We start from the raw sequence: 114,543 nt of genomic DNA on the forward strand, positions 1-114,543 counted from the left end.
CCAGACCTGCTACTAGAAGTCATTGGACCAGCCCATGGAGTGATAGAAGCTTGGCGGGGGTTAAAGCCAAAAAAAAAAAAAAAAAAACACCACCACCACCAAAAAAACCACAAAACACACCATCAAACACAGGAAACAAAGCATGAATATTACAGGCTCAACCTTGATCGAAAACAGCATGACCTAGTTTAGCACACATAGCCCTGTTCAAGAGCACTTCATTGTTGGATGATCTAGTCTGCATCCAGTAAAATAAGCAAGAGAATATCATGTGCTTTAGAGGACAATTAAATTTCATTGTTTAGCTATTTAAATGCAGACAGAGTGAAAACATTAGGACACAAGATGGGGAAATAATAATATTGGAATCCATCCATGCCCAAAGATAAAACTGCTAACAAGCCCAGTTGCAGGCATTATTAACAAAGTACGAAAAAAAAAATCATTATTAGCTTTTAAGGGAAACAAACAAACAATCCACATCTGTATAGAATGTAACAGCAGCAGACTCAATCTATGCATTGAACCTCTGCAATCTAACAAATAACTAGCTTAGCTTCTGCACTGTATCCTCAGAGTACTTCTTTAGGATGGGTATTACTCTGTACAGGAAAAGAGTGCGCTCTAGGAAAGATAGAGCACAACATCAGTGAAGAGCAAACAATTTATTAGATAAAATATTTAAGAGAGGAGGCATTAAATCAAATGATTGGAGACCAAACTATTTTTCTCCAGCATTTCTCTTGTGACTTAGTATGCCAAGACTAAGGCAAAGAAGTAGTTTGCCACGTAAGCCAACATTACACAGGAGGAGACCAACTCAAAACTGCAACTGTTATTTTGGCCAGAGAATACTTCAATTCCATTTTTCCTCATGTTCTTTATATATGTATACAGTCAAGCACCCTCCTTACAGCTGCAGGCTATTGGGGAAACTTCTGTAGCAAATTAATATTATGGACTCTCTTAGGTATGCCACCATATTAAAGATATGGCTGTTTTGTCTTAGACTTGGCCAAGGAATGATGATATTGTAATCATATACAGACATATTTTTGTTTACTTCATGCCACACTCCAGCAGATTGAAAGGGCATTTGCAAAATCAGAGCAATGCTATATGTGGTACACAGTAGAATGTAGGTTATACCAAATACTCAGATGGATAAACTAATCACAATTTCTTGACCAGCCTTATGAGCACACTTTTTCTAATGCGTGATATTACCAGAACAGGAAGTTAAACAAAACACTGAAGCCTACCACAAGAATGCTTCATGTTGCCATTTCTAAGAATAATATTGCAGCATGCTTTGAACTGTTAGCAGTACTTTAGTCTCTCTTGTCTTCTCATTCAAGGGAATGAAGTTCTACGCTTTCCTTCCAGACATCTTTTGTGGGATACCCCAAATTACCATTTTTAAATTAGTTATCAAGAGAATTCCTAAGTTTTACAAGAACATAACTTAGATAATTAGGACAAGAGGTGAAACAGAGAGTTAAAAAGACTATTTTGCCTAAATTGGGTGAAATTTATTATGTCCAGAAACAAGTTTATGATTGGTACTTCCCTGTAATTTTTCATTACAGTAATCACAGTGTAATACCAAGCTGTAAGTAGCCCATCAAACAATCAGCAGAAAATAAGAAAATCACTGATTTACTCACTTTACAATTATGAGCTTTAGCACATCTCTCTCCATGCTGGATACAGCATTTGTTTTCAGACGAAGATTGACAAACCAGCCTTTAGTGGCTCACTACCAACTTCTATTTACTTCTTCCTATTGATTCCTTGTCTCAGGATCTATAGTTAGACAGCAGCATTTCAACCCCGATTTTTGGACCCTGCTGACACATACTACTTACTGTGGATTGGATACAGTATCTAAAGCAGCAACTTTGGCTCCAAAAAGACAGACAAGACAAAAGTCAGCTTTTCATATAATTGATCAGCCTAGGAGAGAAGCACACTCACCTTTTGATTTCCTGAAGAAGCAATAGTTAAAATATATACTTGCTACTTGGGCATTAAGAGTCTTTGTATAATTTTAAGTCTTGACTTTTTTTCTGCCATCTCCCTGTAATTGCAACCTGGTTAAAGGGTCCATCTGAATTCAGAACATTGTCATAAATGGTGATAAATGTGTTTTATTCTCTCATTACCTCATATGAGAATTAAGAAGTAGGCTTATTTCTGAGGGTGATAGAAAGCAGGAAGTCATTCTACAATAATTGTTAGCCTATTTTCACTGTGAGATAGCTAATTTTCCTATAAAACCTGTCAGGAGGTTGTTCTAGATTTGCTTTTAATTACAGTAGAGTGTTTTCTGACAACTGCAGGACTCTATTGAACACGTTGCCATCGCATTAGCATCTGATGGCAGCTTATCTGCTATTTGCACAGTTTTTAAACAAACTTCTAAACAAGAGCCAGATCCTTTCACAAGACCACACTCCCTTTCTAGCAGGGAAGTCACACCATATTCAGCCTTGCACACTAAGAGATTGCTATGAAACTTAGTCTTGTATATTACCCTACTCCCAACTGGAATACAGCCTTTAGAGACAGTGAGAACAATAAGCCTATTCCCTAGTGTTTCAGTACAGACCAGGCACAGATTTACCAGCAGAAAGGTTACCTGGCAGGAGACCTCCTCTCCCTGCTGTGCTAGCAGGTTCACTGCTCACAGCACACAATGCAGCCCCAGCTGTGTACCAAGATACAGCCTGCACCCACCTTTGTCACCACCATGGCACCACACGTACTCCCAGATCCACCTGCCCTTTCGGGATACACCCAACCCAGCAGCTCGTGGGGCAGGCCAAACCATTCCCTCTCTCTCAGCGTGGGAGAACATAGTTCTTGCCCTCACAAATCAAGAAAGGGGAAGAAAGGTTGGGGTTTTTTTGTTCATTTTTTTCAACTATCCCTGTGACTAAAATAGCTCTCCGTAGTACTTCACAGTGCTACTTAGGCAGAGATCAATTCACTGGGTGGAGGATGCTAATTACTGATCTGCAAACAGCTGAACCATGGAGCTCACAGCCCCATTAATCCTGCCTTTGCAGTTTGTCTCAGCTGCGTGCTGCACGTTTTGAGTATGTAAGCTCTTTTCATATGCTCTCTGAGCCCTGTGGTTTTCTCAAGACAAAATAAGCAGACCAAAGCAAGATTGTCCCTGAAGAAGAGCTCTTACATAAGTTTCTTATTATCAGGGAGTGCTGAAAGGGGAAAACTGTTTAAAATAGATCCATGCAGACAAAGAAGTCCCATGACAGCTAAGAAAAAAAAATTCTTACTAACTTGTTGATAGCAACCTTCTGTAAGTTGCCACTAGAACAACAGCATCTTCAACTCCACTCCTTTTCGTTGTTGTCTAGAAATTGTCTCTATAGAAATTGTCTCTATACAGCTTTCTGCTCTACATTTTTAGCAGCTATATGGCCCCCAGCCTCACTATCCTAACCTCTTGCAGCTGCTTCAGCATGGCTGAAAAATCAAGTGGAATGGCTTAATGCTCCCATTGCTAGAGACAGAGTGCAGTTTTAAGATGAACTTTCATCCTAAAGATGATTTTGGTAGTGTTTCTTGCAAGAAAATTGCGATGGCATCATCCACTTTCACAGTACAGGACCTAATTGTGTGAACATGTCCATACAGAAATCACACAGAGAAGCGTCATCAGTGTCCCAGTGACCACAAGGCCTCTCTGAAAAAGAGGAATTTGTTACCATTGCTGGTACAAGAGTTGCCTAAAAACACCATGGAGATGAAACATAATAAACAAGGCTAAAATTAGAATATCCCAACACCGAGCTGACAGTATTTTAGAAGCATTTATACCACATTCGTTAAAGTACAGCACAGTGGTGCCTCACTGTGAGAAATTTCTACCAAACAATGATTCATGATGCCACTGGGATACATTCCTATTTAAGATCTTTGTTCACAGTGAAAACTGTCTGTCTGAAGTACAAAGCTCCTATAGCATGCGAATGAGTCCCCAAGACAATCTTCTCCATTTTAAAGGATTTCCTCTTCTTATGGCTCTTTTTAGCCATTTTTCTAAGAAAGTAAAGCCTTTTAAGGAGGTCAGTCCCTGTCTAGGGTTTCAGTTTCAAGTACATTGCCAGAGGCAGAATTTAAAAAACATTAAATGCCTCCCAATTTCAGGGTAATGAAAAGAGGCCTACATTAGGAGCCCCAAAGGGGAAATGTCATCAGAATCTGGAGAATAGTCTTAACCCAGCTGGCTTATCAACAGGCATGTAATTTCATATTATCTACAGTATGGACCATGTCTTGCACAGTTAGCAGGCCAAAAATGTATAGACAGGGAACATGGGTCAAGAAGATTATTGCAGGGGACTATGGAGGAAGCTATGACATTGTGGTGAGGGCCTGGGAAGAAGCTGCGAGTAATGTGCATATGCAGGGACTGTGGAAATCTGTGGAATAACTAGTGGCATGTTGCAGGGGATATAAGTTATAATTTCATGTGATTGGATTTGATATGAGTACAAGGGTCCACTTGGGCAGATTAGTTGAGAGGCCCTGCAGGGCTTGGCATTTTCCCTAGATCCTTCCTGGATTTCAGCTTCATTCTGAATAAACAGAAGACTAACTTTATATTTCTGTCTGATTTCAACTCCTTTGCTAACTGCGTATGTAAGATTCCTCGCTGAATACAGCCTTGTCTGAAGTGGAATATGGCAGTGACTGTGTGCTTTAGTAGGAGGTGTGAAGAATAACTTTGACATTCAAGACTATTGGAAACAGTATGTAATTCATTGCCTTGAGATGGAATGTGGCCATGGTTAACAACCTGAATTTGAGAAAAGAACTGCAGAATCTCAGATTTAAATGCCTTTTGGAAGGTAGCATCTCTAGTCATGGGCTGCTTCAGCACCAATATAGGTCGGTCGCAGCAGAAGCAGTGCTATATTTTAAACAACCAAGGTTTAAATTCCCAGAGATGTTGTATGATTTACAATGGCAAGAAACCTCAGCTGCCTCAGATCTGTCCCTTCTTCTTTCTGATCTCTGGAGGTCTCACAGATAAATATTGAGCAGGTCAGACCCGCTTAGTGCAGAAGATCTGATGAAATCTTGCCCCGAGGTGTTGTGACTACTATTTTTGTATTTGCTTGAATTGGCAGTGCCTGAAGGTACAGTTGACAGATTTCAGAATGTGAAAATGATTAATCTGGGGGGAGTGCCCTGAAACACTGCCACTTTATGGCAGATCTAAAGTAACTTGGATTCCAGCAAGCCTTTAAAGAGTTATTTAAAAAGAAAACCCGTATGAGCTACCCAGTGAGTAACATTCCAGGAATCACAGAGGCACAGACCCAAGCTGTCCCAGACAATCTTTCCTTTTTCTCTATGCCATGTTTTCCCTAAGCACTAGCTTAAGGAAGCTATCACCCTACAGCCGTACCACTGCATGAACCAAATGAAATCAGGCATAAGTACAGCAGAATGAGGGAAGCCTGAAGGAGGTGTGATGAGAGCTTTATTAGAGAGGACATATGGCTTTTAAAGAAAGGGTCTTTGGCAGCCAGCTGGAGGTGGCATAATTATTCATCAGGAAAACAACAGCAGCTACAAAGATCTTCTTCCTCCCCTGCTGGCTGAATAGATTTGTTGCAGCCATTCAATGGGCAACTGGTTTTAACCTACCCTCCATAAACAGTGTTTCATGTTAAGCTGATCTAGGAGGAAGCTCTTACTGTAAAAGATATCGATTGCTATCCAGAAAGACACACACACATTCAACTCAGCCTCTCCTTGCAGCCCCTACTTTCAGCCAGCTCTTTGCTGGAATCCAGTAAGACAGTCCCTGCGAACACAGAGCATGCATATGCATGTATATAGACCCATGTGTTCATGTACATATATAGATACAGCACAGGGTCTGAAATAGCGTAAGTTTTCATGCAAATATTCTTTCAACTGCATTAGCTGATAGTCTTCAGTCTGTTTTTACACCACATTGCGTTTCACTTTTTACATTTATCCTCGTATCCATGAAGTCTGTCGTCAGAATTCTTTGCCCTCATCCGTACAGGTAAGGCCTGATGATCCTCATCAACAGCAGCAGCACAGTGGCACCATATTGAGTAGGGAACTATGCACAGCCAAGAAAAGTGGACTTAAAAATAGATTCACTTTTTGCAACTCCATGTTATCTGTTAAGTGGCACTTATACTTATGCATGTGTTGGATATAGTTATTTTATCTGTGGATGAAAGCAAGTTGCAAAGAAGGTATCCTTAATTCCTTTGTACAGGTGTTAAAACTGTTGCAAATTGAGTGATTTACTCTGGTTCACGACGTAAACCATTGACAAAGCCAGCACCCAGATCTCCCAGGTCCTGATGCGTTAAACAGAGTGATGTTTAACATAAAGAGCATCTGTAAAAACTGTCACAGCTACTGCAGAGTCAGTACTAGACAAGCGAGCTTTTTCTTGGTTCAGAGACAAGGCAGTGGGATGAAACTAAGGCTATTCATTCCTCTGTATTTATTTATCACATGAGGTTGTTCCCCACTTCACATCAAGAGCAGATACTGAACAGCACAGTAGCAGTGGAGTTCACAGATCAGAGAACTGCAGGCAGATTCATTCCAACTTTCAGCCAGCCTAAAGGTTTTTCTATAAACACTGCTTGTTGGTCCATCCCTTCTGTGGAAAAACCCACAGGAGACACTCTGAGAGGGTGGATCCATGAGCAACTCTTTGCAGAGTTTCCTCCTGATCTTTTGCTCAGGAATGAGGGATTTTGCCCATCATGGAGCAGCCTGTAAATCCCTCATGGTAGATTCTTAGGGATCTTCAGGTGTCCAGAGGCATCTGCGTTTCCCAAGGCCACTTGCATGGTTGCCTTGTGCAGCTGCTAGGTTCTTGGCTCCAGGTTCGGCTCCAGAGCACTGTCCATATTAATAGCATTAGTCTATTTATTTTATTGGTGCATTCTTTATCAGCCCGCAGCATGGAAAGATATATTCAGCCGCCTGGGAAATCTTTGATGGATTAAGCAATGAAAATGAACAGGGCAAAAACTATTAGAGAGCAAATGTATTAGATATAGGTGTATGATGCTGATTACAGTCATATATTTCTGACCACATCTGCCAGAGAAACGTATAACCTTCACCTTTTCATAGGCCTTCCCAGAACAGTGATGACTGCAAAATGGCCTGGAAACACTTTTCTGGAGATAAACAATGGAAATGATCTAACATTAAAAATAACCCTGAAGGCAAAAAATCAGAAATGACTTCGAAACAAAGGAAGGGTGGAGTAAGCAACCCTTTTGGAGAGATTCATACTCTGCTTCATGCTGCTTATAGAACCCAGAAATGCCAGTGAAGTTTGCATCAGAAATCTGTAAACTATATGCCTATAGCTGTTACATACAGTGTTCTAAACATTGTAGAAATTAGTAAACCTATTACAAGATTTGCAGCAGTTAAATCTAGATTTGGAGTGATTTATCTTTTTGCCATTGTTTCAGCATGTGACATGACATGAAAAGAGGAGGTTTTGTTGCAAACAGTATTTTAACCACAAAAAGCTATTTTGCAGTAGAAAATGTACTTCCAAGATTTAATTCAATACTGAGTGTTACACAAATCATATGAAAAACAGCCTTGCTGTGGTAACAGCAGAATTAAGCACAGGTGGCCAAAGTATTTTGACTCTTGGACTGAAATTTGAATTTCTGGTACACACTGCTGCTTCGCAGTTATGTTGGTAGCAATGCAACTAAATGCTTTCTTGTAAATCTTTAAATGGCATATGGTGGAAAACAAGCAAAACATTTTAAATTAAAAAAAAGAAGAGATATAAGTCAAAGCTTCAAGGCATAATTTTGCAAGCTCTGTATTGAAAAGCATCTTTATTCACAACTATTACTTCTACTGACATCAGGAAAACTGCACACAACTTTGTTCTTTTTTTAATGCAGAAAGTCTCTAGGATCTGGGTCTTACAAGTAACTGGTTCAGAGCTTTTACTAATCCAACTTTTCATTAGCCTCCGTTCTTCCTTACTCCCTACAACAGATCTAAACAACACATACTTTCTCAAAAAGACTTCTATGTGTTTGGCAGGCCTGGTAGGAGCTTCTGTCGGATGCTATTCTCTCTAGCTAATTGCATCTCCTGGTTCTATGAACCTCCTCATCTCATAAACTTTAAGAAAAGTGCTTGAATTGTCAGATTTGCTCATAAATACACCAGAGAAATTACAAGGGACTGAGTTTAATGGAGTGATGGAAGAACATCAGCTCCAGGCTTAAAGCGTTTAGTAGGAGTGGGGCTGATGTCTCCAGAAAATCCATCAAATTCAGTTAGCTAGAGTGACCTTCAAGCAAATTCAGTAGGAGGTGGCTGCACAGGCAGTGTGTGTGGCCTTGTGTAGTCTACAGGAAAAAGAGAGATTGCATTACTGAAAGCTGTATAACACCTCATCTTCTTCCTACCAATAAGATAGCAACAGCCATTGTCTTTGTGATCTGTCTGTCTTTCTAACACTCCCTATCCAAAATAAGGGTAGAAGCATGCTGAGAGTTAGTCAGTCTCTGTGGATACAAACCTGGAAACTGTCACGTTCTCTGAATCGGTCAGTAGCAGAGCTGAGGAAAAAGCCAGGAGTTCTAGGTGTGCATGCAGAGTTATATTTTAATTAAGACTAATTTAAGTGAAAATTAATTAACCTGCCTCCCCCTACCGCACAGTTTTTAAGAAAAAGAAACAAGATTACATCCCAGAAGCATGTGTTTCTTTTTTCTTACTCTTACAGCACCCTCGGGATTTGTAGTGGCACACTTAAGTCCCATAGAAGATTAAAAAAGAGTAAACTGGAGGGCAAACAGGAAAGAACTGAAATCAACCCCAGTTTCAGAGGATAAAATGAGTTGTTCTGAGGGGGAAGCTGGAGGAGAAGTATGGTAAGCGTAGTATGAGGCATGGACCATGAGAAGGGGTCTTCCAAGGAGGAACTGGGTGTTTAGGGGAGCATGTGGACCTAAGTCTTCCAAACCTCCTTGCAGACCTAGATGAGGCTGGGCTCAGTGGTATCATTCATAATAAAATGCAAGTAAAGAGAGTTTATGCTTCTGCTGAGGGCAACCGTGAGATCGTTTCTCATATAGGCTAGGAGATGACTACATACAGTTCTATTTTCGGTGCTATACCCCTGGCTGTGCTTACTGGCTGTGGGGTGTAAACAGGGCCTGGCAAACTCCCTCCTGGATGGGTGAGAACTCGACCAGATGAAGTGCTCGAGATGACTCACACTACCTCATTCCTTCACTATTATGCAGCTTGCTTTTTTTCCAGAGTAAGGTTTTCTTCCACATTCTTTCTGTGATTTTTTTTCCCCGTCAGTAGGAGCGCCTGCCTTTGTCATGATTTCACGCTGAAATGGGCAGGGAATTCAATAATGCAACCTGGCAGGGTATCAAAGGTCCATTTTCTCAAGGGGAACAGGAAAAGGTAATAATGGTTTGAGGAACTGGAAAACAAATATGTGCTGTGTAGACTACAATTGTTCCATCTAAATGAATAAAAACAATGAGCTTTGAGCCCTGAGGAAACAGCGTGCGGCTCCAGCAGGACCAAAAATAGCCTGGGCGAGAATTTCTTCATTGTTAACTGCAGAATGGAAAAATAAGCTGTCTTTTCAAGGCGGCGCTGGCGGCGAGGGGCTGGATGAGTGTCTGCAGCGCTGCAGATGGGCAGCATGCATGTGGAGGCCTGGCAGTGCCGCCGGGCGGGCGGGCGCACACGCTGCCAGCGGGCTCCCAGCGCCCAGCAGCGCGGCCCATGGCGGCAGCGCGGGACGTGGCGGGGCCCCGGGTTCTTACCCTCCTTAAGTCAAAGGCTTCATCCTTCTGCGTTGTTAATTGAGACCGATGGGAGTATCAGTGCCAATTAGTTAGGGCTCCTGCTGGTGAGGTGATCTCGATTCTCCTTCACTGGTAAGAATGACCAAAAATAAGTGCTGGAAGGTTACCGTGCATGTCATGTTATGTCTTGTATCTCCGGAGCGGATCTGAGGAGAAGAGAGACTGCCCAGGGGCTGACACTGCAGCTCCTCAGCATGGGTGACGTTCCCCTGGCACACCCATGATGAGACCTGCCTCGTCAGAGATCCTCCTCCCCAGACAGCACTGGGAGTTTGTTAACCTTTCCTTTTTATTATCCTCGTAAAGAAATTCTGGCACAGTATTGACAATTTAAGGATGGATACCTTCTACTAGGGTTAAGCAGGCAAAACAATTCGTACACTAAAATTGGATAGAGAGGGAGCGTATTTCTTTGCTGGTAGTGAAGCAGCTATGCTATACCAGAAAGGATGAGGTAGCTGTGTGAAAATGGGGAAATGAACTTTTTGTAGCCATCAAAATAGTCTCACTGTAACATATTTTGCATATGCATTCAAAATAATATAGGCAAACAGCATGCTAGGTTTTCCTGAAGCTTATTAGAAAATGGTGGGTTCCATTCAGTGTTTCAGTCCCACCAGGTACCTGTCTACAGTCCCAGGGACGTGCTTGCTTGTATTATAGGCTTCAGTCCTTTTAGACTCCCATAGGAGCACCATGGGCTCTAACAAGAGTAGATACTGTTGTGGAGTAATGGAAAGGCTCTACTGGCATGAATTTGAGGTGAACACTTAATGAGCATTAGAGCTGTGAGTGGTTTATGTAGCTCATTCTATTGAGTGCTGGTTCATTAGTACCCCGATCCCCATTAGCTTGACACAACTTACAGAAAAATAGATATTAAAACAAATCTGAGAACTGCAAAACCTTTTATTGTGACTCCTTTTCAAATCTCCTCTTCCTGTAAAGCCAAGTGTCTTACTTGTTTTGAATACAAGGGTCAAAGCTGACTTCAAGAAAGGTCTGACTGTTATTTGTCTGTCCATAAACATTGTAGGTACAGTCCTACCTGAGACCTTTTGGGATCAAAGCTGAGACTCAGCACTTCCCAGTGGTACAAAAATTTCATATTCTACCAGTGGTGGAGCAGGAAGACTTATGCTTAAGCAATTTATATGTGCAGAAAGCCTGTCATTCATACACTAACAAATCTTACTCTTACATGCCCTTTCAGCGGCATAATTTGGAGGGAAAATACAACACCATGAGAAAGAAGGAGGCACGTATCCTGCAGAAGTTAATTATGTTTAATGTTATCTTTTGAAAACTACTCAGGTACCAATTACAGTCAAAGACACTCAACAGTCTGCAGTCTGGGACTGATCTGTGTAGGCTAACTCCATGAATCATGCTTCTCATTCTACAAAAGCTTCAGCTGTACAGTGAACTGTACAGAGCCTTCATGGTGTGCAGAACCAGAGGCCACCAATTAAGACTGCCAATTAGGGAAAGAAAAAAAAAGTAAATAGATAATGCAAATTAATTCTACAGTGTAAAGGTTGATTCCTTGAGATGGTTGCAACAGTGTAACATGAAATCCCTGCTTAATGGGTTGATGTCTCTGGCTGTCTATGGATCTGGTGCTGCCAGTACTGAGAAATGGCATTACAATAAAAACATGCTGTGTCTCTCTTCCCACACTTAACTAAAAGATCAAAACAGAATTAGGTCCATTTCCATGCAAGTACAAGGAAATCCCCTTCCAGTTGCCTTATAAAATATCGAATGAATACAGCATCGTATTTGAGCTTAGTCACCAGGCAAAGAGTAGACATTATATAGGAAAATCGAGACACAAAATTTTCCAGTAAAGAGTCATACATTTTTTGAAAGAGGCTTTCTCTAACTAATTCTGCTAAGGATATAAACTGTGATTGCAAATAAAAGGAGACAGCAGGCAAATGTTGCCTATTCCCTCAAGACAACATGGAAAAAAACAATTACTACTGCACTGACCTGGTTGGTCTTATTTTAGATAGAGGTTTATTATTCTGAATACTAAGTTAACTTACTGAATACAAATTAGAGAAAAGGCATCAGCCTCAATCAACAAAAGGATTATTTTACTCCAAATGAAAAGGCTATCTATTTTGTGGCATAACTTTGTAATGACAGGTTTAGTAGAGTTATGATTTGGGTATAAAGCTATGATTTGGATATGAATGCTGGTATCTAATGGGTGTTGTATGTCTCTGTATGTTATAATTCTAATGCACCATTAAAATTAGCGATAAAGTTTGCATCCATCTCCTATGGTTTGATTTCAGATGCAGGATTCTTCATTTTTGTGTTGTGTTTCTGAAGGCATTCAAGGGTGGCTTCAGCAACCTGAAAACTGGCCCAAACGCTTTTTTTGATAATCTTAAAGCAACTGTCTTTTGACAATCTTAAACAAAACCACAAAGTAGCTAATATCTTGTTTTCCATCTTGTTTTTGTTATTTCCAGACAAAACCCCACTGCCCTCACAAACAAGGGAGACTTAGTCATTCCTTGAATGGAAGGCCTTGTATGGGAGCTGAGGCGCCACAGGCAGTGCAGAACACTCTGACCGAGTGCTGCACCATATGCTGGCTGTGGCACTTGAAGGGTACTGTGGCTACTGCTGCTTCATTTTTCACACAAAACATAAAACGGAAGATTGAGGCCACCAGCACCTACAAAGATTTCAGAAACCCAAAAGGTTTGATGTGGTGTCTTTGCTAAACTCTGGCGGGAGCATTTGCATTGCACTAACCTCGGTTCTTCTATTCAAATAAGTTAAATTTTGTTCTACACACTTGCAAAACTGTGGCACAATGTTGCCAGTCTGGCAGTGCAGTTCTGGTTTTCCTCTACAGGAGCAGCAACTCAACCAATGACAAATTAAACAAGAGCTATAAAAGTGGCTTGGATTGAGATAATACAGAGTACACAAATGGTAGTCATTACTAAGCCAAAGTTAAACATTATTTCTGTTAGCTGTATATCTTTTAGTGTAGGCAGAAATGTCAGCTGAAAGTCTTCCTTTATTTTTCTCACAGAGATGCTGATAAATGTATGAATGCTTCTGGTTACATGTGAAATTACACCGTGACCTGTAATGATAGTCATGTCATCATTGCTACATTTTAATATCAAAACAGATTAAAACTAAATTTAAAAGCAAAGTCTGTAAAATCAACTGGAAGCTCCCAGATTTTGGCCCAGAATTTCCACTCTCCAGTGGTTTTAGTCATCTTTTATTTTCCAGGTCATCTGTTCTATGGAGGAAAGAGATATAGCCATCTGGGAGATTAGCATATATATTTTATGAAGCAGAGTAGAGCACTCTCTTTTACTGACTCAGATGCTAAAGACCCAGATTCACAGCCTTCCTCCTAGCTAGCACAGCACAGTTCATAAAGCTTCTGTTGCCAGTAGCTTACCTCTCTCCCCTGCATGAAGAACAAACCTACACTAAAGTGTTTTTGGCAAAGCAGTACTGTTCTAAAGTGGGGAAAAATCACAATCCGGCTTTACAGAGATGCAGAGGCAATTTATAATGACAGAATAATCCATTTGTCAGTAAAGCTTACATTGTTCGAGGAGAGATTATCAGCAATTGATCAAACAAATCTGTCTACTGGCATGAGATACATCTCCAGAGTAGTGTATATGGTTATACCTGTGGATATAACCATGGAACACAGCTGAGATATGTCCTCTGAAATGCATAAAAGCCAAATGAGAGCATTAGTGCTGGGTTAATTTAAGATGCAATAGAAATTACCAGGGGATGTAAAAGGAGTGAGCTGCACCAAGCAGACATGCCAAGTAGCATCTCCTTAATCTTTTATACTTTCTTACTGTGCTGGTAGAGATGTGCTTTCATAGTAGCTATAGTTGGAAGTACAGTGGTTTTCTAGTACTGCAGTGTAGTTGGACTGTGCTGGTACTTTTTCTTCTTTCTGGACATTTCCTTTTTTTTTTTTTTTTTTAAATAGCATTCTGGTTTGGTTTTTTTTTTTTTAGTAGCATTCTGTTTTTTTCCCCCTCACAGAGCACAGAGACTAGGAGCCTAGAGTGCCAACATTTTGATATCAGGTGTAGATTTGTAACTATGGACTCGCACAGGGGTAACATGTTGTTATGGAGCTGCTAAGTCCAGTGAAGTGAAAGGAAAGGCATCCATTGAAAGAGAGAGTACTAGTTTAGTAGTCTGCACAAGCCTCTAGAAAAGACAGGGCAAAAGCTGAGATGATCATCCTAAATTTATATGAATAATGTAATCGAATAAGCAGAGTACTTTCCATAGCTACTTAAAACAAGGGACAGGGATAGACTGGCCTTTTTGTTTATCCTCTAATAATTTGTTGGTTTTTTAAAATATAGGTGCAAAAATGAGCCTGAATTAAAATCCTTGGTCCAAAGTTCCAAGTTTGGAGGAAGTTTGAACTATGTTCAGAGTATCATCTGCATTTTGCAGATTAGACTCTCCTTGTTAAACATATTATAACAAAATCTATAGCCAAACTTTGGGAAGCACTGAGCATGTATTCAGATACAGACATTGAGAACTGGGTCTGATATATCTAAAATCTAATTCCCAGTATTCAGATCTGCTGAATAATAATGGGAACATATACAGTCTTATTAGAAAATGCATAAGAAAAAAACCTCCAGTGTAACATTTAGGCTATATGTTCACCAGAAAGGCATACACCGTTTCCAAAATCTTTCTATATCTTGCAAACACTAAAATGTCATCTTTCACAGACTGCATGCAGACAGTCTTTAATGTTCTTTTCTTCTGCCTTTTGCCAGTTACTGAAATATGAACTTAACATTTACCGACTCTTCTATTTACCTTGATCCTAAGAACAGCCTTCCCAATCTGGCCAAATCTTTTCATTCAGAAACCAGTCTCTGACATGGCTGGTATAGATGCCAAGAGAAGTCTGTGAGAATGGGAAAATCCTATCGTGGCTCTTCAGAGCATTTCCCTGGACACTCTCCCAGCTCCAGGCACTGGCTGCTCTGGGCTTCCTGAGCCAGTCACACCGTCTCTGTAGAAACAAACACATCATCGGTGAAAAAAAAAGGGGAGGGGAAAAAAAAAAACCCAACCAAGATGTCATTGAGAAGCAAAGCCGACTGTGTGCTTCAATATCAAGGCGTTCCACGAGATGGCAGGGTTCTGTCCCGGCAGGTCACTGCAGCAGGCAACCTCAGCCTCTACATAAGTAATTTTTCTCCCATCATAGTTTTCACTATTGGTAATACAACTCTGTACTTTAAATCTCTTCATGTTCTACGGCAGCAATCAAAATAAGTGTCAAACAGCTGAAAGACAGGAGACCTTTTTTCTTATGTCTCGCTAAAATTTTTATATTACAACTTTTAAAACACAATATTCACATAAAGCATAATAATTCCCCACTGTGTGAATTAAAGAAATCATTTTTTCCCTAAATAAAATTGGACAGAAAAGCATTGCATGCAACAGAGGCTTTTTTTAACTAGGGACATTAACATCAGTCCTTCAGATTCCATCTCAATCACCTATTACTTGAACTCCAAAAATTATGAATGCAGCTATTTGTTACCTCTTGGCTTCACGATCAAGACAAGGTAACCTAACTCCAGGCTGTTATTGAAAGGGCCAGGTCTGCTGTTCTTTTCACCTGTCCTGCTTCCTTACACTGTGCTGGCTTTAAGGACTCTGCGTACAGTCCTAACGCAAGTCAGATCAACCTAAACAGCTGATTGAAAACTAGCTGCTTGCTGGCTTAGCTTTCAATTAGATAAATCAGCTGAAATGACTCTACAGCTCTGTAGTCACTACCGCTGCAATCAGGAAAGCGGGTCAAGCATGTGACAAGTCCCTTTCAGCAAGAGAGTAATACTGGATAAGCTTATGCTAATTGTGAAAACACACCCTTAAGTAACAAAAGAGTAGTGGAGAGGATGCATCCTCAACTCCACCCTCACTGGCAGGAGGAGATGGAGATGCAGGAGAAAATCTAAAGCTCATTTCTTAGACAAGTTCAACTTGAAAACTAGTGCAGCAGCATGCCCAAATGTTGTGTATGATGCATTGAAATGTTTGTTCCGACCTCAGCTATATATATTTTGCTCTTTATTTGTAAAATAAGGATATTAATATGACAGCTCTTTCTAGGCAAGGTGGTTTTGGTTTCTGTCAGAAATAAAGGCTGTGAAGTTCATGAAAAAAGAAAGGAACTAGAAAAATTTCAGTTCCCTGCAGGGTTCTCTGCAATACTTGTTACCAATGGTGGAGGTGTTTTCCCAGAAAACAGACACGCAAATTCAAGTATTTTACAAACAATAAGGATTTTGAATGACCTCTTTAACTCAGAGCACACTGTTCTTAAGATCTTCATCATTCTTTTTAAAGCCAAAACCCTGGTGCTTCCTAAGTGTAGCAGCATAGCGTCAACAGAGGGATAGATAAATAGACAAAGCCCCACTGCACAAGGTATAAGAACTATTAGCAGTTACTCTGTAAATGAAACAAAACAAATGCCTCCCTAGTGAGTGGAGACTTTTTTCAAATTTCATCTTCCAGAGAAGAATTGTGTAACTCCACTTACAAAACACTAAGAAAAACTAAGCCCAAGATCTTATGTAAGTGGGAAGAAGACATCATGTGCGGTCAGGGTGTCTGGGATTCTCATTCAGCATCAGCGGGCTTTATTACAATGAAGTATGAACAGAGACTTTTCCAGTTCTACTGCTGAAAAATGGAACGAGGATCTTAAAGAAAGCTGGAATGAAATGGAAAGAAAATCTCCCCTGTATATCAGTAAGTACAAACAGATTCTGTTCACAAAGTCCGGTATCTTTGAATGAGGACTTGAAAGAGAGCTGGAGTGAAACGGAAAGAAAATCTCCCTTTTATATCAGTAAGCACAAACAGATTCTGTTCACAAGGTCTGTTATCTTCCCAAGCTGTAAAAACGCTGGTTGCATGCAGAAGGAATTTGTATTTCTAGAACCAAGAAGGTATACACTGATTACAAGAGTGAGAAGTAAATTCTGTCATTTAATTTTTAGTACAGGCATTCAGCAGGGATGCATCCATGTTAACCTTGTACAAAAGTCAGGTAACACCTGCGTTGAACTACAGGCTGACTAGATGGAGTAACTCGAAACAAAGACTTTCCTGGCGCCGGCCTAGGCCCCTGTTCTAGGCGACCAGCCCAGAGCTACGAGGGTCCCTCAGGGTGCAGGAGGGACGGCGGGGCGGCGGGCAGCTGCGCGGGCCGCAGGCCGCTCCGGTGGCCCGGGAAGAGCGGAACACATGCCAGGACAGGCAGCTCTGGCGACACACGGCCATCACGCTAAATCCCAACCGCCTGCGCCCACCGGAGACCCGGCCCGGCACCCCTCGGGAGGCCACCCCGGCGCCCGGGAGCGGGGGGAGGGCACCAACGGGCTGCGGAGCGGCCCTCGACGACTGGCAGCGGCCGCCCCAAGGGACGCCAACTGTTAAAGAAAGAGCAGCGGTGGGACCCTGGGACCGCTGAGCCGCTCGGCGCTGCCGGTGGCAGCGGCGGCAGGCCAGGCCAGGCCAGGCCCGGCCCGGCCTCAGGTGCGGCGCCCGCCCCGCCGCAGGCCGGCAGCGCCCCGCACAGCCCAGCCCCGCCCCGCCCCCCGGCCGCCGGCAGGCGAAGGTTGCCTGCCCGCCCAGTCGCCCCGCCCCCTCTCCTCTCCCGTGTCATGCCCCTTTCCCCAGCCAATGAGAAGCGGCGGGGAAGGCGGAGCTTGGAGCGCTTAACTGACAAGCGCCGCGAGGGCCAATGGGAAGCGAAAGCTGACGAGGCGGGGGCCAATTGGGGGGGACACCGGTGAGTGCGAGGCTCCGGGGCGAGAGGCTGGGCGGGAGAGGGCGTGGCCAAGAGGGCGAGGGCCCTCAATCAGGTGAGGGCGGTGTTGATGGGCGGTAGCGGCGGCCAATGGCGGCGGGGAGGCGGAGCCTCCCCTCCCCTCCCGCCGCCGAAGCTGCCAGAGAGTCAGGTGGCTCCGGGATGCGCGGCGGCGGCGGCGGCAGGCGGAGGCGGGCGAGGAGGAGGCGGGGGGGGATGCGGCGGCGGCTCGGCGGCACGCGCTGCCTGCCCTCGCCTCTTCCCGCGCTGGGCTGAGGCGGCCCCGCGCCGGGCCCCCCCCCCCCCCCCCCGGCGGCGGCACCTGCTGCCGGCGGGCGCCGGGCCGCATGAACAATAGGCGGCGGTACCGGCCCCGCCGCCCCCCGCAGCGCCCGGCTGCCGCGGGCGCCTCCCCCTATGGAGCAGCCTCGCCATGGAGCCCCTCACAGAGCTCAGCCAGGAGGGCGCGGGCGGCGGGGAGCCGCCGGGCGGCGGGCCGCTCTGGACCGCCGTCTTCGAGTACGAGGCGTGCGGCGAGGACGAGCTGAGCCTGCGGCCGGGGGACGTGGTGCAGGTGCTGTCCCGGGACTCGCACGTGTCCGGCGACGAGGGCTGGTGGACGGGCAAGATCGACCAGCGCGTCGGCATCTTCCCCAGCAACTACGTGAGCAGCGGCGTGCAGGGGGGCGGCCCGGAGCTGCGGGCCCGCTACCCGCCGCCCCCCGCCATACAGCGTAAGGCGGCCCGGGCCCGGGGCGGGGGGCTCGGCGCGGCCCCTCGCCGCCACCCGGCGGGAGGGAGTCGGGGAGCGGGGGAGAGGCCCGGGCCCGGCCCTGCTCTGGGCCTGGGGGGGGTGCTGGGGCCGCCGGCGGTGGGGGGGGAGCCGGGACTGCCGGGGTGGTGTGGGGGGAGCCCCGGCCCGGCCCTCCCGAGGGCCCCGAGAGAAGGCGGGACCGCCGCCGGCGCGGAGGGAGGCCCGGTCCGGCCCGGCCCTTCCGCTGGCCCTGAGGGGAGCCGGGACCGCCGCGACGGGGGGAGGCCCAGCCCGGTGGGGAGCGGCTGTGGGAGGCTGCGGGGCCCGGCCGGCGGCGGAGGGGCCAGGGGCGAGCGGGCCCCGCGGTGGCCCTCGGCGCGGGAGCGGAGGGGGCTGCGGCGGCCCGGCCCCTCAACGCCCGGAGCTGCCCCAAGCCCGCGGCCCCGCTCGGCTGGGCCAGGGCCGCCCCAGCCCTGTTCTCTGGGCCGGTTCGCTTTCCCACCCGCAGCCGCATTCCTGCTGCTCCAGTGCCCTTCTGTCTTCCGGGCCAGCGCTCCTCTCCGGGGAGGCCCAGCCTAGCTCAGGGTTGGCGTTTCATCGGCGCCAGGAGCTGTTGCCCATTGTCAAGCCCTGTGTTTCCAGGGGCTGATAAATTTTCACCCAACGGCTGAGGTTTGGTGGCTAGGCCAGTGGTGGAGTCACGCGTGGCCCTGGTGACTCTTCCTTTAAGAATATACTTAAGGAGAGGTTGCTGGATAGGAAGCAGTTGCTTTCTGCGGTGTTGATTCACTGCTAATACGTGTTCAATATATTCTCCTAACCAAAAAGCTTATTACTTCTGCCTTAAAAATTCCTCAGCTGACTTGTGTTACCACGTTCCTCCTTAGCCCTTTGCCTTCTTACAAGTTCTGTTCTAAAATACGTGTGAATGAGTTTTCTCCAAGTTTGGGTATCTGGGGCGTACCCGAGGATTGCTTGACTAAGTTGTGATGCTGAAGGCATGAAGGGATTGGTTTGTTTCTGTGAACTTCGGTGCAGTTTTGAAGCCTTTGTTGGAGCCAGAGAATAGGGCCATTTCATTTCTGCATTTTTTTAGCCACTGTGTACAGTTGTGGAAAGAGAAACGGTGTGGAATGACAGTTTCTAGATCCTGTTTGTCTATCGCTATTGACAATTCAGGCAAGAATAAAGCTTTTTTTTTTGGAGGGGCAGAGAAAAATTTTTGGACTAAGTAGGCTTTTCTAGAAAGGAAAAGGAGTAAAAAGATGCTTTAAAGGTCCTATCTAGGACATATCTCCAAGGAATACAACTAATAGCTTTTTTTCTTATTCTGTGTTCTGCTTGAAAGCATTTAGGTGAAAACTCAGTAATCCGTGGTATTGCCCTTGGGATTGTGAAGGGACTAGATTGAGCAGTGGTGGTGCTTTCTTTCATACTGGAACAGTACAGATAATTTTTTTTTTTCCTTGCATGCAGAAAAGGCTGTGAATGCTTATTAGTTTTTGTCTTTGAGATAGTTAGGAGAACCATTTCTACAGAACTTCTTGAAGCCTCTGCTCCCCTCCTGTTTTGACTGTTCAAGTGTAGGCTTTGTAACTATGGATTCTCCTGCATTATTGTACTTCTGTGGTGTGATAGTTCAGGAACAGTTGTGGGGTTGCACCTTCCCCCTTTATCCTTGTCTTACCCTTCTAGTGCCACAGCAAGGCTATACTACTTCCCTCAAGTTATCAACCATATGTTCATGACAGGGTAGAATTTATTGCCCTCCAAGAAGTTTTTAGTATGCTAAAGGAGTGTGTTTCTTTTTTTAAAGAAACAATGCAATTTGGACAGGGGGTGAAGTTGGCTGTTGTTGAATTGGATTTTCAAGTTTAATGTTAGAAATCCCTTTGCAAGGAATGATACCTACTTTTAGAGCTGGTGATGTTTGATGGCTCTTTGGAATAACAGTCTACTGTTAACTTGCTTTTTGGGCTATGAAGTATTAAAGTTTTGCAGGAGTAATGCAAGGTGTCATTCCAGATGTGCACCTCAGTGCAGAAGCTATTTTTAGTTGCTTTCCTAGAGTTTATCTTCATATTTGATGAAGGTGTTAAAGTTCTAGAGATTCTGCTTTCACTGAGAGCAGTAGTAGTATGGCTAGGAGTTGCATGCTGCCTTTCAGCCATCCATGTAGTGTGCTCAAATCTTACCTTAGTGGGGGTACCATGAATGATAAAAGTAGCCTGTTGAGGCTGTCAGCAGTCGGCCAGCTTGAAAGACCCTCATCTGCACTACGGGCTCTTAGACACTACAGACTGAATTAAATAGCTCAATCATATAGTATAATAAATGTGATTAAACAGCAGCTACTTTGCAGTTGTCAACATGGCCACTGGTTCATGGTGTACAGGCTCTGTAATTCCTGATCGGTCCCCAGGGGAGTGATAGCACTTCAGTTCTTAAATTCTAAGGCAAAAAAAATGCATGTTAAACATTCCCATCGCCCTTACAGTCCAGTACAGCATTAGAAAAGGGGTTACTATGTTTAGAGAGGTGAAGAAAAGCAACTATTTTGTACACTAATGTAGCTGTATAACTGAGTCTGTGAAAAGGAAGAAACTAATGCAACACAAAATACCTTTTAAAAAAAAAAAAACAAACAAAACTTTAGAATGAAGACGAGTTTTGGTTTGGTTTTTTTTGTTTGTTTGTTTGTTTTTTTCTTTTCTGATTAAGCTACCCATGAGGGTGAGCTGGCCGGTCTGCCTTAGAGAAGCGTACATTTTCAAAGTAAAGCTAAGGTCGTACTTGCAAATAAGAGAGGACTTTTTTGCAAAATAACTTGCAGCGTAACACATTACGTTTCATCTGGGAGGATAAATCTCACCGTTTTACATCCCAGAGTTGTTCATTTGTGCATCCAGCACGGGTACTTTTTTTTTTTTTTTTTTTTTACCTAAGTACAGTGGGTGACAGCATACAGAGAGAGTTTGGCTTCCCTTGGCTTTCCGTGCCTTCCGTTTTCCTTTGCCCATCTCCTCCGCCTGCCTGCCGCCTGCCTGCTGCGCTGCTTTTCTGCACCGGGAGCTGGGCGAGGGGCGGGCGGGCGCGGGGCGCTGCCCGCCGCTCCGGGCCGCCTCTGCCGCCGCCTCTGCCGCCGGCGGAGCTGTCCCTTCAGCACCCCCGGAGCTGCCCCCGCCGCCGAGCTGCGGGCAGCGCTGGCTCGGCGTTGCTTTAACGCCTTCCGAGTCCCTGAAATGCCCGAGGAGAGGAAAAGGCTGGTTGTGAATGCCGCCAGCGTGTTGCGCGTCGGGAGTTCGGGGGGTGGTCTGTCGGTCTTGCTTTGTGGCTTACGCGTTTGTTCGTTTTCTGGCTTTTAATTGACCCTGTCCCTAGGAGCAGGTTAAGTGAGCGTTCTACCAGTGCTGAAAGTCTACTGAGTGAAGGTGGTAGGACTTGCCGTCTGCTTTCTTTAGCTGCTTTATCAGTAAGAAATGCCAGAGCAGCTCCTTTTGTGTATTCTCAATGACAGGCCAGTCTCCTATCTGGAGTTACTGTCATTACAGTCTTGTTCTAAAACTTCAGTGTTTCTGGTCAGAACCTACTCTTTCACCTTTTCTAGTAATCTGTAGCTCATGAGCATTTGAAGACCAAGGGTGCTACTGTAGGAGCGAAACCTTCTTTGTTGTGTAAATCCTTGAAGTTCAGAGTGTTACCCAGAAGATGTACTCACAGCCAAATTCTTTTTGTGTTCTGGACAGGAAAGGGCCTTTCCTCCTTTTGGAAGACTTTCCTTGTCACTTTTCTATCTTGATTCCCATTAATCTTTTCTCCATGGAACACTAGGAAAAAGAACACGGGCATCCTTATTACACTAGCTAAGGAGCTGGATGTATTGGCTGTACTGCATAGGAAGGTTGATGATATAATCCTTACACATAATCAACTCCTAGCTCATAGGTTTGACTGACTTACAAAAGTAAGCCAGACTTTTTAAAATCATGTTCATGGAAGGTAGAGCTCAGTCAAAAAAAAAAAAAAAAGTCTGCAGTTGTGGACAGCAGAGCTCATATTAACTCCATACAGTTTTGTGACATCTTGTACTATAGTATTATAGTATATAGGCTTATACTTAGGAAAGACATTTGGTTGGAACAACTAAAATATTTTACTTAAGCAGAATCTAACCTGCCCCCTTCCCTTATATGACAATATAATTTCTTTTAAAAACAGTGGAGAGGTTTATATATACAATCACTAACTACAAACTCCAGTAATATAGTACAGTACTCTGAATTAATACCTATATCAAGTAAGTCCATTACAGACTTAACTTCCTTTCTACTAGACAAAGCAGGGGAACCATGTCAGATTTAGCATTTCAAATGCAGGAAACATTAAAAGTCTTGGTGGCTTTCTGCTTAAATCCTTGTATTGTGGGGTTTTTTTCCTCTAAAACTTTTAGAAATTTCTTTGACTGTAATTGGTAACCACCAAAATGTCAGACAGACTAGCATCAATGCTATCTCACCAGTGGCCTACCACTACTCTAAATTCAGCTGTGTCAGCATGTTTTCATTGGTCAGTATGTGGGTTTTCCATTCTACATTAGTCAGTATTGGATGGGTTCTTTTAGCCATCTGTGAGCATTAACTATGTTTAGTGTACAGGTGTACAGGATACATTTTCTCACATCTTCTGCTCCAGATGCAATTTATTTATATGCTGAATTAAGACATCTGGATCCGTAGATTTTTATTATACAATGCCAAGTAGCCACCAGTTACTGTGGCAGCCTGTAAAGTATAGCTGTGAGTGCATGGGAGTGGAAAATGATGATTCTGCTCTTTCATATAATTTCTGTAATAAAAATGCAGTATGCATTAATCAAAAAATATTTTCCTTATTGCTAACTCTGCATACTCAGTATGTGGTCTGATCCATCTGTTTGTCACACTGTTGTCAGTAGTGTCAGAATTGGTTAGCAGATCTTGTGGGGAACGAATCTGCAAAGCTTGTAGAGATGTGGAAGAATAAGCATGATTTGGGAAGGACTAAAAAATTGTTAGTGGCGGTTAAATAAGAGACGTTCAAATAAGTGACAAATGCAGGAGCAGATGCGTTTTGTGTTGAATTTTAGCTATGTCACATTAAGCACTGTAGTGGAGTCAGTGACATTAGCCTGTGGGCGTGTTTTTCTTTTTTGGAATCTTGTACTGTCATTGAGGGCAGGAAATAAGGGTTATCCTTAAGGGGGTTTCAGTGTTATAAGAGTTTAATTGTGTTAAGAGGAGGCTATTTTATTAAGTGTGTCATTCACCACCATTAGGTCAAATTCATCACCACTCACACTGAGTACTTTGTACAGGTTTTATGATACTGCAAGATCTGTTTTACCACACCATTTGGCAATGAAGGATTGTCAGAAGGGACTACTGTTTTCAGTTGTATTGTTTTGGAGTGAAAATTGCCCCTTCCTCCATGGGTGAGGGATAGGTTGGGCTGCATGGACCTTCACCTGATGTACACGTTGCATGGTTGCTAAATGTTTACATCTTTTTTTTTTTTTTCTTTTTTTTTTTTTTTTTCTTTTTTCCCCTCTTTCCCTAGTCCTGGAGATCGACTTCTCAGAGCTTGTTCTGGAGGAAATCATTGGCATAGGGGGCTTCGGAAAAGTGTATCGAGCTGTATGGATAGGAGATGAGGTTGCTGTCAAGGCAGCTCGCTATGATCCTGATGAGGACATCAGCCAGACCATTGAGAATGTCCGCCAAGAGGCCAAGCTCTTTGCAATGTTAAAGCATCCCAACATCATTGCCCTCAGGGGCGTGTGTTTGAAGGAACCCAATCTTTGCTTGATCATGGAGTTTGCCCGTGGAGGATCGCTAAATAGGGTGTTGTCTGGTAAAAGGATACCTCCGGACATATTAGTGAACTGGGCAGTACAGATTGCGAGGGGAATGAACTACCTGCACGAGGAAGCAATCGTTCCCATAATTCACCGTGACCTGAAGTCCAGCAACAGTAAGTGCTACACAGTGAACAGCCAGGCTGCTGGGAGGGGGTGTTGGAAAGAAATCGTACAAAGAAAAGAGGGGTGTAGTGCTAACTTAGCGATCTTTCTTGTGAACCACTGTATCCTCTAATTCAATCTCAGAGGGGTTTATTTTTCTACAGTATGGTGCTACAGACCACAGGAAACATGTAAACGCTTTCACTTTGTAGAAGCAACTTAAATGATTGGATGCAAAAACAACTGTAAATGGAGCATGCTTCTCTAGTAGTTCATATATACAGTGTCTCAGTTTTACTGGCATTTCAGCAGGCTTCTGTATGTTGGAAAGCCTTGCTAAACTTAGAATGTGTATTCTCCTTCCACTTTTTGGAAAGGTAAATGCTCCCAAACTTTCATTTTACTTGCTAGATTTTGCTGTATGGATGAGATGCAAGCCTGTTTTCCTTATGGGAGATTTAACCCATCCCTGCTGAACTGGATCTTCTCTCTATCCCCCATAGATGCTGGTGTTGACAGAAATATTAACTCGGGTAAATGAAATGTCCCAGTGGTTTCCCTTGTACTCCCAGGACTTCAGCTGATGTTTGTGGTGCTTTACATGGGATGCAGCTGACCCATTAGAGCATGGGGACTGAACTTTGGTAGTTATGATTCTGGAAGTCATGGTGAACAGCTACTCTGTAATACTAATAGCATTACTGTCTGCCACTTGGGTGTTGTTTTTGTGGTGTGTCTGTTTTCCCCAACTTAAAATGGTCTTGAAGTCAAATGCATGCATGGAACATTATTTATGAGTGTGGGAGTAAACTGCTGCAGTGGTTTAAAGATCATCATCTCCTTTCCTGATGCCTGCATGCAGCTGTTTAGCCTTTCTCTCTGCTTGTCTATGTCTAGATGGCAAGAGCAAACACACACCTGCATGTTGGCTGCAGTGGTTTGGATAGGTGTGTTAGTATGAACTCATTTTCATTTACGGCTTGAGTTAATAAGAGCTATGAACTGGGTGGCTGGGATGCAGGCACATGTTCTCTTTTGTTTTGAGGGCAGTAACATCTAGCAAAGAGGTCCGACAGATGGGAATTTTAATATCTTAAATAGATTCACTAGAGCTAGCATTAACCATTACAATGCTGTAAATTTTCAGGCCTTGCAGAATCTTCCTATGGTTTTTTGGCCTCCAATCTTGTGGCAGTGAATTTACACAATTTGTTGTGAAGGAAAAGAAACGTGTTATTAACTCTTGTTAACGAGTTTGAAAATAGGAACTATGAGAGCTTTCAAATTAGTTTCTATAATATTATTCTTATACTATTGAAGTTTCCCTTTTTGTTAGAGTAAGGCAATCTTAATGGCTATAAAGATTTTCTAATATATAAACCCTTCCCTTACAGGTGGCAGTATATATGGGCATATATATGCCTGTATGCTGTAAAATGAGGATTGATTGGCTTGATTAATAGATGACTGGCTGCATCTGTGAATAAGAAATAGTTGCCTTTAAGTGTTGGGCCTTTCCTCCTTACCTAAGAAAGTATTTACTTGCTTATTTTGCTAATAAGCCATTAAGACTTTATTGCTTAATGCTATCTGAATATTTTTGAGGTTTAGAATGAAAGTTATTTCTAGGATAAAAAGCTGTTACCTCCTGGTATTTCACTTTTATTCAGACTAGAGACTGCTAGCTGTAAAAGGGAAACATATCAGCCAGAGAACTGGCCCAACTAGAGGGACACCAGTCACAATGTCACCAACTTAACACAGATATGGATGCTAGAAAACATCTGTACTGTCAGCAGCAAGAGTAAGTGTCTCTTGTCACCGTGAATCAGCAGTATGTAACTGTGCTGCACCGTAGATTGTCAGTGAGAAGTTGAGGGTTTTGCTGCATGTATTACTAGAATTTTCCTTGTCTAGGAGGAAGCAATAGTAAAGGAAGAAGAAGAATGAGTGGGAATGCCTGTGGAAGGATTGAAGGACATGCTATGTTTGGAGGGGAGAGGTAGAGAATTTACATGGTGGTCTTGACCAAAGATACCATCAGATCTAGTACAGAAATGAGGGGTATAGGAAAATTCTAGCCCAGCTAAGTCTGCAGAAAGCAGTATTACATTTGGGAAGCTAAATAAATATAGGAGCTGGTCCTGGAGGGAAGGCTTCAGCTATTTTAAGGAAAATTCATTGTTTTGTAACTCGGTTTTCAAATAAGATTAATTAATAACCTCAGGTGTGGGCTTAACATATTACAACAGCTATTTACTTTGGCGATATAAATTTCTTCATTCTGTGCTGTGTGGTGGAAGAGAAATTTAAAAAAAATGTATACAATTTCAAACATTTGAAAATATATATTCTTTTCTTTTCTGGGTGTATCTATACAGCAAGTATCATAAATATTAGATTATGACAACAACGGAGCTTTGGGGGAGTGGGTGGGACTGTTGGTCTTTTCTGTTTGGTGGTTGTGGTTTGTTCCTCCTCCTCCCCCTGCTCCCCCCCCCCCCCAAAAAAAAAAAAAAGTGTATATTACCTATACATGCAGGTAGACTTAACTCATGGTTACCTGTAGGATAAACAACTTTGGACTGTCCAAGTCATGTCTTTCCTGAATACTCTGTCACTGCATTGCTGAAATCCCTTTTCCATTATATGTAATAAGCTTCTTGGAAATTTCTTGCTCTGTTTTCTATGGAAAGCTTTTTACAAGTTTTTTAAAGATTAGTGGACTAAGTATGTTATTGCATCCTGATTTATATATGCTTTGCATTTTCTATGTTTTTCTGATGTACTTGGTTTTCTCAATTACTAGATAATACATAATCGATAACAGGTTATGTTGTTAGCTCTGTGCCTGTAGAATTACAAGCTTGTAGCATTTTCTTTGCATAAGTTACCACCCACCAGCTGATAGGCAGTAATGTGCCTCTGGAGAAGGAACAGCTTCTGCTTGCAAGGACTTGGAAAAGATTCTTGCAGACACATTTCTTTCATGTACTAAACATCTACAAATGCTGTAGAGCTGTCATGGGAGCATCAGCTGTATTGATCTACTGATTGGTACTGCCTACGTTTAGTAATAGTGATTCTCATACGTCTCATCTTGCCTTCAGGCACCAGCTGGGACCTGCACTATCCATCTGAAGCTGCAGGATGAGTTTGGGAGTTAGGGAACAAGACAGGGGAGTGGGAAATAACAGTTGCCTTATTTAAAATCAAATTTTCTACTAGAATAGAAGAAAATCAGAGAACGCCTTGCTTTCAGATGTCTGCCTATATTTAGGCAGATACAGAATGCATAAGGACAGTACTTCATAATGAACCTTTTAAGAAGGTCTTGCTACATTTTGAACAGTAAAGTAAGTCAAATGGGCACCTTAATACAAGTCTGAGAAATTACCCCATTATCAGGGAATTGTAGAATGCTTTGGGTTGGAAGGGACCTTTAGAGGTCATGCAGCCCAACCCCCCTGCAGTGAGTAGGGACAGCTTTAACTCGATCAGGTTGCTTAGAGCCCCATCCAACCTGACCTTCAATGTTTCCAGGGATGGGGCCTCCACTGCCTCTCTGGGCAACCTGTTCCAGTGCTTCACCACCCTCATTGTAAAAAATTTCTTCCTTATATCGAGTCTAAATCTATTCTTCTTTAGTTTAAATTCATTATTGCTTGTCCTGTCACAACAGGCCTTGCTAAAAAGATTGCCCCCATCCTTCCTATAGGCCCCCTTGAAGTACTGAAAGGCTGCAATAAGGTCTCCCTGCAGCCCCCTCTTCTCCAGGCTGAACAACCCCAACTCTCTCAGCCTGTCCTTGTAGGAGAGATGCTCTAGCCCTCGGATCATTTTTGTGGCCCTCCTCTGGACCCGCTCCAACGGGTCCATGTCCTTCTTGTGCTGAGGACTCCAGAGCTGGACACAGGACTCCAGGTGAGGTCTCACCAGAGCAGAGCAGAGGGGCAGAATCACCTCCCTCGACCTGCTGGCCACACTTCTTTGGATGCAGCCCAGGAGTCGGTTGGCTTTCTGGGCTGCAAGCACACCTTGCCGGCTCACATCTGGCTTTTCATCTACCAGTGCTCCCAAGTCCTTTTCCACCGGGCTGCTCTCAATCCCTTCATCCCCCAGCCTTTATTGATATCAGGGGTTGCCCTGTCCCAGGGGCTGGACCTTGCACTTGGCCTTGTTGAACCTCATGAGATTCACACAGGCCCACCTCTCCAGCTTGTCCAGGTCCCTTTGGATGACATCTCATCATTCTGGTGTGTCAACCGCACCACTCAGCTTGTTGTCATCTGCATACTTGCTGAGGGTGCACTCGATCCTACTGTCTGTGTCATTGATGAAGATAGGAAACAGCACTGCTCCCAGTACGGACCCCTGAGGGACACCACTTGTCACTGGTCTACATGTGGACATTAAGCTGTTGACCACGACCCTCTGGATGCGACCATCCAGCCAATTCCTTATCCACGGAACAGTCCACCCATCAAATCCATATCTCCCCAATTTAGAGAGAAGGATGTTGCGGGGGACTGTGTCAAAGGCTTTACAGAAGTCCAAATAGATGACATTGTTATATATGTATAAGGATTTGGAAAAAAATCCTTTTTAATCTAAACTATTGCAGCTTTGTGGACTCAAGTAGTAGGTACCAAAACAATGCTCAGAGTAGTTCTCAACATTTCTGACAGCATAGTAAAGAACATAAGGTTTTGATTGCTTTGGGAGGTAACCATCTTATGTAAGGACTGAACTTCAGGGGATTATTTGAAGATTCCAGGAGGTGTCTGTTTCTTGAGATTCTCCTTGTCAAAAAGCACTCTCCAAAACAATTGTCTGTCTTCCTTCTTTTCAGCAAAAAGGTGGACATTTTTTCTGTTCCATCATTTTACTTCATTTTTTTCTCTTTTCATCATCATAACTTTACGTTTAATGCTAATACATTTAGAGTGTAGGAAAAGTGTCCTGTATGTTTTAAGTACAGTGTTTGTGTGAGGCAGACTTTTATTGTAAATCTTGGAGGTTCTGAGGGCTGTGTGTTTCATTGCTTTGGGGATGCTATCAGGAAATGCGTACATAAAGATCTTTACAGAACAAATTGTACACCTGTGATTTATTTTTAGAGACCCTGAAATTCTTTTGCTGCGTGTCAGTTCAGTTGGAAGTGAGTCTGGTAGGCAAGTGTTCCAGTGGCATTACCAACTCGCATGTCAGTCATATAACTACACAAGAGAAAGAAGATAACCCAGGAAAGCTATTTTGTTCTGCTGTGTGAGGAGATAAGTATTTATCTTTTTTGATATTTGATTCAGGAGATTTAATTTATTCCATATGAAAATTAATCTTATTAGTCTGACAGAATCCTCTCTGGCTTCTTTTTCTTCTCTTCATCTTGTGGTACCGCTAACCTTTCCCTCTTCAGCTGCATGTTGGTGCTCCACTGAGCATGTGTTAGAGAATTGGTAGTAGGCCTCTCCCAGTGTGAAGGCTCCTAAATAATCTAAATGCTGAGCTATAGGAAAAAAAGCAACTAGGAATGCCCACTGAACTCAACATCACTGTGTTTAGTGCAGTTCGTAGAGTTTCCCTTTCTCTTATCTCTTATCTGTGATTTGAGTGTCATTTCTGGCCAGAGGAAGGTGCTTGGCATGTAATGCTTAGGATCAAAAAGGGCAGTCCTGTTGGTTTTAGTGAAGTATTGTAAATAATGAAGCTGGTCCTGTTTGTCTGTCAATGTTAGATATGCCAGCATTGCTATAGCAATAATACCAGTTAACTAATGCTGTAGAGAACTAGCAAAAGCGTATTTGCTCTTTTTTTTGACTGGCTCAGCAAAATATGTTTGTTATTTGCACTACGCTGAAAGATTTTGCTGAGGGTGTTCATGCCAATTAGCAAAGTGCTTTATAAAAATCACTATGTCTGTGTTCCACAAAGTGGCACAGAAGATTAGCAGCACAGTGACATGGCCAAGGTCAAAGAAAGAGGTAAGGACAGAGCTCAAAATAAACCCCAACAATTCTGATTCAGTGAAGTCAGTAGTTCTTCCTTTCTAGTTCTTTGAAGGGGTTCACCTCTTCTACTTTTTGGACTACCAAGGTAAGCTTGTGATGTCCTGAGATTCAAAGCTCTAGCTTTCTAAAGAATTCCAAACTCTGCTATAGCTTTGCTTATTTATTTTATGCAGTTGTTAAGCCTTTTCCTGTTCATAAAGATGCTAATAGAGCTGACTTCTGGTGTCTGGACAGTTGTTCCTAGGACTTGCAATATTCCTTGTCCTTTATTTTATTTAAAGTATGGGCAGAATTTAGAAGCAGAGATTCCTTGTGACTAGTTCAAATCCAAACCAAGGACAACAGGACTTGAATGTTACATACCAGTCTTGATAACATGTGATTAGTTATTTCATTCCTTTTTGCAGTATTCGTGTCCCAAACCATTCATAATTGACACTCTTCTGTTGGTCTTTTTGGAGAAGCAAAAGTACTTAATGTAAACCTCTTCCTCTGTCTGGCAGTGTCGTAGAAGAGAGCTCTTCCAGGGTCTGCTTAAAGTACATTGGCAGAGCAGTTTGGAAGTCTGCGCTATTATTGTTGCTTCTGGTATTTCAGTGTAATTTGCTGACTAACTCTCCAGTGTTGTACCTTCTATCAGAATGGATTTCCTTTGTCAGTGCAATTAAGTGAGTGTGAGTAATGCTTCATATAAAGTATAGTGAAACTATTTCAATGGCATCTGAATGCTTTACACTGAGTGAATAATTGAGCTGGCCTTAGTTGGGTGGTCCCTTGCTCTGTAAGAGGAAAATTATAAAAATGTGAGATTTTGCGGGGGTGGGGGGGGGAGGGAAACACAACAGCTTGGAGATTAATTTTATGCAGATGTTCTCTGGTTCAGTTCAGGGAGCAAAAATCAGTAAACTTTTTTTTTAAGATTTAAAAAGTGTGTACAGTAGAAATCAAGCCTTTCAAACAGCCTGAATATACTCCTAAAGGTGATTAAAGATGACTTTTCAGGTTCTGCCCTTAAGCAATTATCTCATTCTATAGGCATGTTATACGATATTGCTTATGGTGCATAACCTCTAGTTCTGGTTACTCTGCTTATTTCTCTGTCTCCCCAGAGTATCAGCCTTTGTGCTGATCTGGTCACTTGTATTGTGGTTAAAAAAAATTCCAAATAACTATAAATTTTGCATGTGGTAGTATGATGATGAAATTCATGCCAGTAATACTATAACTTTTTGTTGAACAGAATGAAAAAAAAATAATTTCATGTGTTAGTAGTTCAGAAGATGAAAATTATACCTGAAACTGATGCTAATTTTTAAGCTGTTGAGACACCAGGGATTCACAGAAGTAGGGTGACAGTTTATTTCGGTTTTGTTTTGTTTTTTTTTTTTTCCTTAGCGTGTCTAAACTAGTGCAACTACTTTCCTCTGAGAGGTTTGACAGATGCTTTCACGTTGCAGACTTATTTTCAGTATGTTTTAGTAGATTTCTGAGATTTCTAAAATTAAAATACATCTCCTGCAAATGGTTTGGTTTAGTTGAATGTGAATTGATGTCTTCACTGTTAATTGCAAGTCAAAAATAGAAAGACTTTATGGAATAAGTTTGATGTCCACAAGAACACTTTGGTATTCTCCTGCCCACACCAAGTAGCAAAAAGACAATTTCAGAAATGAAATCCCTTATCTTTGTAGACAAGAACGGAAAGAGTTCCTCTTGTTTTTAACAAGTAAAATTGCGTCTATTACTTTTAAAAAGCTAGCTAATACCCTTTTCATGTCTTTGTGCCACTGCATATATTTTTCTTGCAGGGCTCTTTCTGCTCCCAAGAAAAAAAATTACCAAGAGTTATGACACTAAGCACTTTCTCCAAATTGTGCATATGGAACCATGGAACAGATACAAACAGACCCGAGCACCATCATGCAGGAGGTGTACCTAGGCATCTCTGTGCTGCTCCCATGAATTCACTGTCTGACCATCTGTGACAGAGCTAGGATAAATCAGTGTTTTTCTGAAATTTCTAAGTAGCAAGTCAAGAGTGAGAACAGCCTTGTTGTGGCATTTCCAGGAAGCTAGAATAACTTTTTCTCTGCTTTTTTTTTTTTTTTGGTGTTGCTCCCATGTCAATAAACTTAATTTCAATTTTGAGAGATTTCTGTCAGCAGCTTCACTTTTGCTTTTCTCATCAAACAATTCCTTTCAGAGTTTCAACATAGCTGAAGCAAACAAACTGACTCTTGAAGCATCAGAAGTTAAGCACAGCCTTGCTCTTTGAAGCAATGATTCATCACCCAAGATGATTTTGTAATTTTAAGTAATATCCCATTTTGAAGATGGTGCGTATTCCCTTATGACAAGACAAGGAAAGCCTTAAGCTGTTGGCACGTATAGGATATAGCATGTGATTTTAAGAAGCTGCTTTTTGGTATGTTTACTTTCTGACTCTAGGATCGTTTCAGTTAGATTGGTGTGACTTTGATTTCCAAAAGGTTGCCATAGTTGACCGGCATATTTGATAATTGCTTCTTAGTTGTCCGACTACTAATGGAAAGGTAGATTCAGCCTTCCTCAGACCTAAACTTTTTCCAGATATGAAAAAGAAATAGTAACAGAACCTCATGCGCCAAGAAGAGAAACTATCGCAACGTATAAGGATTTATAATTATGTTGTTTGGTTTCATTAGTGTTTCTTAAGATCAGGGAGAAGAGGACTTACTCGCATAAAAGTAAATCTTTGGGTCCCAGCCTGTAGAAGAGTTGTTATGGTGGTAATGGCAGCATGGTGCAGCATCATTTAGGGTTCTCTTCAGAAGGAAGTAGCCAGAGGATAGACAGCCCCGCTATGAGCTGTTTGTGTTACTACCACACACAGCCCTTCCACTCTGCTTTCTAAAAGCATTGTCATATTACTCAAGCATTGTTATATTACTCAAGCATTTATTATAACACCATTTTTTATTAAAGAAAAAAATATCCTCCCAAAACACCAACTTTAGCTAATACACATATAGATTCCAGATTACCTCTGAAATCCTGTATGTGCTTTGAATGCTGTACTGCCGAAGTCCTGGATGATTTTTAGAGCTACAAGCCAAGCTCCTAGTTAGCTGTGCAACATCTTCCTCTGATGCTTCATCAGACAGGCTTCTGGAATTTGCTTTGGCAAATTCTCAACAGAGAAATGTTAAGATTTTTTGTATTGCAACTGGAAGCCTTCATTTAAAATGTGAGCATGACTTCAACCTTGCCGATTTATAGACATTGTTTAGATGTGTAGCAAATGATAGTGTGCTAGTAGCTCCATTTAGTAGTAACAGGCAAATATGTCTGCCACTAAGATTTTGCTTATTGCAACAACTACTGTGCTTAAATTGGAAATTCCTAAGGGGGGTTCTCGGTGTACTATAAAGAAGTGCCAGTATGGATAATTGCTGTAAAGATGGTATGTGTAAGGGCAGTGGGATGTATGTGAATCGGGTCATGTGGTCCACCTGCCACAAAAGTATTACAGGATTTCCTACTGTTTCTCTTTTTTGAGTATGGACCTAGGAAAAGATGTTAGAAAGAACAGTCGTTAGTTTGTTTTGACTTTGCATTGTTCAAGGGCCCTGAAAATAAGAAAAATCCCATAACTTTGATTAATAGAACTCAGTATACCTAATTCTGCTTGTTGAAGTGTTATCAATCTTCCCCTTGGATTTATTGATTGGCTTTTTTGCGTTTGATGTAACCAGTCACATAGTATGTGGCTTTGATATGATTATGGTCATCTAGTAACTGGGGGATATTCCTAATGCTTCATCAGGGTACCGTCTAGTCACTTGTACTCTTTGATCACAGAGTAAGCTGGATCAGGAAACTAACAGAAGTCTAACACATCAAAAAGTGAACAGCTTTCTTATAGCTTTACTGCATGAGCTGTTATCTTGCATGGACTTTCATGTGCAACAGTGCAGGACTACCCTCTTTCTCAGCAGCTGGCAACTTGTTCTGCTCAGCTTAAGGTAAAACTCAGCAGTATTCAAGAAAGTCTGAATTTCACTGTTGTCGGCTGTAGCTTGGTGTTGATTGTCCATCTCAGAGCCTCTTAACATTTGTTTTGATGAATGGAAATACACCTGTTCCTTTTCTTAAGTTTCTTTAATTAAATCTGATTTAAAAAAAAACCAAAACCAAAACACAAACAAACCACCAAAAAAACCCCAGCTTCTGGTGTGGTTTGTGCTGCTGCCTGTGAAGTTTTTATGTCTAGATTGTGGAGTACCAGCCTATTCCAGGAATGAATAGTACTTGGTGTTATTGACTGTTTCATAGAGATGTCTTAATTGCAGCCAAAGCAAAACAGTTCTGTGCTACTTTTTTCATCACAAATTTCAAATGTTTCTATTTGCCTGGAAATGGCTCCCACTGAACCAGCATTATTATTAAATCTCTTTTCAGACAGTCTCGTGAGTGACAGTTAATGAATGTCATTCATGTGATTCTACTCTTCCCTTTCCTTTTTTTGTTGTTGCCTAATACAGTTCTTGATTTGTTGCAAGCTTTCAAACAGATGTGATTTGGCAAAGCACTGTGTTGGGTACAGATGTAATTATATTTTTTCCTTGGAGCATTGAACTGATTATGAAGAGTACAATAATCCATGCCTGAGCTAGAAGGTTGTTCCAGTGTAAGCAGTATGGTAGGATTTAGTCTGAAACCGGAGCTGAATAGCTCCATTTTTCCAGGAATCTCACCTGAGTGTTCTCCAGGAGCATTCAAAGTGTTTTGTAGCGTATCACTGAAGAGATAAGACTGTTTTCAGCTTGGCTAGGTGAAAGGATCGATTCTAAATATATTGTGGCTCTGGAGGCCTTTCCTATCCCTTCCCCCACTATGCATTAGCTCTTTAGAGTTACTGTACTGCATGGCTTAAAATCCGAGAACTGCTGTGCTGTCACATCCATCACCTCCTCTAGGTTGATAGAAGAGGACAGTCGGCCAGCTTTATGGATTTGCTGAACCCTCACGCGTACCCAATAATTAAAAAACTTTTGCTTCCAAGGTATATATATTTTTAAATGTGTTGTTGCTGGGTGGTTAGTAATAAAAGAGAGAAAATATTTGCTTATTACTAGACACAATATTTGTATTCTTTGTTTTTCCTTCTAAGATGTGAAATTTTGAATGAGTCTTAAATTCTGTGCTCTACAGGATCTTATGCAGCACTTAGTCTTCTGCAGCACAAACAAATATTAGAATAAAGATGCAGTCCTACTGAAATGAATGGCAGAGTACCCAACAGAAGGTAGGTAAAGGCTGCATGCGGAAAGACCGGACTCAGTCCATGTGCAGATCTCTTAATCACTTTAAGTACTTTGAATGCAGGATCAAGAGCAGATTGCTTATTATCTGGATACTTGTGAAGCAAAGCTGTGCAGGCTGACTATGGAAGGTAGAACTAAAATTGCAAATTAGATTTTGGCAAACCGCTACAATATGAGGTCTCATTTTGGAGCAAGTTTTTGACATCCTTTCCTAAAAGCTTAGTTCTGTCCTCAAGGCAGTATGCCAGTGTACTGCCAATAGGACTTAATAATTAAAAAAAGGAACACCTGGCAAGCTCAGTCCCTTGACCCCTTTGCAATAATGCTGCTTTTTTGTCTTGTTAGGCAAACTGCAGCTAGCTTCTGGCTCTTTCAGACCATGACTCAGACAACACAGCAGCATGAAGCAATATATTAAGGCTATATTTTTATCTAACATCAGTGGTTCCCACCACCATCATATGAGCTGAAATGTATATAGGGAAGTTTTGCTTATTCATGGGAGGGGAAAATGGGATTGGAACAATCATAGCAAGTTCAGTGAAGCCATCTTCTATGCAAGAGCATTTTTGTTTGATTTATGGATACTTTTCTCCTTGTCCTGGTTTCAGCTGGAATAGAGTTGATTTTCTTCCTAGTAGCAGGCATAGTGCTGTGTTTTGGATTTAGTATAAGAATGCTGATAACACGCTGGTGTTTTAGTTGTTGCTAAGTACTGCTTATGCTAGTCAAGGATTTTTCAGCTTCCTGTGCTCTGCCAGGTGCACAAGAAACTGGGAGGGGGCACAGCCAGAATAGTTGATCCAAGCTGACCAAAGGGCTATTCCATACCATATGATGTCATGCTCAGTATATAAACTGGGCGGGGGTTGGCTGGGGGGGAGCTATCGCTGCTCGGGAACTGTCTGGGTATCGGTCAGTGGGTGGTGAGCCATTGCATTGTGCATCACTTGCTTTGTATATTATTATTATATTGTTACTATTATCATTACTATTTTACTTTATTTCATTTATTAAACTGTTCTTATCTCAACCCAGGAGCTTTGTTACTCACTCCTCCGATTCTCTCCCCCATCCCACCGGGGTAGGGGGAGTGAGTGAGTGGCTGTGTGGTGCTTAGCTGCTGGCTGTTTGGTCGTTCGCAGTCAGGGCCTCACCTGAGACCTCCACCATCCCTTCTGTCTCTAGGTCCGAGAGCTCCCTTTAAGCTTAAGCTAACTTGAAGTACCTTCATAATCAGATTTTCTTACATTTCTGGCAAACAAGCTTCTCATTCTTTTTTCAGATTGTTATCCCAACCTGTTTCAAAGCACCACTATCCACCCCAGCATGCTAGAAACACTGTTAATGCCAGGCGTCTCTAGGAAGAATTGATAAAGCTTCAAAATATAACAATAGAACACATGAGTTAATGTCGCTTTATCACTAGCTAGTAGCCCTGTTGTTTCATGGTCTGCCTAGAACTGTAGTATTTAAATAAGAGAATGGCAGCTATTCTGGCACTGACATACTGACTATTGTCTCAGTTGGGGAAAAGTTTTGTGGAAATTAAATGTGAAGCCAGCAGTTGTCTCAAGTCAGAGATATATCCTAGTGTACCACAGACAACAAATCCAGCTATTTTTTCCCCTATGGTAGGGATCCTTGTCTTCTAGCCTGCTCCCTTCCATATTTCTTCCTGTATGCTTTCAGTTCTCATTGCATTCAGTCCCTCTCTTATTTCTTTTTTATTTCTCCCTTCACTTAATGATTGTAACCGTTTCTGTCAGGCTTGCTGTTCGTTAGCTAATAGATTTCTGTTCTTGTGTGTGGGGCTTACTGAGTAGCATCATGCACAGGTAAATGACTTGGTGTGAACTGTAAGCTGGACCATACAAGAGAATGTCTTGGATTTTTTTTTGCAATTTCCTTTGTGTTTCTTAATACACACACACACACACTCTGGACTGGGAAAGGGAGCATGAAGTTGCCGATACAGCTGTTGTCATGAAATATGGGGCCGATGGGCAGTTTGGTGGTTAACTATTGTGGTGGTATTGCAAGGTAATCTTGCTTTCCTTGGTATTGTGTTGTTATCAATTTTTGCCTCTTAAGTCAGAAAGTTCTTTATTTTTTTGGTGTGCTGTGTGGTAAATAAATTGGAAATACAACAGCAGAGTAGTTGAAGAAGCTGAAGCCTGTACAGCCAGAAAATTTTGGTATGCCTGGCTGTTCATACTATTTTGTGCAGTAGACAGCAGCCCCTTTCCTCTGCCTTCATATATAAAAATGGGCTATTTTTGCTGTGGGTGATCACGCTGTAGTAGTTCCTCCCTGAACGTTGTTCTGCTTCTGAAGTGATGAGTCAGCTTTTAGCACAAGCAAAGCAAAGGAGTATTCCATTCAGCACTACACTACGCAGATAAACCTAATGCTTTCTCTAGGCTGAGAAACCAGAAAAAGGCAATTATATGACTGTATTTTGCTGCCTTGTCACTTAATTTTGACAGTGAGATGAAATGAGGAGTCACTTCCTATCAGTTCTTTGATGTTACTAGCAGCTGGATCAGCATGGGTTAAAGTGATTATTTTTCCTTGCTTGTTCTTTCCCACTACTTTGGTCCACTGGAGACTAAGAATGCTGTCCTAACTGTCCAGAAGTGTAGCTGAAAACTAAAATAACCCTCCCAAAAGAAACAAGCGAAAAATCTGATGGTGTTACTGCCTTCCGGGGAAGTCTCGGTTTGTGAGACGTGGTTATAACATGTTTTCTGGCTCTGCTGGTGTAAAATACAAGCAGAGCAGAGGCTTAAACAGCAGCTGTTAATTTTGTTGCAAAAAAAAAAAAATTCTTAATTTCCCTTGTGAAAACTTTCCTTCTGTGAAAGTAGTCTACCTCTTTGAACTATCTTTTCATGCACGCTGGAGGTAGTATGGTGCTGGATGAAAAATAGGAGGTGTATTACTGGGGTTTTATAAAGTGACCAACTTAGAACCTAAGTAAAGCTTTATCATGTTTGTTTTAGTGATTGGATTGAAAGATTCAGTGCAGATAGTTTATCTGTTTATGTAGGGTAGAGGAGTATGTTTGGAAGAAGAGTAGATGGGTTTGGGAAGAAGAAAATTAAAGGAAAGGGGTAGAAATGTGTATATTCTGGCAGAAGGAAAGAGATCCAGACTAATTAGTCCTTTTGGCATAATTGGAAAGAGGAAAAAACATGTAAAAGAAATAAGTTGGGTTAAGCAGAATGGAAAATACATCAACAATGCAGTTATTTGTGTTGGAACACTATAATGAAGTTGAAAATATTCTCAAAACAAAGTTTGCTCAGCAGTTTTAAACTTCTTACTGCAATGGCTAAGAAGCAGGAGCGATACTGACATATTAGATGTGGTTTACCCAGCCATCTTAGGGTTTATTAAAATGTAGGTACAAGTAGATCAAAGGATATACAGCCTTATACCCCTATCTTTACCTTGTCAGTGTGTATTTGTATATCTGATCTCATGTCTTTCTGGTAGATGCATGAGTAATGAAAATACAGCTGTTTAATATCTGGAAACAAGGTCCTCCTTGCAGTAAGGCTTTGTGTGTTCGACAAAGATGTTCACCATTGACTTTTCAATTGATTCAGTGATCATTAAGGTGAGTGGTGCAAGATGCAATGAATTATGATTTCCAGCTGCCTTTGTGGGCCAAGGGACAGTTTTATTTAAGACTGATTTAACAGTAGTACCAGTTACATCAGCTGTCCTACTAATAGAACAAGATACTTCTGAAAACTTAATTTAAAAAAAGTTCAGAACACTGAGATAATCTTGCAACTATGATTAAATTGGTTTTCACCAGATGGCTCTCTAACATCTGGTGTGTTGGGGAACTTCTCCAATTGAAATTGCTTACTTATACCAGACCACAGAGATTCATGTGGTTTGAGTTTGGGCACTTAGCACAGATGTGCTTCTGGTCAAGAGAGGTTCCTGTAGAGAGTAAATCAGAGCATGTATATTAGACTTATGCTTGGAATCCCGTTCTGGAGAGGCTTTGTCTTTTCTGACTATGTTTGGAGCCCAGGAAGAATGCCTTCTGAGATGCTGTGAGTTTGTTTCATCCAAGCCAGCTTTCACTGTAATGATCCATGAGGATGGAGGAGGGGGGAAGGGGAAGAAGCTCACCTTTTGAACATGTGAGGCTGTGGTAGGTGTGCATCTGTTTCATGCATGCAGGGCAGAATTTCTTCTCTATAGAAATGTTTATCACTTTCCTCCAGGGCAGCTCTTCTGTAGTTTTATCTTATAGTTTACGGCAGAGTTGAAACTTGGCTAGCATTTAATCTGTTAATCTGTTTTTAACATCAGTCTGTATTCCTTCAGAATTCATTTGATCCTCTGTTTTGCCCACTTAAAACTGACCAGTGGTTTTGGGTACTACTACAGGATGTCCGCAGTAACGCAATTTTGAAGTTGCAGGTTTCAGTGTTTTCACTGCAGTGGCTTCTCCTTCTGAAAGGACATGGCATAGTCCTAAATACATATAGTCTCAATCCTAAACATACTAGTGCAAGTTCATGAATTGCTAGTGAAAGGTCAGTGTTCTAACATGAAGCTCCACCTTTGGAACTGTCCTTAAAGGTCTCATTAGACCAACAGCAGCCTTAACTCTGTCCTTCTGTTAAATAATCGTGCACTGTCTAGTGCCCCACAGAGCAGGCATCTCCATAATGACTTATGACAAGACAGAACTGAAGATCCAGTAGCAGCAACTACATGAAGGCTGAAGGATATAACGGTATCTTAGAAATCTTAATCAGGTTGCTTTTTGTATTGCTTTGAATACTAAGGCAGATGTTTTTGTCTTTCTAGCAAAGCATAATAATGTGGAATGGGGTGGAGCAGGAGGAAGAGCTGACTCAGTGTCAGATACCATCATGTCAGTCATACTTCAGTGGGTCTGTCTCTGTGAGGTCTATTTTTAGTACAAATCTTTGTTTAAACAACAAAAGCATCTGAGTTGGCCCCAGCTCTACAAAAAACCACTCATTCTTCTTGATGTCACTGATATACAACTGTGACTCATGAAGCTGAGATTCATCCCATTTAGGATCTGTTATCACCGGGATCTGTGTACTTCTAAAGACTTGATTACATTCAGTAAGACTGACATTGGATTCTGTCTAAGGCCTGCTAGCTATTAATACACATACAGAATGATACTTAAACTGGAGAAGGTAAACTGGCTTTACCTGAGCTCAAGAAGGTAATTTCTGTCTCTTCCAACTCTGCTAGAAAAGCTGCTAACTCAAATCACAAATCAGTTTAAGAGGACCTTGGGTGCATCATCAGTTTTTTCCCCCCCACCTTACTAAGAAACCATCTTTAAATGGTACCAGCATTGGCTGAGTTAACTCCCTATCACTCTGTGCAGATTGAGACTGGAATGAGGAACTCTAGTTGTATCAGGAGTCTCTAACGACAATTCTGTTTCAGCATCTGGTGTTGCCTACTAACTGAAGAGTATTAGATGTGGTGAAAGGTCTGGTTAATGGCCAGCATTCAATGATCTGCAGAATGTACTGAAGGTGCTCTTTGTAAACTTCATCAGCCTGCTTTGGCTCTGTCCTCTTAACTATTGCTTCAATAGTCAAAACAAATAAATCAAACCATATCTTAAGCAACTGGACTTGGTTTTGGAAATTACACTCTTCCACATTACTGTGATTCTGAAGGGGTAAATGCCAGGACTTGTTGACTAAGGGTGGTTCTCTAATAATATGGATCTTGATTGCTGAGTTCACTTAGGGCAACAAAGACAAATTGAAGGACACAATTAAGAAAGGCTCTTTAGTAGCTGGTCTGGTTTTACAGGCCTGGGTGCTGCAGTTGGTACTGTGTGAGCATGATGGTAATTGTCCATGAAGTATCAAAGTCCCAAGCATAGGGTTATCCTAAATATTCAGAGAGTAGGCTACCAACTGCCACCTATAGCTCTGAACTACTCAGAGACAACTGAAAATGCAGTCAAGTTAGTGATGAAAGCAAGCCATGCAGTGCTGCCTTTCCTCTTTGTTACTGCAACTTGTTTTGTCCTGAGCAGGGGCCAAAGCATTGCACAGATGGAAACCTGTGTTTAAAAAGTACTGAAAATGTAGCGATGACAAGTTTTCTCATCTCTAGCAACACACAGTTGTTTGTTTACTTGCTGTAATGTTGGATGGTATGACTGACGACTGCACCAGACCAAGTCTTGTCAAATGACCTTTGAATTCTGCCCTGTACTATTCTGCTAGTTGGTTGGTCTCATCATCAAACCAGTAAGTGTTGGCTTGCTGCCTTTGGTTACCTGACCCAGCCCTTTGTTTATATGGTGCCTACTTCTTTCTCTGTACTTCAGGAAACTTTCTCACCAGAGTCTGATATGAAAATATCCTTGATGCTTCTTGGAAGGCACCAAAGGTGTTCTCAAAGAATATGGAGGAACCCGAATAGACATTTTCATTTCAAAGAAAAATGACTGGTCTTTATCATAACCTAGATAAGAGGAGGCCCAGTGTTTAAGTTCTACCTTTTTACCTTTCTTAAGCTCAGACCTAGCATGTCTCAATTCGACTGTTGTCTTTCAGCACTTGCAGTCTGCCTGGCTCTTAAGGAATTAAACAGTGGGGTCGAATCATTACCAGTAATGATTCTTGAGAGTCCTTGTGGTAATAAAGTTCTTAATGAAGACTTAGTAGTTGAAATTACCCATCTAAATCATATGTATCTGTATGTGGATGACTGCCTGATCCAGGGGAGGTCCTGCTAGGACATACCAAGGCCTGTTTGGATCATATTCCTTTCTTGTCATCTCAGCTGGGACACCCTGAGATATGGAAGAGCTGTCTTGCTGGACAGAATTCATCTGAGCTGTAATTAATTTCTTGCTGTCAAATGCTTTTTTTCCGGAGGACAATTTCCAGGTCTTTCAGGAATATGTGAAAGTGTATGCGGGCACTTCTGGATTATTACTCCTGTGAGCACACATGTTCATGATACCCTTTACCTAAAGCTGCTAACAATTTTTAATGCTAGTTTAAGCCACCATGCTTTGCTTCACACTTGCAGTACGCAAAGAACGTGGTATTGGTGGTTTGCTATATTAAGTTGTTTTGCTGTAGCAGTTGGATCCTTAAAGCTGTCTGAATGTGATTGTAATACCCAGTTTGCTTCACTAGTCCCTTCTGCAGACTGCCAGATGGCTCCTACCCATGCTACTTAAGATCAGCTTTTAGCCTATGCTACAGAGGAAAAAAGATGGGTTTGAGTTGTTAGGAGTAGTAGTAGATAGCACAGCTTCATCTACAACTTGGCTGGCTCTGTGCATGCACACAGGAAGAGATTTCTTGCATGGGCCCTGGTGGAATGGGGAAACAGTGATCCACCACTTACAAGCTGACACACATTCTGCATGTTCCTGCTGATTTGGCTCTTGTTCTTCCCTAGTTGCCTGAAAACTAGGCCCAGTATCTTTGCTGCCAAACAATTTCTTTTCTTAAGGCTGGGAATGTCAAAGATTTGCAATTCAATTTTCTAGCTCTTTTTAAACCTTTTATCTCATGCAGATCTTTTAAGTCAACAGACCACAATGAGAAGATTTACTACCGTAGTAGATTAGCTGTGGTTTTGGTGTAGGTGCTCTATATTTGTGTCTGAATTTTTTTTGTTAGGCTGATCATCTGGCACTGTTAGCTCTGTCCTGAGTGATCAAATCTATTCAAAGATGGAAAGGTATGTTAACCCTGTAAGTGTAGGAATTATGTTGCTTATTCGTGTTTTGTATTGTTGTAGATTAATATGAGTGCAGAAGAAATAGCACTTGCAGAAGAGAACTTGCACTCAAAGTATTAAACAAGAGGCAATAACTGGTTGTAGATAAAGCTCACAAGAAAATGAGACCATGTTGATTAGCATGAGTAAAATGCATTTGCAGTGTCCTAGCAACCTGGCTTGTGTTCTCCATAAAAGAGATTCTTAAGGAGGAAACTGAAAGGAATTAATATTTCACCTATTTACAAGATTCTTCACTGAAATCCGAGCAAATGCAAGAGGGAGAGTCAAGGTTTTCGGTTTGAAAATCTGAAAAATGGGCTAGGGAGACTCCTAGCAGTTATAAGTGAGTTTGATACTGACCAAGATAAGGAGAACTGAAACAGATGCTGGAGAGAGATATGATTCTTAAAATTCATTTTTACAGTTTTGGGTTGCAGGCTTATTATCCCAAGCAGTTATTACAAGGAAATAGGAGGGGGAGCCAAGGATGTAACTAAGGAATCAAGGACTTGCAATAAATCCAGCTCTTTCATTGTCCTTCTCTGTGCTCTTTTGTCATGGTAATTTACCTTACTTAGCCTATATCTGATGAAAGAACAAGTTCATGGATACAAAAGATCTGTGTAAGTACTAATTAGTTACAAAACAAGGTAATTAGATTTAAATAACCTCTTGCCAGGAAGGTATGTAAAACCCAGCTGTGATATCTGGCTCTCTGTCCTGCTACTGAACTCATTCAGACAGAATATGATCTACCTTGTGAACAACAAATTTGCTTGTTGCTTGTTGTGCTTATGGAGGGAAGCAAAAAAACCCCTAAACCCCAAACCCATGTTTTCTTGTTTCAAAGTTCTGCTTTACCTTTACAACTTCACTCTATATCTATATATTACTGCATTTAAATTTAAAATTAGACTTTATTATTGTGCTAGCTCTTTAGGCAGACTGGGTACATGCTAGAAGAAGAAACTTAGTACGTATATTCTAGGAAGTTTATCACACTTGCAATCAATCGTGGACTTGTTAGCAATTTCTCTTAGAGAATTTCTCTGCTAGAAAGAAGGAAAAAAATTAGGCTTACTAGAAGAAGAGGCACAAAGGAAGCCTTCTTCTGTACCTTTGTTTCTTGTGGTGGTTCTGTTCTACACTGAAGTGTAACTCTAAAAATACAGACACTTTTGCCCAAATGAAGAGAGTAGTAACTCTAGGCCTCAAACAACTCCTTCCTCTGCAATTAAGAAAATGGAGCATTTAGTAATGTTAGAAAGGAATTTTGCAAAAGAAGCGAGAACCAAGAGCTTAACTGTAAGTCTAGTTCATTCACAACTTGAGTTGGCCCACAAAAATCTTTAATGAAGTAGTATTTTGTGAATTCTGAAGCCTTGTAGGAAGGGTAGCTGATTTTTTTTTTAATTTTCAGAGAACAGACAATTTGTTTAACTTTATTAAAGTAAATGCTGTATTTTAACATTTAGATGTGTATTACTTATTGTGCAGAAGGGTTCAAATAACACTTTTGGCTTTTAGTTAATGAGAAATCCCATTTTGATTATTAGAGGGAAGTATGAGAATGAATGTAAGATTCCCCCCTGCCACACACCCGCAAAAGCTCTGTTAGCTTGAGACTGATACTTGAGTCTTTTCATGGACTGCTAAAAATGGTCCTGAAGATGCTTTTTACATGTACTGTAATTTTTGCAATGCTTTTGCTTTTTATAGGTTTCGTTATAATCCATGATTGGTTGTGGATTTTGTTTTTGCAATTCACACACACATACATAAAAAGGGAAAAAAACCCTCGTTTCCTAAGAACCTGTGTCTGTAATGACGTTAAAAACAGAGTAGCTGCATAATGATAGTGTATTAGCGGCTTGATGTCTTTTGCTGTGAAGTCATTGGACTAATGGTAATACAAATATTTTTTTCTTTGTGGCCCTTTACAAAGTGGCTGCAAATGATTTCACAGTCTTATGGCTATGTTAGTTATGGATGTTTAGTGGTCTATTATATTCTGTTGCTTGATGTTACATTGCTGGCACAACTTGTGTGGTCACTTTACATTAAGATAAAGAAAGAGGATAATGAGGTGTTGCTAAAGCAGAGTGGATACTTCTGGCCTCTGATTTACACTCTTTTCACAGTGGTGTGACAGTACAGCTTTCTGGTTAAAGATGAGTATGTGCCTTATGTCTTATACCAAAGCATTCTTGAGTTCTGCCTCAAGGTTTTTCTAAAGTTCTTGGGTATAGACTCCTTTGCCACTGAAACATGGTAGAAACTTTGGCAGCTGCACTAAAAAAATAGTTTCACAATGATGGGGGAGGGAATCTGTAATCTGGTGGTGTATTTGAAGTCTTGAACTGGGCATGTTAGTATTGATCATGAATCTTTTTTAATTATGACTTTTAAACACATTTACATGAAGGGTATATCCAGCCTGTGTGTGTATCTGGATTTAAAAAAGAAGTCCTCTAAGCAGTTCTAGAAAAAGATGCTATTACTGGCTTGCTGAGAGAGGATTAATTAGGAAAAGTCTTCCCTTATCTGGATTTCTAGAAGTTACAGTGGTTCACTTCCTCTTAGCCAAGAATTATTATACAGAATGACACTAGGCACTATATTAAATAATTATGTTGTTATCTATTTGTTCTCTGGGGCTTGATATTTTGGTTAACTTTGAAGTTATTTGCTCGACAGCTGTTCACTTGTCAGATGAAGGGATCCACTTGAAATAACTTGTAACGGAGTGTGGTATGTTTGAATAACTAAAAGTCAGGGGGAATCTTAAAATTTGGGAGATGTCCAGGAGGATCTCTTTTGCATAAATACTAGCTTTACTCTGCATACCTTTTATTCCCCCTCTCCCTTTTCTCCAGTACTGATACTCGAAAAGGTGGAAAATGGAGATCTGAGCAACAAGATATTGAAGATCACGGATTTCGGCTTGGCCAGGGAATGGCATAAAACTACCAAAATGAGCGCAGCTGGGACATATGCCTGGATGGCTCCTGAGGTCATCCGCTCCTCCATGTTCTCCAAAGGCAGCGATGTGTGGAGGTATTCATTTGGCGTTAAGTGATTGGATACTAAAGAGTAACTAGACCTGCCAGGAAACCTCTTTTATGTTTAAGAATGAGTAATGGTGAACCAAATATTAAAATACAGGTCTTAAGAAAACTGTATCCGACAGCTTTCCATCTATCAGACTCTTGGACTACTTTGTATTAATTGTAAACAATTTTTCACTGTAGAAAGTGGTGGACCAGCTCCTGCATGCCTCTCAGTTTTTGTTGTTCTATAAATTTACATTCAGATTAGCCTAGGATTGATAATCCCAATTCCCTCTGCTTTATCTAAAACAAACTTCTTGTGTTTATTTGGCTATTAGCTGACATAATCAAAGGCCATTAAAAAAAAAAAAATTCTGTGAAGTACCTAAAATTACTACTTTTTTACTGGTTTACCAACAGTAAGATCATTTTATGTTTTGGTAGTAATGTGTTACTGATGTATATGTACACAAACACACTGTACCTAATCGAATTCCCCATACAGTTTCAGCCTGAATACAATGTTTTTCACTTTCATAATAATCTTATTAATTATTTCCATCCTTCTAGTATTTCACATAAAAAAATAAATCTCTTCTCTAGGTCCATGTGAGTATGTAATTTATAAGTAGTAATTTCCATGTATATATTGTCTTTGCCATTCATGCACTGGAATTTTTGAGAACAGAAGCTACTTTGATGGGGAGGAGTGTAAGGGTGAGCCCACAGACTTCCAGAAACTGAATTTGAATATGACCATTAAGTGAGTTGGTAAATCCAGAATTTAGGAAATAGCTCTAGGACAGGGACTTTTCTGGATGCTGTGTGACATAGAATTAGTACTGAACATCTGAAACAGATGAAGTAGGTGGAATTTTGTGTTTCCTGTGGGGAGAGAGATACTGAAATGTCAGGGTGACTTCAGAGCAGTGAGATTCTGTTGCTGGCCAGTAATGCTCCCACACAAGTGTGTGCATGCTGTGAAATCTGTCAGGATAAAGAAATATCCCAGCTGGCAGAATTGTCAGTTGTTATGGCAGAGATTTGGTGTGGGGATTTTCATTTTCCTTATCCAGTTTTGTTGAATAGATAATGTATTGCCTTGCGATAAATGTGTGAACTTGTATTTTGCACACTAATGGTGTGGATAAAATTCTGACTCTTATTAAATGTGGTAGCCTCTGTAGTTAATCTGAGATGAATTGAGCAAGAACCAGGCTTTTATTCTGAGTGAAGTCTGGCAGAAATGAAAACCTAAAGGCTGTACACCTTTTCTGTGCACATGATGACAGTACTGGTTTGTACACAGCTTATCAAGCTCAAACTTCAATTTGCTTTTCTCTGAAACAGTGCCAGGAATGGCCTTTAATGGTAACCTGGGGGAGAGGGAGAAGGGAAGGGGGAAACAGCTTCCCTGTGATTGTAACTTTACTAATCCAGGCAAGTGAGCACATCACTAGATGTTCTGTACCAGTATGACCTCATTTTTAAAAAACATAAGACTTAATAGGTCAGTTGGTGATTTTCATGAAGGTAGCTCGAGTGCCTCTATACCTGTGCAAAAATACCAGTTCAGTCCTTGACTTAAGGACTGTGAATGACTTCAGGATTTAAGGATTGTAAATAACTTAAATTATTTGTTAGTTTTTCAGAATACGGTATTTCTATTTTTAAGATTCCTTCATCGCTTTCTCTTTTTATAGTTAGAAGTCTTCCCTTGAAAACATGTTGAGTTCCTCTCAGTGCTCTTCCTTAAACAGAGGGTCATCACCATTAAGAGAGCTGTTACACTGTCTCTGAATAAGCCTTCTCTGTCTGGTGGCCAATATGTTGAATCATAGTTAAATAAGGTGAAAAGAACATGGTGTTTGAGGCATGTATGTATGTATGAGGACAAATACTTGCCAGTGTGGTCACTACTAGTGTGTCAATGATTGTAAGCACTGGATTTTACAAAAGCGGTCATGGACATGTGTAATAAATCCTGTCCCCACCCAAGGATGCAACTTGAAATTCTTAACAGGATGAACTTTTAAATCCTATTAGACTTGCCCCTCCTCTTGCCCACTTCAACCTCTTGGTTAATCACTGGAGTCGAGGGAGTTTTTTGCCTGATAGCCTTCCAGTTAGCCTGTGCAGCATCAACAAAATTGGCTGTCTGTCTCTAACATCCACAAACCCTTTTATTTAAACACCTTTTCTTTAAAGCTTATTAGAATAATACTGCTGGCTGAATTGTTGCCCAACCTTTAAATGAGAATCTTGTTCTGCTTGTGTTCTTGCTGCACAAACAGGTGAAGAAGATGCTTGCCAGGACTGAAATTTCCTGAGTCAGTCTTATCTCATCATAAATAACTGCTTCATGAAATTTCTTTCAAAACATATATCAAGCTCCATTTAAAAAAAATTCAATCTGGTTTTTTGGTGGTTTTGTTTGTGGGTTTTGGTTTGTTTTTTTTTTTTTTGGTCCCACTCTAAAGGAGGGTTGGCAAAGAACTTCAGAGGCTGAGGAATGCTCTCAGACGCTGGTGTCTATCACCAGGGTCTGGGCCACTGTGAAGCTTCTTGATAATAAGAGTACTTAGTACATCTTGCTAGTGAAAATTTGTTGCTATGAATTTTGCTGTGCTGTATCTGCAAGCAAGATACACAGCAGAAATGTTGTGCCTATATTGCACAGAGGACAAGAAGCTACATTTTATTTAAAAATGTTGGTTCCTGTAAATCTGTTTGTGTTTGAGAGGCAAGTTATATATTTGCTTTGGATTTTCAGGGGTGAAGTTGAAGCACAGATATTGCAGCTTATCCAATACTGTACGGCAAGCTAATGTTAGTAGGCACATAATTCAAATTTCCCTTCATTTTAACTGCTTAAATTTATTTCTTGTTTGCACACTTCGTTTTTGATTTGTGCTGCTTAAAAGACAATCATGTTGTCAATGTGGTTGGTATGCGGAATATAAAGCCACCATACAGCCTTCATCTGAGTTCCCTGTGTTCCTCAGTTTAGAGGCTTTTAAGATGTATCTACTTTGAGACCAGTGAAATAATTAGGAATTTGATTTTCATTTAGGGATGGAATACCCAGAACTACCTAAAACCATCTGATCAGCAGATCAGGATGTTTCAGGCATTCAGTGGTGGGTGTAGGAACTTCAGTCATTAGAATATTTCGTTTGAATCAAGTGTTGGCAAGCAATTCCATCCACAACTGAGTGCTTGCAGGTTTCTGTAGTCTTCTGCGTGTAATGAAGCACTGGCAAGACTTCAGTACCTGGCAGATTAAGTGTTGACTAGCAATATTGGTAGAAGCTCACGTGGGAGAAGTGTATGCTACTGACTGTGAAATAAGCAGGAAGTGTCCTCTCTGGAACTGCCAGTCCGATAACATGCAAAATGCTAACTGTTAGTAGCCATTAAAATGTAATGAAGTTGTTTTCTTAACAAAAATAATATTCTAGTTTCTGTTGTTGCTGGGATCTCCTTGTTGGGCTGATAGTTCCTTTTTCATGGAAAGTGCTTAACCTAGGTAGATGGGTAAGAGGAAGGTGTGGTACAAATGCCATTGAACAATATAGGTGAGAAGAAATTACTGGGTTTTTTTCTAAGATCACAGACTTACCACAGAGGTGGCAAAATCACATGTGAAATCCTGCAGACCTCCAGCCTCCCTCTCCCTGGAAATCTAGTGTGTAGGATTGAACCTGATGTTAAATGGCTTAAGGGATTACTGGATCACTGGGAGATGGTTAATTATTCATACAAGTGTCAGTTGACTTGGACGCATGGTTTGTATCACATGGTTCATTTCATAATTAAGGTCCAAAAATCACTACTGGGTGGTGGAAAATAAATGAGCTTGATCAGTTTTTCTTCCTCCCTGCTGAGAATGAGGAGAGGCCCTTGATTCTTTCTTCCTATGCCTTTTTTGTGTAAATCTCTTCTGTCTCTGGCTTTTTCCTTTGTAATTCCCAATCCCCTGCTTGAGAGTTAATGGAAAACACTCTGTTCAGCACCTCTCTTGATGCTTAATCAGCTGGGATGATTGTTGTTCGGATGCCACAAAAGCAGTTTCCCTAGCTCTGTGGAAGCAGTATTCTCAGCAATGAACTGTAAGTATGTGAGGAAGAGGTGGCATTCAGTTTTGTCAGAAATGGTGACCTTTCCTGCAATATATACTTCTAGTGTCACATTAGAAGACACCAATCTGTCCGTTCCTTGGTCTTTTAAAAATTAGCCTGCAGAAGAAATGCTTTGAGCACAGAAATAGTGCTTTCCTAACCATTCCATTAGTGCTTTATCCAGCACTAGTGGTAAAGTAATAATGTAACTCTTTGGTAGGTTTTCCTACCCTTTAATATCAACACTCACACCCAAACTGAAGAGTAACGTGAACAATCAATCAGATTTAGACAGGCCAAATATATATTCAGTCCGGTATTCATTTTCTTTGAGTGTCTTACAAATCCTAGAAGGCTAAAAAGAAAATGGGAAATCCTTAAAGTCCCGTTTATTTTTTTCAAATGAGGCTCTTGAGACACTAAGAAATTGTGAACCTTGATGGAAAGCAATAATCAATTCTAATTATAATATCAAGAGTATGCATCACATAGGAAAAATGCAAAAGATTTTATACGTGAAAAAATACAATATTTTGCTTAATAAAATAAACTACCTGCTGCTTGCTAGCAGCAAAGGTGGAATCTCTAGTGACTGAAATTCCATATCTAAATAGGAAAAGTAGTAAGACTGTCCAGCTAAGGTGGGAGCGGTTACAATGAATGTTAGAGACTTGGTGGGGTGGAGATTGTGAGAGTACATGTTGTGATAATGAAAATTTTTATTACTCCCACATGGGTAGGGCAATTGTTGCTTTGAAACAAGAAGAGATTAAACTTTTAGCTTCAGAAATGATTGTTTCATGGAGCAGCTATTCAGGGAGCTTTTAGGAGGAGAAGCAGTTTTTCATTTGGTCTTCAGGTGTGCTTAGGAGGCCTTCAGAATTATACAATATGACCGTGATCAACATATATGTATACTTAGATTCAATATCTTTGCAAGAGCAATTAAAAATTAGTCCATTACAGTAGCGTTTAATCTCAAGGAGACTAATGACAACATTGAGGTGTAAAAAGGGAAATGTGCAAAATGGGTATCTTTTAAGGACACTATGTTAAAGCTCAGAGCAAATGAATAGGAAAGACTTTAAGTGAATGAAGAAAACAATGTAGAAGAGACTACTGGAAGACATCCTTCAAAAAGTTGAACCTGTATTCAAATGAGGAAGATTAGGCATGGACTTAAATGCGGGCAAGTTGAATGTAAAACACTCAAGAAGATTGAAAGGGTTTTGAGGAGAGTCTTGTGAAAAGCATAGAAACAAATAAATTACTTTCAAATGCAGCACAGGTGAGAACCCTGCAGGAGAACATATGGTCCAGAGGTGACCAAGATATAAGAGTGCAAAGAACATAAGGCTGTAGCAGAAAACACTTAGTGACTTGTGTCTGCTAGAATGGAGCAGAGAGGCTTTTTAAGCTGAAAATTTCTCTTTAAGGGAGCTGAGCTGGAGGACATCTCATACTGAAGTACTGTCCACAGAGGTGTTAAAACTGACTGATAAAATGAACAATAACAAATTGCTGGGATTTACAGTAACACCCAAATTTTCTACAGGAACATGAGAGCACCAGCTGAGTTAATAGCTGTGCTGTGTAATCTGTTGCTTAAAGCTGCCTTAATACCAGAGAAATGGAAGGCAGCAAACATGATGACAGGTCTTAAAAGAGCTTCCTGAGGATCAGCAAGTCTGATTTTCAGTTCTACTAAATGGTTGAAACAGCACTAAAGAGCAGGAAGCTGGCAGACATATGAGCATATCTGGGGTAGAGTCAGCTTTTGTAGAAGGAAATCGTATCTTGTGGAAAAAATGAAAATTCTTGAAGGAGTTACTGAGTATGTGGACAAGTGGTAAGATTGCTTATACCATATTTGGATTTATAAAAACTTTCAACAAAATCTTTTGTCAAAAGCTTTTAAAGAAAGTAAATTGATGTGGGAAAAGAGGGCAAGTCTGTTCCCCATCACTTAGTCAATTCTTAATTACTAAAGGAATAAAACAGTTTTCTTCATGGGAAATTCTGTGTTCAACATAATCATAAGTGATTTGAAAAAGCAATAAATGGTTAGGTAACATTTGTTGATGATACCAAGTTATTCAGGATAAGGAAAATTAATCTACTGGAGAGAGCTGAGGAAAAGTTTTACTATACTGAATGATAAAATAGATGAAATGGTAATAACTACAAAGTAGTACCCATGGGAGAATTTCACATGTACAATGATGGGCTCTAAATTTTACTACTATGATTCGGTAAAAAGATACTGGAGTTACTGCGGGTAACCTAGCTCATTTTGTAAGGAGTCAGAAAGGGAAGTGGCAAATTAAAATTTAATAGGAAAGAAATAAGAAAACAGGAAATACTGTGCCTCTCCCTATATCTTTAAAGCTTTATGTGATTTTGGTCATTCCACCATAAAATGTTTACATGGAATGAGATGGTACAGAAGATGTCAAGGTCAATGAAAGATATGAAACGGCTTCTGTTCAGGAGAGTAACTAGGTTAGGATTTAGCTGGATTAGGATTTTGGGGGCTGAAAAGAAGATGATTTAGGCAGGATGTAGTGGGAGCCTGTGAAATCATGGAACGCATGGAAGGAGCTAATAGGGAGCATATGTTCGCTCTTCCTTGTATTGAAAGAACTACAGGGAAGCAAATGAAATTACCAAGTGACAAGCTCAAACCAAACAGACACAAGTATTTTTTAGCAATGCATTGTTAAATTTGTGGAACTCACTACCACAGAACATAGTAGATGGTAAATGGGTTCAAAAGAGAATAAGACAGATCAATGAAAGAAAAAACTGTCAGGGCACCATATGAAGAAGCTGTCTCTGGCTCAGATTTCCTAGAAGCAGAGAGAATGTTCTGAGGATATCTTGTTTGTCATATACCGGGAGGGGAGAACAGTCCTGGAACTATTTCCATAACTTCATAGTTAATATTTCATAGACCATCTGAAGAACAACTTAATTCTGAAGAAGTATTTTTCACTTATTTTTAAAAATCACAATCCTCCTTCACATTTTTGAGAGTTTCACTGGGTTCCATTTTGAAATTTGCTAAATTAGTTAGAAGATTTATGTTAATGCTTTTCAGATTGTTCCCAGTTTCCAGAGAGAAAATGATTTTTGCCTAAAAGGCTAAAATGACATCTTATTTTGGTCTTATTAAAAAAAGCAGATAAAACAAGGCGTTTCACCAGCTTGGCAGCTGTGATGAGCTTGTCCAGAGAACTGCAATTCTTCAGTGTACCAGACTTACCCTGATTCTTGTTGCTTAAAAAAGAATGTGTTAAAGTCAAACACCTATTCTCTTTTCTGTTTTCTTCCTGGTAGTTACGGTGTGCTGCTTTGGGAACTCCTAACAGGAGAAGTACCATTCCGAGGAATTGATGGTCTTGCAGTAGCATATGGTGTTGCCATGAATAAACTTGCACTTCCAATCCCTTCCACATGTCCAGAGCCTTTTGCTAAACTCATGGAAGGTAAGCCAGCTGTGGTGTGAGTATGGTTTATGCTGTTTCTAGAGTTCATTTGAGCATTGACTCCTTGTGTTGGTTTTGATACCGAAGAGCACAGATTTCTCAAATGGCTTTATTCAATGGTGCAAGTTATTATGGGAGCTAGGCTTGGCTGTTAGTGTGCTGTGACAGTTACTCTCTTACAAGAGTAGCATGTGAAAGAAATTTCCCTGCCATTTTTTATCAACTGGCTTTATAGGGAAATGGGGGCTACTGCTGTCATCTAGCTTGTTTTTTTGTTTGTTTGGTTGGTTTTTTTCTAGTAGTGAAGACTCACCAACACCAAAACTTCACATATTTTGGTCTAGTTTGAAGTCTTCAACTTGTTTTGAAATTCATAGCTTGAACATCTTGCTAGGCAGTGTCAGATTGGTTTGGAATGAAACTTCATCCTACTGACATTTCAGGGAGAGGGTTTAAATGTGGCTTTGACATTTGAAAACAACCCAAATTTTCAGTCAGAATGATGGAATTTTCTGCTTTGTGTGTGCCCAAGGTGGGCTGCACATGGATGAAAGAAATATAGGAGTTTATCATCAGAGCTGCTGTAGTTACTAAAAAGGATTCCATGAGGTAGTTTTTGGGGTGTACCTATGTGACCTGCTCTGCTGGCTATTGCACCTACTTACATACCTCCCAAGCTTCAGTTGTTCCTCCCTCCTTCCTTCCCTCCCTCTCTCACAGTAGTACCTTTAGTGTTGTTTTCAGTGCCCCTATTCCCAAGGATTTCCAGGTGTTTATATGTAATAAACATTTTTATACCTGTCTGGCAGAAAGAAAAAAAACTGAGGTAAAGAGAAATCAAACATGTTTTATAGTCTTAGTGAGCAAAGAATGAGTCTGAACATAGAACTGATATTCTGTGGCCTCTGGTGGTGTTTTTAGCCCCCAGGAAGGAATTTGATTTATGCAGAAAGATGTTTCTGATGGATTTCTATGCTTTTAGAATACTTCCACATTCCTCTGGTCTTTTCTGTAGGTTACAGGCTTCAGTTAAGTTAAAGTAGAAAATTAATGTACTGTTGTGCTAAAAAAGAAATATCCTACTGGATAGTAAACAGCAGCAGAGTTGCAGGTATAGTAGCTTGGAAGCAATGTAAAGCAAGAAACTGCATCTGAAAGAGTTAATGGAACTACCAGCTCAGTGTTGTGCCAGGGCAGTTTATTTTGACATGGTTCCCTAACACAAGGACCCTGGGTTTCTTAAATATAAGTGAAGTATCTGCTGCTGGGGTTAAAAATAATGCCCTCTATTGGGAAAGTCAGGTAGAGGCATATGGCCTGTGCTTGAACCCAGCAGCGCAGGGGTGAGCACCCACGTGGCTTTGGAACGCTTGGCTTCTCCATGTGCAAGGGGAAGAAGAGAACAAGAAAACAATTACTTTCTGCCCCTTCACCAAAACTGTTTTTCAAATGGGCTGTTTCCCGTCTCGGGTGAACTCTTGTTCCCCTAATGCTGCTTTTACTTTTGAATTACTGCCCTGGTGGTCTTTGCTGAGACAACAAAGCTGAACTTTCCCTCTTCGCAGAAAAGACTTGTATGTTACAACTGTCCTCATTAGTGCAAATAATGGCAGATCTAGGCCTGGGAAAATAAAAGCCACGGGCCACCTGCATAGTTATCCTGTTCACTCATTCATGCATTTGGCTGGCTGCAGCATTTTGTTTTACTTTGGGTCATGTTTGCTTTGCCATGCTTAAAACCTGGGGTAAAGAGGCAGGGATTATGGCACTGACAGTCCAGCTGTATCACCCATTACTATTAATTGGTCAGCAGCAGGGGACCTTCAGAGCACTCTTTAACATCCTCAGTTCTCTATTTTGCTAAGAGAAGCAATTTGAAATCCGTAAGCACAAATGTGTTCCAGCGTATGCCTCCTGGAACCTGATCAGATGCTTAAATACCAGCATCTTAATACCAGCAGTTTTGAAACCAAAGCTCCCAAATGCAGAATCTCAGTAACACTAAAATCAAAGACAAGACCTGCAAAACCAAGCCTCAGCAGTTGCACAGATTTTGTGAAGTGGTACTTATTTTTAATTACAGCTGCTCCTTCGTGTATTTCAATCCACGAAACTGATGAATTGGATGTCTTTGAGGACATCACCAAAATTTTTTTAAGAATGTTTCCTTTTTTCCAACTGTAAGGTCTGGGAAACTTTAGAACATTTTTACAACTCTTGCCTCATGCTGCAGTAATGTGTGTCTTTAAATCCAGTGACCATTTAGAGCAATGATAGTATGAGCATATTGAGAGACACCTGTGCGTTAGTTTCTTCCATTCATGCACAAAAGCTGTATTCCCTAGAAATACACTTGAATGCTAAGTTTTTCTGTTTGGTTCTTCTCAAATTTTGGCATGCAGGAGTCTAGCAGTACTAAAGAAAATAAGGATACTTGTTGAACAAGAACTTGCGTAAGTGCCAGTATGGGACAATATAGAATGAGAAAGTGATGTTTTCTGCAGGCGTAGAAAAAAGGGTAAACTAAGAGGGAAGACTGAATGAGTAAGAATTTCTTATTCAAAAGTGTTGTTGTCAAACATTTTGACTTAATGGCTTTTTAAAAACATGTTGTTAATTATTTCATAGCTTGAGATGTTACTTCATACCATTTTCTATTTCCGTTTCTGTTTTCAATGTTCAGTTCCCATCACTGTAAAAGGAGTACCTTTTTGTACTATTGCTAGTTGAGTTGCCTCATGTGGTAAGATGGGTACCTTAAATTCTGCATTTTTAGAGCTCTGTAATTGGGTAAGTCATTGCATTAGATTGTAAATGAAAAAGCTTGTTTATCTGTGGTTTCTCTTAAAAGCAAATGAAAAAAGCCTGATGAAACAATTTTCTCAAAAGAACCCTTTATAATAGGAAAACTCCCAATGCACTATTTGATGTCGTTATTTACTTGAATCTCCTGTTTGCACTCAAGCTATGCCCAGTCTGCTTTGCAGGAGAGATTTTCAGTTCTGCGGAAGAGATTCATAATGACTCAGCTTAGTATTAGAGTTTGGCATTAGGAAGAACTCTGATAGATATCCTTCTGCAGTATGGCTGTTAACTCTGCAGTGTAAGTGTGATAAAAGAACTGTTTGCAAGAGTCTTGCATAGTTTCTCCACTCTGTGAGCACGTACAACTTAAAATATTTTAAGGAAATTATTTATGATTTTTTAATATACACTTGAAAATGTAAATTTCTGTAAAATTAGTAAACCTCTATTTTACCTGGCATATTATTGCAATGGAGCCTAGAGACCAGGTAGTTCAAGAGCTTAAGTGATGTTGGATATCGTATAAGCATGAAAGCATGAATTCCATATTTGACTTATGATCGGACAATAGTCAATGCAAGTGGGAAATGGGAAAGACAGGGTAACACAGATCGTGTGCATGCCACTCTTAGCCACTGGGGATCAGCAAAGTACTACTCATCCTCTCAAACCTCCATACTAAGAGATGCTTAACAGTTGCTTGTCTCCCTCCTATTCTAGATTGTTGGAACCCTGACCCACACTCAAGACCTTCCTTTGCCAGTATCCTAGACCATCTCACCGCCATAGAAGAGTCTGGTTTCTTTGAAATGCCCAAAGATTCCTTCCACTCCCTGCAGGAAGACTGGAAACAAGAGATCCAAGAGATGTTTGATCAGCTCAGAGCCAAAGAAAAGGTAAGTAGAGAAAAACACTCCATGCTTGTGCTTGCTGGATTATAGTTTTCCCATGTCATAATTCAAACAGGGATCATCGTTTAGTGCATCCCAGAGTTAATTTTGTATGTGCTTTACTGGAGCTTGTAATAAGTCCCCAAATCAATGGCAAGTTATAATGCACACAAGGGCGGAAACATGAGTAAAACAAATATCTGCATCCTGAGCTGCTACTCCTTCTAATATTGTAGTGAGCTTCCATTATACACTGTGTAAACTGCTATGATGAGTTGTCTTCATTGTTTAATGCATCTGATAACTACTTAACTCTTAGCATCTTCATTGAGAAGCCCAATGATAACTGTTAACAGTAAAAGTAGTGGGGGGATAGTTTCAGCATATATACTCCAGCAAACATTGCAGCTTTGGTTCTGTCATGTTTCTGTTTTACAGGTTTTGAGCACAGCCAAATGGATACACTGTAATAAACATGAGTGCTACCAGGGGGATGGTCCAATAACTGTTATAATTGAAGTCCATCTGGGTAAATAGCAGGAAACAAAAATGTTAGCAGGATAAAAGGAATTGGGACCATCAGCCTTAAAGAGTAGAAGTGAAAAAGCTGAAGTTTTCTTCAAGCATACTTGCAGAAAGCACAGCTTGCTGCATCTATGTTAAGGTCCTTACAGAGACCGTCTTTACAGTTGTTGGTATGAAATACTGCAGTAGAATCACTAAAGCAATAATATTTTTCTAAGTTCACCATCTCTTGCCTAAAAATAAATTTGTAATAAGTAGCCAATTTGATTTGGGTTTAGGAAGCAGAGAGGAAGAAAAGGAGACCTTAGGGCAGGGAAGAGAAGTCCTACAACAATGCTTAAAACATTTCTAGTCACATATTATAGTAGCTTTTGGGAAAAATAAAATAGCTAATAGGCATTTCCCTGCTGCTGTTGTCCTGTGGCATAACTGTGTTGGAACTGTTTTTGAAAACCAGAAACTTCAACAGACAAACAGAAGACCAAATAGTAGTAGCTAGACTGCCCTCAGGTTTTGAGTACTGTATTCCTCTGTAGCAATGGGGAAAGAGAATTTTATATCCTGTTCACCTCATGAGTAAAACGTACCAAAACTCTGTGGTGATGGGACAGGTAACAATGACGTTATTAAAATAAATTTAAAAATCTAAACTAAACTCTATCTGATAATCTATCTGAAGTTTAACTTGAATTCTTCAGTTTTTACCTTCCACAGTGGAATTAGCCAGCTGGAGATAATTATTCTGAGTGCTGAATTCTTTTGTCCTTGTGGTGAGAAGAGAGGAGTGCAGTGAGAAGACATTTTGAGATCTCAAGGACAATTTCAGTTGACTCACTTTGTCAACAAGGGAAAGATTGAAAAATTTGCCTTATGCATCTTTATGCCTAAGGAGCAGCCACGCTTGTTGGAAAATAATGGGAATGACCTCCTGATGATGCTTTCTTCATTCATTTTTGTTAGAGCTGTGTGTTTTGCTATTTCGTGATGCATGAGATGACAAGGTTATATTTAAACAGTTTAACTCGATACTGAAGTTAACATAGGTACTTACTGAACAGGAAAGCAAAGATTAATTCTTTTCAATGTTATGACTAAATCTTCCAAAATGGGTTCCCATATGCATGGTACACTACAATGGCTCTTGTAAACATGTTCATGTCAGATATCCAGCATATTTTCTCATGACTCTGAATGTAGGATTCAGTGCCTTTTCAGAGAATCACAGAGTGGTTGAAGTTGGAGGGACCTCTGGAGGTCATGTGGTCCAACGCCCCGACTCAATCAGGGCAACCTAGACCCAGTTGCCCAGGACCGTGTCCAGATGGCTTTTGAATATTTCCAAGGAGGGAGACTCCACAGCCTCTCTGGGCAACCTGTGCCAGTGCTCAGTAACGCTCACAGTAAAAAAGCGTTCAGAGGGAATCTCCTGTGTTTCAGTGTGTGCCCGTTGCCTCTTGTCCTGTCACTGGGTACTGCTGAAAAGAGCCTGGCTCTATCTTCTTTGCACACTTCCTTCAGGTTTTTATATGTGCTCATAAGATTGCCTTTCCCCCCACCCAAGCCTTCTCTTTGCTAGGATAAACAGTCCCATCTCTCTCAGCCCTTCCTCGTAGGAGAGATGCTCCAGTCTCTTAATCATCTTCATGTCCCTTTGTTGGACTCTCTCCAGTATGTCCATGTCTTTCTTGCACTGGAGAGCCCAGAACTGGACACAGGATTCCACGTGTGGCCTCACAAGTGCCAATGTCCAAATTTTAATACTGATATGAAGGGCCTTGAATGGCAAGCATAGAAATTCTTGAGTGTTGTTTTAGGTTTTTGGCTTTCAGCTGAGCCTTTAAACAGTGGTGCTAGCAGCGCTGTGAGCACAAGTCATTGCTGCTGTACCTTCTGAACAATTAGTTAGTTTTAACCTATAAGTCACAAGGTAGCTTTTTGTTTCTCCTTTCTTATCTCCCTGCAGGAGCTGCGGACATGGGAAGAAGAGCTGACTCGTGCTGCTGTTGAACAGAAGAACCATGAGGAGTTGCTACGAAGGCGGGAACAGGAGCTGGCAGAACGTGAGATTGACATCCTGGAAAGGGAGCTCAACATCATCATCCACCAGCTGTGTCAGGAGAAGCCTCGGGTGAAGAAACGCATGGGGAAGTTCAAGAGGAACCGGCTCAAGTTAAAAGATGGCAATCATATCAGCCTGCCTTCAGGTTGGTGACGTGTTAGGCTGTGTCAGGTGAAATGGGAGGAACAGGTGAACCTGTAGCTTTAGTAGCTACTTTGTACTGATACTTGTACATTAGAAGGTATTGGATGTACTTTGGGAAAAACATGCCTCTTTGGGATCAAGAAATTAAATTTGATGCTCTTGTGGCTAGCATTCCCCAAAGTTCCAAGTATGAAAGCCAGAAGTAAATTTGAGATGTTATGTGTTTGTTAGTAAACCTGCTCCAGCATGGGCTCCTCTCTCTCCACGGGTCCACAGGTCCTGCCAGGAGACTACTCTAGCGCAGGCTCTCCATGGGGCCACAGCCTCCTTCAGGTATCCGCCTGGTGTGTGGTCCTCCCTGGGCTGCAGGTGGATATCTGCTCCACCGTTAACTCCCATGGGCTGCAGGGGTACAGCCTGCTTCACTGTGGTCTTCACCACCGACTGCAGGGGAATCTCTGCTCTGGCACCTGGAGCACCTTCTCCCCCTCCTTCATTGACCTTGGTGTCTGCAGGGTTGTTCCTGTCACATGTTCTCACTCCTCTCTCTGGCTGCAGTTGTGCAGGTTCTGCCCCACCCCTCTCTAAAATATGTTATCCCTGAGGCACTACCACCATCGCTGATGGGCTCAGCATTGGCCCGCAGTGGGTCCATTTTGGAGCCGGCTGGCATTGGCTCTGATGGACATAGGGGAAGCTTGTAACAGCTTCTCACAGAAGCCATCTGTAGCCCCCCTGCTACCAAAACCTTGCCATGCAAAGCCAATACATTAAGAAATGGTGGACGTTCTTGCTCTGAGAATATTTTACATAATGCTGCAGCAGAAACCATAATCTACTGGATTGCTTGGTGCAGGAATCTAAAAATTATCGAAAATATGTTTATAGCTGTGAGACTACAGCCCTATATTGCTAGTTCATTTGTGAACTCATATTAACATACAAGTGACCTCTAATACCACCCTTCTGGAAGAAATGTTAAATGTTGGTGAGGTGTCAGAGAAGTCACTCTTAAGAGTAAAGATGGTGATTTTCAGAAATACTGAATCCTTAGCATTTCTGCTGCAGTTCCTGTATGGAGATTCAAATTTGTAAAAGAATAAAAGTGTGGGTTTTGTAAATAAAGCTCATTGTTACCTCAAGGATGATAGCTTACACTAAATTCTTTGTTTTCTGAGAGAGATTGGCTGTTCAGAAGAGCAATGATGATAAAATCATAGAATCATAGAATGCTTTGGGTTGGAAGGGACCTTGAGAGATCATCGAGCCCAACCCCCCTGCACTAAGCAGGGATTGAACCTGTGAACTTGGCGTTATTAGCACCATGCTCTAACCAACTGAGCTAAAATGTGCATGTTAACTATGCCTTTAGGTCTGTAAACACCTATTGCTGGTGCTTAGCTTAAGAAACTGAGAGATAAAGTGAAAGGAATTTATGCAGGGCTATATTTTGATATAAATGTTATCCAACACATGGGGATCTATGTGTATGTATCTCACACATATACTAAGACGATAATATTCATGAGTGTGAGCACACATCTTTCTTCTGAAGTAACTGCATGTATGATAGGGGGATAGCAATTAGCTGTAAAACTTCATTTCTACATAGATCCTGTAAATTATGCTCTTTAAAAGTTACCATAAATTATTATTTCTTTTTTCTTACATTAAAAAAGAATTTTAACTGTGTCTTTCTGCTTTTGTGTTTATTTTTTTCTTTTGGTCAACAGATTTCCAGCATAAATTCACTGTGCAGGCTTCTCCAACGATGGATAAAAGGAAAAGCTTGATCAGTAGCTGCTCCAGCCCTCCTGCAAGCCCTACCATTATTCCCAGACTCAGGGCCATACAGTGTAAGGAGCTCAATGTAGTATTGAATTTGGGAAATGTGCAGTCTGTCAGTGTGGTAAGATGCCAAGATTCCATATCTAGAACAGGACTCGGGGGGGGGATTTAAAAAAAATCTTAAAATGTTTGCCTTGTGCCCTGTATGTATGCATTTAGAGAGAAAAATGGAGTGTGTCATTGGAGTCCAAACCTTAAGTTCTTGAAATATTTCTGTCTGATTGTATAGAAAACACATTCCTTAGGTGTACAGGTTAATTTTTAAAAATACTAATTTGCAGAATAGGTCTGTGAAACATTATTGAAGTGGATTAAGTTACTGTTGGAAGGAAAGACAAACAAGGGCGCTTGTCATGAAAATAGTGTTCCCATAATAAAACAGAATTAGGCACACAAGCATGTATTAGAAGTATAAAAGGGATGTTAATTAATGTGTAGTGTTTGTATTGGATACCATGACACTTGTATGTCTGGAATCAAACTGGTGATTCTTAACGAGAAACCAGTGATGGAATAAAGCTGTAAAGCCTATCTGTACTAATTTTGAAGGGATCTGATTGTTAGATCTGTGTTGATAAATGGTCAGAATTATGGGAAAGAAGGCTGAATGGATGTTTTCATTACTATTCCTGTTCCAGCCTATGTGTTATTCTTTATGTTGCTGTGGAACTAATTCTTTAATTTGTGTATCTGTTTTTCTTTCCCATTTTCCACTGTTCTTCCCACTTGTGAAGTGACTCCTGCTGAAAGCAGTAAAACGTGGGGACGAAGCTCAGTCCTTCCAAAGGAGGAAGGAGAGGAAGAAGAGAAGAGAGGCCAGAAGAAAAAGGGACGCACTTGGGGACCAAGCTCACTTTGTCACAAGGAGCTAGGTGCAGGAGAAGATGGGTAAGAGAGGGCCTGGAACCAGACTGGTTTCCAGGTTCTAAAACTGGTTATTAGGTGGCTCACAGGAGATTTGCTTATCCTTTTGCAAACACTTTTCTGCTTCCAATCTTATTTGCTGTACCAGAGATGTTAGAGATTCAGAACAGATTACAAAGCTACATTGCATTCGATCCCTTGCTGGAGGTCCAGCACTGACTGATGCTTTCACTGTCTGCCATTACCTTGTTATGTGTATTTGTAAGCAGTAGAACTTCTTAGCTGTGCAAAACTGTTTCTCTAGTAGCTTTTCTTTATTTTCAGGCTCAACTTTCTGTAGTTTCCTATCATATCTGAAACTACTTCTCTTCTACAATTCTTAGCTATACTTTTTCTTGTCTTAAATGCTGTTATTTAAACAGTGTCTGGTAGAGCCAGGCAAATATCTTCTCTTCAGACTTTTGAAAAGAATGCACACCTTGAGTGAATACATCCTGAAAGTGACTTTTGCAGACATACAGGTTGTACCTCTATTTCAATAGATTCTTGTTCTGTGGCTTCTTTTTTTTAATGTGTGCGTGAACTATTTATACCAGGATTCCAATGGATCATTGCTGAAATGCTGCTTTAAACATGATCTTCTAAGAGGTTTGAATGCCTTGTGATTTTTAGTAGAGTTTGAAGCTTCTTCCCCTGCTAAATTGATAGTTTGACTCTTGCTGTATTTTTTTAGCGGGGAAAATAAAACAACTGGCTATAATTTATCTTTTAACATTATGTGCTCAGGTGTGAAATTCCTGGAGAATAGATGTTTATATAATGCATCACTATTGCAGTCCTCTGCAAGAGGGCCTGGATCTAAGTGTTCTGATGACATTAAAATATGTTCTCCTTCAAACGTACTCTTGACATGTTAACAGGGCAGTGTGGAGGAAGCTTCTTTGACTGCTGCCTATGCTTTGCCTATTCTATAGATGGAGTACAGCATTCTACAGAATTAAAACAGATAGAATCATAGAATCAGAATCATTTAGGTTGGAAAAGACCTTTAAGATCATCCAGTCCAACCATTAACCTAACATTACCAAGTCCACCACTAAACCAATTAATTTCATGTTTCCTGGCTTGGTGGTTGGATTATTTTTAATGAAAGTAAAAACTAGGAATCATTAAGATTAGAAAGGACCTCTAAGATCATCAGTCCAACCATCAACCCAACAGCACCATGTCCACTAAACAATGTCCCAAAGGGCCACATCTACCTAGTTTTTTAAGACCTCCAGGGATGGTGACTCCACCACCTCTCTGGGCAGCCTGTTCCAATGCTTGACTACCCTTTCCGTGAAGAAATTTTTCCTAATATCCAATCTAAACCTCCCCTGGCGCAGCTTGAGCCCATTTCCTCTCATCCTATCGCTTGTTACTTGGGAGAAGAGACCAACACCCACCTCACTACACCCTCCTTTCAGTTGTAGACAGCGATAAGGTCTTCCCTCAGCTTCCTCTTCTCTAGGCTAAACAATCCCAGTTCCCTCAGCCGCTCTTCATAAGACTCGCTCTCTAGACCCTTCACCAGCTTCGTTGCCCTTCTCTGGACACGCTCCAGCACCTCAATGTCCTTCTTGTATTGAGGGACCCAAAACTGAACACAGTATTCCAGGTGTGGCTTCACCAGTGCCGAGTACAGGGGGACAGTCACCTCCCTGCTCCTGCTGGCCACACTATTCCTGATACAAGCCAGGACGCTGTTGGCCTTCTTGGCCATCTGGGCACACTGCTGGCTCATGTTCAGCCGGCTGTCGACCAACACCCCCAGGTCCTTTTCGGCCAGGCAGCTTTCCAGCTGCTCTTCCCCAAGCCTGTAGCGTTACATGGGGTTGTTGTGACCCAAGTGTAGGACCCGGCACTTGGCCTTGTTGAACCTCATACAGTTCGCCTCAGCCCATCGATCCAGCCTGTCCAGGTCCCTCTGCAGGGCCATCCTGCCCTCAAGCAGATCAACACTCCCACCCAATTTGGTGTCATCTGCAAACTTACTGAGGGCGCGCTCAATCCCCTCATCCAGATCGTTGATAAAGATGTTAAACGACTGGCCCCAAAACTGAGCCCTGGGGAACACCGCTTGTGACCGGTCACCAACTGGATTTAACTCCATTCACCACAACTCTCTGGGCTCGGCCACCCAGCCAGTTTTTTACCCAGCGAAGAGTATGCCCATCTAAGCCATGAGCCGCCAGCTTCCTAAGGAGAATGCTGTGGGAGACAGTGTCAAAGGCTTTATGGAAGTCCAGGTAGATGACATCCACAGCCTTTCCTTCATCCATGAGGCGGGTCACCGGGTCACACTTCACAATCATTAACTATATAAAAGGGCAGGAGATCACTGAAGCTGATAGAAAAACACTTCTACCTTGAAATCATGTTCTTAGAATTCTGGGAATAAAGCTCTTCAGTTTCTGTTCATTACTCTACAGTCTGAAGCACTGAATTGCTTTTAGGCACAGACAGCTGGAAAAGAGTTGCTTGCTAACTATGGTTGTTCTGAAAACTGTCCTGTTCTCTCTACAACTGAGATGTTCTATAGTATTCATCACCTTTTCCAGGGAGACTCAATACAGCTGTGGCATTTTGCAGAATATCTGAAACATGATAGTGTTGCTGAGAGGGCAGTATGGTTAACATACAATGAACTGCTGCTTCTTGCTGAGATCATGCCAGACTGCAGACCTTAATTTAAAGGAAGCATAGTTGCAGTAAACGTTAATGACTCAAAAGATAGAGTGCTTGCTATTTTTAGTATTTTTTAATTCTAATTTTAGAGGGTAGTGGGATAAAAATTGGGGTAAATTGAAGAGCTAAACTTAGGATAGAACAGCCCTGTTTGAGTCTTCTCCATGACACTGTTCTGGTAGCAGCAGTGCTGCTATCCCAGCTGCTTACATGACTCTGTGATCAAAGGAACTTGAATCTTCATCTTTTTTTATCATTTTGCATGTGTTCTTCACAGGAGGTAATTCCAAATTTATGGAAGAACAACACTGTGGGAATTGCAGTGAAATTCTCTGTCATGACTAAACTGACCTGTAGTTAACATCAAGTAAAGGCAGTCATGAGAAGATTATACAGTGATTATTCACCATTCTGCATTTATCTTTGAGCATAAGGAATATGCACAGCAGCAGAAGGTTGCTGTGCTGAATTGCAGAGATTCGATGAAGCTTTATGTTGGGCTTGTGTAGTGACAGTTCAGTTGTGATCTTATGATATATTCTCAAGGATATATGATGAAGTCTTAATTGCCTTTAAACTTGGCATTGATTAGTCTCAGACTGTTACTATGGCATGGGTGATCTTTACCCTATTTACGTTTTCACACTGGTGGTGTTACTGATTTTACGGAAGGTGACAGTGGATGTGGGGTAGTTGTAGTCCTTTAGCAGTTTCCTCTTAAAATCTTGCAAGCTAAATAGGGGTGAGCCTAGGAACAGACACTTTTTATTCATGACAATATTGTATTAATGCCTCAACTTGGTGTTACAGAGTGGTATTAAGACACCAGAGATGCCGTCTTACAGTTGTAGGGAAGTTTTTTTGCAATTTGCTGAGCGAATAAGCCTTGTCACCTTGTCACTCCTAAAGAGGGGTGCTTTTAACTTCCCAATAGAAAAAGGCAACAGAGAAGTAACTCAACCATAATACAACAAACAGAGTAATAACCTTCCTGTTATTTAATCTAAATATATTACAGGTAAGAACTCTTTAGGTTCCTGAATTGTCAGGCTGGTGACTGAAATAGTTAGTTTTGCTGCTAGTGCTTTGAAATCATTCCAGTTGCTCTTTCCTTGGAGCAGTAACAGAGAATACTGCTGTAGTAGGAATGTACTCTAAAGTCAGCATGTTTTGAATTGTTTTTAAATGCACACTACCGTCTAATTAAGAGGGTGTGCAGCTATCCTCTGCACAGGTCTTTGGGGTCTGCTCAGAATTTGGGGGGGGAGAGAGAGAGAAGGAGCAAAAAATAAAAGGGAAGGATGAAGATTTTATAACGTTGAGGCAAACATAGCAGGCCTTGAAATTGTTCTGGTAGCTATTTTTTTTTCCTGTTCAGGTTGAGCCACACTTTGTCACTAACAGCAAATCTTCAGTCTCTTTTTTGCAAGGGAAGATTGCTCTGAGAAGTCATAGGAAGCAAACTAAGTTGCTGTGTCCTGCTGTTCAATAAAGGGCAATTCACAAGACCCTTTAGATAACTATGACTGTAAAGTGAAGGCTAAACTGAAGATTACTGCTGCCTATCCCTTACAACTTTGCTATCTCTGCATATAGAGAACAGAGTATGTGCTTTGCCTGCTCCATGGAAATCTCCGTTTCCTCTTTAGTTGTCTACCCATATTGTAAGAGGTTTGACATTTACTTTTGGAGGTGATCACACTGCTAACATGGTTCATTTTCACTCACCAGCTTTCCTTTAATATGCTGCTCTATTTATAGCATTTATCCTAACTATGCATGTTGTACACATGGTTAATTTAGATACAACATACATTATTTGGTGGGTTGTGTTACATAGCTGAGTATAGCGTGGAGGGAGTAAATTAGAACAGACCTGCACACCGAATTGCATCTCTGTTGTAAGACCATGTGGTTGTCTGTCTTGAGAAGTAGGATTGAGCACTGTGCTGTCTGGATCGAAGTTCATAGCAGGGTACTGCATGTGCCAGAATGGTTAATGGGGGGAAAAATGATGGACTTTCAAGACAGTTGAGAACTCCACAGGATACTTTCAGTGTGATGCCTAGAGCACAGTTATCAATCATGTGAACATGTGCTGAATCAAATTTAGACCTTGTGTCCTTGCTATAGCAATATAGTTTGGGGACAAGGAGGGCATCCCAGTTAGGTAGAGAATAGAGGAAAAATACATACCAAGGCAAAAAAGCCTGATATAATAAAACTTTGAAATCCTGCAATGGAGGCCATCTTAGAAATGCAGAGTGATTCTCGTGGCAAATAAGAATCATGAGAGATAACTTCTATATGCGTATATCCTCCTTCCTCTGTAAGGGAAGGATTGTGATGAATTATGTGGCTTATCAAAGAGCCATGCAAGTTAGTAATGGAGTTGTAAGAGGTCTCATCTCCTAAGTTTTTTCTGTTCTTTTAATAACAAGTCGATGCTCTCATGTGTCCAGTTGAGATCATTCAGACTATCCACAGATCTTTCTACTACTTTAATTCAATTTCTGTCTATCCTAAGCATATGTTAGCTTTTCACCAACACTATGATGTGTTTCATTTTGGAGTTTGGAGAAAGGCACCAGAAATCTCCCAGTTCAGACTATATTGATAACTGAGCAATAAAACTTTGCTGAGTAGTGATATGTCAGAAAGTTGTGCTGCTTACTAAAGTTGCTTCTGATGTCATGAAAATATTGTAGGGAACAAATAGGATGATGGTAATGAATACCTGTGAATGGGGACTACTAATAAGCTCAGGCGTCTGGTGACATACCTTTAAATGCAGGTAACATCAAAGTAGGAATTTGGTTTTGGGTTTTTCACTTGTTTGGTTTTTTGAGTTTTGGAGGTTTTTTGTCTGTAAGTAAAAGAAACAATGACATAATTTATGATTTTAGTTACCTATTTTTCCATAATCTAGAACTTAACGCTTTTAACTGTCTGTACTTCAATACAGTGCTTTCTTTAGAGGAGAAATATTGGGGTTTATAATATAGAGGCATGACTTTGCTGTTACAGTGACTTTAGCATATTATTGTCCCAGTGATCTTTGAGTTTCATTGTTCATTTGCATTTCACATGGAAATGTTTTTGGAGATATTTTTTCCCTCCTCCTGTTGAGCACTTTTTTTTTTTTTTTTTTTTTTTTACACCTGCCATGGTAGGTTTGCCTTAGTTTAAAAAGAAAATGTTCCATCTGATTTGATGCAGTGGTGCTTTCTATTATTCTGCATTCATAGCTGTTGGTTATCAGCAGAGGTCCTTAGACTGCCATGGTGTAACAAATGAGGGAAGGACTTTTTGACTTTTCTTGTGTTTTAAGGTGCTGTAAAGATGTTAGAAAATGTCTTGCTATGGGAGGACTTCAAATCTATGTAATTAAGATGGATGTGCACGTGCCCTAAGTAGAGCAATGGAGAATATAGAAGGGGGGTGGGGGTGAAAATTGGTTGTGAGCATGGTACATTTTCTCCCATCTTTCTACTATTTCAGTCTGAAAGCTCTGGTAGAAGGATACAAACAGTGGTCATCCAGTGCACCGAACCTTGGGAAGATCCAGAGAACTGCACCTGCTTTTCCAGGATTCACCAGCTTAGCAGAGATGGGTAAAGGAATTCCCTGGACTTTATATTCTCATCCCTACTTCCATTCACATTTGAATGAACCTCTCCTTTCCTGACCTTCACCTGGTACCTTACAGCAATGTTTCATTTTGGTGGTATCAGTTTTTCTTTTACTCTTCTACTCTTTATCCTTCTGGATTTTCTTTTTGTTCACTTCTCTGCTTGTGCTTCTTATCTGTCAAGCTAACAAGCTTCTCTTAAATCCCCTCTAGCTCCATGCTACCTCTCACTCCTTTCCTGTTAATGATATTTAGATGTGCAGCATGGTTACATCTTCACTTGCAAGGAGAGATCCTTATAATTTTCCTACCTTTTGTTCCTCACTCCCAAACATATAAAATTATTCTAGAAGTAACTGAGGTGTAGATTGCTTCTGAAATGCTGTTCTGCAATTGATCCCAAATAGATTAACGTGTCACTAATTTCTTCCACTTTGATAGTGTTTCCAGGCACTTGTCTCAGCCTATCTGCTTTGGAGACAGTAGCCCGTGAGTATTTGGCAGTTGGTGAATGATGCTTGCGATGAGGACAGTTGCATCTTCTGAGGAGAAGCTTATTTTCATGTGTATTTATAAGACAGTGAAATTTACCAGTGGAAATGTTACATCCATGCAAAATCTGTTTTCATTTGCTTTCCAGATGATGAAGACAGTGAATGTCTTAATGGGGAGGGCAAAGTGCACCCTTCACCTGGGCACAATCAGTCGTACCTCTGCATCCCATTTCAGAAGAATGAAGACTGGGATGGCCCTTCTAGTGATGCCAATGAGGAGTCCACCCCTGTGAACTCTGCTACGAGTACCCCGCAGCTGACACCCACCAACAGCCTCAAACGTAGTGGCTCCCACCACAAGCGATGCGAGGTTGCGTTGCTTAGCTGTGGAGCAGTGCTGGCTGCTGCAGGCCTGGGTTTTGATCTGTTAGAAGCAGGGAAGTGTCAGCTGCTGATTGAGGAGGAGCCAGAGGCACCCAAGGAAGAGAAGAAGAAGCGTGACAGCATTTTCCAGCGAGCTGGACGCCCACGCAGGAGCACTAGTCCACCTTCCCGAAAGATCTTCAAGAAGGAGGATCCAATGTTGTTGCTAGGCGAGCCATCCACATCCCTCACCCTTCTTTCCCTGTCTTCCATTTCCGAATGTAATTCCACCCGGTCCCTGCTGCGCTCAGACAGCGATGAGATTGTGGTGTATGAAATGCCTGTCAGCCCAGTGACAGTCAAGGCTCCCTTGCCAGCCATTACCAACCCACTAGTCAATGTCCAGATCGAAAGGTTCAAACAAGATCCCAACCAGTCCCTGACTCCCACACATGTGACGGTCTCTTCCCACACCCATCAAAGTGGGCACAGGCGCACACCTTCTGATGGGGCCATCAAAGGGAGTGGACTAATTGTGAATGGGTGCCCAACCAGTGGATGCCCTTCCAGTAGCTGTTTAACTGGAGCACTGGGAGCAGGTAGGTTTTCAGCCATCTTCCTTTTCCTCTTCAGAATAAAGACCCAAACAATATAATTACTTGTTAGGAAGTAAACGTGTTGTTTATACAGCATCCATTGTGATGGCCAGCACACAAGAAGAGCTTATGGATCTTATCTTTACGCAAATAATGAACAGAATAATGCAGTAATGGTCTCTGTTCCAGCATCTTTGTGCTAAGGAACCCTCTCTGCTCCCGTGCGCTGTGAGGCAGAGCATCGTATTGTTTAATAGACAAAGATGGTACCAAAGTACAAATATTGCGCATTTTTAGCAGTTCCTTGAGCTTCCATCTCCATTTCCTTTATACACTTGTTTGTATTGCTGTTACAATTTCAAAGTAAATTCTGATCTTTAAGGCAGTGAAAACTGGATCTCTACAGCAGTTTGGGGCTGTGCCACTGTTGCTCTTGTTCCTTTGCAAGCAAGGGGGATCTTCCTGGGTAGGTAGTGTTCTCACTGTTGCAGTCTTTGGGAGTGGCTGTGACTTGATAACTTAAAAAAATGCTTTCCTGCTTTCTTGCCCTAGTAATTCAGAGGGAAAAAAAGGACTGGAATATTAAAATCTGATTTAATTAGAGTTTTCCCAATGGTAAAACAAAATGTGAGGTTGTCTGTTGAATGGCAGTCTGCAGTAAAATGTGGGTTAATGCCACTGAGAATACTCATTAAAATGGTATTCGTGAAAATTTAAAAGTTACGTCGTGTTTATAAAAACAAAACAAAAAAAACCCCAACACCACCCCCTACCCCTAAATGAAAACAAACCAGGAAGCGTCCACAGTAGGTAGTGTTAAATGGCTGTTCCAGGAAGTTGGTCCTGCTTGCTGCAAACAGGTATCACATATCCTGCTGTGCAAGTGTCTCCCTGATCCATTCAAGCTGTTAATGGGTAATGTGCCCTCCAAAGGATTTGGAGAGTCCTCACCTCTGGTAGGAGGTCAAATCCATGTTCTCCAGTGTGAAAACTGAAGAAAGCAAATGAGAGAATGAACCAAACTTGCTGCTTGTGCTAGGTCAGTGAAACAGGTGCCTTGCAATGTGTTGAGAACAGTGTAGGGATAAAGAAGCCAGTTATTCACCAGATAGGCGTAATCTTGAAGATAATGGAGTTTGTAGATTCTGAATGGAGACTTTCTGCTTTGAAAATGTTTTCACAGTGTACATACAATAGACTAAGATCTGTTGGAACCATTTAGCAGTGACATCTAACATGTTTCCCTCTTCTCTTACATTCTCTGTTTTGGATAGGTGTATTAAAAACACCTAGTCCAAGTAGAGATCCCAATGAGGTCCCACGCCTGCCAGACCCCAACCTTGTTTTTCCTCCAACCCCAAGACGATGGAATGCACAGCAGGACCCCACACTGGAAAGACCCAAGACATTGGAGTTCCTGCCCCGGCCACGTCCTGCAGCCAGTCGGCAGCGGCTTGATCCCTGGTGGTTTGTGTCACCCAGCAATGCCAAGGGTGAATCTTCTGCCAACAGTTCAAGTACTGATACTCCAAGCAATCTGGACTCTTGTTTTGCTAGTAGCAGCAGCACTGTAGAAGAGAGACCTGGACTGCCTGCACTGCTTCCTTTTCAGGTGGGTCTTCCTGTAGAGGAGCGGACACTGTTGGACATAGATGCTGAGGGGCAGAGCCAGGACAGCACCATTCCGCTATGCAGAAGTGAACTTAACACACACAAAGCTGCAGCATATGAACTCAAGCAAGAATTCTGGTCTTAGTATGAAATCCGCTGGGGACAGTGAGCCCCTCTAAATTCAATCCTACTTTTTGCACTGAGAATGCACTTTGAAGACAGATGAGATGGAGGGATGCTACAGATATCATATGGTGCTGCCTCTGCTGAAGATGTGTTGTTCGACTGCCTGATTTTTGTCTGCAGTTGGATGAAACTTGGCAACTCTGAGCTGCTGACTTTTGCTGTGGGGTTTTTCTGTAGTCTTCCCTGCCCTCTTATTGCAGTTTGAATCTGCAATGAGCTAAAATTATCATATCAAAGTCTTTGTTACTGACCTTGTAGGATTTGGCACTTGCAGTGAGTATATTGGTATCTATCCTGGTATTAATCAGTATTTTCAAAACTCAAATATTACACTACAGCAGACACCAGTGTTTGATGTTTTCCCGAGGAATCCAGGACAGAAACAAGTAAATATCTGGAGACTACCTTCTCTGAAATGTATTCAGATCATTAGATAGGCCTGGAAATCATGGTACCCCCACTGAAGGAGCAGAAGTAGCTATCTTAGACTCGCTTGTCCTCTTTTGCTCATGTGATTGTGCAAGGTGGAACAGATTGCAGAGGAGGGGCATGGCATCTCCACTGGTGGAGGTCTTTGAGAACAGACTAACTAGACTGTTGGGAACAAGTAGGTGTAGTTGATCCTGGCTTCAAGGCAGTTCAGATGGACTTCAACGATCTCTTGAGGTCCCTCTCAGCCCTATTTTTCTATGACCCTGTGCTTTTGAAAAGATGAAGGCTTACGGTATGGCTGTTAATTCTAGCTTGCTTTTTTGTTTCAAACTTTGGTTCCATCAGCCTCCTTTTCCCATCCCCTGTATCCCAGACTCACAGTCAAGCTGCCTCAGCTTTGGGGAGGGAATTAGCAGGAACTCTTTCTTTAAAGCTCTGCTGGCTTGCAGAAGTAAGTTATGTGTCCCCACACTCTTCTTTTTTTTTTTTCCCTGTTTTTCCTCCTTTCTTGTGCTTTCTAGGAGTGGCCCTTGAAACCCAAGACTGTTCTTATGCACACTGATACTTGTTTAAGGCTCTTTTGAAATTGAGGCTTGTTAGTAGTTGGATTGTGCAAACAGGAATCGGAACATCTGGATTCTGTTTTATGTTGTCACTGACTCACTGTGTGACCTTGGGCAAATAATGTAACCTCTGTGCCTGAATTTCCCCATCTGTAAATAATAGGAATAATACCTACCTCACAGGGGGAGGGGTTGGGACATATGTAATAGGTATAAAGTCCTTTGAGATCTTTGAGTGAAAGGCACTATAGACATGTAAAACTTTACTCTTGTTCAAATACGTAAAAACTCCTAACGCTGGAGCAAGAACAGACCCCTGTCTTGAAGGAGGAAGTCACACAAATAGGATGTGCCTATGCTCACAGTTTTCTGTACAGAGACTGCAAGCGTGTCTGTGCCTCTGCAGGCATATCTTACTGGCTTTAATGAGAGCTTCACTCTTCCCCAGTTTCAGCATTATAAATAAGGGGTGTGGCCTTTATATGAGTGTAATAGGATAGTCTGCTTTATTGCAGGGTACAGCATATCTGTTCACTCTTTTTGTACGGATCTGTGCTCATTTTGTTATTCTACTGACCATTTGGGTGCAAATAACTGATTTGACAGTGCTGCCAATGCAATGCTCAGCCTGTTAGGGCAGTCCAGTCCTGTTGTGAAGACAGCGTAGCCGAATACTCTTGCAGCTGTCAGCACAGGGAACTGTGTTTAGATGTTTGCAACCTGATGTTAAAAACCAGCATGTGCAGGGAGGTACTGTACTTAAGGTTTTTTTAATCCTGTGAGGGCTAAAACCAGCATGTTGCCATTAGTCAAGTGGACCTTTTTTTCAAGCAAATACGGTATGTTTTCATGTAGAAAGGTCATGTTTCTTGTTTATCACGTTCCATGAAACGTGTTTAATGGCAGAATTACTTTTTTCTGCCTTCCGCATTGAATGCTCCAGAGCTAGCCTTAATGATGCTACACTAGTTGCTGAAGCTGGATAGACTGATAAACTGTTGACTGTGTAAGCAAGGTATTCTGATGTGGGGCTAAGATACTTTAAAAAGAAAACTTACATTTCTGACACTTTTGTTAAATGTAGACCTTTAGCATTATTGATTTCTTAAGCATTCATCCTTTTGCTTTCTATTTCTGAAAACTCAGTTTGTCACCCAGAGACTAAAAAAAAAAAAGGCAAAACCCACCCAAACAGATGGTTAATTTTGATTGTGTTATAGAAACAAACTCAAGGAAAGCCCAGTCAGAAGCTGTGTCAGAGGGACTTAAAAGCAGGAGATTAAAACTGTCCATTTTTCATAGTCTCCCTTACCATTTTGAAAAGTCTGAAACAAAACTGGATCAAGTCTTCTGAAATGTAATGTTTTCTATCCAAAAAGTATCATTACAAATGTCATAGGAAGCATCATCAGCTCTGCAAAGACATCACCTGGAATAGCTCTATTCAAACAGAAATCTTAAAAATCCATTTACTTGCGTGGAATGGGAGGTTACCTTTCTAGGTCACATGGTTTTAACTCAGCCCACTGAAGTTTCCGATAGTTGGCCAGTTGCTTTTAACAAGTGAACCATAAAGTTTGTCAAGTTCCCAGCAGGCAAGACAGCTGTAAAGCCAGGTTGTTCTGTCACCTCTTGCTTAGGAAAGTTGAGGATGAAGTACCAAAACCTTTTCCCCCTCTCTCCCTCTTCAATAATTATTTGGTGAAAGTGATGCGTAGCTGACCTTTTAGAAGTATTTTGCTCTGAAAAGCACCTTCCGTAACACCAAATGGACATTGCTACATCAAAAGAACTGGGTAGGAATCAAGGATCCAGATCAGGGTTTCCAACCTAGATATTCTCTATTACAAAGCTGCCAGAAAGGCTAGGTAAAAGTATAATGTTTGGTGTTGGGTTTTGTGGTGTTTTTTTTTTTTTTTTTTAAACACTCCTTGGATGCAGTTATCTTCATTGAATCTAGCATGTGAAATCATATGAGGTAGTCTTTGAGCATCAACCCATAACTGTCTTCCAGTTGGGAGCCCTGTGGCTAACCTGAGGTATCAGGCAAGAGGAGTCTGCTGTAGAAACAAAGCTATTGGCTTTAGCAGGTGGTGGGGTATTCTCTGACAGGCAGAGGGGGCTTGCAAGGTAAAGAGTTGTTAGGCGTTTTACCTTATGTATCCCAAAAAGCTGTTGCAGCTGGTGTCCTGAGGCCCAGAGACTACGTGCATATTTAAGCTAGCTCATAACCTCTCCCTATATCCATCTATCCCATCCTGGCTTGATTTCTCTCCTTTCTTAATCTGTTGTGTTTTTTTCCTTCCCAGTTGTGGGAGCTGAGGTGCTCCAGATTTCCAAAGGAGTGCTTCACTGTAGTCCACTAGATACTGAGAAGATATGAGCCCGTCAGCTCACAAATCTTTTTTTTCTACTGGTTACAAGTATCCCCATTTGTCAGGGAGACAAAAGTTTCAGAATATTGTTGATTGACATACCTTTCTAGCAGTGTTCTTGGGGAAGATGGTGAAAATCGTGCTACTAAAAAATTCTAATAAATGTATTGTTTTCTAAATATCTGAATAAGTTGCACTTTTTTTTTTCTGAGAAAATGAGAAAAAAGATAACATGACAGCACAAAATCACTGAGCAGTCTAAAACATAATAGCAAAGGAATGGGGTAAAATGTATTGAAGTAATTACAGGGCTCACAAAGAGGAAGTGACAATTTTTTTGAATTGTAGTAGTAGTAAGATAGTTGCTGAGAGAAATTTTTCTGGTCTGGAAATATATATGTATTTTCTTTCAAATAGTCAGCTGGCAGTATGTATCACTAACTTATGTAACTGGTGTGCTGATTTAGGAAATAGAAAAAAGTTTCCCAGCCCTTCAAAATATGCTATCCTTGTAGCCTGTCTGTTTTTCCTGTAAAAAAATTTGGGGGGAAAAGCACAGACAAAGCAACCAGTGCAAAAAATGAAAAGTTTTTTGATAAATATTTACTGGTTTCATAGAAATTGAGTGTGGGACATGTAGATAGAAGAAAGCTTTTGCATCAAAACTAAGGTGATAAGTTACGGATTTTATTCTAATACTGTTGCTTCCTATGGACTGCACAATGCTCTGTTTTGCCAGCAAGTAGGTCTTTTCTCCTTTCAATCATTTTCAGAGATGCAAATGTAACTTTTTATAGTTGGGTTTTTTTTTTTTCCCCCTTCAGACTTTTATTGCAATGGGTTGATATTCAGTATGGGGCAGGGAACCTCAGTGAAAATATTCTTTTTGTAATGGTTTTCTAACAAAACGAGTATTTTCAAAGTGAATTTTTCATTATTGATGTGGAAAGACTTGTTCCGGTTTGGCACGCTTTTATGATGAAGTATTTTTCTGTACCTCTAGGAATGGGAATAGTTGCCTTCCTCTTCATAGCCTGCTATTATCTTAGGACTTTATAAGACAATATTGCATAGGGATGTTACTTCAATTTGACATGAAACTGGATACCTCATTCTGTTGAAGGTGAGGCAGTAACGGCCAAGTGAAGAAAGGTCTTTGCTATCTGGAGTGTTCTGTTAAATAGAAAATGACAGGAAACCTCCCATCTTGAGTCACCTTTCTATCTTGAGCTTAACTTTTATTTGAAACTTAATTCATCTCTGTGGGATGAATATGGGAGCTGGAGTCCCATTAGATGTATGGAGCCAAACCTAATACTCTATCACAAAATTCAATGGTAGCCTGTTACTTTTGTAAGTAATTTTATGCTAATATTAATGGTTTTGTTTCTTGGGGTCTTTTGAATCCTTTCTTCTTGGAAGAAGTGCTTATTGCCTTCTAACCTTTTCCATGTGTGTTGGAAATATTCTCAAGAACTCTTACCAACTCTGTGGCAAATAAGGAGGCTTGTATCTTGCACAGGCCCTCCTTTTGGCTTCACTTTTGTCAGTATGAAACAAGGACACCTATATTTGGAGATGAAGATTTCTGATCCTTATCCTGTTGCTGCAGAACAGTTCCTTAGCTTCCATATTTATAACTCACTTAAGGCTATAATTTGGGTAAAACTGGACATTAAGAGTGAGGGAATAGGCATGTGTTAAAACATATTTGCAAAAAAGCAATAAATACAGCACGTATGTGCAAAGAGAGCCAAAACATGGTGTCACAGAGGATAACTTTCAGACTTCATAAACCTTTGGTTGATCATATGTTTAAGATATCTTTAGGAAAGAATGCCTTCCCATGTTTTTCTGTTAAGTTTCCTATTGTAAGATTATATAGTGGTTTGCACAGCCAGTGGTATTGTATCTAGCTGGACAGAAAAGATCTTTAAGCAAATTTTTTTTTTTATATATTTCCAATCCAGTTTGTTTAGATTTTCATTTTTTTCTTTGCAGTTAACAAACAAGAGAGTCTTAAGAAGAACTTATGTTTATTGTTTCCTCAGCCCTACTTTCACGGTTCTGCGAGGCAGTATAGAAGTGCATTTATGGCTTATTCTGCTGCTCCCTCTATTGAACACGCTAGTAGAAAGTCACATGCTGCAGTTAAAATGTGCATTTGCTTTTGTTTTTTTCTCATGCTCAGCTTTTTTAAGCAGCTTTGCCATTGGGCAGAGATGAATACAGCTTCTGAAATGACCTACATCAGCTTTATTTTTGTATGTTAAAAACAGTCATTCCCAGGCTAAGAGGTGTGTGTAGTTGATTAAAAGGTAATTTCCCACTGGTGACTGGGTGGTGGGTCTGATGTAGCTGCCAGAATTATTATCCTCTAACAAGGATCTCCCTTTTTTTTGCAACTGGAAAGTCTTCAGCATTTTGTCAATGTTTGTATACAAGAAAGGCATCTCCTTCTGTATGTGAGTGAAAAATCTTTTTTCTTTGGTTTTAAATGACCAGGAACATAATTTTCCTACTGAGAATGGCTTCCTGGACTGTTAGGGGTGGATTTTTTTTTTTTTTAAGCCTGTGAAATACATACATATGTGTTAGGTGCATCCTGTATTCCTAGGTGCCTTCTATTTCACATGCCTCCTTGCGTAGGGCCTGAGGTTGTTTTTTGGAGGGAGCTCCTGGTTGTAGCTTGCAGTACCGTAGTGTTCTTCATCACACATCAAGCCAAATAAGAGCACAGTAAACATTTCATATCCTCCCATTTACTGACATGTGTACACCATTGTGGAAGGAATGATTGATTGGATTGATTAGAATTCTGCCCCATCCCATCTTTATCAGTTATTAATTCTTGTTACCGTAGTACTTGGGGGCCTAAGACAGAAACCAATACATGTTTTAGTTGTTCTTTGACCTAAAATGTTTCGAAGCTAAAAGCATAAGACACAACTGGGAGAAGAGAAAGTGGAGGTTGGCAGGAAATAGCGAATAAAAGAGTGAAATTTATCCTCCTTAATGTAATAAGCAGACAGAGGGATACTAGCTGCTTGGTAATCTCTTGGCATCATAGGTAAATTGGGTCCTAAAGAAGAATTTGAGGAATGTGTAGTTACTTCATTTCTGGTTGGTTTGTTTTACTTTACCCTGAGCTACCTCATTTGTAGAGATGGAGTGGGAAGAAAGCGTAAGTTTTGGTAAGAATTGCTCTAGGTAGGCAGTTGAGGCTGGAATGGTGGGAGGACAGAGGCAACTTGTATTTGGCTCTCTGACATGCAAATTCCTGATGGAAAAATAAAACCAGCAGTTCAGTTTTATAAGTTAAGATTATACTTGCTTTTACTATGTATGTCTCCAAAATAAATGATAAATGACAAAGCAGGGCATTTTTCTTGATGGTTTCTGAACTGTGGAAGAGCTGATTGTCCACAGACCAAAAGGTGGTGATTTCATATTGGTCACTACTGCTTTTAAAAGTGAAGGTCTGTTTTTTGAAAACAGATTTTTTTTTAAATAATCTTGTGTGCTCTTAAAGTGGACCTACACACAATCCTGATTGTTTCCCTGTATTTGCAGTATTGTTTTCCTAACGTATCATATCCTAATATAATCCTTATTGTATCTGAATGCTAATAATGTGCAGGCAGCCCAACATAGCTAATATTAAGAAACGATGACACATTTTTAGTATGTAGTGCAGTGGATTTATAGGCTAAGCTTGAAGTGGGCTACTGTTAGGCCTGTAGCTGATGGGTCAGATGGATGCACAGCTAGCAAAAGGGGGCTTAGAACAAATCTGCAGGAGGAATGCCAAAGTTTTATTTGCTTAAAATTATTTGAAAAATAATCATGTTGGTGGTGGGGGGAAGGCCCTTCATTATTCAGAAATACTTTTCTAGGATCTTATCCATGCTCAAATTTTAGCTTCCAGGATAGCTAGTGAGAACCTACACTGTATTCAAAAGTCGTTGGCTGAAACCCCAACATAAGACCAGAATAATGCATCTCATATAGGCTATTTCAGAGTGATTGACACTGTCTTCCGGTTCTACCTTGATTGTTCCAATTTAGCATTTTCTCAAAAACAGATGTTGAGGTTGGATAAAGCTAACCTCCTTGTCTTGGAGAGACATATGGGTCTGAGAAAGAAGAAACATTGTTCTAGCCATGTCCTGATGCTTTTGTCTCTCGCTGTCTTAGCAATAGGGATTATAATGGAGCAGGAAGACATGCTGGTGTTCTTCCAAGCTTCATTGATAAGAATGCTGCTAACAGCAGATTTCAGTATACAAATGAACAAGTTCTTTGGGAACCCTTGTACTTGGTTTCTCCTCACTGAGTTTCAGAACAAACCTGGTCTCTGATTACTGTTGGCATAGCTCAGTTGCACACTGAGCTTCTTGAGTATAAGTACAGCTGGAGGAGAACTGAGCTTCTTCCTTGGGTTCTTTTGGAATTTGTGGATGTGGCCACTTCTCAACTTTGGTTACTTGGATGTGGGCGCTTCTCAACCTGGATAATGTGTTTCTCCCAGGCCCAGTCTGTCACAAAATGAGTTGTCACCCTCGACTGATTGCCCAGATATTCATAGCAGGCTTGTTCTTCTGTCTCTTACAGTGTCAACAGAGGTTAGCATTTGTATCTGAATAGGGCAGCTAATACTTCTAGCTGACTTTTCACACTGCATTTCAAGCAGATGTTACTGCATAAGTTCTGCCATTGCTCTGTTTTCAAAATTATCTTGACAACCATAACATCCAGAAATCCTAGACTGTAGGGAATAAAGCCACAGCAAAAAAAAAAAAGAAAAAAAGAAAGCATATGAGTGTTTGGCAGTTGAACAGTTGAGTTTGGCCAGTGCTCTTTGCAGAGAGTAAAATCAATTCTTGTGCAACGTAGGTCTCTTCAGGGAATGGCTAAATTTGAAGTGGAGAATATACCTAGATCCACTTAAAGTCAGTAGGCACCAGTGCCCCGTGTATGTTATAATAAGAAACTGTATAAAGCCAAGAACCATCTAGTAGTAAAAGTTCGTATTTAGGGTAATTAGCTTTTAACTTGAAAGGGAAGAGGCCTCAATTCAAGAAAGCTCTTCATCACATACTTAAACATCACTGAAGTCAGTGGAATGTATCTGTGGGTCAAAATGCACAAGACCCCAGTTTGGCAAAGCTCTTTTAATCTAAATTGGGGGATTGTTGTGTAGAGATTAATGGTGAAGGGCCAGGCTCCGTACTTTGATTGTCAGAGGAAGAGTCAATTTACCCGAGGAAAGAGTTCCTTCACAAGCCTCTGGGTAAATGCTGGTTTGACTGCTGACTCTTGTGGCCTTTCCATGACTGCACATGCCATGCCTATTTGACTGCTAATTCTTACCATAAACAGGGTAAGCTTTGAGAATGTTTTCTGATGCAGGAGGAACGAGCAACAGCTTCTGCATTAGCAGATTGCTAGCTGTAAAGCGGCAGTAAGTGGTGCGTGGAGGTTGTATGTGTAAATGTCAGTTTAACCTGAGGCCTTTTCTTGGGTGTTTTTTCTCATTTCAAAAATGCATCCTTCTAGGCTGGTGGACAGACCTGACAAGTTCAGCAGTGATCAACATCCACCACTGTTACTAGAGTTCTTGGGTTCTTGTTTGTCAGCTGTTGGCGCAGCACTTCGTGCTGGTGTGTGTGATTTCTTTGTCATAAATTCAGGACAAGCTGGAAATATCTGAGATATTTTGCCTGACTTAAGTTGAGAGGCTTATATGGAGTGGGCAGGACAACAGTGGTGGAGAAATCAGGGAAAATACCTGTGCTTTTAACAGTGTCTCTTCTGTGGCTTTGAAAGTCCAAGAATTTCTTAGCCAGAGAATGTATTTCCTCCCTCTTTTTATAAGCTACTTCTTTCTTTTGCCTTATTAATTGTGGATCTGCTCCTGCTTCTATTTAAAGCCAGATGCAAAAATCAGTGACCTGACTTTCCTAGGTACAATGTTGTAAATCTGAAGAACCGGGTGAGTAGATTACTCTAGTGTATCATGCCCCATGTCTGTTCTTTTGAGATATGGGATAGTTCCTGCTTGTGTTGAAATCACTGTGTGGAGGGTGTTGGGTACTTCATAAGGAACTCCAAACTCTGCAGGACTAGGATTCATCTTACAACTTAAGTATTTCAGTCTGGTTTTGGAGACCTCTGTGTGTCTTCTCTACTGTTCATGGTGTTCAAAAGTCTGTTGCTATGGAAGTAGCACCTGAAGGTATGTTTTGCCTGAAGAACCTGCAATGAAGCAGTGTACATTAGCAAGTGGTAATGTACCCCAGAGTTGAGTAAAATAACGGAGGCCACCAAGTTTTTCTTGTTTGTGTGATGAAATGTTGTCAAATTAAGTGATTTGTTGGAGCCTTCCTTTAACTTCTGTACGGCAGTAAGTTTAGAGGAAAAGAAGATTGCATTATTTTTTAAAAAGCTTTATTTGTGACCCGGACTTGTTGCCTCTGACCCTCTTGGGCTTAAATAGTTAAATTATATTAATGTCCAGTTTGTTTCACTGTAGGTAACACATCAACTGAATACTCTTGTGCATAATCTACTGTATCTTTCCTCTGTTCTGTGTCAATGTATTATGTGTATTTGGATTACAGTTCTTTTTTGTATTAAATTATTTTATGTTATAGAACAATATTTAAGCGAAGCAAAGAGCTAATGAAAGTTGTTGGCGTTTTGGGATTTCTTTTCTCTTTGCTCTTTTTTTGGATGTACTGTAAATTGTAAACCAAGGATGCCAAGCAGGCTTGGTTCAATGGCTAAAATTATTGTATTACAGTGTAATGCTGATCTAGGCCTTGTCTCAACACTAGAGCACACAGACTTGAATAAAACTGTTACAAAAGTGATCGTCTTCAGGCCTTGAGTTCTTGGGTTTGTGCTTCAAATAATTTTGAGCAGGTATTTAGAATAGCAGTGGCATTACCTTGCTCTGAGGAATTCAGAATTTTTCCCAGTGCCACAAGAAGTTTATTTTTCATTGCTAGGCATCTTGGTCCTGATCAGCTATTCCAGCTCTGGGTCCTCCATAGGGTTTTTGAAGAATGGTTTTGCAAAACCCCAGACAGTTTAGTATCAGTCTTGGCACACAGTACCTGTCTGCTTGACCCCCTTCTGGCTCTTTTCTGAACAGGGTAATTGCATCCCATTTTTTATTAAGGCTAATATTTCTGTTCTGTTAGCTTAAGATTTTTCTACTCTTTATTTAGTATCCCAGCTAGAATGTGAATCTGAATGCCTGGATCTGGAGCTAATGCAGTAACACGTTTTGTGCATGATGACATTTAACAGATGGTTTACATTCACTTCTGATGCTGTGTCTTTGTCCCTGCCACATCATTCAGTGAGATGCAGTTGCTTGAACAAGGATATTTGCAAGCTGTCTTTCACTGTTGGTGTGAAAGCCAGCACAACATGCTTTTGATTCCTAGGTTATGTGTTTGACTCCTAGGTTGTGCCTTTGCTCTTCTCTGCCACCAAGCCATCGTTTCACATTTCTGTGCTTTAAGAAATGCAGCTGCACTGGTGGAGGATGGTGCACTACCAGAACTTAAGTTTCATAATTTTCTTTGAAAATAAATTTTTCTCTAATGTTGTTATGTGCAAGAAATCCTACACCCTTCCAGCAGATATGGAGACTGAACGATGCATAGGTAGAGCATCGTTAGTCATATATTCCATTCAAACTGCTGTAGCGATGGGTTTTTTTGTGATAGGTTGGGAGCAGAGTGGACAGGCATTCAATTAAGTTTAGTTAGAGATAATGGCATGAAAAAATAATCGCCTTTTCACTTGTTCTGACAAAAGGTGTCTTGCAATTGATTGTCTTTCAAACTCTTTCCCCTCTCTCCCTCCAAATCCTGAATGCCTCAAACTAAAACAAATATTTTATTTCTACCTTCTGTAACGTTTTGCAGAGTAGGATTCTGTTCTAAAAGAATCAGATTTTCTAGGTCAATTTAGTCACCTGTCACAACCATGAGGTTACCGTAATGTTCAAGCTGGCCTCATCAGGAGCAACAATTTAGATTCATCATGGCAGATAAATTTCTACTGTCAAATGCAGCCTGTGTAGAAAATGGCAGGAACACAAGGCATTGGGGCTGACCATAAAAATAAAACTAGAAGTTTTCTAAGCAGGGGAATCTAACCACTTCTAGCCGAGAGGGAGGATCCTAAATGAAAGCTGCCAGGGTCAGCATGGGTACAGAATAAACACACCAGCAAATGTTTTAGGCTGGGTAGCTTTTCAGTTGTTGATGTGTAGGCAAAGGTTGCATATACAAATTCTACAGCACAAATCTTCCATAGGCCTTCAGCTGGAAATACACTCAAGTGAGGAAATAATCGTGTTACATTATCATGTTCCTCAGATGGCACGTGCTGGAATAGGACATGTAAGTGGTGCTCTGAAAGCCCTCCGCATACCTTGATAGAACTTCTGATAGCCTTCCAAGGCTGAACAGATTAAGGGGAAAGAGCCCAGGCTTTTCTATATGATGCAGTGGCAGCTTATATGACAAATGAATTGGTTGTTTCTAGTGAAATTTTGACACACTTGGCCCTTTTTACATGGAAGAAAAGGGCGAGGCTGTCCCACTAAAGCTGGGCTTTGCAAGAACCTAATGAATTGTAACATGAGAGGTTTACAGGCAAATTGGTATCAGGCTCAAGGAGACTAGGCTTTAGAAAAAATGCTGGAGTGAACATGGCAACAACAAACATTGGAATATCTTAAAAGCATTAACAAGCTTTATCTTCATGCTTGGACACAACTACACTACAGTTTGCTCAGGAAACGGTTGTGACTGAGGATGAGCAAAGCTGTGGGGCTTTCAAGTAGACTTCAGCATGCTTTGTGGCTCTTTACTAGTTAATCTGAAACCTTATTAAATGGCATGTGATTTACTTTCTGTTAAGTCCTCATTAATTTAACAAAGAACAAATCCAACTGGAATGAAAAGAGGCAGGATCAACTGATAGCACTCCAACACAAAGTAGAACAAAACCATAATCGCGTTACTAAATATAACCAAAGCCTGTACACTTCATGCCTGCAAAATTTGCTCTGAAGTTTATTCCTTTCTACCAAAATCATGCTCTAGCATCTTAAATTTAATAATAAAACATGGGTTTGAATATTCAAAAAAGCATGAATGGGGTTACCTGTCAATTGCGGACAATATTAAAAGAACTAGCTCTGATGGATGTGAACATCTTACGCCATTGTGTTCTCTAGTGGGACCCTGAGTCAGTAGTTGGAGAACCAATCATTGTACAAAGAACTTGCTGTTTTTGCAGTAGGCTGGCATTTTTGGTGATCTTCCTGCAGTTTTATCTGGCTCTAGTTTTTTCTACAGACACCCCCACCTCTATGACCAGGTCTTGCAAGACCCAGTTAGAAGTAAGAGGATCTTCTAAGCTGGTGTGCATTCTAAAGGAGAATTGTTCTTGATATGGCTTGCGATGATGACTTGTGACTGGAGAAACTGGGGCAAAGGAGGGGTTCTGAGCTCAGGTGGGGAGGAGAGGAAAGGTGGGAGGTGGTTTGTTTATGTTTGTCTACCCACAGAAGAGGAGGGATAGGAGGAACAGGAACCAGCACCAAGGAGAGTGTGAGTCAGAGCTTTGCTGGGATGCTACAGGAAATAAGGAGAAACCAGCAGAGTTGCTGCAGAGGAGGAAATACCCTGGCTGGTATCTGATCACACAGCTGGTTTCCGACAGCAAAACAGAACTTGGGGTCCTAACTTCCAATTGCTCTTGTCCCAAAGACCTCCACATTCAGCACAGTCTGTTTCCTCCTTACCCCAAGACAGAGCCCTGACTCTTCACAGGGGCTGCTTCTCTGCCCTTTTCCAGGTCTACCCCCATTCACTCAATTCAAATTTCCTATCTTCTACCCTGGCCAAAGCTTCTGCTCCCAGAGTCCTCCTAAACGAGCCTTCTAGGTCCATTGCCTTAAAGTCTCTGTACTTGCCTCTGCGGCTGTGCTATCCTGTCTTCGTGGGTGACTGGTCACCACTTCCATGTTAACATGTTGCAGCATCGGTGGAGGAGAGTCCAGTTCCTGCTCTGCTGGAGTAGAAAAACAAGCCAACCCTGAAATACTGATCTGCTCAGGGTGATTTTGAAGCCAGAGAAAGGAGGTTTCCAAGAAAGACCAAACCTAGAATTTTCACGCCCTATCTGGTGTGAAAGAGAGGTAGAATTTGCATCTCTCTCTGAGGGTAGGAAGAGCAGGGTAAATGACTAGAGTGACAAGAAGCAGGTGTGGGGGCAGAGCAAGATACCCCATCATCAGCTTCCAGCCTCAGCCCCTGTCAAACTGGGTGAGAACCTTGTCCCTCTCCGCCCCATTATCTCACTGCATTGTCTTCCAAACAAGCAAATGTCAGTGGTGTCTCTGGGCAGGAGGAAGAGCCTTTCAGGCAGGCTCTGTAGCACAGCTGTAATTTCTGTCACTTTTGCATTTGTTATTTCTGGGGCAGTTTCGGGACATCTGAAGTCAGCACTGAAAGGATTTTAAATTCAGATCTGCCCAAGGCAAAACCAAATTCCTTCCTTAGGAGGTATTACACCAGTAATGTTGCTACCTCATGAACAAGACTTCCAGGTGTATATAAATATAATGTAATATATTATAATGAATGTAATATAATAATATAATAAAGCTTTTTTAATTTAAAAACTTTATTCTACTCATCTAGTAAAAACATCCATATGGTCACACAGCAAATGAAGGTGTTCTGAAGAGCCTGTCTGTGCCATTGCTGCTGGTGGCAATTATCTTCAGTGGTATCAAGGTTATATCTGTAACATGTTGGTTTCCTTGATTAAGTTGCATCTCTCTGAACCGTCCTTGAGCCCAAGCAGCCAAACCCATAGAAGGGGGAAAAGAAGTTACAGAGACTGTTGGGTACTCAGGGGGCAGACACCTATCCAATGACAAATCCATTATAGTTCACAATTATCTTGGTTCATGTTTGTCTCATTCTGTAGTTCATCATTGCAATCAAGCGCAGTCAGAGGAAGAGAGGAGGGCCAGGACCCAGGAGCTTTCACTACCACTGGGCGTTTCAGAACCTCAGCTTTTGGAAGAAGTAGCTCCTGCACCCTCAGTGCTTAGTATCACCAGTACAAACAGCTGCGATTAAAAACCATTTTCTGCTGGTTTTCTCCTCCTCCATGCAATTTTCCATCTTTATAATCCAAGCGCCTTTTCTGCAATCAGAAAGCTTTCTCTGGAGCAGTGTGTCATAAAAGTGTTTGCCATCTAATTTCTCGCCTGCATGCAATTTTGACATTAGGACCATGCTGTTCTTGCAGCCACATGTCAGCTCTTCTGGGTTAGCCTGAAGTATTTTTCCCTTCACAAATTACATGCAAGGTAGGGCAGCTGCTTTTTTTTCTCCCTGATTATACACATACCTTTGAGCAGTGCTATTTCAAGCAATGTCCATCATTCTCCTCCTGCCTAGAGACATGGATGAGGAATCAACATTATCCATTCTTAATTCTGAAATGGCATCACAGCAATGTAGTCTTCAGTTCCTCAACTTGAACAGCCACCACAAAAACTGCTGCCTACCTCTTGATCACAAATTCTTTCCCATCCAACTAAACATGGAATAGATTTTTAAAAAAATGTTGTTGGACAGTGCAAAACTGAAAGTGTCTGGAGAGCCTAGGAATTTGCTGTAATAACCTGCCACTTATGCAAGTCCTTTCTGGACTTGTATCTACACAGTCTTCAGGATGTAAGTGCCATCTAATATCTCCCCAGAGCAACAGGGCTTTTGGGACTAGGGAGGGCCAAGGCAGAAGCTGCCATAAGAGCCTTTGAGCTTCAATAATGTTAAGTATTGCATGAGCAACCAGTAGAGGCGTTGGAAAAGGTTTTCCTTTCCTCATCTTTTAAACTGTGCAGTGGTTGGGTGACAGTTGGCAACCTTGCACACAAGCTTTCTAGAACAAGAGCAGAGCTTTGGGACCACGTGGCTAAGGAAATCTGAGGACCTGACCAGCTCTGTACTACATCAGTTTTTTCTCATCCAACAGAATATTCCCCTCGGGGCTGCGTGGCACATCCAAATCGCCTCATTTTGATACAGTTCTTACCACTGGCTCCATCCCAGGCTGGCAGTCTTAACCTTGTGGCAGACCCTTTGTAAACTTTTCTTCTCCAGAGGTTTTGGTGTGCATCAGGATGTTGCCTGTATATGCTCTAAACAAAACCAGCTGAGAGCGAGGCACGCTGGTCAGCAACATCTCCATCAGCCTCTCTTTTGTGACTGAAGCACTATGTAAACCATCACTTTAAGTGCCGTCACCTAGTCCTGTAACTCATCCAGCCGTTTTCTTTGCCAATGGGTCTGCTTCAGTTTGCTAGTATTGACTGCTGAGATCCACCATAGGAAAGCAGACTGAAGCTGGGAGACCTTACAGCTGGCTGAGCACTTGGATTCATCTTCCTGATGTGGTTCCTGCCTGGCTCATCACACTCCTCCTTTAACCATTTTTAGAATGGGGATGTTTGTTATACACATACTTCTCAGCAGACAGTGGCACACAATATAGCAGATATTTTTTATTTACTCTGTGTGTGGGACCAAATGTGATTCAGATTACACAAGGTTCTCACCTTTATTCGGTTTTGTTTTGTCTAAAGTGACCCTTTGCTAAATTGACTGAGATGACAGCTGAGCCTCTCTCTTGACAGGTAGTTAAAACAGAAGCTGTTTGTGTTTGTGTCCTGTGGGGAGGTAAACCTCTCTGCTGGCATCCCAAGAGGTTTTGCAGGTATTGCCTGCGACCCGCGGTTGGGTCTGTTCGCACCCTGCCTGAGGCTTTGATGGGACAGCGGGTTAAGCTGCTCGGGCCCTGCAGGGGTGCAGGTCCAGCTCCCGCCCCGGCTGGGGTGTCCCTCAGGTGGGCCATGCCACCAAGCAGAGCCACGGGAGGGAGCGCAGAGGTATCATGGGGCGCGGGGGGGTACACTCAAACCTCTGATCCCCCCATGCCTTAGGAAGGGCATCGCTTTTCTCATCATTCAAGGGCATTTGCCTGGCACCTGCTACCATTATACCGAGGTACCTGGTGGACGTACCTAAGCTTTTCAGTGCAGGCAGGGGAGCAGAAAAGCAGCAGGACTTGGCTGGAGATGTTTGATGACCCTGAAGCAGAGCCCTTGACTTAATCACTCTTCTCTGGTGTGTGTGCACATCACCAAGCTTGCAAGCAGTACAGAGCCCTCAGTAAGTGCAGCACACCTGTGTGTTCCCTTTGCTCACCCTTGCCTATGTGTGGGATAGCACAGGTGTGCGAGAGCGCTCCTAACTGCATGGGTTGTGCTCCTGGGGTGTCACCATTGGCCACAGTTTGACCCCATAGCATCAACGCTCCTTTTGTGTGTCTGGAGCTCTCCACCCCAACCTCAATTCTACTCAGGAAAACAAGAAACTGGGAAATCACTCTGAGGCCCACACCTGGGTCCATGCAGGTGTGCAGAGGGGCTGGCTACCTAGCCAGTGAATCAGAAATGCACAAATTCTTCTTGGCATTCTGCTCTGTGGCAGTCTGACACCGACCTCCTATCCCTCAAAGACCTCATTCATCCTCACTTACAGGTGTGTCCCTACCTTTAGCTTTTAATACAGCTCAGTGACTGTGCCACATATTTGTTCTGTGGTAGGAACAGAAGTCCTGGCATCAGGCTAGAGTTTGAGAGATGTGTATTAAATTTAGAGCTAAAGGGACAGGCAAAATACATGGATTTGAATATGCTAGGTGTATAGGATTCTTCAGCAGCTGTGCTAAAGCATGGATTAATTTTATCCTCACCACATGCTGGGAAAGAGTAGACACTTGATCTCCCTGAAAGTCACCATATTGCCAGGATAGTTTTCTTCCTTTCTAGAAGGAAGGGTTTGGGTGAACACAGTGTGGCTGCAGCTGCGAACAGGGCTTAAAATGGCTCTGGCTCAGATTGGTAGCTTCTGGCAGCTGCACTGTGGATTGCCAGGAAGAAACTGTTTTCATCGTCAAACTGTGAGGGCTGTTCCTACCGGTGCAGAAATATTATTAATTACTAAACGCTTTGTGCCATGACAGGCTGGTAGGGAGGTGGATTTTCCATGAAAAGGCAACCCAGGGTATAGACAGCAAGTTTGTGCTGCTGTGAGGCTGGATGACTCAGACTGTGATGGTCTGTGTCCTGCTTAAGAACCTGAAGGACAAAATTTGCTGCAACGACTGTTCATTTCGTCACTTTAATGCCCGAGAAAATTTACCACATCTATGTCTCAGTGCTATGCTGTGTCAGTGACGGACCAAAAATAAAATTCTTCCTCTACTGCACAGGCATTAGACAACACAGAAAAGAAGCTTTGCTCAGACAGGCCATTGGGTTTAATTTGCTTTAATTTGCTTCGGGTCATGTGGCAACCAGCAGCCGCTCTTGGGCACCAAGCACTGAGCGGCTCTGTGCTATATAGATTTTGGTTCTCCTAGTCAGTCACAAGGCAGAAGCCACCACCCCATTCAAGACCTGTTGTACACCTGAAGGATGTTTTATCTGGGCGTTACAAACGGGGCATTGCACAGACCTGCTCCCAGCCCAGCCACCCAATTGCTTGGTAACCCTTTGTTAACGCGCACGACCCTCAGTTTTCCTCCCTGCAAGCAAAGGGCTCCCGCCCCCTCTCAGGAGGCTTATGAGGATAGGGACTTCTCTGTAGGAGTAGGAGGCATCTTGTCTCTAAAGCCTTTCCCTTTGCTGGTAGGTGTGATGGTGGGTTTTTATTGCAGCTGATTACGTGCTCTTTTTACTGCTAGTTGCCTCGCTCCTGGGCAGAACTGAAGGGCACTGCCCAGACAGGCTGAAGGCATCTATCCCAGGGCTGAAAGCTCCTTATCTTTAGGACTGTGCAGCAGCTCTGAGTATCAGTAGCAAGTGGATGTGCCCATCTTGCATAACCTTCTGGAGCTTGAATCGGAAGACCCCGGAAACATGTGTGTATTTTCTTTTCCGTTTCATGTTTTTAGTTATATTCCTTGCCCCAGTCCCTCATCATTCAGAGTACTCAGCCTTTATTTAAAAATAGGTGAAGGGTTTCTTGCATGATGATTAACAAAGAAGCAGTCTCTGATGGCCACATCACTTGGTGCCAGCTCAGTGCGGATGAAGGGGAAGTGGGAAGAACAGCGCTAGGAGGTGACAAGTCATGAGGGGCCCCACGGGTGTCACAATTCCCTTTCTGTTCAACACCCGTTGCCACTCGTCTGAGATGAGATGGTTGGTGAAAGGGCAGGGCTGTTCCCAGGGTGTTATGCCAGGCAGCAGTCTCCCACTGGATCTGGGCAGTTTGCCGATCCCGATCCTGGACGTAGCACAGGGTAAGGGAGCAGCTCGGGCTCGTCCAAGGGTCACGCAGCTGTATACGGGCAGATAAGGGCTGGGAACAGGGGTGAGGCTTAAACATGCCTGTGTCCCTGATGTCTCTGGCTGATAGAGAGACTTGCTGATTGTTTTCCCGTCAGGATCCACATGCCTCTCTGGCAGCTGAAAGATAAAAGGGCGTCTGTGGATAGAAAGGAAAACATCCAGAGCTCCCATCTGGGTTCTGCACTCTGAACCGCACCGGAGCGGGGCTCCACAGACAAGAGAGGATGCTGTAAAGGGAGGAGTGGGCTGGGCTCTGGCCTGTGCCACCCAGGCAGGGTGGGGAGCTGCGGGTTGGCAGGGAGCGGGTGTGCGCTCAGTCCCCGCACCTCGCTGCCCTCTCGTCATCCGGCATGCAGCTTGTGTGGAAATTGCATTTCACCAAGGGCTTCAATTTTACAGTAGTCATTTGGCGACTCACCAGCACGCACCGACTGCCTGCAAAAGCTGCAAAATGCTGGCTTTCTCAGGTGCCAGCAGGCTGTTGGTGTTCCCTGTTCTCATATCCAAAGCAGCTTTACACGTAGGTCAAGAGTGAGCGGTCAGACAGAAGGACGCCTGCACATCCCAGTCCGGTGACTAGGCACCATAGAATCATAGAATCGTTTAGGTTGGAAAAGACCTTTAAGATCATCCAGTCCAACCATTAACCTAACATTACCAAGTCCACAGAAACCCAATGTCTCATTACTAACTCTGGGAGCGACGAGCTCCCCACGTGCTGCCTATATGCCCCTCCTGTCCTCCTCTTGCTTCCATGTGTACCCATTCAGTTTCCTGATTCCCACCCAACCTTCTCGGATGCGTTTCCAGAGCCTCATCTGCTAGCACTCAGTTTTGCAGCTTACGTGGCTGTGCCTTTTTCTGTATTTTCTAGCGGATGAGATACTAATTGATGTAGATCACATCTATTTCTAGCTGAGCTGACTTTCTGTATTTATAGGCGCCAATCACAGACTGGTAACTAGGTACAAAATAATAACCAAGGTGAGCATATGACCGTCACAGAACTGGGCTTACGTTCTTGCAGCTGCTTACATTTGATTCTGTAATGGCTTTTCCTTTCTGATTTTTTTTGTTCTGTTTCTCTGTCAAGGCTCAGCCTGTTGTCAGTTTTGTCCCAGGCACAGGGTGAGGCTTGTGCTGATCTCCTCTGGCAGTGAGCATCAGGATTCAAATGCAAAATTATGTGCAGATTATGTGCTTCTAGCTCCTCAAAATGTCTTCCTGGCCCTTCTGGTTTCTCTAAGTTGTTCACTGGCTAAATTACCTTGGTGAGCTGTGAATTATGTTTTGGCTACCCTTCCACATCTTCGAGGTGGTTAAAGCCATAACACATCTCAAAACCAAGAACTTTTGTTTTCTCTAGATTCAAGGAGAGAGCCAGATAAATACAGAACACTGAAGCAAGTTGCAAGTTGCATTCCTCCAAGGAAGGGAACTGCACGCTCGCATCTATATAAGGATGGCGTCTCTGACTCAGCAAGGGCATGCAGCATGTCGTCGTTCCTGGCCTCGGGTGCAGGAGCTGGTGGAGGCAAAGCAAAGCCATGTGCTGAAGGACAAGAGATAACTGGCATATGCTGCGGGCAGGAAGGCTGAGAGATGGCAGCGAAGTGACTCCGTCAGTAAGGACATGAAACCATGGCAGTGCACTGCTGTGACCTCCTTTCCAGCTGTGTGGCCCGAGGATCAGGAATACTTAGCAACTGCACAGAGTAATTGTGTGGCAGGCATTTCTACGTGCTTATTTCGTGGGGAAAATGTTCATCACCTCGCTATCTTTCCTGTTAAATTGCTTTCCTAACATCCACTACATATGTCTCTGGCTGCAATTTAAATGAGTGCACGTAATAACCAAAAAGGAGGAAAAACTCATAAGAAGAAGAATTTGAGGAGGGAGGGTGGGAGAAGGAAATTAGTAGAGTTGCCATTTGGGGATGAAAGTGGTGTGATTAAGGGGCATAGGAAGTGCAGACCAACTTTTGTGTTTGTGCACTTAGCATCTTAAATCCAGGATCTTTGCAAACACTGTTTAGTATTCCAAACAAGCCTCTTCCATGGGTCAGTCAACAGTTCAGAAATTGAGGCAAAGGAGATTAAAAAATCTTTCCCAAGGTGCAAGCTCTAAGCAGCACTGAAAGTAGAGCCTGGGAGTCCTGCCTCTTAATTCCCTTTTCTGGCCACAGCTCTCTTCTTCGATTTTCTACAAGTGTTTTTCACTTGAGGTATACATTAGCTTGCTCTCTTGGACAATTACATTCAGTTGTTAGCAAGGATAATGATATTAAAACAAAATGGCTGGATATCTCTAGAGGTTTATAGGGAAGCACAGGATGCTCCAGTAACAGCAGCACTACCAGGAAAGTGATGAATGCTATAGCTAGGTACTGAGTAATATGGCACAAGAACCAGCCTTTTAATGGCCCATTAAGAAGAAAAATGACATGCAGAAGTTGAGGCTATTTTTGGGTTTCGATAATTGTTTCCTAAGAAAGTGTTGCATTCTACCCAGAGGATCAGTCAAACCTTTTGTTGTGAGTTTCCTGGGCTTTAGTTAATAAAAGGGAAGTTACTGACAGGTGTGTGAGTACAGAATGATAAAGCATTTCTCTTGGTCAAAGCTTAAAATACCCAGCGAGTGTCAGCATCCCTCAGCGGTGCTGTACGTTTCATGTAGCATCTCTGAAACGGAGTGCTGAGCCCACGTGATCCAAGCCGTGGGTTCCCTTATGCACCCCACTGGAGGTGATCTCTGTGCAGTGTTCACTGTCCCCCCACCCCCATGCTGGGGGTGGCAGGGTCTCCCGGCCCTTTGGAGAAGTGTATTGGGCCTCTTGAGCCCTCCAGACCCAGGGATGCAGCTGGGTACTGGTACTCTGTGGCAAATGGTGGTTATCTGCCACACAACCTGGTGGGCAGGGCGAGTGACCTGTCCTTAACATCGGTGAGTCCTGAAGGGATCCAGATTATTGTGGGATTGGAGTATGTGGGGTCTTTGCTTCTGCTAGTTTTCACTGCATGTGCTAATACTTTTTAATCCTTGTTCTCACACACTTTGGTCATATAAAACTAAGCAAATCTTAATGCCAGAAGCTCTTCTTCCTGTTTTGCCCACTATTTTGCTCACATTTCCGGGGGACAATCCTCAGCATACAGGAGATGCCTCTGGAAAAGTCAGCACTGGTACCTCTGCATCGGTGTGTGTGGAGACAGGGAGGCGGTGGCTGGGAGGTTGCCATAGGAGAGGATATAGATGGGCCTGTAGCTTTGCTGGGGAAGAACCATCATTTTTCCTTTTAGTGCCCTCCCGGAGGCCACCTATATGCCTTTCATCCTCTTCCTGCTACATTTGGCCATTTGCCTGATGTTACTGACCTGGGAAGACTACACAAGTCTGGGCTTAGAGTGTCCTTTTCGGGGCAAGTACTAGTCCTTCAGTGTATGATACTGGTACTTCTTACAGTAGCATGTTACACACCAGTGCTGATATCCTGGGGTCAATGCTCAGAACCTCTTCTGAATAAGCAATATTTTAGATAAATTAGGTGGAACTAATGAGATTGGATATACCAGGAGGTAGAGAGCCATCTAGCTGGGCATCTCAAATGCCCATTGTGAATATAGGCTGGGCACATATTTTATTTGAGAGCATCTTCCTTCCTCAGGAATTCACGTGGCTGTAATCAGACCTGCAGAAAGGACAAAGCTGGGTAATATCGGTGTTTGAGGGGAGAGGAAAAGTATACAGATATGAAATCTATGAGCTGCAGAAAAGGTAAGGAATCAATAACATGAAGTTTAGTGAAACAAATACAGTGTGATTTAATGCTTTCACTCCATACAATATTTACTGCTTGCAGTAATTTGTCCAAGATACAGGCCATGATCTGGAGTTATTCATAGACAGTTGAGGATGCAGTTTCTATGAAAGATGTCATCCTAAATAAAGCTGTATTGATTCAAAGGAAAGGAATAAGCTCTACAGACATGAAATGAGCAGGAAAATGCTGGTTGAGAAGCAGAACCTCAGAAAAGGATCTGAGGCTGGAAACAGAGTTGCCTGTGGATTAACAATGAATGCTAACATGAAAGGGAAAATGGCAAAATCCCTTTTGGTGGAGAATGGGGCAGGGCTCTCCTTCATAACCTGGGGAAGAAAAGTCCCATTCTGCTCTACAGCTCAACAGTACTTAGGGCCCAGCATAGCAGCTAAGGAGGTGAATGATACAGGAGAGATGGACTTAAGCCATGAGCTATCATTGTAAGTTAGTGTGTCCTCCACTGAAGGGGAAATGAGTGAGGGGACAGGAGCCCAGGGAACTAAAGGTGCTTTTGCCTTTGTGCATACTGTATCCTTGAACTGCCCTTAACCTGGAAGCTGGTCTCTGATGCTCTTCTGCACACTGGAGATGGGCTTCACTTTGTGAAGTGCCAGGTGTTCATAACAGCTACTCGGTGCTGATTTCTAAGTCTTGCTCCCATTTAATACCCCTCTGATTGGCATTATGGGGTGAATACAATCTTCTTATACCCAGTCTTTTTGCTCTACTCACTGCAGCTGGGGACAAGGAGAAGAAAATAATTTCTGACCTTCCCTAACAGGTAGATGGTTGGCATGCCAGATAACATCCTCTCTTCTAACTGCACCTGTAGAGAGGAAAGAGAAAGACAAGTAGTGACCTTGGCACAACTTTAAATTAAAGGAGAGGAGAGAAGCATCTCTCCTTGAATGGTAAGGGGAGGGAGAGATCCCATATTTTCCTGGGCATGTCCTTCTCTGCCTATGCCCTTTCCCTCTCTTACCTATGTGCATTCAACAAAGACAGATGACATTCTGGGCATCACTCCAATAAACAGCCAAAGAACAACAAAATGCAAAATGTTTGGCACTCCAGTTGTATTGCCTAAGGGTAGGGCTGAGGGCAGAATGGGAATGGCTGAGCTGGTGAAAAATGGCTGAGGAGAGGCATGCTTCTCTAAGATGGAGAACAGGGGCCATGCAAGAGCCCAGGCATCTGTTGGTGTCATTGGGTCCCCCACGTCAAAGCAAAAATTGATGAACTACATGAGAGGAAGTCTGATATAGAACTAAGATCAGTTTAAGTGAGGGAGCAAATAGCCAAGGAAAATATGCACTGAGCCTCAGAGGCCAGGATTCAATAATCTACTTTTGCAGATGGGATAAGGTTGAGGGAAATATAAAATACCTCTGAAGTGTGTGTACATGCCTGAGCATTCACGTCCTTTCCCACACGTGCACCCAAACATGTGTGTGTTGGGGAGGCATCCACACCCAGCTCAGAACAACACATCCATTCTTTACAGTTTCTGAGAGGGAGTTATAGCTGGTGTCACAGCAGCTGCTGGAGAACGACCCAGAACAACTGTGGTACATTTCTCAGCATCACAAAATCACGAATTAAAACCAGAACAAAATTCTCTCCTCACTCCTAATGATATTAACGCTCCTAGTAACACTTGCTTATTATAGAATACAGTTCTAAAAAAGGCAGTTTACTTTTGCTGATTTTTCTACACTTCTAGGGAATATCTGTTTTCAAGCTGTAAGGCTTCATTTAGATTAAATGTGATGACAAATGAAAAAATAGCAGTAAAGCATTTAGCTGCTTTCTTGTTCATGCTGCAGTAGTTTGCTTTCATAAAATGGCAGGTCCTCTTACAGCTGAAAATGTGCAGTGCAGAGACAATACAAGCTAAGATGAATTCACCACATCTCTCCCACTCCTGCTAAGTTAGTGGGGTTCAGACTGAACTCTGGAAGTCAAAAATGCCATCTATTTTTGTAACTGATTGTGGATCTAATGCAGAGCATGAAATCTGGGGAGGAGGTTACAAACCTGATGGAAAGCCCAAGGTACCCCTGTAAGAAATATTCTGACAGTGGAAGCAGAGCTTCAGGCAGAGCTTGAAGACTTTTTGCCTTAGGAAGGGAAGGGCTCTGGCATTGTAGGAAAAACCTGCAAAGGGACCAAAACATTTCTCTGTCAAGGGGTGCTCTGAGAAGGAGGTTGTCATGCTTTCTGCCCTCGAGGCTGCACGCTGCAGCATTTCAGTAAGCGCAGCCAAGCTATGATCAAACATATTCTTTTTATTGCAACAGATGACAAGACACTTTTTCAGCAGACATTCAATTATTGTACAAAATAGATGGTTGAGCATAAGGGGAAAGTTCTCTTTTTAGATAAAGCTGCTCTTCACTTGGGACTCCTGTAATCAGAAAATGTATTTGTAGCTGCTGGATACTCCTGCCTCTGTGAGATTTTTGGATCTACATCAGAATTTCATAGGTACAGGCTTCTTAAAATACCTTTGAGGTACTGGACTCTAATGTCAGACTGAAGTATGTAACATACCGCAGTGTAGGTAAATAATAAATAGGACCTTTCCAATGCTGTCACCTTCTTAATAGGAACAGTAAAAAAACAAATGGTGTTCCTTTTCTGCTAAATTTATCATCCACCAGTGACTGCCAGGTGAAATCCACTGATTATACAAGGAGTGAGAATTTACACTCCCACCATCCCTTCCTCCTCACCCTCCACCTCCCCAGCAGTCACTACCAGCTTGCCCACTTGCCCCGGGAGCATGCCACCAGCCTGGGGGGGACGTCTCTCAGATGGCAGAGCTCCCCGAGGCAGAGCGGTACACCCACGGCTGCTCTCCACCACTTTGGTACAGGCTGCGGGCTTGATAGCCACTTTCAGGCTTCTCTTAAAATTTGGCAGTGGCTCTTCCTGCCACGCTGAAGTTGCCTCTGATTCAGGGCGATGCTCCTGTGCTTTGAAGGCCACTCTGGGATTGCCTGCCTGCAGTGTTCCAAGCAGATACCCTGCTAACCCACCTCTGCCCTGGAAAAAGGTTCCTTACCATTACAAAATGAAAGGATTAACCCCTTCTTGGTCACTTGGTTTTGTGCACCTTCCTTTCCTGACATATGTGTTTGGGACACAGGGGATGTCCAAAACCCCCAGGTCCCAAATAACGTTGCATTATCTTCTCTGCAAACCTGCCGGTGCAGTGGCAAACCCACAACTAAGTGCAAGTGTGGATCAGGATGAACAAGTACAACGGCAGTGCTGATCAAGGTAGATCAAGCCACCTGCAAGCTTCCTATATTAAATAGTGAGGTGTTTTGAGTAAAAGTCTCCAAAAAGAAGTACATGAAAGAAAATTAACGAGAAATCTTTCCAGTCATGGGAAATACAGAGGTTCTTGAATTCCCTCTATTGTTTGTGGGATTCAGCAATAGAAACTGGTGTAGAGTTTGCATGGAATTGGATTAGCTGTTTAAGGTATCTCCTGCAAGCCAAATCGAACCAGATTATTCACTGTAGTTATCCTGCAAGTATACACGTGTGTGTGCCTATCCCAGAATATATTGAGAATTTCTGAGATGTTAACAAAAAAATTCTCACCATAAAGTCACCGTTTATGTTCAATCTGAAATATTTTGCTCACTTCTGGTAGAGCCAGCTCTTGTTGGCTTGCCAATTCTCCAATCTCTACGCCATGTCAGCACGGCTTCGGTAGTGCCACAACACAGATACACGAAGCGTCTGTCTCATCTGCAGCCACCCTGAAAGACAGATCGGGGACTTAATGGCTTCAGGTGTCAAGGAAATGAAACTATCTCCGTGTTTCCTGAGGGGGCATTATTGGCAACGGTGTGATGAGCTAATTTTCTGTTGTCCCAAAGGTGACTGTAAAAATGGCATCAGAGGGTGTCTGGTTTATGTGTTCTCAGTGTCGCTTCCCGGTCAGATGTGTTCAGGTTGCAGGTAAATATTGCTTTGTATCTCAGTAGCAGGAAGGCACCTCAGGAGGTGAAGACTTGTTCAGTCTGTCTCTGGCTGTTACCAGCAATACAATTTCTACTGTTAATGCTTAGGTGACCAGATTACAAAGCTAAATCAGGGTGTTGAAAAGCTAAGAGTCGGTTTGCTGCATTGCCGAGTCTACCTCTGTTTATTGCTGCTGTATTAATTCCTCCAGGAAGAATCTCATGGCGAGTTGTTTGGATTCTTTCCCATTTAAATACATATATGAGTAAGAGTAAATGGATGGATTTTCATCCTGCAGAGCAAACCCGTGCCTGCTGAAGGGCCTTTTCTTTCTCTGATATAGAATCCTTTCTTTTGGCAAAGTAAATAATGAGACACTTCTACAGATCTGATTAAGCTCCGAGTCCCTTTTTAAATGACAGAAGATCAATACTATTACTAAATCCATTAAACAGTTCTTCACACTTCAGTTGTGCTCTCTCTAGGATATATGAGAAAGAACAGACGGGTATTTTGGCTATTATAAAGAAAAAGCATGATAAAGCCTCTTCTCGTGTTCCACTTTCTCTCCCTGGCTCCAAGCCAGTCATATCTTCCAGACTCCCCATCCCTTGAATCTGGCTCACAGGCCAGAATGAGCCAGAGACCTGGGATGCCGGAAGGACTTGTTGTCTTTCAGTGTCTTAAGCCAGGCTTGAGTCTGTCAGTAGTATCTGGAAGTTTGTTTACTCTGATGACAAGTGAGCTGAAGTAGGTCTCAGTTTCTGCTTTAGTCTTTAGTTTAGTGTCTGGTTTTTGCCGGTGCACTGGAAGTTTTCACAGTCCCTGGACAAGAATCATGGCACTGCAGCTCTGTGCACATAAAGGACAATACAGTTTTGCAGGAGTTTTTGAGATCTCATATCCATTTTCAAGCCAGTGGTTGACCATGTGTGAGGAAAGGATATAAGCTTAGGGACAGGAATGGGTTTTCTTCCCAAGCCAGAGCAGAGGGAGGTTTTCTGTGTGATTTGATGAAGAGCAGAGACTTGGCTCTGGAGCTCCCCCACTGCAGGCTGGGCTCTGTGCTTCCTGGCATCTTTTTTCAAACAGCTCTTTGAGATAAGGAATCTCCTTGGCATTTTAAAAAACAGCCACAGAAAGCTTTGGTGTCCACAACACGGCGTGCTTGTTAGGAATGAGCAGCTCTCCCCATTCCTCCTGTCAAGAAAAACAGTATTGCTGTGACAGGTCAGTACCTCCCGGTCCGCAGTAGTTACTGCTTCTACACTCTTAACAGAAAGGTCTCAAAAAAATCTGGGGATGTTGAATACCCTTTCTCCACCAGAGGTGATTGCTCCAAATCAGATAGTCTTTTGATATCTCAAAGGTTAAAGGCAAAGTGTTATAATAATTCAGAAAATGAAGTACCCAAGCTGACACACGTCCATGCTTGTCTGTGGCCTGACGTCAGCAGCAGCCAACCTGAGAGCTCCATCTGTATCCTGCTCCCTGTAACCACTCTGTAATTATGTCTCATTGTACAGCATTTTTGTTCAACAACTCGCTGGCTGTTTTTCACATCAAATGAATTATTCAGCAGCAAACTGTGTTCTTGTTTCTAACAGCAGCAGCAACAATACTTCATGCTCCTAGAGTCCCTTCAAAAGTGTGCTGGAAACATTATTTGCTGAATTCTTCCATACCCAGCAACAGAAGATGGGGCTAGTTCAATGCAGTGAGAAATGAGGCTCAGCACAGCTCTCTGACACAGGCCAAGTAAAAGAGGGAGCTGCAGAACTAGAGAGGAAGTCCAGCTTCTACTGCTCTATGCAACTTTTCTTCCCCTCTGAGCTACTTTTCAGTGATGTAGCCATGTGCCAGATCCTCAGCTACTTTAATCAGCATTATTTCCTTCAATGCCTTGAGGAGATGCCAACGCTTGTCTGGATCCAGCCCACATTTTCAGGGTAAATTCCCATGGATTTCCCATGGATACTTAACATTTTTTTTAGGTGTCTTTAGCTCACTGCTGCCATCAAGAGTGGTGAGTGTTTGGATTATTTCCTCTTTGGGCAGAAGCTGAACCCCACCAAGTTGTGCTATGAGGACAAGCTGAGTTTGTATGTGCAACGCACTATTCAACGACGGTGGATGCCGCATGTTTGCGCCTGGCCACTTCACCTGCACTTCAAAGGTACACTTGGAACCCGTGCTTGCCTGAAGATAGCAGCATACATAACAGGCTTTATGTGATCACTGATAGTCTTGGAGAGTGAGGGACCTACCTACTCTGCAAGCAACGATCTGGTCTCAGCAATTAACACCTTTTAACATGAACCTGGGCACGGAGCCTGCAATGGGTAGAGAGTTCTAGCAGCATCCTACAGTCTGGTTTGATGGAACCAAGCAGCTACGGATTTGACTCTGCTTTTGCCACAGGTCTCCCATAGAGTATCAGATCCAATTCAAAGCTGGCTTTGCCCTGGAATTAGATATTCAGTGATGTTAGGAAGTCACTAACATCACTTCAGTGCTTTCAGAAACTTCATACTACTTGTGACTTGTGTGGGACACGTTTCTTCAGTGTTCAATAAAGAAGGAAACACTGGAATGTGTGCATTCAAATCTCGTGACCTACCAAACCAAGTCCTCTGTTGCACATGCTTTCTACTGTTGGGAAAGAGCAAACAGCAAGCAAATGTCTTTCTGGATGACACTGAGCTAGTCACCACCTGTGAGTACAGGATAAAAATCTGTGAAGACAAGAAGAGTATCCAAAGCATAATTTTCACTGGAATCTGGACATAGATTAACAAGTTCCTTTTTTTTTTTTTTCATTTCTGTTGAGCATCTTCTGTTTTTCCATTCATGGTCAGGTGCACGAGCTGCTAAAAAAACAAGACACCTGGGAGATCTGGGGATTCAAATTTATGGATTGCATTGCCTGTGACCTCTGCTTAGAAAGTTTTGAAAGAAACATCTATCTTCTGTCTGACTGGGGGATGCTGGGGAATAAAACTTGCAGGGTGTGGTGAACAACACACTAGCTCTTGGTATTTGTGCCATTGTTCTTGAATGCTCCCATCTTGCTCAGGCATTATTAATCCTACTTGTTTTGGATGATCTGAACATGCCTGACTCTGCAAGGTAATCTAAAAGAGCAGGAGTTGCTTTGCTTGGTGAAAGACAAGTGCGAGCGGTGCTCCCAACAGACTATGACTCTCAACTGTCAAGTAGTGTTCTTCTTAGCTGCTAAAGCTAAGCTAAGCTGCAGAGCTTGGGCAGCTGTAGAACTTGTTAGCAATATTACAAAAGTGGAACAAGTATGTTGATTTCCCCCCACCCAAAATATTTATGCCGAGTCTTACCTTTGCTTTGTCTCAAAATTTGGCCACATGTATCCTTTAAAATAAAGCAGAGAGATGCAGATCTGTTCTTTCTGTGGGCAAAGAATTGTGATTTCTGGTTTCCTGGAATCTAATAGTTTCTCAATCAAATACAATGTAACTCAGTAAGGAGTGTTGGCTGCACAGATACAAAAGGCTCTGGTGGTGACACAGCAGAAGAAAAACTGGGATGAGTCAAAGCAGTCTGGGGCGAGACTTGAACATGAGTCAAGAATGTCTTGCTAGTGCAAAGAATATATACGTAGGCCTATTGTATATAGGACTTCTGAAATAATGCTTCTGCTCTATCTTGCGTTGGAAGGCCACACCTGGAGAACTGTCCTGCTTTCAGCACTACACTCCAGTAATGATGTAAACCACCTGGAATAAATCCAGAGGACAGTGAGGAGAACAAGCAAGGAGTCAGAAAACTTGTTGAGTTGCAGAAATGTTGATGGAGGCTGAAAGTAGTCCTAGAGAAGAGCCTTTCACGAAGATCAGGAATTGCTGCAAAGTGAGAGAATAATTTTTTTTTTGTCATGTCTACTATAGCTGAAACAAGAAGTATTTGGTTTGATCACTGCAAAGGAGACTTAGTTTAAGCTTCAGTAAAAAGTCTTAACTTTCCATCTATGAAGGCAGTGGTATTCTGTCATAGGAGGCTTTTAGGCACAGGTTAGATAAACATCTCTCAGGAGCAGTTTATCTGACCTAATTGCCTTAAGGCAATGCGGTGATGTAAATGCTCTCTTGAGGATCTTTTCCAGTCCTGTTTTCAAGTTGGTACTTCCTCAGATTTATGGTGTGAGATGACATGGCTTGGCTTGCTCATCATGAACAGAGATGTGAAGTCCCTGCAGGGAACCTGTATTTATACTGGTGATGAATGGAAAGAAGAGATCCTATCTTTTATTAGACAGCCATCTTTCATTAGTTAACTGAGTCCATCTGATGTTGGATCACAGAGATGTAAACATCTGGGATCCCTCGATCTCCACATCAGTCTCTAGACTAATAACAGGTGGAGTGGGAAATGGCTGTCCCAGAACACTGAAAATAAGAGAGATGTCTCTCAACAACAGCATGTGTCTTAGAAGGAGATGCATTGCTTGAGAAGAAAAACAGAGCTCATTTTATAATGGGAACCCGTACTAATGATACTGTGGGGTTCCTAATTTTTCTGTTGATTTGAATTCTGACTGTGTATGCTAGAAATTATAGGATTTTCCTAACTGACAGTGCTGTATTCCCAGCCACTGATCTGAGAGTCAAGCTGTGCAGTTACCTGTAATCTGTAGATTCAGACCCTATTCCTGTGTACAGCTTTTCGTCTTTGTCTCTCATATGGAAATAATTTTCCAGAAGTCAATCAAATCTCCCAGACTGACAGCCTTAAGTCTGCTGAAGAGCAACCTGAGCTTGCCAGGTTGAGGTGAAAACTTAAGTTTGGGGTGCTGCTGTGACATATTGGTTTGGTGATGTTCAAGGCAGGTTTTTATCTTGCTCAGCCCTTCCATTTTGCTGGGCCACTGACTAGATAACTGTTTTTCTGTGCTTATATGAAAGCCCAGGCCTGTGTGGTGCATCAGCAGGCAGCATTGCCTGCCACAAACATTAAGAAGTGATGAGCTGAGCCCCTCTGAATCATGAGAGCTTAAAAAACCTCATGGATTTTTACAGATGCCTGCTGATGTTTGAAGTCCTTACTACTCGGGTTTTAAAGGGCTTTTAGAAACCTCTGCCTGAGGATGACAGTGCAGTCCCAGCACCAAAGACTGGGAGAGTCAAAAACTGTGAGAGTCATTAGCAATGGGGATATGCCAGTCAGAGGTCAGCTTCTGACTTCATGAGCCACCCCCGCAGCTTGCGGAGCTGATGTCAAAGACTGGCCTCTGGACCACAAATGGGTCACGCATCTGTTCTGCCCAGCCGATGCAGAGACCTGACCTTTTGTGAGCATCCTGGCTCACCCCCCATATCTCGCTCAGCCAGAGGCCATCTAAAGGACCCCGTGAAAGGGCTTGTATCTTGGCTTGCTAAGCTTATTTCAGGGAACAGGCTTATGTGCTCTCCCTGAGTCAATGCTCAGAGCTTGCCAACAGGCAGCCAAGCCTCAGAGATAACCTACTGAATTCAGCAAGCTGTTGGTTGGATCTAATTCAGGCCCAGCAAGATGCAGGAGACCAGCTCTGAGTGAAGGAATATGCAATTTGCATGAGGCCATTTTTCTAACCAGAAGTTTGTAGGAGGAAATATGAAACAGCTGGGTTTTATCTGATGCCAAAAGATTTGCTGTAACCCAGCATTGCTGCTGTGTGAAGTGGAGGAAGTCTGCAGAGTCTGTAGCTCTATCACCAGCCCTTTTCAGGGAGCTGATACCACAGTCCGTCCAGCACGTGACTTTCCCCTGAGGCTGTTCCAGGCCATACTATGCTGCTTTCTTTGCGCTGCCATCACGAAATGAGAATAACACTGGCAGTCAGACTGGCTGAAAACCATCCATTGTTGGTTAAGAAAGTGAAAATCCTTGTGTTCCCAATTGTAAATCCCCCAGCTGTCTTTGCTAAGCAAACTCAGAGAAATGCTTAGTCCATCTGTTACCTTCTGGGTAAACTTTTTTTCCTAGCAGCCATTAAAATACATTTTAATTGTAGTATTATATGCTCAGCAACAGTTTCTGTCTAGAACAAGGTTTAAGATGCTGCTGCAGGAGAAACACGGTGCAACTGCATCTGAGTTTGAGTCGCTGCTGAGGCAGAGGCATTGACAGCAAAAATCTCCCCCCATCTAAATGGAACAGCAGCCTGCTTTATGGACAACTTTGGCAGAAGGGCTGGAATCTGAAGTTACCAAGAAAATCAAACTCCCTTATCAGCCTTGGAAAAAAGCTCTCATTTGCTTTGTTTCAGGTATCAAAATAACTCTGTCCCCAAAACACATAATGATGGTGGGTTACCACTTCCACCTAATACAGGTCCTAAAATGACGACCCTATGCATGTTGTCCCTGTCCCCCCCTGCTCCGATGCTGCTGTCATGTGTTGAAAAATACATTAAGGCAAGGCACTTGGTCTGTCTCTTGGTTCACCATACATAAAGCAACACAAAGGCAAAAGAAAGGGATCAACATTTAAAGGTCCAGCAGACAGCTGCTGCCTGAGGTCTCCTGCTTGTGTCCTCAGGAAGATATCGGTCTCACTCTTCCTCCCTCTGTCTCCAGGGTCAGAGCTATGGTAGGGTCTGGTCATCCAGATGCCCAAGTCCTACTTGGCACAAGTCCTACTTGTATCTGGGTGGGAATACTTGCTACCAGCTCCATCTTTTCATTTTTCTACCACACTCCGTTTCTCTATTTCTTCTTTCTCTTGTGGTTCACTCCTTGTTGTGTCTCCCATTCCAAAAAACCCTCCTCCACCCTGGAGTCAGAGCTCCTGCCAGGCCCTTCAGACTTTCAGCTGTGGGTATCTGTGTCTCTTTCTCCTCTGTTCTTTTTCCCACCTAAACTCTCTTTTGAGATACTCTCGTTCTCCTTTCTCACCCAAACAGGATCCCGGGCTGTGAATTGGATCTGCTGTGATTGATTTGTTGTGAGACTTTTCACTTAGGCTGGTTTCCACATTCAACAAAGCTCTCACTTCCCTTTGGATGTCTTCTCCCTCCTCTCCCTCCACAGGGAGTCTGTGTAAGCAGTTATGTTCACTGCAGATTCATGGCCAGATGAAAGCCTGCAGAACTGGGAACTCATAAAAGCAGTAATCGGTAACCAAGTATTTGCCTTGCTCTCATTTCAAGAGAGTCAAGTAGTCAGTAAAAAGGTGTCAGGACTGGCTGAGCTAGAGCAGGTCCTGCTGTGGGATGGACGACTGGACAGCAGGACAAGGTCTGGTCCAGCTCTGTCTTGTATATTTCTGCCCTCAGAGCTGCACCCCACATGCACCCGCATGCACGCACACTCACATACACATAGACCGAGGAATGCCTCTGTAAATGCTGCAAACAAAGTGGCTGGTCAAGATGATTTAATATTAAAGCTAGCTTCTGTTACTAGTAACCAGGTCTTTCTCCATTCCTTCCAAAGCGATTTTTTTTTTCTTGGCAGAGTTCTTTATATAAAGCTTTTCTGTCATCTTCAGTGCTCATATTTTGCATTTTGGATGTCAGTATTTCACAGTAGTTAACACCAAACCTTTACAGTACTGAGGTAAGCTGGGGTCTAATACAGAAAATGTACAGTTTCACATGAATCACAGTTTTGATTTGTAGCTCTGACAATAGACAAGAGAACATATGCTCATATGCTTCTGTTAGCCCAGCTCTGGGGAGAAAATAGTATAACGAAGAGAGTACACTGGTGATTCACCCTTCCTCTGAGCTAATCTCCCATCGCCTCTGTAGGCTGTGGTGGGCAACAGGGAGCTCTCGTGGGTGCTGCATATAACAGGTGTCTGGGCATGTGTAATCACTGCAGATCTGGTGGCACTACTTGGATTAGGATCCATGTTGGCCCCAAAGCCCCAGCCAAATTTGTTTTCTTATTCCCTAATGCCCTTGCCAGTTCCACCTGGCTACGTTACAGGTTATTTCCTCACCAGTGATGGGGAGTTGCCAGAGGTAGCTACAAGCTGGCACAGGTTCACACTCCCCGGCGGGCAAAATGAAGTGAAGGGGAGCCCTCTGGAAGGAAACAAAAGTTGTGGAAGTTAGTTGTTGCTGCTATTTATAAAGCTTGGCTGGCAATAAAGGAAGGAGAAAGGCTGTGGTTAGGGCTTGTGAAGTCAGCCTCTCTTGTAGAACAGCTTCTTACACCACTGCCGTGGTTGAAGAGTGCTGTACACGGGGCTCATGGCTACAGCCAGACCATTTTCCCCCACCAAACACAATAGTAATTTTGCTACATAAGAAAAAAATCCATCTGCTAGTTTGGCCCATATACCTGCACTACAGCACAGCTGTAGCAGGCAAGAAGCAGATCTGGAGCTTGTCTGAAGCAGGCAGCAGGGAAAGCAGGAGGTCCCGGGGCAGGGAGAAGCACGGTGCTGGCTGCTGCGCCCGGCAGAGGCAGCCCTGGCACAGAGGGAGCCCCGGCACTCGCTGGTCATTGCGAAGTGGAGGAGGGAAATTCAGGAGCACAGCCTCCTGCTCCCAGTTTGTGGTGGAAGAGTCAACATGCTAAATGGGTCCTCGTATTAGCAAGTGAAAAAGATTTGGAGGCCATTCAGTGAATTTGCTCCTGTACAGTTGTGCTAGGAAGACAGGGAAAAAGGTGTATTGTGTTTCTTTCCATCCTGCTTCATTCCCTCTCCTCCCCCTTGCCCTCTTATCTGTCCATGTAACACAGCAGATGCTTTCCATAGGACAAGGAGTGAGCATGAAACTAGGGTAACAAGGAGTGGTGGGTTGACCCTGGCTGGACACCAGGTGCCCATCAAAGCCGCTCTACCAATCCCCCTCCTCTGCTGGACAGGGCAGAGAAAATATAACTGAAAGCTCATGGGTCAAGATAAGGACAGGGAGAGATCACTCACCAATTACCATCACAGGCAAAACAGACTCGACTTGGGGAAATTATCTTAATTTATTACCAATCAAAACAGGGTAGAATAATGAGAAATAAAACCAAATTGTAAGAACACCTTCCCCCCACCCCTCCCTTCTTCCCAGGCTCAACTTCACTCCCAATTTCTCTACCTCCTCCCCTCCAGCGGCACAGGGGGATGGGGAGTGGGGGTTGTGGTCAGTTCATCAGACATTGTCTCTGCTGCTCCTTCCTCCTCAGGGGAGGACTCCTCACACTCTTCCTCTGCTCCCCTACCACAGGAGACAGTCCTCCACGAACTTCTCCTACAGGGGTGCTTCCCACGGGAGAGTCCTCCACAAACTGCTCCAGCGTGGGTCCCTTCCATGGGTTGCAGTCCTTCAGGAACAGACTGCTCCAGCGTGGGTCCCCCACGGGGTCACAAGTCCTGCCAGCAAACCTGCTCCAGCGTGGGCTCCTCTCTCTCCACGGGTCCACAGGTCCTGCCAGGAGCCTGCTCCAGCGTGGGCTTCCCACAGGGTCACAGCCTCCTTCGGGCACATCCACCTGCTCCACCATGGGGTCCTCCCTGGGCTGCAGGTGGATATCTGCTCCCCTGTTAGCCCCCATGGGCTGCAGGGGCACAGCTGCCTCACCAGGGTCTTCACCACGGGCTGCAGGGGAATCTCTGCTCTGGCGCCTGGACCCACCTCCTCCCCCTCCTTCTTCATCGACCTTGGTGTCTGCAGGATTGTTCCTCTCACGTATTCTCACTTCTCTCTCTGGCTGCAGTTGCACAGGTTCTGCCCTCCCCCCCACGCCCCAAATATGTTATCCCAGAGGTGCTACCACCATCACTGATGGGCTCGGCTTTGGCCAGCGGTGGGTCTGTCCTGGAGCCAGATGGCCTTGGCTCTGTTGGACATGGGGGAAGCTTCTAGCAGCTTCTCACAGAAGCCACCCCTGTAGCCCCCTTGCTAGCAAAACCTTGCCATGCACACCTGATACACAAGGTAATTTCCTGGGCACTATGCAGTCTATCTACTTCCTGATTCTCCACCACGACCACTACTGGAAACAGTTGCTGCAGGCACAGCTTTCCCGGCTGAGAGAACAGAGTTTGACCTGGCCCCTTGCTGCGTCAGAGGGAGTGTCGGTGTCTGGGAAGCAGAAGAGAGGGGTTTTTCCCCCTGCCTACATCTGTGGGACCACTTACACCCCCTTCCACCTCACAGGCTGCCTAAGTCACATATTGCCACAGGTTTCCTCTCATCTTCTTATCAAGTATCCATGAATTTATCTTCCTTAAATTGTAGCTGTGAGAGGAGCCAGGAGCATGTCTTGGCTTTTCATCACCTTCACTGAGGCAGCATCAAGGCTGTTGTTAGTGTGGTAGTGTAGCCTGCAGCATTTAGTAACCGAGGAACTCCTAAGATCAACTCAGAACAATCTCTGGAAACCATCTCATACCAGCTGCAGCGATACAAAGTCCTACTAATTGGTTATGCAAACCCATGGATAGTATTAAGGAACCTGATAATTTACTGCACCCTCCCAAGTATCCCATCTGGGTGGCACATTGGCCCACCACTGTTCCTCCTTATTTAAGTAATCCTTGTCCAAGCCTCTAAACTACCGTGCAGAGCAAAGAGTTTCACAGTAGAAACTTGGGAGGAACATCAGTGTGCTTCAGGGTGCAGAAGGAAAGGTGAATAAACGAGCAGAGAAGACGGGTAGTCAGCAGGTCCTGTGTGAATTTGGTTTGATTGCCGCTTTGCCCAGTGCATACCCTCCCCCTTCCCTTCTCCTGCCCCTTGGAAAAAGAAAAGCAAAAGGGCATCATCAAGGGATGGAGCATAAAGAAAACAATGCAGACAAAGCCTCTGGAGCTCCCACATAAAGCATCACAAGAACACAGCCGCTCCTGGGCCTGCTGGTCTGTAGTGTGGGGAGAACATTTACACAGATGGAACTTGCAGAGAAATTCTGAGAAAGCAAAATGGAGATACACAGCTAAGGGAGTTGCTCTGCACTCAAGATCCTCCTCTTCATTTTACAGACTCCTGGGTTCAGCAGCAAGCAAGAATAGCCAGACCTTTGCCTTCCTGTCAATTCTGGAAACCAGTCATACCCTCTTCTTAATTTAAATGAAGAGTTCTCCACCCTGTCCAGGCCACTTTTACCAACTGCAACGGTTAACACACATTTGGAAAAATTATGCAGCCAGCATGTGTTTGTCTTCTCCTCACACTTTCAAAAATGATTGTGCTGGAGGAAGGAAGCCTCCCCCTCTTTTGTCCCCTCCAGCTGGAAAATCACCTCTAATCTTACTGCCCTTTTTCCTGCTGTGTGTCCTGCCAATTAAAACTGGGTCTTGTTATCAACGGCGAATAATGTGGCTAAGCCTTTGGCCAGGGTTTTTCTAGTTCAATTCTCATTCTGCCCATGAACGTGGGTTTGGCTTGTATTCTGTATCCCATGATCAGCTCATGTCTCTCTCTCATTTCAAACTCAGTTCTTGCTTGCTGTCAGGTTTCCTGCTGCTCTGCCTGGCATCTGCCATGCCATTTTGTTCCTGCTGTTTCCACGTGTGATGGGCAAATGGGCTCACTTCGCATTGCACTGGCGACATTTTAGCACTGCTGGGTAGCTGGAGGGGCCTGTGTTCATTCCCCTGTGTGCTGCATGTTGAGGACATATGCATATACCACCTGGCTGAGCTAAAGCCTTGTTTGCTTGGTTTGACTTCCAGGATGTGTATTTTCACATTGCCGTTTGACTGCTCTACAGAAAAATACCATCAACTTATAGTGGATGTGACCACCTCCAACAGTGTCCTCCTCTGTCTCTCTAACTCCCTACAGCAATGGCTCAGTAACTTGGGTGGGATTGGGTGGCCTCTGCCCACACCTCCACATCTGGCTGTTAAGGACCACTCACTGGAAAAGGTGTGTAACTATTTAACTATGGACTCTGGAGGGTCTTGTTGTATACATAGACCTCTTTCTTGGGGGCTTGATAATAGGTTCTCCCCTTTACGGACAATCCTTATTTCGTTCTGTTTCCTGTTAAGGCAGTTCTCGGGCAAACCCACAAGTTTCTCCCTGGGGTATTGTTAAATTCAGCAGTGTCCAGGAGATAAACTTGCCCATGGTCCTTTAGGGCCTTGATCCTCTAGAGCTGAAGAACCCTTTGATGTGCTGGAAGTCAAATATGCCTTTTCTTTCTTTCTGTAGAAGACAAAGCCTTTTAGGAAGTTTCAAAGACTCTTCCCTACTCCCCTGACACATGCAGTAGAAGTGGAGATGGGTCTGTACATCTTTCACATTAGACTGCAAACTCTACTGAGATGTTTGACACTGCAAGGCAGAGCTGGCTACTATGGGGAGAGTGCAGTCCACAGGAGCTGTTGGCTTTGGTGGCATTGCTGCTGTCTCTCTCCTCGTCATGTGGAGGGCCCCCACCCAGAGTTTTGTCCATGTTTCACTCAAGCTCTGTGTCACTGTGGAAACATACAGATGTTACATAGCTGGCAAAGCAGTCCCTGACTCTGTTTTCTCTTTGGTGACTTCTTTCTTCCAGCTCCTGGTGTAAGTGTGCACTGCTTGCAGGTACCCTGAGTGTCAAGCTGTGTAAGGACAACCATTTTGTGCAGAAAGTAGGTTGTTGTGTAGCACCTGGAGTCTCTCTGAGATCTTTTTCATATGCACATTCACAAACTTCCCACTTTCCCCCACACTTTGCAGTGCCCCTGGAGGGAAAGAGGCTGAGAACTGAGGAGATTGTGTTTTGGAGTCTGCTGTGCCCTTTTTATACTAATGTATATATGGGACTGATGCGGTGACAGTATGCCAGTGAAGCTATTGCGAGGGCTAAAATTGTTTCCAGATAAAGTGACAGCCCATGGACCTACATCTCCAGTGACTGGAAAATGCCCTTTCTCTTACATTAAGGTCACGAGTAACAAGCCTGCCTCTGCTTCCCTGAGCTTTCCTGGGGCAGAGACTATTTGTGTAGGTGGTGTCCTCTCCTTCTTCACGGCCTGCAGGATGAATCCTCATTTCACTCCTAGTGAAGAGACACACGCAGCTGTGGGATGAACTGGCATGAGCAATGTGAAGTAGGGGGGAGTCACCTCTATTTGAATTTGCTGTGTGCTGTGATGTATTTAGGAAGGATACGGAGGACTGCATGCACCTGAGAACCGGAATGTTATTAGCTCTGTGTTTTATACAGTACCAGGTATACCTTACGTGCATCCAAGCACACATCTGCCTAGCCTTTTTTTCTGGTCTAGTTAGCAATTACCTACAGAATTCCCCTCATTTTTCCTCGTTGTCTTTAACTCAGTTGTTGTCGTGGCAGCAGCTGTAGCTTCATTTATTGCTTAGACATGTGTAGTGGTGGGCAGAGGTGCTTGCTATTTCTGGCACGGATGTATGAACCATGGGCCATCTGAGGAAGGTGACTGTGCTGCCTCCAGGACACAGCTCTTTCCTTCACAGTAGCTGCACACAGTGTTCCCAATTTTGGGAAGCAGCTGCTTTCCACCACCCACCCAAGGAACATGAACTTCTGGTGCCGTCACAGATAATATGTTTCACACAACTGATGTAGGACCACCTTATCTCAGATAGGCACCTTACATGCCACTTTAAGATGGTCTTTTCATCACCCCCAATGTGGGCTGGATGTGTCCCTGAACTAAAGAATACGACTTCAGTGTTTTCAGAGACAATGATAAGAGATTTGCCTTTTCTCTTGATGTTTCTAGAATACGACTTCAGTGTTTTCAGAGACAATGATAAGAGATTTGCCTTTTCTCTTGATGTTTCTCTATCAAGTCTTTCAAATTTCAGCTAGAGAAAAATGTGGCAAGATACCACAGCTGGAACATGGGATGCGATAGTCAACTGTTTGCAGACACCACGTCTGCTGGGACCAAAGCACGCAGCACTTGGCTGAACTTTGTTCAGCTCTCTGTGTTTCAGTTTCCATGTTTCAGCCGAGGGCCGAGTGAAGTACCTCTGGGTACACTCACTTCACACTGACCACCATGGGATGAGACCACTTGTACATCCTGCAACTGGGAGCAGGTCCCCATGGGCCACTGATGCGGCAGTCACACTGGAAATGTGTTTATGGCACTTACTGATCCCATTACTGGCAGTTTCAGAAAAGGACCCTTGAGCCAAGGAGCCTGAGCTCTTAGAAGTGATCAGACTGCCAGAGAAGGTCTAAAGAGGCCCTATGGGTTGCTGAAATAGGCTCCAAAGCTGTTGGTTCTGCCCTGTTTGTCAGCACCATGTTCTCTCCTACAAAAGAAAAACCAGGACACAGGAAGCACCAACACAAGGTGGGAGAATCAAGACCTAAATCCAATGTACTAGTAATACTTAGCACTGTACATCACTGTACTGTTACTTACAAACATTAACTAATACATCCTCACAACACCCCTGCGAGGTAGGGAAGTATTATTATCCCCAGTGTACAGATGGGGAAACCGAGGCACAGAGAGGCTAAGTGACTTGCCCAAGATCACACAGCAAGACATTGGCAGAGCCAAGATAAGAATGGAGACATCCCTTGTTCCCCACCCCTTGCTGCCCCCCACTAGACAATGTCGCCTGTCTGGACACGGGGAACCCAAGAGGTCCCTTTGAAAAGCAACGCCTGGACTTGTTGCCTATTAATAATTTTTATTTGCCTTTAATGAATTATTTCACAGTTTTTCCCTCACACTGTACACCATGCTTTCACAGTCCGTTCAGCATTCTGTGGTAGTCCACAGCCTTCTCCTCCAGCACTGGGACAGCTCTGCGGGGGGGGGTCGTAGGGTGCTCTGTGCTTTCATTAAGAGGATGTTTAGAAACAGTTTTCACTGGCATTGGACTGGGAGCGTGTGAGCGCTCACTGGAGACTGATAACACACACTGGAGAAGCAGGC

The 114,543-nt window shown here is 42.5% G+C and overlaps 1 protein-coding gene across 1 annotated transcript; it reads left to right on the forward strand.

Annotated features, from left to right (window-relative positions):
- Window positions 1-18,241: 18,241 nt before the first annotated feature.
- Window positions 18,242-73,026, forward strand: MAP3K9 (mitogen-activated protein kinase kinase kinase 9). Its single transcript, XM_075712600.1, has 11 exons — window positions 18,242-18,542; window positions 24,158-24,571; window positions 46,539-46,719; window positions 54,173-54,321; window positions 57,847-58,022; window positions 60,505-60,745; window positions 62,478-62,600; window positions 63,327-63,480; window positions 69,688-69,800; window positions 70,458-71,273; window positions 72,545-73,026. Exons 1-11 carry the CDS (start codon window positions 18,242-18,244, stop codon window positions 73,024-73,026), a joined length of 3,150 nt encoding a protein of 1,049 aa, XP_075568715.1.
- The last annotated feature ends 41,517 nt before the right edge of the window (window positions 73,027-114,543 follow it).

The sequence above is a fragment of the Pelecanus crispus genome, chromosome 6 (genome assembly GCF_030463565.1).
Source record: "Pelecanus crispus isolate bPelCri1 chromosome 6, bPelCri1.pri, whole genome shotgun sequence".
In the NCBI taxonomy this organism is placed as follows: domain Eukaryota; kingdom Metazoa; phylum Chordata; class Aves; order Pelecaniformes; family Pelecanidae; genus Pelecanus; species Pelecanus crispus.

What these genes read in the sequence shown, in the direction of transcription:
- MAP3K9 (XM_075712600.1), top strand. Translation starts at nt 18,242, where the DNA reads ATGGAGCCCCTCACAGAGCTCAGCCAGGAGGGCGCGGGCGGCGGGGAG. An exon ending in TGACCTGAAGTCCAGCAACA is followed by an intron (nt 24,572 to 46,538) that starts GTAAGTGCTACA and finishes CCTTTTCTCCAG; the next exon opens with TACTGATACTCGAAAAGGTG. An exon ending in CAGACTCAGGGCCATACAGT is followed by an intron (nt 62,601 to 63,326) that starts GTAAGGAGCTCA and finishes CCACTTGTGAAG; the next exon opens with TGACTCCTGCTGAAAGCAGT.